This window comes from Staurois parvus, unplaced genomic scaffold, assembly GCF_062004578.1.
Source record: "Staurois parvus isolate SC_StPar_1 unplaced genomic scaffold, SC_StPar_1.0 ptg000308l, whole genome shotgun sequence".
NCBI classification, from domain to species: domain Eukaryota; kingdom Metazoa; phylum Chordata; class Amphibia; order Anura; family Ranidae; genus Staurois; species Staurois parvus.
In genome coordinates, this window is record NW_028318104.1 from 480,481 (window position 1) to 624,659 (window position 144,179).

Sequence of the window (144,179 nt, forward strand, 5' to 3'; positions counted from 1 at the left end):
GCAAATTTAGCAGGGAGAATCACCTGCAGTGAATATTTGTTGAATGTCATATTCATTGCTTTATACGTATACCCCTAAGTTTTCACCAGGCTGACTTACTGCTGTGTTGTGAAGAGGCTTGACTGTGACCATGTCAAACAACAAAAAAGACAAATTCCCGGCTCTAACTTGCCAGCCAGCCTGCAAACAAACCGAATTAACCTGTCTAGCAGTATGTGTTAAAAACAGGGGTTTAGTTATCACACATTTGCAAATACATGAGTAAGCTACAGAGCCACGTCACGGCACCCCAGTATTCTGTAGTTCCTAGCTCTAAAATTTTAAGAGCCCCCATAGTAGAGGCACATGTATTCAATTTATAGACCAAGGCCACTAAGGGAGGCCACTCCACCTTAAAGGTACAGGAGCTCACTGGACACCCAACATGTAGCACAATGGCAGCCAAGGTGTCCAGTGCGCCCCCTCACCAACAATTCAACAGTACAAACAGTAAACTACAGAGCCTCGTCATGGCACTCCAGTATTCTGTAGTTCCTAAATCTCCAATTTTAAGAGCCCCCATAGTAAAGGCACATGTATTTAATGGATAGACCAAGGGCAGATGGACCTGAGGGAGCCCACCCCACCTTAAAGGTACAGGAGCGCACTGGACACCCAGCATGTAGCACAATGGCAGCCAAGGTGTCCAGTGCACCCCCTCGACAGTTCAACAGTACAAACAGTAAGATACAGAGCCTCGTCATGGCACTCCAGTCCACCTGCCCTTGGTCTATCCATTAAATACATGTGCCTCTACTAAGGGGGCTCTTAAAATTGGAGAGTTAGGAACTACAGAATACTGGGGCTCCATGACGTGGCTCTGTAGTTTACGCATGTATTTGCAAACATATGCTAACTAAACCCGTTTCTAATGCATACTGCTAGACAGGTAAATTTGGTTTGTTTGCAGGCTGGCTGGCAAGTTAGAGCCGGGAATTGTTCTGTTTTGTTGTTTGACATGCGTCACCCTTCCATGTGCTCCTTGCTGTGAAGGCCAGTTATAGACTGAGGCAGCGGCCATTTTTTGTACTGTTGACTGTGACCATCCCTGAATAGTAGGAGACTATACAAATGAGCTATTAAATGACAGCACACCTCATTCCCTCCTGGCAGAAAGAGAGACATCAAGATTTTCATTCTGCAGGTGCCATCAATAGGCACATGACATGACTATCTATCAGAAATCCCAGCACGGCCTGAAGACAAAGTATTATGCAAGCCATAGTTATCACATTTATTTTTTGGTGAAACACAGACTGGACTCAAGTAATCAGAAAATGTATAAAACATCATTAGAAACATTTGTACATTTTCATTAAATAGTACAGTGAAAATGAAGACAAACCATTATAATTTCTCTTTGTTGAGTCATACAGACAGAGCAAAGATGATGAAAAGAGACTTACTAGAAACAATAAGAGAAGCATATCAATAAATTAGACAAACTGCAGTTATATAAAGTTGTCGAAAATAGATTACTAAAGTGAGCAGAAATCAGTCCTCCAATAATCACATCTCCCTTCTGGTAATATTCATACTCAAACAATGGTTTTTGCATGTCAAGTCTACGAGGTGCTGAGCTCCGGGTCAATATTTCTCCATAGGATGTGATGTGAAGGATGAGGATCAGCAGGTAACAGACACAGAAGAGCAGAGAACATCTCATGGCACACGGCATATCCTCTCAGTCACCGGCAGATCTGCCCAGGAGGAGACACAATCACCAGAACTTTATACACATCGACTGAGACCGATTTACGCTACAGAACAAAGAACGGAAGAATAGAAACATCGACTGAGACCGATTTACACTACAGAACAAAGAACGAAAGAATAGAAACATCGACTGAGACCGATTTACACTGCAGAACAAAGAACGGAATAGTAACATCAATCTGAAAATATGAAATCTATATCCAGCAGTGTAGCTGATCTAACAAAGTTGGTTTATTCTTATATTTCTTACTCAGTACACCTTCAGTAGTTCAGAATTACAATTTTTCAATTATAAGATATATTTCCCTAAATATACATATTTTTTCTAGTAAAATATCTTACATCCCAGGGTGGGGATGTCCAATAGGGGCGAATGAGTCATATATGATTTGATTTGTTGGGTGTTTGGACACAAGACCCACTCTTCTAGGGAAAATCCACAACAAAAATTGGTCAATAGAATGAGCTATGGTGTTTAATGAGTTGGAAGGACATGCTGATTAGGATCTGTATTGGTACAGAATTTCAAAATGTTCTCACCAATTTACCTTTACTCTCTCTTTCATTAGCAATGCTTATCGGAACACGATATTCAGAAAACTCCCCAACAGGGGCAAAGCACTAAAACATTTCACGATTGTCTACACCAGCCTTTCTCAACCTCTTCAACATAGAAGAACTTTTGAAGTAACTTTCACGATACATTGGTGTGATGGTCAGTGGGAAGAATGCTCCTTACACCTGAGGTCATTGGGAAGAATTTCCCCCTTACAGATAGCTAAAGATCAGTGGTGTCAGTGGGAACTTATCTGATAGGCAAAAATTGCTCATTGGTCAACCTTTGAAGGAACCCTGTGGTTCCATGGAACCCTGGTTGAGAAACCCTGGTCTATACTGTATGGAAAAATGGGTTTTCATTGCTGTCCATGTCCCTGTAGGAGTGATTACCTTTCTCTTTATTTCCCAATCATCATTCTCACAAAGGCAGAAAATAAAGGGAAATTCCCCCAACTAGGACTTGGACAGAATTAAAACCTGACAGAAGGGGACACCTACGGCACATGTGATGGAGCATGGCAGACATGTGACTCCGTATCTCTGCTACATTCCAGCCATAAAACCTGGCAGAGACACTTCATAGGGACCTGTGGTGTTACAGACAGAGCTTCCAGCAGATCATTGTATGGTGAAAGTGGTTCTAAAGGGTGAAGGTTTCTTATTTTAAGGCATTCTATGCATTAAGGTAAAACACTGTCTGCATGCAGCCCCCCAGCCCCCTCCTTATACTTACCATTGGCTCCCGCTGCTGTCAATCACAGGCCATTGATGTCTATTGACACAGAGCTAGCTTGGGAGCAGGCCCACACAAGTACCCCCATAGCAAGCGACAGCAGACAGGGCTGTTACAAGGGGTAGGAAGAAGGGGTGGCTGCCCTGGGCACAGACGCTGCCCTGCTGGAACAAGGGTCTTGACAAAACAACGTACCTCTGTGTGGTGGTTAAACAAGTGCCTGCATGCGGTACATCATTTTATTAAGGAGAGAGGAGAGAGAAATTAGACATGGCTCAGGCAGAATTATTTCACTGGTAACAAATTTCCCACTATCTACAGTAAATGGTTTATTGAAAGGCCAAAGGTCTATGTGATATGGCAGCTTTTGAAAACTAGTGTGTTACCTGGGCTCTGGGGGAACCATTTTTGCATCTTATACCCAGAAAGTTAATTCTCCCAATTGGCTATCACAAGCTTTTAGCATCAGAGCAGGAGTTTAATACCGTTGTGGAACCAGAGGACGGGTCCAAGTGGATAGCTAGAATGTCTTAAAACAGTCCCCGGTGGAAGCAAAACATTTTCTCTAAATGGTAACTGGTACCAACTATACTGAGGAAATATTTCCTGACTCCTCCCTCAATTGCAAATGACAGTGCAACTAAAAGGGGATGTGTTAAATGTATGGGGATGTAACAGAAAGTAATGTTACTGGCACTGCAGGACTCCCTTTCATCCATGAGATGGCAGCAGCAGGTGTGCTTTTTAGCTTGTGATTGTCTTTAGGCTGCGGCATTCTGGGAGATGTAGTTTGGAGGGGGATTAGAATCATTGCCATTGACTACAGTATCCAGTGATGCCTGAGATCAGGAGACGTTTTAATAACAGAAAAGTCCATGAAAGAGTAGGGCAGTTGTGGAGAACACCAACCAGTGACTGAAAAAAGACTGTGGTGTGTCTCGCTGGGAGTGGTAAGAGCCGCTGATCTGCAGTATGCTGATCACTGATGTACCCTGACCCAGCAAGCTCGAGTAAGCTAGGCTTTGTTGCACCATCAGCTGTTCCAGTACCCTTTCTGGATCTCCAGTCTGTGAACCAGGCTGCTGCTATTCAGACCCACTTAATGAATCACAAAGGTGAACTGCCAGAGTGTTGTCATCTTTCCTGCCACAAGTAAGAGTCAGAAAATAAAGGAGGGCCCCTCCAACACTTCAGCCAATCGATACAGGAGGATTCTAGACAGAGAGAGTGGTGAGTGGGTCACAGACCTACAGTTAGTCTGAGCCTTTGATGGTGTCCACTTGCAAGAAGTTGACATGTCCTTCTCCCAATGTCTTCAAGGGCCCCAACCTAGCCGGTAGAAGGTTCACTTTAAGGACTATAGTTAGACAACTTTATCCTGAAGGCAGACTTGTGTTTAACTATAAATTCTTATCCTCAGGACTAACCCTAGTCCCCTTGTCTGAGAGCTCTCAAGTGGCATAGCCTGATCTCTGTTATTACTTTTGTGGTCACTTGGGGCAAATCATCTCATATAGAGAGCTACTGTAAGGGATTTCCAGCAAGAAGAATCACGATCGGGAACGCGCATGAGCGAAAGAGATCCTGCAGAAGAATTGCCGGTTGTGCGCTGGCACGCAGGAATGCGCGATCGTGTACATGCACGCACATGTGCACACACATGGCGAAGATTGGCGCCAGACGGGCTATTTAAGGTGCTCCTCTGCCCAGATTCAGTGCTGACTGGTCTTCAGCTCCCCCTGTGTCCTGCTTGTTCCTGTGCATTTCCTTTGGTGCTGACCCAGCTTGTTTCTGACCCGACTCTGAGTACTCTCCTGCCCCCCGGTTCCTGACTTCAGCTCTGATCCTGACTTTGGCTTTTCCTGCTGATTCTGTACCGCGCTGCCCGACTGTTATGACCCTGGCTATCCTACGACTCCGCTCCAGTCCTGTGTCCTGGCTGCATACCTGGCTCTGCTGTGCATCTGGCAACCCACTGTACCTGCCTGGTCTATCACCACAGTATCCAAATCAGAGGATATCCTGCCTATCAAGGTCATCATCTGCAAGAGCCACAAGCAAACCTCTGGCGCTCTTGTTTCCCTGGTCCCTAGACGCCCTCTGTTCTAACTTCAGTGGGGTCAGGGCTAGTGATACAAGTGAGGCCGACTTCATCAATTCAGCCTCCCATCAGGTACGTGATAGCTACAGTTTATGCCGTTGGGGATCACAGTATATGCTGGAATTTAAAATCTCTGCAAGGGACCCTGTGAATCTAATTGTGTGCTCATTATTATGTTTATGCTGGTTGACTTTAACTTTTCAATACATTCTATTATTCTTTCATAGAGTTGTAAGTCTAATTCTTGTGTGCTTGTTAAGGTTCACAGAACAATAAACTGGTGGTGTCAGTGGGACTGAGGCCTCACATAGGGCTAAAGAAGAGCAGAGCACCAAAATCAACCATTGGCTCCTGAGGGTGAGGCACTACATGTGGGGGCTGGTCCAGGATTCCTCTGCTGTATGTGCCAGTAAGTCATTTAATGAGCCAGAAGAAGATAACCATGGATCCCACAGCAGCTGATAAGTGGTCCCAAGAAAAAATGGGTAACTGGAACTGTGTGGTGATTGGTATAGTGTACCTGGGGGCACATGGTCTGAAGAACAGGTGTGACAGACACCAGTAGCGTTGGTCCCTGGCCAACAAGTATTCATCCTTAACTGTGAAGACAAATCCATACACTCTTCGCACCTGTGTCCTGACAGAATGGAAGAAAGGGATTCCTGCTGTGCTGCAAGAGGGAAGTCTCCAACTGGCTGATTCAATTGAAGTCCAGTTAATCCAATTAGGCAGACCAAGACCAAATCCAGAAAGCTCTGGGCGAGCCACATCTGACCCAAAAGTAGCCACCTCCGCTCCTGCCATGACCATTAAAGGTCTCTCAGCTTCTCTTGTGGCTGAGTTTGGGAAGCTATTAGAAGGTCTTCAATTCAAGCCATCGAGGAGTGGTAAGGGGCTGACAATGTCAAGAGTCAGAGAGTGATCAAGAGCCTACGGGCTCCAGATTCAGACACAATCTGGAATCTAAAGAACGATAAGATGCACTGCAGCTGAATGCCTGGAGGCTCTTCGAGAAATCTATGTGAGTCAAAAAGTTGATCTATCTCTCCAAGCATACTTGACAACAAGAGAATGAGAAGCTGTCAGACTATGTCAGGTGACTAGGCAAAATTCTTCACCAAGTTATAGTGAAAGGTGGTATGGAAGTGGAAGCTGCCATTAAGGCCTTTTATAGCACGTTCAGAAAGGGGCCCAATCTTTAGTAATAAATAAATATAAAGTCCACACAAAATTTTTTTTTTTTTCAAAAATATATGAATTGTGCTCAATCGCAAAAGAATCCGTGCTCCAAAATTCTTCAAACAAATGTGCTCACATCATCCGTGATTAATGCTCTATCTGCACTCACCGGGTGGGGTGAACTCTTTGCTGATATGGTAAAAGAGTCAAACAAGCTGAAAGTGACTGGGCGTGTCCTCCCAGAGAACTCTGTACTCAATACCCTCCAGAAACGACTCCCATGATTGGATGACAATGGAAAACAAAACAAATAGTGCAATACTGTAAAACATCATTAACCCCTCGCCCTCCCGAGGATTTACCCCCCTTAATGACCACGCCTCTTTTGCTACTCGGTGCTGCACTAATTCAACTGATAATTGCGCAGTCATGCAATGCTGCACCCAAACGAAATTTACGTCCTTTTTTTCACACAGATAGAGCTTTATTTCTGTGGTATTTGATCACCTGTGCACTTTTTATTTTTGGCGCTATAAACAGAAAAAAAATTTTTTTTACATTTTTTTTTGAAAAAAACATTTTCGCATTTCGGTCGTAAAAAATATCCAAAAAAAACTAAAATTCCATCATAAATTTAGGCCAAAATGTATTCTGCTCCATGTTTTGGTTAAAAAAATCCCAGTAAGTGTATATTTATTGCTTTGTGTGACAGTTATAGTGTCTACAAACTATGGGATAGATAATGGAATTTACACAGCTTTTACTTTCTGACTGCCCATCACATTTCATGGGGTGGTAAAATACCAGGACAGTACAAACACCCACAAATACCAGGACAGTACAAACACCCCCAAATACCAGGACAGTACAAACACCCCCAAATTCCAGGACAGTACAAACACCCCCAAATACCAGGACAGTACAAACACCCCCAAATACCAGGACAGTACAAACACCTCCAAATACCAGGACAGTACAAACACCTCCAAATACCAGGACAGTACAAACACCCCCAAATACCAGGACAGTACAAACACCCCCAAATACCAGGACAGTACAAACACCTCCAAATACCAGGACAGTACAAACACCCCCAAATACCAGGACAGTACAAACACCTCCAAATACCAGGACAGTACAAACACCCCCAAATACCAGGACAGTACAAACACCTCCAAATACCAGGACAGTACAAACACCTCCAAATACCAGGACAGTACAAACACCTCCAAATACCAGGACAGTACAAACACCCCCAAATACCAGGACAGTACAAACACCCCCAAATACCAGGACAGTACAAACACCCCCAAATACCAGGACAGTACAAACACCTCCAAATACCAGGACAGTACAAACACCCCCAAATACCAGGGCAGTACAAACACCTCCAAATACCAGGACAGTACAAACACCCCCAAATACCAGGACAGTACAAACACCTCCAAATACCAGGACAGTACAAACACCCCCAAATACCAGGACAGTACAAACACCCCCAAATACCAGGACAGTACAAACACCCTCAAATACCAGGACAGCAGGACAGTACAAACACCCCCAAATACCAGGAAAGTACAAACACCCCCAAATACCAGGACAGTACAAACACCTCCAAATACCAGGATAGTACAAACACCCCCAAATACCAGGACAGTACAAACACCCCCAAATACCAGGATAGTACAAACACCCCCCAAATGACCCCTTTTCAGAAAGTAGGCACTCTAAGCTATTTGCTGAGAGGCATATTGAGTGCATGGAAGATTTATTTTTTCCACAAGTTTCTGGAAAATCACAAAAACATTTTTTTTTTACATAAAGTTGTCATTTAAATGATTTATTTCTCGCACAAGCCATGGGTATACACTGGGGAACAGAAGTATTTGAACACCCTGCAATTTTGAAAGTTCTCCCACTTAGGAATCATGGAGGGTCTGAAATTCACATTGTAGGTGCATTCCCACTCTGAGAGACAGAATTTCAAAAAAATTTCAGGAAATCCCATTGTATGATTTTTTAAAGAATTTATTTGTCTTGCACTGCTGAACAGAAGTATTTGAACACCTGAGAAACAGCAAGAATTCTGGCTCTCAAAGACCTGTTACTGCGCCTTTAAAAATTCCACCTCTACTCCACTCATGAATCTAACTTAGTAGCACCTGTCTGAGCTGTTAAAAGACACCTGTCCACCCCACAGTCAGTCAGACGTCAACTACTACCATGGGCAAGACCAAAGAGCTTTCAAAAGAAACCAGAGACAAAATTGTGGACCTCCACAAGGCTGGAAAGGGCTACGGGGCAATTGCCAAGCAGCTTGGTGAAAATAGATCAACTGTTGGAGCAATTGTTAGAAAATGGAAGAGGCTAAAGACGACTGTCAGTCTCCCTCGGACTGGGGCTCCATGCAAGATTTCACCTCGTGGGAGATCACTGATGATAAGAAAGGTGAGGAATCAGCCCAGAACTACAAGGGAGGAGCTGGTCAATGACATGAAGAGAGCAGGGACCACAGTTTCAAAGGTCACTGTAGGTAGAACACTATGCCGTCATGGTTTCAAATCATGCATTGCACGGAAGGTTCCCCTGCTCAAGTAATCACATGTCCAGGCCCGTCTGAAGTTTGCCAATGACCATCTGGATGATCCAGAGGAGGCATGGGAGAAAGTCATGTGGTCAGATGAGACCAAAGTAGAACTTTTTGTTTTAAACTTCACTCATCGTGTTTGGAGGAAAAAGAAGGATGAGTTGCATCCCAAGAACACTATCCCTACTGTGAAGCATGGGGGTGGTAACATCATGCTTTGGGGGTGCTTTTCTGCAAAGGGGACAGGACGACTGCACTGTATTAAGGAGAGGATGAATGGGGCCATTTTTTGTGAGATTTTGAGCAACAACCTCCTTCCCTCAGTCAGAGCATTGAAGATGGGTCGTGGCTGGGTCTTCCAACATGACAACGACCCAAATCACACAGCCAGGATAACCAAGGAGTGGCTCCGTAAGAAGCATATCAAGGTTCTGGAGTGGCCTAGCCAGTCTCCAGACCTAAATCCAATAGAACATCTTTGGAGGGAGCTGAAACTCCATGTTGCTCAGCAACCGCCCTGAAACCTGACAGATCTAGAGGAGATCTGTGTGGAGGAGGGGGCCAAAATCCCTGTTGCAGTGCAAACCTGGTCAGGAACTACAGGAAACGTCTGACCTCTGTAATTGCAAACAAAGGCTTCTGTACTAAATAATAACACGGATCTTCTCAGGGGTTCAAATACTTCTGTTCAGCAGTGCAAGACAAATACATTCTTTACAAATCATACAATGTGATTTCCTGAATTTATTTTTTTTAATTCTGTCCTCAGAGTGGGAATGCACCTACAATGTGAATGTCAGACCCCTCCATGATTTCTAAGTAGGAGAACTTGCAAAATTGCAGGGTGTTCAAATACTTCTGTTCCTCACTGTATATGGAATTACACCCCAAAATACATTCTGGTACTTCTCCTGAGTATGGGGATACCACATGTGTGAGACTTTTTGGGAGCCTAGCCACATACAGGGGCCTGAAATCCAATGACCACTTTGAAAGCCTGAAGGTGTGTAACTTCCTCATTTCACTTCCTCACTACCTATCACAGTTTCGGAGGCCCTGAAATGCCAGTATAGCACCAAACCCCCCCAAATGACCCCTTTCTGGAAAGTAGACACCCCAAGGAATTTAAAAAGAGGCATGATGAGTATTTTGCAGATGTAATTTTTTCTCAAAAGGTTCTGCAATATAAAAAAAGAATAGAAAAAATATGTTTTTGTTTTTTTTCTTCATTTTCTAAAAACTTGTGGCAACAAATGAGATCTATAAAATACTCACCATGCTTCTTATCACATTCCTTGGGGTGTCTACTTTCCAAAAAAGGGGTCATTTGGGGGGGTTTGGTGCTATCCTGGCATTTCAGGGCCTCCGAAACTGTGATAGGTAGTCTGGAAGTGTAATGAGGAAATAAAGCCATTTAAAAGCCTGAAGGTTCTTATTGGATTTTGGGGTCCTGTAGTTGGCTAGACTGCCAAAACGTCTCTCACATGTGGTACCCCCATACTCGGGAGAAGTAGCAGAATGTATTTTGGGGAGTAATTCCACATATACCCATGGCTTGTGTGAGCAATAAATCATTTAAGTGACAATTGTGTGTAAAAAAAAAAAAAAAATTGTCATTTTTCAAAAACTTGTGGTAAAAAAATAAATTCTTCTATTGATTAAACGTGCCTCTCAGAAAATAGTTTGGGATGTCCACTTTCCAAAAAGGGGTTGTTTTGGGGGGTGGGGGCGTTTTATGCCCAGCATTAGAAGTTTATGCCACACATCATTCACTCTTCTAACCACCTGAAGACCAAGCCTTTAATGACACTTTTTGTTCACATGAAAAAATCTGTATTTTTTGCTAGGAAATTAATTTAAACCCCAAACATTATATATTTTTTTAAAGCAGACACCCTAGTGAATACAGTGGTGGGTGCTACAAATTTTTATGGCACATAGTACTCGCGCAATGATTTTTCTAAGCAAATTTAAAAAAAAAAATACACTTGTTTTACTTTTAATGAACAAAACACCATATATTGGCCAATTGTTTGGTAAAATATAAAAGATAATGGTATGCCGAGTAAATAGATACCAAACATGACATGCTTTAAAACTGCGCATGCCCCATTCAATGGCGACAAACTGCAAACATTTTTAATATCCATAAGCAGCACTTTAAAAGCCTTTAAAAGCCACCATTTTAGATTTACAGAGGAGGTCTAGTGTTAGAATTACTGCCCTTCATCTGATGTTCATGGCGATACCTCACATGCATGGTGCGTAACGGCACAGGGTCAAGGCTTGTGCACACAGGTGTGCGTGCATGGGAGGGGCAATTTTTTTTTTTTCAGTTATTTCGATTTTTTTTAAAATTATTTTTACATTGTACCTTTCATTTTTTTTTTTTTATCGCTTTTAATGCTATAACAGGGAATACAAATATCCCCCATAACTTCAATGGGCATTGTCATATATTCTTTTTTGAGAAATCTGGGGTCTATCAGACTCTGGATATCTCCTCTGCTCTTACATTATCTCATGTCACCAAGATCGGTGATCAGATGCTTTCCCAATTTACAAATGGCGCTGTTTATATCCTGCGAGACTGAAGTGATGAAATGCTCGTAGCTTCCGAATTCTTAGACTATAGAGATGATTGGCACCATTCTGGTCTCCATCAGCTCTATGGTCAGCTGGCAGAAACACCGGCTGCATTCTCAGGTTCCCCCGATGGCACAGGACTGCCCGAGAAGGCCGTGGAAGGCAGCGGGGGAGGGGGGACATCATCTCCCACTGCTTGTAAAAGCAATCTTGCAGCTAATTAGCCACTAGGATTGCTTTTACATGAAAGCCGATCACCGGCTGAAAAAAAAAGACACCAGGATGATGCCTGCAGCTGTAGCATCATCCTGGTATAATCATTCAAATCCAGTGATGTACCAGTACATTGTTGGTCCTTGTTGGGTATATATGCTATGTTCTTTTTTCTTTTTGTATGCAGCCTGTGGACTGAATGACAAAAAAGAGAAGAAATCTCTGCCAGAAAAAGTGTGTGGTATGCCCACCATTAGAATATACTGCCCTGCATCCACCCACTTCTAATGGTGGGCACACATTAGGTCACACGGTGCCACATGCGCCAGTTCCAAGATTGTACAAATGTCTAAATAGTGGCACGCTTGAATAAAACTTGTCCACGTATAAGTGGTACCCCATATGGAGAAATGATGACACCAAGTCCCAAACTATCTTGCCACTGCTCCCCATGTAGTCTGGGCATCTGGGGGGCTCCACGTGACTATCTTTTCCCTCATAAATCCGAAACTTATAAGTATAGCCTGTTGCCCTCTCACAGGTCTTCTACATCTTGACCCCATATCTGGCACGCTTGCTGGGGAGAAATTGTTTGAATGTAAGGTGGCCAGAAAAATTAATGAGGGACTCATCAACGCAGATGTTTTGCTGGGGAGTATAGACATCTGCAAATTTTTGGTTAAGGTGATTTACGAGGGGCTGAATTTTGTGGAGCCGGTCAAATTCAGGGTCACCCCGAGGATGACAGAGTGTATTGTCATTGAAATGCATAAAACACATTATACTCTCATATCTATGCCTGGCCATGGCAGCAGAGAACACGGCATATGATGAATCGGGTCTGCGGACCAATACAACCGCAATTCATTTCTTTTAGTAATGCCCATGTTGAGGGTTAGGCCCAAATAAAATGTAAATACAGAAACCGTAATGAGTTTCCATGCGAATGGTCTGGCAAGGTTTGAATTTGGGTTGGCGGCGATAAATTGTTGTGCATATAAACTGCTTTGATCCACAATAAATGCATACAGATCTTCCGTGAAAAACAGCTCCAAAAATCAAGGGGAGTATTTAAATTTGCTATTTCCACCTGAATTCCGGGTTTGGCAGTGAATGGGGGAAGTACGGGTGCTGCAGAATTTGTGGGCTGTCAATCGGGATTTGCAAGCACATCTGGAAGGATACTCGGAACTCTACAGGCCTGTGTGCAAATTCTTGGTGGTTGCAGGACAATACTTGTGCTCACCACCACTCCGGCTTGTACTGCACTTATGGGACTCACCACGTCACCAAGTCATACTGCAGTGCTGGTATTATTATTATTATACAGGATTTATGGCGCCAACAGTGTGCTCAGCGCTGTACAGTATAACGGGAGACAATACAGCAACAATACAGTTCAATACAAGAGGGTTAGGAGGGCCTGATCCTGGGAGCTTACAATCTAAGAGGTATGCGAAAGACCAGGATGTACTAGACTGCTGGGGCTTGCCAGTTCACCAAAAGGTAGCGCGGCACTAGTACTGGCACTCTGCTGCATATGAGAGTCCTCAAAATTTACCGGCAAGTGCTAACAGAGATCAGGCCTGATTCTGCCAACACTGCGGTTTTGTGTGCAATGTATCAGTGACAGTGACCTACTGACACTGCACTTGCTGGGAGAGAAGGGGGGGTAATCGTAGGGGCTAAACGCAGGTTCTGGCAGGTGCCGGGGCTGATCCCGCTAACGCTGCATTTTTGGGGACACTATACTAATGTGAACGCTTGTATAGTGCTGACCTGATCAAAGATATTGATCCGTTCAGACACTATACTAGCAATGGAGGTTTATTGTGTATGAGCGTGCTACTGGCAATCAAGGGGTTAGATGTGATGACTGGAGTACTGATGGGCAATCTGACGCCATCCGGGAGGGGCGTGAAAACCACGGGAGCACAAATCATGTATATGTATATATGTGATTTTGCTCACCCATGCCACCCTGTAGCAGTATTTCAGCTGTAGGGCGGTCAGGAAGCGGTTAAAGAAGCAGTTTGTGTTACATCGCTGCATTACTTTAACTGGCAATTACGCGGTCATGCAACACTGCATCCAAATTAAATCTACATCCTTTTTTCCCACAAATTGAGCTTTCTTTCGGTGGTATTTCATCGCCTGTGCATTTTTATTTTTTGCGCTATAAAAAAAAGGCTGACAATTTTGAAAAAAAAACAATATTTTGGACTTTTAGCTATAAAACATGTCCAGTAAAAAAATTTAAAAATCAAATTTTGTCATAAATTTCAGCCAAAATGTATTCTGCGACATGTCTTTGCTAAAAAAAAATCCCAAACGTATAAATGAATTGGTTTACATGAAAGTTATAGCGTCTACAAATGGCGGGAAAGATACTGGGATTTTTTTTTTATAATAATAATGGCGGCAATCAGGGACTTATGGTGGTGATCAGACATTTATGACAGTGATCAGTGACTTATAATGGGACTGCAGGACTGCGGCAGACATTTTGACACGGGGGGGGGAACTGACTTTGGCTCACTGACATCCCCAGTGACACTAATACAGTGATCAGTGGAAAAAAAAACACTGACACTACTAATGGCACTGGGGAGGAAGGGGTTAACATTTTATTAAATGAAAGGGTTAACTGTGTGAGGGGAGTGTTTTACTAGTGGGCGGGGGGTGTGTTCTTCACAGGAACACGCTGATCCCGAGAGCTAAACTCCGCTCTCAGGAACAGTGTGTTGCGAACTGACAGGGAGCAGAGCTGCAGTGTAAACACTGCAGCTGAGCTCCCTGTCAGTGATTACCGGTAATCACCAGGATCTGACGGGTAATGACCGGCCGGGACCCGGTGATTGACAGCCGCTGCCACAATTGGCGGTGCGGGTAGGGAGGGCACGCGCCTCATGCATGCCCCCTATCTGTTTTGCAAAATGACGTTTTCAAAAATGATTTTGCGCATGGTGCCGCCCTGTGGCCGTTTTAATACAGTGGCTGGACGGCAAGCAGTTAATAAGCCAACTATTCTCTAATTAAGCATTTCAAATGTTCAAAACATTATACACCAAATTTAATTTTCTAACACCAGAACTTCTACTTACACATCTCTCATTTTTCTCCACTAGATTACCGCAGAAGTGTCTGCACTACCTTTGGACTATAAACCAGCCCAATACCTTTTATATTACACTTCCTTATGTGAGGAATCCCACCATAAATCCTTAGCTATATTTATGGTTACCGCTGACAGACTCTGCATACCAGTGCACTGGCGTTCCACACGCGTTCCGACGGTCAGGGAATGCTTGACCAGATTGACCAACATTGAAGAAATCTTGTCTCCAAATGTCACCCAAACCGTACTCTCTGCTCCCCGCACGACCTCCTGCTCTGGAGCTCCCTTGTCCCCTACTTCCATGCTTGTCTCCAGGACTTCTCCAGAGCTTCCCCCATCCTCTGGAACTCTCTACCCCAATTTATCAGACTATCGCTTACTCTGCTCACTTTTAGGCGATCTCTGGAAACCGATCTCTTCAGGGAAGCCTATCCCGCCTTCAGTTAATAATGGAATCTTCTATTCCTCCTACCAGTCCACCCCCCACAGTTATTAACTTTTGTACCACTAGCCCCTCCCTCTTAGATTGTAAGCTCCCAGGATCAGGGCCCTCCTAACCCTCTTGTATTGAACTGTATTGTTGCTGTAATGTCTCCCGTTATATTGTACAACGCTGAGCAAACTGTTGGTGGCAGGGGCGGACTGACCATTTGGGAACTCGGGCACTGCCCGAGGGCCTGGGGTCAGTAGGGGGCCCCTAGAGATGCCCCTGGCACCTTCTTTCATAGGCTTTTTTTGTTGTCGTTTGAGTGTGGGTGAGGGCACAGGGGCCCCATGATCCCCTATTGCCCGAGGGCCCCATGAGTTGTCAGTCTGCCCCTAGTTGGCGCCATATAAATACTGTATAATAATAATAATAATAAGTCATTCATATGAGTTCCAAATTTGTCACCACATGGGCCAGCTGGATCCACTTTAAAACCACACCACAATGCAAAACGTACCTATAAAATACCACACTAGACATGGCCCATTTCTTGCACGCTGGGATGACTCTTAGCTCCCCCGTCTGCAGGAGGGAAACAACCGGACTTCTCTCTTCCTTACCGTTTTGGAGGGTAGGAAGGGGAGACCATAGCTGATACGTCCCCCCCTCTCATTTGACACATCCTCCCCTTTTTTTCTCCCTTTCTTCTTTTCTTCTCTTACCTTTTGGTCCTATACGTGTTCTTCTTTGTTCTCCTCCCGTTCAGGTTTCTGTTTGGCTATTTGATACCTTAAGCGCCCTCTCTTCTCTGTTCAGTCCCATATAGATGGCCTTCTTACCCAGATCAGTCCATTCAGAGCTGGTAGTATACCACAAGAGGCCAGTGTATTGGGATACTGAATGCTGCTGAGATTCTGAGAGGCCTTGCTGTGTTATCCCTGTACAAGCTTTCTACAGTTTCTATATGTAATCCCTACTATGTAAACACGCTCACATTACTGTACTTTGTATAATATTGGATTCCTTTTGCTGGGATCTCGATAAACGGTTTTATAAAAACAAAAAACCCTCACCATTAATATGTAGAACCTCCTTCCTTTGTATAGTCATTGTTCAATGATCAGAAGCACCACAAAAAAAAGAAAATAGCGATCTAATCTAAAATAATGCAATACTAGGCACAAATGGGAAACCAAAATGGGCGGCTCTTCACCAAGGGCAACGTACATAGTCACCAGCACACCATGGATCTCCAATATGGTCCAAAAAAGGTTTTTATTGCAAAAAGATTACATCCCAAAAGAAAGTGAATGGTGTGCTGGTGAATGTGAACGTTTGTCTAGGATGATTCCAGTCCCAGCTGGTAGTTGCTACATCACCCACCTTTGATGAGCCAAACTTCCGGGTATTCCCGGGGTTTTATCCTGCAACATTTGACTTTCAATGTATGATTTATGCCGTATTTCACATTTTTTACATGCTGGCACTTCTATACCCCGTGCCATTTGAAGCATATACCGACTAAGGTCTGCATATCAGTGGAAATCCACGGGGTTAATTCCCGCAACATTTGACTTTCAGCGCCATTATTTCAGTTGATCTCTATTACTGATCTTCACATTTGCTGGACGGTTTGAATTGCGTTTTTGTGGACTTAGTACTTGTCCATCTAACAATTCTCCCGTTCTGGGATGATTGGTACTATCTCATACAAATGTTACGCTTTATTCCGTATCAGGTCACCATATGACACAGATGACTTCTTGTCAGTTTAATTCAGTCACTTAATGTGATGAGGCTACCTTGGTAGATACCCCAGTAATGTGCTCAGTATTAGGGCTCATGTACACTGCGGGTGATAAACTCACATTTAGCAGCTGGTCAGCGTTTTTTTTCAGCAGCTCCTGAACTCCCCCTAATGTTCTCCTATGTGTCCATGTACACATCTTCGTTTACAGTCGTTTACAGGCAGTTGAGTTTACAGTCTTTTTTTGAACGCAGAAAAATTGCGTTTAGCGGTTTATTTTATCAGCGTTTCAAACACAAAACACTTGCAAATGCTTGTAAATGCTGCAAATAGACTCTTCCAGTTCCCAATGCTGCCCAGAACCTTTTTTATCATGAAAAATGCATGCAAAGCGATTTCAAGGTACTCAGATGGACAAAACACTGAACACAGGATGTTCCTACCAAGCTTGTCACACATTGTAATGAAAGAGAAACTGATACAAATGAGCGCAGAGAGGCCACTCCAGGTGGAAACATGTGAACAGTTAATCATGAGCTCACCACTGCTGCCTTGTTAATCATTTGCATGATGAAGAGAACTGAATTAATAGGCGCTGTGGAAAATGCTCTCAGTCAAGCACCTTAGTGAAGGTGCATCTTTATTGGGTGAGACAAAGTAGCAAATATAATAAAATTTGACCAGCCTGAAGTGAACAGTGTGAATCCAACGGACGGCCCGTCCTCTCTGAAGGGAGCTGAGATTGGAGAACGCTCCTATTGGCTTCAAATCACATCCCTTGACTGAGAGCATTTTCCACAGCACCCATTTTTTTCAGTTCTCTACACATTGTAATGACCATTTACACCTCAGACCTCTCCCATCCTTGGAAACAAAAGATATGTTAATGACCATTCACACCTCAAATTCCTCATGAAGACCCCCTGCCAAGTGGCCTTAATGACTCCCTCTACCAGACACCTTTCCCACCCTTGGAAACAAAAGAAATGTTAATGAGCAACTCACACCTCAGCTAATCTCAACACATACTGCGGTCTCTGCTTCTACTCTCTGTATTTCTCTGAAACAGTCTGAAATAATTCATAATTTACCACTTTTCAGTGCATTCTGGGCATTTGGGAGGTTCTCCTGTGCTTATCTTTAAAAATCAGTTCAAAACACAAATGCACTATGTGATGGGAGTCACCTTGGGTGGGGGACCCATGGAATTCAACTCACTTTGGAGAGGTGGGGAGACCCCTGTCTCATCTCCCCATATCCCACTGTTAGTGGTACAGGGTGATCTGTCCTAATATTGGGGTGGGGTTTTGTGGATTGTTTGGTGCCATGTGGTTGCATCCCAATGTTCTATTGTGTGTCTTGCTTGGGAGCAAACTATCATGGGATGTACAGTTGTGTTCAATATAATAGCAGTGTGTTGAAAAAAGTGAATAAAGCTGAAAATCCTTCTAATAGCTTTTATTTCCATCCACACAAATGCATTGGGAACACGACACATTCTATTCCAAATCACAACATGAAGAAAAATACATCAAATTTGTGTTGTTCCTCTAAAAAATGGAAGAAAAGTGAATATTAGACGGTTCAAAAAAATGGCTGTGTTTGTATTCTTCTTTACAAACTCAAACATTCACTATATAAACTGAGAAATGTTTGAAGATTTTGCTTTCCTTTGAATGACTTCATGAATATTTGGTTGTAGTCGCACTGTTTCTGAGAACTGCTGTACATCTGTGTTGCATGGAGTCACCCAACTTCTGGCCCCTGTGATCAGGTATTCCAGCCCAGGATGATTGGACCATTCCACAGTTCTTGTCTATTTCTTGGTTTTGCCTCAGAAATGGCATTTTTGATGTCACTCCACAAGTTTTCTATTGGATGAAGATCCGGGGATTGGGCTGGCCACTCCATAACGTCCATCTTGTTGGCCTGGAACCAAGATGTTGCCCGTTTACTGGTGTGTTTGGGGTTGTTGTCTTGTTGTAACACCCATTTCAAGGGCATTTCCTCTTCAGCATAAAGCAGCATGACCTCTTCAAGTATTCTGATGGATTCAAACTGATCCATGATCCCTGGTATGCGATAAATAGGCCCAACACCGTAGTATGAGAAACATCCCCATATCATGATGCTTGCACCACCATGCTTCACGGTCTTCACAGTGTACTGTGGCTTGAATTCAGTGTTTGGGGGTCGTCTGACAAACTGTCTCCACCCACTAGACCCAGCAAGAACAATCTTACTTTCATCATTCCACAAAATGTTGTGCCATTTCTCTTTAGGCCAGTCAATGTGCTCTTTGGCAGATTGTAACCTCTTCAGCACATGTCTTTTTCCCAACAGTGGGACTTTGCGGGGACTTCTTGCAGATAGCTTGGCTTCACATAGGCGTCTTCTAATTGTAACAGTCCTCACAGGGAACGTCACACCTTCTTTCATCTTCCTGGAGCTGATTGTTGGCTGAGTCCGCCCCATTTTGGCCATTCTTCTATCCATTCCAATGGTAGTTTTTCGCTTTCTTCCACGTCTTTCAGGTTTTGGTTGCCATTTTAAAGCATTTGTGATCATTTTAGCTGAGCAGCCGATCATTTTCTGCACTTATTTATATGTTTTCCCCTTTCCAATCTACTTTTTAATCAAGGTACGCTGTTCTTCTGAACAATGTCTGGAACGACCCATTTTCCTCAGAATTTCAGAGAGAAATGCACTGTAACCAGCATGTCCAACATTGCTGCCTTCCTTCCTTAAATAAGGGCAATAATTGCCACCTGTTTATCAAAGAATGAATGACCTCACTAATAGAACTCCACACTGCTATTATTTTGAACACGCCCCTTTCAATGAGTGATTCAATGACACAAAATCAGCAGCATGCATGTCATGACTGTTGGGTCTGTTGGATTTCTATTACTCTACTACACCTGCTAGGAAATTATTTGCCATGTAGGAATATAATTTCTACCAAAAACAGTGATTGATCCGGTTAGTGATGTCTGACTGCTATTATTTTGAACACAGCTGTATGTGTTTATGGGTATTGGCTTGGTGGGGGGTGTCTCCAGCAGCCCTCCCTTCTGATGGGACTGTCTGCTGGTGTGTCTCTTGTTACTAAATGTAGATTGCCCCGCCCTGTGTCATTATGCAGGGAAGGGGATTATCCCCTGAGTGTATATATCTTGTATCTGTGTTAAAATAAACTAGGCTACTTCCTGGTTTACTTCAAGACTGGTGTCGTCTAGTCTTGTATGGTCAGCGGTGGTTTCTGTGGTCGATATTCGGATGGGAATGTGGGAGTCTAATGGAAGTACCCAAGTGCAGTCAGGGGTCGGTTCCATTACACACATAAACGCGCATAAATGCAGCTAAACAGATGGTTTTTAACCTGCATTTTCCAGCAGTCTGTTTCCATCGTTCAGAAGTGTCCCGTATACATGGAGCCTTACATGGCCTAATATCTGTTGTCCCTTATTGATTGCTAACGGTGCCGTATTCCATCATCTTTATTGGCATGTTGTGATATGCATATATTGCTCCTGGGCCTGTGTGATTATTTTTGTTCTTCTGGTGTTTACATGATCCCATTTCAATCCTCATGGGGTGATTGGAACACTTATCATCCTGATGCTCAGCTAATATGCCATCTAACATATATTTTTGTAATTGACGATGACATATTGCAATTCATTTACCAAGTAAGGTGGTATTTCTTCCCATCTCTTCAGGGAAGCCTACCTAACAGCCGATCTCCTCCACTCCTCTTACCACTCCATCCCCCACAGCCATTTCCTCCTGTGCCACTATCCCCTCCCTCCTAGATTGTAAGCTCCAAGGAGCAGGGCCCTCGAACCCCTCGTGTATTGTATTGTTACTGTATTGTCTCATGTACTGTCCCCCACTATAATGTACAGCGCTGAGCAAACCTTTTGGCGCTATATAAATACTGTATAATAATAATTTACCGTGTCTGTGAATATTGGATTGTGTTTATTTCATGGAGCTTATCTATGATGTATGGTATATTTATTAGCCTTAGGTGTCAGCTCCTGTGGTAGTGAGCCCTTGTAGATGGTCAATTTGGGGTTCCCCAGGGTGCGGAGTCTAAACCCCAGCCAGCTTCTTCACCAGAGCCTCTGATGGTGGGGATGGACTTGCAGCAAGCTGGGACCAGGTCGCGGTCGCTGAGTACGCCCAGCTGAGGATGAGGAGACCACTCAGGGGAGCAGAGTACAATGGGAGGAGACAAACGGAGGTCAGGACGGGCGGAAAACAAGCACAGTCAGAGAATGAAGCTGGGGTCAGTATACGAGTAGTCAATGCAGGATATAGGCAGTACAGGGGCGGACTGACCATTCAGGCACTGCCTGAGGGCCCGGGGTCAGTAGGGGGCCCCATGAAATGCCCCTGGTAACTTTTATAGGCTTTTTTGGGTGTGCTTTGAGTGTGGGCAAGGACACAGGAGCCTCATGATCCCCTATTGCCCGGGGGCCCCATGAGTTGTCAGTCTGCCCCTGAGGCAGTAGCAACACACAGGAGCTCCAACAACTAGGAAGTTGCTCAGGCAAAGTGGCCTAGACTGAGCATGTCTTATATAGGCAGGCAAACAAGCAGGCGGGCCAGGAAGTGATGGAAGGGAAGGAAATAAAACCCAGAGAACAGCAGACGACGCCCATAGGTGAGCACAGATAGTCCACACATGTGAAAGGGATCAGGAACAGCACTGCAGCAAGGAGGTCAGAACACACAAACAAGAAACTGCAGGCTAACTTGTGACGTTAGGCCTTTGCAATCCGGATTGCTCAAGTTTTTATATTGTGATGTGTATTTTTCACCTTGCAAGGTTTCATATTTTTTTATGCAAGATTTATAATAAAGTCATTTTTGTACCATTAACTACTCTGCTTGGGTTCATTTTAAACCGTTACTACAGACGGCCCTTTTTCAGGGATGTCTATTTTTTGTATGCTCTAATTTTTCGGCATTAACCCGCATCTATATTGACTGAGGAGTCAGAGAGTAATTCTATAGGGTGATCCACCTATATCGTGGCATTTTTCTATCATTTTGTATGAATATGTACGTTTGCCTAGGATGTTTCCAGTCCCAGCTGGTAGTTATTACATCACCCACCATTGATGAGCCGTACTTCCAAGAATGTGTGCGAGGGGAACATAGATAAAGTCCTCACCAAGGCAAGCTGGAAAGTCGCACTCTCCACTATATATAAGCTCTACTGTTTCAGTCACCGGGAACTTGACCAAAAAACACTCCATCATTGGTATTCTACCCCCTTCATGTTACCTAAATTATACCTGACATGGTCCCCTAGGTGCTGGTGACTATGTGGAGAAACAAGATTGTTCCCCATATTTTATGCACCCTTACTGGAATGCTATATACTTCCTAACCTCTAATATTATAGGGCACTGGGGTTTTTTTGTCTTCCTCTGGGTCAACCGTGGGTGTAGGATTATAACTTTTTTTTTCTATGGTTGAACTGGATGGACTTTTGTCTTTTTTCAGCCAGACTAACTATGTCACTTAGATCTTACCTGACACTGTCCTTGCATTACTGAATTTAGGTACTGAACAAATACTAATAATGTTACATTTGTGGTTCTCTACCTACTTTTTGCAGCTGAACGCACCATTGTTAGAATATGGGATTCCTTTCACAGCCCAGTATGGTCAACAATCTTAGAGTACCAATGTGAAATGGAAAAAATACCAGAATTAAAAAAAATTATTAGCACAAAAAATTCATTCTAATTTGGTCCATATGGCTAAATAACGCAGATTGTACTTTATAAGATTGATGACATGTACTTACATTGCCTTGTATTGCTGACTGGAACTATTTCCTTGTATTGTTAGTCCACTCCCGTGTTTGATTACCCTCCTCCAATATTTCTCCTCCTTCTACCCTGCCTTAACCGTAAAGCGGAGTTCCACATGGAAAAAAAATAAAAGTCAGCAGCTACAAAAACTGTAGCTGCTGACTTTTAAAATACGGCCACTTACCTGTCCCTGGGTCCCGCGGTGTCCTCATCACCACCGCTGATTTCACCAGCTGTCTTCTCTCCGCGGCATCTATAGTGTGGGCACCCGGCTGTGGCAGCTTGCAGCTTCACAGCCGGGGTGCCCACTGCGCATGCGGGAGAAGCGCTGCGCTTCGTGAATGGCCCCTTAGTCTTCTGGGTCCTGTCACGTGACACAAAAGACTACAGGGAGGGAGGACAACTTCCACTTCAGGGTACCTGTTAAATTCGGGTAACCGCTCCCCAAAGGTGCCAATCCTTAATGAGGAGCGAGGGACAAAGGCTTCAAGTGGAACTTCCCCTTTTAAGTGGAGCTCCACTTTAACTTCCCTTTCTATACTCCCTTTTCCTTCCCTCTTACATCCCCAAGATGAAGACATTTGTTCTCCACCATTACTATGGCTGTAAACTTCCGTTCAGTCTACTAATTCTATGTGACCTGCTGTTTGCATTACTGTTTTTCTTCGTGTCATTTATGCTCCTGTAATTTGTATGACTTCATTCTTCTGTACACCTTTACTGCTTTATGAATTTATTGATATAGTCGGATACATCTACATACAATGATAAATATAATGAATGTGACACTGACAAATGACATCACAATCATTTTCTAAGAGAACGTGTTTAATATTCACCTTTATGGAAGGTGATGACAGAAATCTTCCCTCTCTTGAGTGATGGGTGGTTTTGGTATCTGACGCTTTAGGATGTTTTTGATACTTTGTCCCCCTCTGGTCACTGTGGTTCCTCCTCTCTAAGTGACTACATTGTTCTGTAGTGATGTAACGGCTGATGGGAGGAATCACTACACCCAGCAGGGGACAAGGTTTCCAACAAACCCAAAGTATCTGATACTAGTGGCATCCATAGCTCTTCAAGAGAGACTCAATTAGACTCTACCGAAGAGGTAAGTATTAAATATTTAAATTCCCAAACAAGAGTACAATACTAAAATATATATATAATAATAGAGATAATTCTATAACTACAGGTAACCCAGTGTTGCTCCTCACATATCAGCGGATAACTGTCTTTGTATTCAGGTCAGGTCTGAACAGAATTATGTAACATTTTGGGAAGAATATACAGCCAAGAAGTACAGAACTTGATGCCATTATAGCAAAGACCTCCACAGCCACCATGTATTTCCCTCTGGTGCTCAGATAGGCCGGGATCATGGCAATCCAGACACTGCAGAACACCAGCATGCTGAAGGTGATGTACTTGGCCTCATTAAAACTGTCCGGTAATGTCCTGGCTAAAAAAGCGATAATGAAGCTCACAGCTGCCAGAAGCCCCATATATCCCAGGACAGAGTAGAAGCCGATAACTGAACCCTCATTACACTGAATGATGATCTTCCCCTGATAAGAGTGAATGTCTCGATCCTGGAAGGGGGGAGAAATAGACAACCAAGTGACACAGATTATGACTTGGACCAGTGAGAAGACACAAATGATACAATTGGACAGTTTGGTTCCCATCCATTTCCTCCAGGGACTCCCAGGTTTGGTGGCCTTAAAGGCAATACACACCATGATACTTTTGGCAAGTAGAGAAGAGACGGCAACTGAGAAGATGACACCAAAAGAGGTGACACGCAGCATGCAGGTCACATCTACTGGATGGCCGAGGAACAAGAAGACACAGAGGAAGCTCAGCATGATGGAGACCAGGAGAAGATAGCTCAGGTTCCGGTTATTGGCTTTAACAATGGGGGTGTCCTGGTAATGTATAAATATCCCCAATATTAAACCAGTCAGAAGACAACAGAGGATGGAGACAGCTGAAAATACTGCAACAATGGCGTCATCAGTGTAGGAGAGAAATTCCACCGCTCTTGGGACACACCAATCCTTCTTCTCATTTGGCCATTCATCCTCAGGACATTTCATGCAGTTTTCACTGTCTGCAGGAAGAACAATACAAACACAATGAGCATCGGGGTCAGAGCTTCTGAGGAAATGAACTGTCTTGTGTTGTCTCACAGCTAGCAATGGGATTTCCATCAGTTAATTGTGGGAGATAGATAGATATTATTATTATTATTATTACATCGAGTTTATATAGCACCAAAGGGTTTACTCAGCGCTGTACAATAGAGTGGGGGGACAATACAAGAAACAGAACAGCAACAACAACAGTGAACGAGGGGTTAGAGGGCCCTACTCTTTCAAGCTTACAATCTAGGAGGGAGGGGGTAGTAGCACAGGAGGACGTGGCTGTGGGGAATGGAGTGGTAAGAAGAATGAAGGAGAACGGCTGTTAGGTGAGGGAGGGTAGGCTTCCCTGAAGAGGTGGGTTTTCAGGGAGCACCTGAAGGTAAGGAGGGAAGGTGACAGTCTGATGGACTGGGGCAGTGAGTTCCAGAGGATGGGGGAGGACCTGGAGAAGTCTTGCAATCGTGTGTGGGAGGAGGAGACCAGAAAGCAAGATAGAAGGAGGTCCTGTGAAGAGCAAAGGGTACGGGTAGAGTGTACTTGGGAATCAGGTCGGTGAGGTAGTTAGGGGCAGTGTTGTGCACGGCTTTGTAGGTCAGGGTTAGTAGTTTGAATTTGATGCGTTGGGCAATCGGGAGCCAGTGGAGGGATAGGCAGAGGGGGGTGGCAGAGGTGGAGCGGTTGGTGAGGTGAATGAGTCTGGCCGCTGAGTTTAGGATGGTCTGGAGCGGGGAGAGCCTGTGCTGGGGTAGGCCTGTGAGAAGGGAGTTGCAGTAGTCAAGGAGTGAGATGAAGAGGGAGTGTACGAGTAGTTTTGTGGTGTCTGGGGTAAGGAAGGAGCGTATTTTGGCGATGTTGCGGAGGTGGAGCCTGCATGTGTTTGAAAGTGATTTGACATGAGGTTGAAAGGAAAGGTTAGAGTCCAGAATGACGCCAAGGACTTTGGCTTGCGGGGCGGGATTGATCTTGGTGTTGTTGATAGTGATGGATAGGATGGGGGGGGGGTGAGTGGGCAGGGGAAGAGATGAGGAGCTCGGTTTTGGAGAGGTTAAGCTTGAGGAAATGGAGCGACATCCAGTCTGAGATGTCGTTTAGGTGAGTGATGCGGGCGGAGACTGTGGGGGTGAGGTGAGGGGTGGAGAGGTAAATTTGAGTGTCATCAGCGTAGAGGTGATAGTTGAAGCCGTGGGAGTGTATGAGGTGTAGATGGAGAAGAGAAGGGGTCCAAGGACAGAGCCTTGGGGGACCCCAACAGAGAGGGGGAGGGAAGGTGGCACCGTTGTAGGAAATGCTGAAGGATCGTCAGGATAGGTAAGAGGAGAACCAGGAGAGAGCGGTGTCTCTGATGCCAAGGGAGAGAAGTTTATTAAGGAGGAGGGGGTGGTCAACTGTGTCAAAGGCCGCGGAGAGGTCCAGGAGAAGGAGGACAGAGTAGTCGCCTTTGGCTTTGGCGGTTAGCAGGTCGTTAGTGATTTTGCGGAGGGCGATTTTGGTGGAGTGTAGGGGACGGAAGCCGGACTGTAGTGGATCAAGGAGGTTGTTGTCAGGTGGGCGCTTAGGCGATCGTAGACTAGGCGCTCAAGGAGCTTGGAAGTAAATGGCAGCAGGGAGATGGGTCTGAGATTGTTTGGGTCAGTGGGGTCCAGGGAGGACTTTTTGAGTATGAGGGTGATGTGCGCATGCTTTAGGGGGGAGGGGAATGCGCCAGTAGAGAGGGAGAGATTGAAGATGTGGGTGAGGGAGTGGTTAAGGGAAGAGGGGGGTGACTGGAGGAGTTGAGAGGGGATAGGGTCCAGGGGGCAGGTGGTGAGGTGGGCTTCTGAGAAGACCCTGGTGACTTCCTCAGTGGTAGCAGGGCTGAAGGAGTACATTTTTGGGGGGGTTACGGTAAGCAGGGCCTTGGGTGTGGTGGGGGGCAGTGCGGTTGCAAGGTCAGAGGAGGGAGAGATGGGGGGGGGAGGCTGGGTGGGGAGGTAGATTGCGAGTTGACTATGTCCTTACGGATTGTGTCAATCTTGTTGTGGAAATGAGTGGCAATCTCGTTGGCGGTGAGTGAAGTGCTGAGTGGAGGAGGGGGGGGGAGAGAGCAGGGAGTTGAAGGTGGAGAAGAGTCGGCGAGGGCAGGTGGAGAGGGTGTTGATCAGGTTTACGAAGTAGGCCTGCTTGACGGTGTGGAGGGAGGAGGTGTAGGTGAGGAAGGCAGATTTGTAGAGGGAGAATGCACGAGGGGACCTGGTTTTGCGCCATAGTCTCTCCAGCGAGCGACATTTGAGGCGTTTAGTATGGTCGTTCTGTCATGGTTGACGCGGCCTAGGTTTGATGTTGCGTGTGGTTAGGGGTGCCAGAGAGTCTAGGGCAGCTGACAGTGAGTCGTTGTACGTGGAGGTGGCTAGGTCAGGACATGACAGTGGAAGGATGCTGTCGTGTAAGCGGTCGGCAGCCGAGTGGAGGGGGGCCGGATGCAGGTTGCGGAGGTTGCGGCTGGTGATGGTTTGGCACTTTGGAGGGGGAGTTAGGGGAAGGGGAGACGGAGAATGTGAGGAGGTGGTGGTTGGAGAGAGGGAGGGGGGTGTTAGTGAACTGGTTGAGGGTACAGAGGTGGGAGAAGACAAGGTCCAGGGTGTTCCCATCAATCTGGGTGGAGGATTGCATGTGCTGTGTGAGCGCAAAGGAGGAGCTTAGGTGGAGGAGATGGGAAGTAGCTGAGTTGTTGTCGTTGATGGGGATATTGAAGTCCCCAAGGATGATGGTCGGTAACTCAGAGGAGAGGAAGAAGGGAAGCTAGGTGGCGAAGTCATCCAGGAAGCGGGGTATGGATCCGGGAGGCCTGTAGATCACTGCGATCCTTAGGGGGGTGGGGGAGAAGAGTCGGATGCAGTGAGCCTTGAAGGAGGAGAATGATAGAGAGGGGGGGTTAGGGAGGACCTGGAAGGTGCTCAGCGGTGATAGGAGCATGCCAACACCACCACCTCTGCGACCGCTCGGTCTGGGTGAATGGGACCAGACGAGACCTCCATAGGAGAGTGCCGCAGGGGAGGTAGAGTCAGTGGCCTGTACCCAGGTCTCAGTGACCGCTATGAGGTTGAGGGAGCGGGAGATAAAGAGGTCATGGATGGCGGTAAGCTTGTTGCATACTGAGCGGGCGTTCAGGAGTGCAACCAAGAGAGGGGGGTTGGATGCGGGGAGGAGGGGCACAGGTGTGAGGTTGAGGGGGTTGCGGCGGCAGGCGGGAGCAGGGGGGTCCCTGGGGGGGGTGGTGAGGGGCCAGGGTTTGGGGAGATGTCCCCAGTGGATAGGAGAAGGAGAAGGGTGAGGAAGGTGGCATGGGAATGGGAGGTGCAGGAGTGTGTGGGTCTGATAGTGGTGGCACGTGGGTCAACGGGGGAGTGGAGTAGCAGGAGGAGGTGGTGAGTGCCATAGTGGGAAGAGGGAAGAAGTGAAGGGGCAATGTAGAGCTGTTTGGGGGGGTAGGCGGGTAGAGGGAGGCAAATTTTGGGATGGAGGACAGGAATACGAGGAGGAGGAGTGCAGGTGGCATGTTGGGGTGAGCGGAGTGCTGGACAGGTCGGGGAGGTGGCGGGATACAGGTCAGGGCAAGGTGATGTGGAGAGTCTGTATCGCCGTGGAGGAGTCCATTTGAGTCCTTCTGAAGGGGGAGAGTGAGAGAGGAGGGCAGCTGGGTCAGCAGCTGGCTGGTTGCAGTCTGTGGATGCAATATGCTGGCGTCCGTGGGTGCTGTGATGCATCTTGAGTGGGTACGGTGGTTTGGCGAGTGGAGGGGTCATAGGACGCGATGTCCGGGGGTGTTGGTAGGCACGACGTCTGGTGATGCTGGCGGCTCGGTGACTGGAGATGTTGAGGCCAGGCGTCAGGTGCTGAGGGCTCGGCATCGGGAGGCGCTGAAGGTGCTGGAGGGCCCGGCGTCAGGAGGTGTTGAAGGGTCATCGTCAGGCGGTGGTGTTGACAGACGTCTGGAGGTGGAGTGGGCTAGGTCTAGCTAGGTGCAGTAGGACTCGGTGTCCGTGGGCGAAGTGAACCAGTGCATGCGGATGCTACGGGCCAGCGACTGAGGGTGCTACGGGTCCAGTGTCTGTGGGAGTGGTAGGGCCTGGTAGATAGATAGATAGATAGATAGATAGATAGATAGATAGATAATAGATAGATAGATAGATAGATAGATAGATAGATAGATAGATAGATAGATAGATAGAACTCCTATGTGTAGAGACTGCACATTATGCACATTAGCATGTGGTGAAAAAAAAAGATATGCACAATAAAAGTGACAATGGGGAGTTTCAATTTATATTGTCTGAAAACCCTGAAAATGAAGATCTCTTTTCCTACCGTTTGGCCTGTTAAATATACCATTGTAAACATTTTGTTTCAATAATGAATGAAAATTAAAAAAATACCTGTTTATTATGTCAGAAATTCAGAGCTGTCCTGCTATTATTATACAGGATTTTTATAGTGCCCACAGATTGCACAGATCTTTAAGGGGATATAAAGGGAGACAATACAGTTACAATGCAATAAAAACTAGAGTATTAAGAGGGCCCGGCACATAAGAGCTCACAATCTAATAGGGTCGGGCAAGTGGTACAAAGGGTTATAACTGTGGAGGTAGAGCTGATGGAAGTGATAAATGTGTAATTAGAGCCCTATAGTATGGCAGAAAAAAGACAAAGTCCATCCAGTTCAACCAAAAAACAAATAGTTATAATCTTACACCCACAATAGATCCAGAGGAAGACAAAAACCCAGCAAAGCACGATCCAATTTGCTCCTGCAGGGAAAAAATTCCTTCCTGATCCCCCGAGAGGCAATCGGATATTCCCGGGATCAACTTTCCCTATAAATGTTCTATCCAGTTATATTCTGTGTATCCAAGAAAGGATCCAGGACTTTCCTACAGCAATCCACTGAGCTGGCCACAACCAACTCTGGAGGGAGTCTATTCCACATTTTCACAGCTCTCACTGTGAAGAAACCTTTCCGTGTTTGGAGATTAAATCTCTTTTCCTCCAGAAGTAAAGAGCGCCCCCTTGTCCTCTGTGATGACCTCAGAGGGAATAACTCTAAACCGAGTTCACTATATGTCGAAGATGGCGACCGGAGTAGTCCTGTAGTCAGGAGCTCCGTTGCCCAAGTCCCCATCCGGATGGCAGCGGACTCCAAAGGGGCCCCCACCACCCTGTGGCCCCCGATAAGCACCCAGGGAGGAGTGCTGGGCCAGTTTCAGCCCAATCCCGGAGCTCCGGGATTTGCGGCTTACGAAGCCACGGCCTCACTTTTTGCCACAGCTGAGACCCAGAACGCCGATCGACGGCCAAGATCGCCGCCACTCCGCCCCTTGCTGACTTGCCTGCTCCCGGAGACCCTCTCCATCAGCTCAGGGGCCCACCCCAGTCCACCCAGCACCCTGCCACAGACAGCAACCTGCACCCAGCCTCGGCCCAGGGTCCACTTCAGGCCACCCAGCAACTAGCACCCAGCCAGCACCCAGCCTCGGCCCATCGGCTGATTCCAGGCCTCCCAGCACTGCGCAACAGCCAGCACCCAGCAAACCAGTTCCCAGCCTCAGCCCAGGGACCACTCCAGGTCACCCAGCACACTGCACTGACAGAGCACGTGGCTCACAGCGCCAAAATCCAGCCACCAGCACACAGCCTACAGCACCCAATCTGGCTGCCCTCCGGTCTCCTGCTGCCCCAACAACCAAGGGACCAGAAGCCAGCCTGCATCCATGCCGCCGTACCCAGCAGACGACCACAGACTGGTGAGGCCTACCATCGCCTTCCACGACGCAACCCTGACAGGACCTGCTAAGCCCAACGAACGACCTCGACCTGGTGAGGCCTACCTTCGCCTACCCTGGCACAACCCTGCCCTGACCCAAAGTCCATCCAATGAGCTCCACTGTGGACGTTCACCTCGCATCTCCTCAAGTCCGCAGTGAGCCTACTTCTACGCCGCCAAACCCACCAGATGAGCCCAGCCTGGCAATGCCTAACATTACCCTCCAGGCCGCTACCCTGCCCGGACCTGCTGAGCCCAACAGATGATCTTGACCTAACCAATGGATGACTTCAACCTGGTGAGGCCCACCATCGCCTACTCCGGCACAACCCAGCCCTGACCCGCAGCCCTCCCGGCTTCTACCCATCCCGATCCCAAGCACGAGAACTCTTGTCACGGAAAGATCCTAATCACTAGAACGCCTGCTACGAGAAGCTACTTCAACGTGATACGCCACTGCACGACGGACTATCCACAACAATGCTCCCTGAGAAACATTTCACCTCCCTCAACTGTCCACCACTCTGCTTACCCTCCTAAAATGCCACCTGTACTCCTCCTCCTCATACTCCTCTCCTCCATGCCCAAAATCTCCTTTCTCTACCCCCCTACTGCTCCAAAACAACTATACATCGCACCCTCACTGCTTCCATCTCCCCACTATGGCTCTTACCACCTTCTCCTAATACTCCACTCTTCCACCAACCCACACGCCACCCCCGCTCTCATGCCAACTTTCTCACCCTCCTTCTTCTCCTAACTGCCAGGGACATCTCCCCGAACCCTGGTCCCTCACAACCTCACTCACCCACTAGGCACCCTCCTACTTTCACAAACTGCCGCAACCCCCTTAACCTAATACCTGTCCCCTTGCTCCCCACAACTGCCCCTCTATCTCGTGTGAACTCCTGAATGCCCGATCGGTTTGCAACAAGCTCACCGCCATCCATGACCTCTTTATCTCCCGCTCCCTCAACCTCCTAGCGGTCACCGAAACCTGGATCAAGGCCACCGACTCTATCTCCCCTGCGGCACTCTTCTATGGAGGTCTCGTCTGGACCCATTCACCTAGACCAAGCGGTCTCAGAGGTGGTGGGTCGGCATGCTCTTGTCACCGCTGAGCACCTTCTAGGTCCTCCCAAACCCCCCCTCTATCATTCTCCTCCTTTGAGGCCCACTGCATCTGGCTATTCTCTCCCTCCCCTCTGAGGATTGCAGTAATCTATCAGCCTCCTGGACCCGTATCCCGCTTCCTTGATGATAACTCCACGTGGCTACCCTTCTTCCTCTCCTCTGAGCTACCCACTATCATCTTTGGAGACTTCAATATCCCTATCAACGTCAATAACCTGGCTACATCCCGACTCCTCTACCTAACTTCTTCCTTTGCACTCACACAGTGTACACAGTCCTCCACCCACTCCGATGGGAACACCCTGGATCTTGTCTTCTCTCATCTCTGCACCCCCCACAACCTCACAAAAGCCCCTTTCCCTCTCTCTGACCACAACATCGTTATGTTCTCCATCTCCCCATTCCTCAAACTCCTCCCCCCATTCCTCAAACCATCACCAGCCGTAACCTCCGCAACCTGAACCCTGACCCCCTCCACTCTGCAGCTGACCGACTCTATGACAGTATCCTTCCCCTGTCCTGCGCTGACCTGGCCGCTACTGCTTATAACAATTCACTGTCAGCCGCCCTAGACTCCTTAGCACCCGTAACCATCCGTAGCATCAGATCCCGACTGCTTCAACCCTGGCAGAACGACCACACCAAAAATCTTAAACAATGCTGTCGTGCGCTGGAGCGACTATGGTGCAAAACCAGATCCAAACAAGTGTACACCCTATACAAATCTGCTTTCCTCACCTACACCTCCTCCCTCTACGCTGCCAAACAAGCCTACTTCGTAACCCTCATCAATACCCTCTCCTCCAGTCCTCGCCAGCTCTTCACTTTTAACTCCCTACTCTCTCCCACCCCACCTCCACCCAGTATCTCACACACCACCCACGAGATTGCTAACTACTTCCAAAACAAGATCGTCGCAATTCGTAGGGACATCGCCAATGCTCATCCTCCACCCCACTTAGCCTCCCTCCAATGATAACCCCTCAACACTCCCCTCCTCTGACATCTCAACTGCCCAGACCCCAATCCATCAGACTGTCACCTACCCTCCTCACTTTTAGGCGCACCCTGAAAATCCATCTTTTCAGGGAAGCCTACCCCGCCCTCACCTAACAGCCGATCTCCTCCACTCCTCCCACCACTCCATCCCCCACAGCCTCTTCCTCTTGTACCACTATCCCCTCTCTCCTAGATTCTAAGCTCGAAGGAGTAGGGCCCTCAAACCCCTCGTGTATTGTATTGTTACTGAATCATCTCATGTTCTGTCCCCCACTATAATGTACAGCGCTGAGCAAACTTTTTGGCACTATATAAACACTGTATAATAATAATATATGAACCACTGATGTATTATACATAGAGATCATATCCCCCCTTATGTATTATACATGGAGAACATATCCCCCTTATGTATTATACATGGTGATCATATCCCCCTTATGTATTATACATGGAGATCATATCCCCCCTTATGTATTATACATGGAGATCATATCCCCCCCTTATGTATTATACATGGAGATCATATCCCCCTTATGTATTATACATGGAGATCATATCCCCCTTATGTATTATACATGGAGATCATATCCCCCCTTATGTATTATACATGGTGATCATATCCCCCCTTATGTATTATACATGGAGCTCATATCCCCCCTTATGTATTATACATGGAGATCATATCCCCCTTATGTATTATACATGGGGATCATATCCCCCCCTTATGTATTATACATGGAAATCATATCCCCCCTTATGTATTATACATGGAGATCATATCCCCCTTATGTATTATACATGGTGATCATATCCCCCCTTATGTATTATACATGGAGCTCATATCCCCCCCTTATGTATTATACATGGAGATCATATCCCCCCTTATGTATTATACATGGAGATCATATCCCCCTTATGTATTATACATGGGGATCATATCCCCCCCTTATGTATTATACATGGAAATCATATCCCCCCTTATGTATTATACATGGAGATCATATCCCCCTTATGTATTATACATGGTGATCATATCCCCCCCTTATGTATTATACATGGAGATCATATCCCCCCTTATGTATTATACAGGGAGATCATATCCCCCCTTATGTATTATACATGGAGGTCATATCCCCCTTATGTATTATACATGGAGATCATATCCCCCTTATGTATTATACATGGAGATCATATTCCCCCTTATGTATTATACATGGAGATAATATCCCCCTTTATGTATTATACATTGAGATCATATCCCCCCTTATGTATTATACATGGTGATCATATCCCCCTTATGTATTATACATGGAGATCATATCCCCCCTTATGTATTATACATGGAGATCATATCCCCCTTATGTATTATACTTGGAGATCATATCCCCCCTTATGTATTATACATGGTGATCATATCCCCCCTTATGTATTATACATGGAGATCATATCCCCTCTTATGTATTATACATGGAGATCATATCCCCCCCTTATGTATTATACATGGAAATCATATCCCCCCTTATGTATTATACATGGAGATCATATCCCCCTTATGTATTATACATGGTGATCATATCCCCCCCTTATGTATTATACATGGAGATCATATCCCCCCTTATGTATTATACATGGAGATCATATCCCCCCTTATGTATTATACATGGAGATCATATCCCCCTTATGTATTATACATGGAGATCATATCCCCCTTATGTATTATACATGGAGATCATATTCCCCCTTATGTATTATACATGGAGATAATATCCCCCTTTATGTATTATACATTGAGATCATATCCCCCCTTATGTATTATACATGGTGATCATATCCCCCTTATGTATTATACATGGAGATCATATCCCCCCTTATGTATTATACATGGAGATCATATCCCCCTTATGTATTATACATGGGGATCATATCCCCCCTTATGTATTATACATGGTGATCATATCCCCTTTATGTATTATACATGGAGATCATATCCCCCTTATGTATTATACATGGAGATCATATCCCCCCTTATGTATTATACATGGAGATCATATCCCCCCTTATGTATTATACATGGAGATCATATCTCCCCTTATGTATTATACATGGAGATCATATCCCCTCTTATGTATTATACATGGAGATCATATCCCCCTTATGTATTATACATGGAGATCATATCCCCCCTTATGTATTTTACATGGAGATCATATCCCCCTTATGTATTATACATGGAGATCATATCCCCCTTATGTATTATACATGGTGATCATATCCCCCTTATGTATTATACATGGAGATCATATCCCCCTTATGTATTATACATGGAGATCATATCCCCCCTTATGTATTATACATGGAGGTCATATCCCCCCTTATGTATTATACATGGAGATCATATCCCCTCTTATGTATTATACTTGGAGATCATATCCCCCTTATGTATTATACATGGAGATCATATCCCCCCTTATGTATTATACATGGAGATCATATCCCCCCATTATGTATTATACATGGAGATCATATCCCCCCTTATGTATTATACATGGAGATTATATCCCCCCTTATGTATTATACATGGAGATCATATCCCCCCCCCATTATGTATTATACATGGAGATCATATCCCCCTTATATATTACACATGGAGATCATATCCCCCTTTATATATTATACATGGAGATCATATCCCCCTTTATGTATTATACATGGTGATCATATCCCCCCTTATGTATTATACATGATGATCATATCCCCTTTATGTATTATACATGGAGATCATATCCCCCCTTATATATTATACATGGAGATCATATCCCCCTTTATGTATTATACATGGTGATCATATCCCCCCTTATGTATTATACATGATGATCATATCCCCCTTATGTATTATACATGGAGATCATATCCCCCCTTATATATTATACATGGAGATCATATCCCCCTTTATGTATTATACATGGAGATCATATCCCCCCTTATATATTATACATGGAGATCATATCCCCCCTTATGTATTATACATGGAGATCATATCCCCCCCTTATGTATTATACATGGAGATCATATCCCCCCTTATGTATTATACATGGAGATTATATCCCCCCTTATGTATTATACATGGAGATCATATCCCCCCATTATGTATTATACATGGAGATCATATCCCCCCTTATGTATTATACATGGATATTATATCCCACCCCTTATGTATTATACATGGAGATCATATCCCCCCTTATGTATTATACATGGAGATCATATCCCCCTTATGTATTAGACATGGGGATCATATCCCCCTTATGTATTATACATGGAGATCATATCCCCCCTTATGTATTATGCATGGAGATGATGTCCCCCTTATGTATTATACATGGAGATCATATCCCCCTTATGTATTATACATGTAGATCATATCCCCCCTTATGTATTATACATAGAGATCATATCCCCACCTTATGTATTATACATGGAGATCATATCCCCCCCTTATGTATTATACATGGACATCATATCCTCCCTTATGTATTATATATGGTGATTGTATACCCCCCTTATGTATTATACATGGAGATCATATCCCCCCTTATGTATTATACATGGAGATCATATCCCCTCTTATGTATTATACATGGAGATCATATCCCCCTTATGTATTATACATGGAGATCATATCCCCCCTTATGTATTATACATGGAGATCATATCTCCCTTTATGTATTATACATGGAGATCATATCCCCCCTTATGTATTATACATGGAGATCATACCCCCCCTTATGTATTATACATGGAGATCATATCCCCCCTTATGTATTATACATGGTTATCATATCCCCCCTTATGTATTATACATGGAGATCATATCCCCCTTATGTATTATACATGGAGAGCATATCCCCCCTTATATATTATACATGGAGATCATATCCCCCTTTATGTATTATACATGGTGATCATATCCCCCCTTATGTATTATACATGATGATCATATCCCCCTTATGTATTATACATGGAGATCATATCCCCCCTTATATATTATACATGGAGATCATATCCCCCTTTATGTATTATACATGGAGATCATATCCCCCCTTATATATTATACATGGAGATCATATCCCCCCTTATGTATTATACATGGAGATCATATCCCCCCTTATGTATTATACATGGAGATCATATCCCCCCTTATGTATTATACATGGAGATCATATCCCCCTTATGTATTATACATGGAGATCATATCCCCCCTTATGTATTACACATGGAGATCATATCCCCCCTTATGTATTACACATGGAGATCATATCCCCCCCTTATGTATTATACATGGTGATCATATCCCCCCTTATGTATTATACATGGAGATCATATCCCCCCATTATGTATTATACATGGAGATCATATCCCCCCATTATGTATTATACATGGAGATCATATCCCCCTTATGTATTATACATGGAGATCATATCCCCCCTTATGTATTATACATGGAGATCATATCCCCCCTTATGTATTATACATGGAGATCATATCCCCCCTTATGTATTATACATGGAGATCATATCCCCCCTTATGTATTATACATGGAGATCATATCCCCCTTATGTATTATACATGGAGATCATATTTCCCCTTATGTATTATACATGGAGCTCATATCCCCCCTTAATCTCCTCTTCTCAGTAGAGAATACATTCAGTTCCTCTAATCTTTCCTCATAGCTGATCTCCTCCATGCCTCGTATCAGTTTAGTTGCCCTTCTCTGTACTTTCTCCAGTTCCCTCATTTTTTTTTTTAAATTGTTGCCCAAAACTGAACTGCATATTCCAGATGAGGTGTTACTAATGATTTGTACCGGGTTTTGGGGATGATATCTCTCTCTCTGGAGTCTATACCTCTCTTAATAGGATTTTGCTTGCGTCAGAACCCGCAGCTTGGCATTGCTGCTATTATTAAGCTTGTTATCTACCAGAACCCCCAGATCCTTCTCCACCTTTGACCCCCCAGATCCTTCTCCATTGACTCCCCCAGATCCTTCTCCACCATTGACCCCCCTCAGATCCTTCTCCACCATTGAACCCCCCCAGATCCTTCTCCACCATTAACCCCCCCAGATCCTTCTCCACCATTGACCCCCCCAGATCCTTCTCCACCATTTAAACCCCCAGATCCTTCTCCACCATTGACCCCCCAGTTATACCCCCCCTAGTATGTATGATGCATGCATGTTCGTAGCCCCCAAGTGCGGAACCTTACATTTAGAAACATTAAACCTCATTGGCCCCTTAGTCCCCCAGTTACACAGAGCATTGAGGTCGGCTTGTAAATTGGAGACATCCTGTAAGGACGTTATTCCCCGGCACAGCTTGGTGTCATCTGCAAAGACTGAAATGGGATTTATAATCCCAAATCCTGTATAGTTTATAAATATATTAAAAAGTAAGGGCCCCAACACTGAACCTTGGGGTACACCACTGATGACCCCAGACCATTCAGAGGATGAATCATTAACCACTACTCTCTGAATACCATCTTTTAGCCAGTTTTCTATCCATTTACATTCAGATTTTTCCAGCCCGTAGACTTTACCTTACATATTAGCCGTGTGTGAGGAACTGTGTCAAACGCTTTTGCAAAATTCAAGTATACCACATCCACTGCCACCGCTCTGTCCAAATATACCACGTCCACCGCCACCCCTCTGTCCGAGTATACCACGTCCAACGCCACCCCTCTGTCCAAGTATACCACGTCCACCACCCCTCTGTCCAAATATACCATGCCCACAGCCCCCCCCTCTGTCCATGTATACCACGTCCACCTCCACCCCTCTGTCCATGTATACCACATCCACCGCCACCCCTCTGTCCAAGTATACCACGTCCACCATCACCCCTCTGTCCAAGTATACCACGTCCACCACCACCCCTCTGTCCATGTATACCACGTCCACCACCACCCCTCTGTCCATGTATACCATATCCACAGCCCCCACCTCTGTCCATGCATATCATATCCACTGCCCCCCCCCCCCCCGTCCATGTATACTACGCCCACCGCCACCCCTCTGTCCAAGGTTTTGCTCACCTCCTCATAAAAAGAAATCAGATTTGTTTGACAACTTCTGTCTTTCATGAATCCATGCGGTCTGTTGCTTACAATATTTTTTCCCAGCAAGAACTCCTCTATGTGGTCTTTTATTAAACTCTCCAGTATCTTCCAAATATAGAAGTTACACTTACAGGTCTATAACTTTGACTCCTTTTTAAATGTTGGTCCCACATTGGCCTTACACCAATCCAGTGGTACTATGCCAGTCATTAAAGAGTCCCTAAAAATGAGAAACAATGGCTGTGAAATGACAGAGCTTAATTCTGTAAGGCCCCGTGGGTGTCTGCCATCCAGTCCAGGGGCTTTATTCACCTTTATTCTGTCTAAATATTTCTGGATCATATCAATTGTGAGCCAATGTGGATCATCTGGAGCTGTGTCAGTACCACCCCCCATTATGGACAAGAGCTCCCCATGTTCCTTTGTATACACAGAGCTGAAGAAGGGATTTCATATATTGGCCTTCTCTTTGTCCCCAGTCACCCCCTCTAGATGGTTCTGTAGAGGGCCTACATGCTCGGACCGGACCTTTCTACTATTAATATATTGGAAGAATTTTTGGGGGGTTGGTCCTGCTATCTTTTGCAATCTGTCACTCATTTTAAATTTTTGTGCCTTTATTTCCTTTCTGCATATTCTGTTCTATTCTTTGTAATGTGTAAACGATGATCGCGTTCCTTCATTTTCATATTTAATAAAAGCTCTTTTCTTATTATCTATAGCTTTTGTAACTTTGGCCGTAAGCCACATAGGTTTGATTTTTAGCCATTTATACTTGTTGCCCATGGGAATATATTGTGCAGTGTGGTCACATACAGTCTTTGTGAAGAACTCCCATTTCTATGTTGGGTTTCATCGATGCCAATATTCCCTCCCAGTCTAAGTCTTGGAGAGCAGCTCTCAAGCTTGGAAAGTTAGCTCTCTTGAAATGGAGCATTTTTATTTTTCTTATATGTGCTCACTGTTTACAGCTAACAGTAAATGATATCATGTTATGGTCACTGCTACCAAGATGTTCTTTTATATGGACATTCGTAAAAAGCTCTGCATGGTTGGAGATGACCAGGTCCAGCAGAGTATCATTCCTAATTGGGGCTTCTATGAACTCTACCATAAAATTGTGCTGTAGTAGGTTTAAAAATGTTTGCCATTTAACTGTTCCTGCAATACCATTACTCCAGTGACTTTCCGGGTAGTTACCATCCCCCATTAGTATCACTGTCCCAGCCCTTGCAGCCCCTTCCATCTGTACAAGGAGCTGAGTCTCCACCTCCTCATTTACACTGGGTGGCCTATAACAAACTCCAATGATTACCTTTCTGGTACGCCCCTCATGTGCAGTTCCACCCATAATACTTCAGCCTCATCACACTCTCCATCATCTAGGTCCTCTTTTAAACTCGCTCTGAGATCACTTCTCACATAAAGACAGACACCACCACCTTTCTTATTTCCCCCATCTCTCCGAAAGAGAACATAGCCAGGAATATTAATGGCCCAGTCATGTGAAGAATGAAGCCAAGATTCAGCAATACCAATTCAATCATAGTTCTCTTCATGCAACAAAGCTTCCTCACCTACTTTGCTTGGCAGACTTCTGGCAGTGGTGAACGAACACTTTAATGGATTGACACCTTGTTCACACGTATTTTTCATATTTTTTATTTTCATACAAATAGTACCAATTCCACTGGTTGTTTGTAACATGGGAACCTTCTTGTCTGCCATAGATTTTGAAATTATATGTTGGGCTAGTTGAAGCCAGTGAAGAGATAGGCAGAGGGGCAGTAGTCATGGGTTGGTTAGTAAGGTGCATTAGTCTGGCAGCAGCATTCATAGCAGACTGAAGGGGGGGTAGCTAGTGTAAGGGTAGGCCAGTGAGAACGTGAGACACTAACGTGTGTGGAGGGACCATTGGTTGTGCTGTTGAACTCAATGGTAAAGTCATGGGGAGGGGATACAAAAGGAGGAACTATTAGAAGCTCAGTTTTAGAAAGATTGCGTTTGAGGTAGTGGTGTGACATCCATACTAATATGTCACTTAGTAAATTTATGATCTGTAAGGGGATTGAGGGGGTGAATTGAGAAGTTGAGAGATAGATCTGGGTGTCATCAGCATAGAGGTGACATTGGAAGCCATGGGAGATTATCAACTGGCCTATGGAAGAGATTTAGAGAGAGAAGAGGAGGAGTCCGAGGATGGAGCCTTGGGGGAACCCAACAGAAAGAGGAAGAGGAGCAGAGTAGATGGTATTGTATGTGACACTAAAAGTGCACTGGTACCAGAATAACCAGGAAAGAGCAGAGTCATGAAGGCCAAGGGAGTGGAGTTTTTGAGGACAAGTGGGTGGTCAACTGTGTCAAAGGCAGCAGAAAGGTCTAAGAGTATGAGTATGGAGTATGGCCGTAGGATTTAGCAGTTAGCAGATCATTGGTGAGTTTTAATAGAACATTTTCAGTGGAATGTTGGGGGAGGAAGCAGAACTGTAGGGGATTGAAAAAGTTGTTGTCAATGAGGTAGCAACTCATACTACTGTGGATAAGGCATTCAAGAAGCTTGGAGGCAAATGGGAGCAGGGAGATGGGTCTTAGGTTATTTAAACAGGTGGGGTCCAGTGAGGATTTTTTAAATATGGGGGTGGCCAGTACATGTTTGAGCGTGGAAGGAGATGTGCTTGAAGAGAGGGAAAGGTTGAAGATTTGGGTTTAAGAGTTTAGGATGGAGCAGGAAGATGGTCATAGTAATTGAGAGGGGACAGATCCAGGGGAAAGGTGGTGAGGTGGACAGAGGAAAGGAGTTTGGAAACTTCCTCAGTGGTAACAGGGTTGAAGGAGGAGTGTGGTGTTGGACTTGGTGTGTTGATTGGGAGAGAAAGCTGGATGCTGGCTATCTCATGACGAATTGTGTTGATTTTGTTATTGAAATGATTGGCAATATCCTGGGCAGTAAGCAAGTTGGTGGCTGGAGGCAGTGTGGGGTGAAGTAAGGAATTAAAGGTAGAAAAGAGTTGACAGGATTTGGATGAGAGGGTTTTGATGAGACTCATGTAGTAGGTTTGTTTAGCAGTATGGAGGTAGGAGCTGTATTTGAGAAGGAGGGATTTGTAGAGGGTGAAGTCTTTCAGGGATTTAGTTTTACTCCATACTCGCTCAAGAGCACGGCTGCATCTCTTGAGACTTCTGGTGTCATCTGTTTGCCAGGGTTGTGACAGGTGAGGCCTGGTTCTGCGTGTTGTGAGAGGAGCATGGTGTCCAGGAAGGATGACAGAATGTTGTTGTAGGCAGAAGTGCCCAGGTCTGGGAAGGACAGGGGAGCCATTTTATCATAAAGGCAGTCAGTAGCAGGATGAAGAAGGGAAGGGTTGAGGTGGCCAGGTTTCCTGCGGGTAACCGTTTGATGGTTGGAGGCATGGGAGGTAGGACATGGGGAAAGTGTGAAACTGAAAAGGTTGTGGTCAGAGAGAGGAAAAGGGATGTTAGAGAGGTTACAGGGAGTGCTTAAGTGGGAGAATGCGGGGTTGAGGGTGTTGCCATTGGAGTAAGTGGTGGCTTGTGTCCATTGTATTAAATGTAGAGGTTAAGTTGAGTAGTTGAGAAGTGGCTGAGGTAATAACATCGATTGGAAAGTGATGCCTGTAGCAAAAAGCAAGAAAAAGAAAATAGCGCAGGGTAGACATGACTTAAGAGGGGGGTAGGAAAGACAAGAAAGGGTTAAGAGAAAAGTAGGTGGGAGTTAGAAAATGGGCAGGTTATTTGATTGGTGACGGGAGTGCAGGGTGGGGTCTTCGGCACCTTTGAGTGTGGTTGTGGGGGGGTCATCCTATTCAGTCCAGGATACGGCATCATTGGAGCGAGCTTTCCTCCCACCCTCCCTGGGGGTGTGTGTGGGTTTTTTTTTTTTATTCTTGGTATGTTCTGGCTCCGGAGGCGGTTGTTGGTCTTTGGAGGCGGCACATACTTTTAAGCTAAAGCGAATGGTTGGGACCCGTCGGTGGGATGGTGTGTTAGGACCCATCGGTGGGATGGTGTGTTGGGACCCATCGATGATGCATATGATATGCATCGAAAAAATATTTTCTTGAAAAAAAACTATATTTTGGACTTTTTGATATAAAACATGTCCAGTTAAAAAATTTAAAAAAATCTAATTTCATCATAAATTTAGGCCAAAATGTATTCTGCTCCGTGTCTTTGCTAAAAAAAATCCAACGCGTGTAAATTAATTGGTTTAAAGTTATATATAGTGTTTACAAATGGCGGCATATATACTGGAATTTTTTTTTTCTTCTAGTAATGGAGGCAATCAGCGACTATAAGTGGAACTGTGACAGGCATTCTGACACTGGGGGGGGCTGACTTGGTGTTACTGAAATCCCCAGTGACACCAATACAGTGATCAATGCTAATAAAATGCACCAACACTGTACTAATGGCACCGGGCAGGAAGGGGTTAACGTGGGGCAATCAAAGGGTTACTTGTGTGCTGTGTTTGTGTTTCACTGTAAGCATTCTGCTATGCAGAGCCATACAAAGCAGTGTGCAGGAGCTGACAGGCGAGAGATCCGTGTTGTCTATACACAGGTCTCTCCCCTGTCGGAGATACTCGGCGATCACCGGGTGCCAGCAAGTAATCACTAACCGGGACCCGGTGATTGACAGCCGAGGCTGTGAATGCCGGTGCTACCCGGAACTGTGAAATCACATATATATACGTGATTGTGCGCACCCGTTCCGAGCTGTAGCAGTATTTCTGCTATAGGGCGGCACGGAACCGGTTAACTACATTGGTAAAGTCTGCCGAGTCCAACAATCACTTACTAACAAATACAAACTGTACCGGAAATGTTGGATATCTCTCCTTCTGGACACGGGGAACACTCATAGCAGCATTTATATATGGAAGAGCCAAACTTTTTTCTGCTGCCGGGTAAACAGGGATCTGAGCATCGAGATACCGGAATCTGAAATCAGAAATTATTATTATTATTATTAACCATTTCCATACCGGGCACTGCCACCCCCTTCCTGCCCAGGCCAATTTTCAGGATTCAGCGCTCTCACATTTTGAATGACAATTGCGCGGTCATACAACATTGTACTCAAACTTAAATTTTATCATTTTCTTCACACAACTAGAGCTTTCTTTTGGTGGTATTTATTCACTGCTGGGGTTTTTATTTTTTGCTAAATAACCAATAAAAGACCAAAAATTTTGAAAAAAAAAACCTCACGTTTTTCTTTGTTTCTGTTAACAAATAAATAATTGTTCTTCATAAATTTAGGCCGAGATGTATTCTGCTCCATGTCTTTGGTGAAAATAACCCAAATTAGGATGTATTATTTATCTGTAGGAAAGTTATAGAGTTCACAAACTATGGGATAGATCTGAAAACCGATCAATCCTGAAGTACTGACAGACAATCTAATTTCTTCAGGTTCAAGAATGTCAGGACAGTACAGATATCCCCCAAATGTCTGGACAGTACAGATATCCCCCAAATGTCAGGACAGTACAGATATCCCCCAAATGTCAGGACAGGACAGATATCCCCCAAATGTCAGCACAGGACAGATATCCCCCAAATGTCAGGCAATACAGATATTCCCCAAATGTCAGGACAGTACAGATATCCCCCAAATGTCAGGACAGTACAGATATCCCCCCAAATGTTAGGACAGTACAGATATCCCCCAAATGTCAGGACAGTACAGATACCCCCCAAATGTCAGGACAGTACAGATATCCCCCAAATGTCAGGACAGTACAGATATCCCCCAAATGTCAGGACGGTACAGATACCCCCCAAATGTCAGGACGGTACAGATATCCCCCAAATGTCAGGACGGTACAGATACCCCCCAAATGTCAGGACAGTACAGATATTCCCCAAATGTCAGGACAGTACAGATATTCCCCAAATGTCAGAACAGTACAGATATCCCCCAAATGCCAGAACAGTACAGATATCCCCCAAATGCCAGAACAGTACAGATATCCCCCAAATGTCAGGATGGTACAGATATCCCCCAAATGTCAGGACAGTACGGATATCCCCCAAATGTCAGGACAGTATGGATATCCCCCAAATGTCAGAACAGTACAGATATCCCTCAAATGTCAGGATGGTACAGATATCCCCCAAATGTCAGAACAGCACAGATATCCCCCAAATGTCAGGACAGTACAGATATCCCCCAAATTGTCAGAACAGTACAGATATCCCCCAAATGTCAGGACAGTACAGATATCCCCCAAATGTCAGAACAGTACAGATAATTAAAAAAATAAATGACCCTCCAAAATTAAAAAAATAAATGACTTGAGGTCTCCCCCAAATCCGTACCAGACCCTTATCTGAGCCTGCAGCCTGGCAGGTCAGGAAAGAGGGGGCGGGGATGATTGACACCCCCCCCCCAAACTACACCAGGGCACATGCCCTCAACATGGAGGGGTGACTTGGTGCAGGGCCTTCCCTCCACAAAGAGAACAGTATGATCTGGCGCTTAACTAGGACCAATGGTAATGCAAACAATATGTAAGGGAGTCCTTATAAGTCCTAATTACTCTTACAAAGTCCTTTTAAGGCCCAGAATTCCACAATATACAAAAAATCCAAAAAGGGTTAGGGACTGATGTGAATGTACGATATATGTAAAGTGCTGCTTAAATTGACAGTGCTATACAAGTACCTGCAATAAATAAAGAAATATAAATATGTGATTTCTCATTTCCTGGTAGGGGGCGCGGTCGAGCCATTCGCGTCTGTGACTATCAATCACCGATCCTGGCCGGTAATTACCCGCCCAGTGATTGCCGAGCATCTTCGATGGGGAGGAAGATTATTTTGTTTACAAACAATCCTCCTCCCTGTCAGCTCGGGCACACTGAACAGCACAGCCATCCAGAGCAGTGTAATTACAATGAAGCACACACCACCGCCCCCTAGTAATACACTCCCAGCACACAGTTAACCCTTTGATCTCCCCTCATGTTAACTCCTTCCTGCCCAGTGCCATTCATACAGTATCAGTGCTTTTTATTAGCTAGCTCCTCTCAATTGCCGTGAGCCATGATTGGCCAAGGTCACTGAGACTTTTGGCCAATCATGGCTCTTATTGTGAATTCAGCTGTGATTGGCCAATTACAATGCGTCACCAGAGCGCATTGCACTGTGGGGCATACAGGCAAATGGCCCGCTGAACGCCCCAGATGTTTGTATGTTCAGTGAACACTCGAACATATAGACCATCCCTACAAGCCACCAAGGCTGTATGCCTGTAGGCAGGTGCAGTCTGCTTTCTTCACTGTAGGTGGCACCCGGCACATCCTGGAAAATAAGTCAAAATCAAAAAAAGCAAAATCATTTTTTCTATGGTTTCTATTTGTTTCTGGAGGCAGCGTTCCGGTTCGCTACTATGTGTCCAGGTGACCTTTGGTGGCCATCTTTGGTGACCCCCATGTTTTGTCACATCCCGTCTATTAGGGAAAGTGATAGTGGAAGGGAAAGGTTCCTGATGAGTAGGAACAGGCTAGCACCCTCCTAGATAGCTAGAGGGAGATGGAGTTAATTGGAAGTTGGGAGGGCTGAGCAGCAGTCCAGGTGTAATAGTAATCAGGGTGAAATTAAGTCAGGGATGAGATGCTCTGTAGAGCAGTTCCCTGACACCTCTCCTGATCTAGAGACTTGGAGGAGTCTCTAGAACTCAGCTAGTGGTGGAGCTAGTCTGCACTCTTGAGGGATCCTGGCCAATCCTGAACAGAAGGCTTGGCATGGGGCAAGGACAGTCCTTAAGAGTGACCAATCCTGCTCAGCAGCAGGAAGAGTTTGGGTGGAAGATGTGTGAGAGGCTGAAGAGCAGGAGCCTGGGAGGGGGTCCAGGCGGGAAGGGGCTTACCTATAGGCAGTAGTCCTGGAAAGGAGGAAAGCTCAGAACTTCACCAGCCCCCAGAGCGAGGATCACCTATGCAGTAGGGAAGGAACAGCCCAGCAGAAGGCCTAAGAGCATCAACCAAACCACCAGCTCATAGGAGGACTGAGTGAGTGGACATGCACCCCCTGGGCCAGAGAGGGGAAGGAGCACTCTAGTGAGAAACTGGATTAGCTTTCTACCAGGGACTGCCTTACATTTAAAGTGACAGGCACTGGATCCCCTGCTCAGGGATTCCTTCAGACAGCTGGATAAAGAAGTATCTATGGTCTGGGGTGGTACACCAGGAGAGGTTGGCTAGCTCTCCAATAAGATGATTCTTTGTTTTAAAGAGACTTGTACATAGTTCCAGGAATATTGTCCTCAATTGCAGTTCCTTTGGGCATCCCATACACCTCTTACCCCATCCAAGTTCAAAATCCCCTAATAAAACAAAAAAACCCAAGATCAAGGACTGGTTACTGTCTCTGGAGTGCAAGTCTGGAAGGAAATGCATGTTGCCTGGGTGTGCAGGACTATAGGGGGACCCAAATCTCTAGTGACTAGTGAAGGGGGTAATGCTACACTAGGGACTCGCAAACCTGATCTGCAGCTTCCTTTTGGGACCGGACTGCATTCTGCCTTCTAAAGACAGATACTGTTGGTGCATCTTTACACATCGCCCCTCTGCCAAGAACTGAACTCTGAGTGTCACCCTTAGCGGCGCTCTCCCGCTGGGGTTGTTTGTAGTTTACATTTTTCTACAACACAAGTTCTAATTTATCTGCAACTGGACTCTGTGTTTTTACTGCTGCACCCACACACGTGCCAAGATAAGGGTGTGGTATAAATGTTATGGGGGCCCATGCCATTGTTTCTAAAATGGGACAGAACACAGTTTTGTGTAAGCAAAATGGCATGGGATCCCACCAAAAATCATAGTAAACCCTTATCCCTGCATTCAACCTGGGTCACCAGGAAATGGGCAGTCCTCCCTTTCTGGCCTTGCCCAACCTGAGCTTCTATGACGCTGTCCTGTCACTGATCTTCCTATAGCTCCATATTCTGCACATGACTATATTGAGGTCCCCGACTGCTCGTAGCACTAGGGTCATGACAGGTTGGCTCTCACCATTTTACTGTATCTAAATCTATCCCATAATAAAATAAGTCATTGTTCAGAATCTCCCATCATCCGTGAAACTGACTGATGTCACTGCCCACTGAATAATATGCACTCCCCGGCCACTTTATTAAGTACACCGTACTAGTAGAGGGTTGGACCCCCTTTTACCTTCAGAACTGCCTTCATACTTCATGGCAAAGATTCAAGAAGGTGTTGGAAACATTCCTCAGAGATGTTGGTCCATATTGACATGATAGCATCACGTAGTTGCTGCAGGTTTGTCGGCTTCACGTCCATGATGCAAATCTCCCGTTCCACCACATCCCAAAGGTGCTCTATTGGATGGAGAGCTGATGACTGGGGAGGCCATTGGAGTACAGAGACCTTGTTGTCATGTTCAAGAAAAAAGTTGGAGATGGCTTGAGCTTTGTGACATGGTGCATTATCCTGCTGGAAGGAACCATCAGAAGATGGGGACACTGGAGTCATAAAGGGATGGATTTGGTCAGCAACAATACTCAGGTAGGCCATGCTCATTTGGTACTAAGGGGCCCAAAGTGTGCCAAGAAAATCTTCCCCACGCCATGACACCACCACCACCAGCCTGAACTGTTGATATAAGGCAGGATGGAGATTTTTTATTTATGTATTAATGTCATATATATCCATCCTCAACTTATATATAAAAGTACAAAATATAATAAATAGAATAAATAAATACAAAACTAAACAAAGAAACTGAAAAAGTCCCAACAACCCCTGTGGGAGAAATAATAAACAAAGAACATAAAAGTCCAGAACCTGAAAGGAAAAAACGGAACTTATATACAATATGTGCAGTACAAGGCCTTTATGGCCGAGACCATATAATTAGGAGCCTTTATGGCTCAGACATAAACACAAACCATAAACAATTTCCATATTAAACCTGCCGCTTACGGCCTGTATGGCCTAAACTATACACAAAAAACACCTAACCACACTATTATATACACTACGGGGGAGGGCTAAGGAACCCGCAGATCTTCCACGTCTGACACCTACAACCTACCATGCAAAAGGCTACCAAAAAGACCGAAACGCAAAAGCTAGGGAGTGCAAGAGGCAGAAAACAGGGACAGTTCCCATCACCCGAGATCAACAGACCGCAGCAACAGGCTTGATGTTCCTCCACGCCTCCATCCAAGCCCTACGCCGCAGCCTGTCTTTCTCAAGACCCCGAATTTTCCCAACCTCACCAAGGATGTCACTCACCACCACCTGAACAGGGAGGACCTTCTGCCGAATGGAGACCTGACACCGTGCCATCCAAGTGTAATAACGGACAACTAAGCTGACTAAAAACAAGGTGTCCAAATCAAAACCCATGCAACACTCGAATGCTCCGTACACCCACTCCGCATACGACATGCGATGGAGGAAAGGAACACCCAGAGACCCTCCCACCTGTTTATACACCTCTACGTTAAAGGGGCACTGAAGCAAGAAGTGGTCCATAGTCTCCACTTCACCCCCACACTCCGACCTCGGACAACCACGGTCATCCGGAGGACGGTACTTCAGGTTACCCCTCACGTAGAGCCTGCCGTGGAAGGCGAGCCAGGCCTGGTCCCGCAACTTCAGGGGGATCCGCTCCAGATTTATCAACCGCAAACCCTCCCTCAAAACATGGCCCGGGCAATCTCTCAAGGCCAGCGGCGCATGGAAAGCAGATGCCACAATCCTCTCACCCAGGAGCCTCCTAGGGAGGGACCGGACCTCCTCTGCAGTCACATGCCACCGCCGGAGTAACTTCAGGCACGGGGCCGCATAAGCCGGGAGCTTACCATGCTTGACCCGCAGGCTTCTCACTGGCCCACCACTCTCCCAACTGTGCAGAAAGGGTCCAAACCAGATCCGGAACAGTCCTACCCATGCAGGCGGACTCTCTGCCAGCATGTTACCAAAGTTATGTTTCAAGAACATCAGAGAGAAAAAGACCACCGGGTTGACCATACCTAGGCCACCCTCCCGCCTGGATGAGTAAGTCACGTCCCTCTTGACGAGGTTCAGCCGATTCCCCCATAACATCTGGAAGAAACAGCTATAGATCCTCGCATAGAGCGATTCTGGCAAGAGGCAGACGAAGCTGACATATAAAAAGACTGGGAGCAGGAAAGTCTTGATCAAGTCAACCCTTTCCCTCAAGGAGAGCCGCCACCCCTTCCAGCATCTCACTTTGACCTCGGCATCCGACAGCTTGGATTCCCAATTTTGCTTGCTGTAATCAGCAGGGCCAAAATTGATGCCCAACACTTTGATGTTCGGCTGAGGCACTGGGAAGGCGTCCGGGAGTGAGAAGCTCTCACCCTCCCTGCCCATCCAAAGAACTTCACATTCGTCCTGATTGACCTTGGAACCTGATGCCTCGGCATACTGATCCATTACTGAAACCACCTCCTGCGCCTCCTCTGGTCCAGAAATGAAAACAGAAACGTCATCAGCATAAGCCACAACTCTCAAAGGCGGATCTCCAGTGGCACCCACCGGCACCCCGCTCACTGCCCCACCATCTAGCCTCCTGACGAAGGGGTCGATGGCAAAGGCATAGAGCAAGGGACTCAGCGGGCACCCCTGGCGCACCCCAGATCCAACCTCAAAGGGCTGCCCAACCCAACCATTCACCAACATGAAGCTCTCAGCCCCTTGGTACAAAGTCTTCAACCAGCCGATGAACCTCCCCTCCAAACCATACCGGTCTAGGAGATGCCAGAGGTACTTGTGATCAACTCGATCAAAGGCCTTTGCCTGATCCACCGCCAGCAAGTACTTTCCCCATCCTTCAGCCTTACATCGCTCCAGAGCCTCCCGGACAGCTAACACCACTGTAAAGGTACTCCTGCCCTGAACCGAGCAATGCTGCTGATGGGAAAGCAAACTGTCTGCCACTGACGACAAGCGCCAGAACAAGATCTTCGCCAGAACCTTTCTATCGACATTGAGGAGGCTGATGGGACGCCAGTTCTCAATAGCCGAAGGATCCTTACCCTTTGACAGGAGGATAACTGCAGACTGTCTCATGGAAGGAGGGAGAGATCCCTCATCCAGACAGCTGTTATACACTTCCACGAGACGAGGTGCCAGGCGGGATTTAAAAGCCTTAAAAAATTCGGCTGTCAGACCGTCTGGCCCAGGAGTCTTCTTAATGGCCAGACTATCAAGCGCTCTGGACACCTCTTCTGCAGTAATCTCCCCAGCCAAACTCGCCAGAGGGACATCACTGTCCAGACCAGGCGTGGATTCCAAAAAGCTCGACATCCCTGTCCGGTCAAGGTGCTTCTCACTCAGTAAATCCGCATAAAAGGACCTGGAGACCTCCAGAATCCCCGACCTGGATTTAGTCAGGGACCCCGTACTATCCCTCAGAGCAGAGATCGTCTTAACTGCTGCACTCCGTTTGCAATTCTGGAAAGGGTCGGGCGAGTGGTATTTCCCATAATCCCTCTCCAGAACCAAAGAGGCACACCGATCATACTGGCATTGCCTGAGGAGAAGCTTTACCTCCGAGATTGCCCCCGAATCTCCACCGCTAGAAACAAGGCGGTCGAGCTTCCTCCGCAACCGCTGGTAGGCGTTATACTGTTTAAACTGCCGTCTCTTACCAATGGCCTTGAAAAACCTGCTGATCCGCACCTTGGTGAGCTCCCACCACTCAGACTTACTGCTGCAGAAATCCAGCACCGTCTCCTGCGCCTGAAAGAACTCCTCGAAAGATTGTCTCACCTCCTCGTCCTCCAGCAGAGACGAATTCATCCTCCAGATGCCCTTTCCTCTCAGCGGCGTGTCTGAAATATTCAAGGTGACAGATAGCATAAGGTGATCGGAAAACTCCACCGCCCGACACTCAGGTGCCGAGAAGGCAGAGTTCTCCTTCAAAAAAAACCTGTCTATCCTACTCTGGCTATTACCTCTCCTATAGGTGAAACCCGTGCCGTCTGGGACACTTTGAATCCAAGCGTCAACCAGACCTGCCTCCCTGACTATAGCATTTAGAAAAACGCTGTCGTATCCCAGCCTGTCAGTGAAGCCTCTCCTGTCCTTGGGCCTAGTAATGGTGTTAAAATCACCTCCAAAGACTACCAGCCGGGATGTAAAGAGGTAAGGTTTAATCCTCGCAAAGAGGTTCTTCCTGTCCCACTTGGACTGTGGGCCATAGATATTGATGAGCCGGAGCTGTTGCCCCCTTACGAGAACATCCAGAATCAGACATCTTCCGATCTCTACCTCAATTATCCGCCGACACGTTACCATGCCGGTAAAAAGCACCGCGACTCCGCTGTAAGGCTCAGCCGCAAGAGACCAGTAGGAGGGCCCACGCCTCCATTCACGCTTGGCCAGATGGACATCAGCCAAGGTGGGCAACCTGGTCTCCTGCAAAAAGAAAACATCAGCTTCCATCCCACTGATCAAAAATAAGGCTGTTTCTCTAGCACTTACAGACTTTATGCTGGCAACATTAATGGTTGCCACCTTTATCGGAGCGGGAACTGCCATTAAGATAATTGAGAGGGACGTTTCTTAACCCTCCTCCTGACTTTTTTTGCAGGGTCCCTTACACGCTTCAGGAGCCCTCTCGCTTCCTCATCCTCCATCGGAGAAGTGGGATCCAACTCACCCTCATCCCCCGATAGAGCCCCAAACCGGTTTTCCAGGGCCACCTCCCCCACCTCCAGAGAGGAGATTGACCCCGCAGGGGATAGAACAGGCCTATTATGCCTACCCCCAGACACCTGGGACCACCCCTCCTCCTCCTGAGCCCCTACCGGGACAGAACCCTGGGACTCCTGAGGCCCCTTACCAGGCTTCTCCCTCCGCAAAGGCAAGAGCACAGGGGGAGCAGCCACAACTACGCTAGACCTTGCCTCCACCAACCCAGCCCCCCTAGCAGCCTCCCTCAGCAGTTTCTTGTTCCTAGGAGGGGGGACAGGCATGCCAGAAGGGGCGACAGAGGACACAACTGGGACAGATGGGGCAGAAACCAAAGAAGCCTCAGCAGCCTCCACCTCCCCCGCCAGGGTAGCTGCCAAAGCCGAAGCAGCCCTCACTAACTCCTCCCCCGCCTCCTCCGCATCCATGCGGGAAAACTCAGCTGCCAACTCTCCCACAGGGAGGTTATGGAGGGCTTCTGGGCACCTGTTGTACGAGTGCCCCTCCGTACCACAGAGGTTGCACTTGATGATATTGCAATCTCTTGCCAAGTGCCCTATCTCCTGGCAGAGAGAGCAACGTACAACTGGGCAGGTGGCAGCAAAATGCCCCTTAGCCTCACACCGGTGACAGACCCTCGGCTGGCCAGGATAAAAGATAATTAACCGATCCTTCCCCAAGAACGCAGAGGAGGGGACATGCTGGATAACATTCCCGACCACACGGAGGCGAACGGAAGCCGCCCACCCACCGGTCCATATCCCCCGGTCATCCAGGACCTTTCCCAAGGGCCCCAACACATCTCCATACCTGCCCAACCAGACCTGGATATCCGCAGCAGGGATGGATTCATTCCGCACCAGGATTGTAACCTTCTTAACTAGGGACTGACGGGACAAAAGCCGGGGGGTCAAACCCACCCACCTGGGACTGGACACAAAAGTGGCCTCATACCGCTGCCAAAATAAATCAAGATGGTCAGGCCGCATGAAAGAGACATCATATTCCCCGGTCCCAACCGGAGCGATAAAGGCAAAGATTTCACTTGCCTGGAACCCCATCTCCAGAATTCGGTCGATTACCTCCCTCCTACCAAGGGGGGGACCCACCCCTGTCCACTTAATTTGGACAACATTGCGCCTGGCTGCTGAAGTGGGTAGGTTGCCTGCCCTTGCCCTGGCTGACCCCATGGGCACTGGACCACCCCTAACCGCCGCGGAGTAGCTCAACGCGGGCTTAGGGACACTTATACCAGGGGAGCCTGCAGGAGGAACCACTGCACTGGCAGCCAAGACAGGGGGCACAGGCTGTGAAACACTGGGACCCCAGGAAGCTGGGAGGTGGGCATCACTCACCGGGGCAGGGGAGCCCACCTGGACTTGACCCACAGGAGCCTGTACTAGGGGCTCAGAAGACAACTCCCCCCGAGGAGTAGTATGAGGCTGTACACCCGCAGCCATCACAACCCCCGAGGGGGCGGGGCCCGGCAGGACTACTGGGGAGAGGAGACCCCTAGTCAGAACCGTGGGGCGGACCTGCGCTCCTGACACATCAACAGATATACCATTTGTCACCCCCATGCCCGAGAATACCTCACCAGTCCCAGTAGCAGAGTCCTGTCCATTGTGTCCTGAGGGAAGTTCCCCAGCCTTAGCCAGCACCTCCTTCAGACTGTGATCCAGCCACACGAAAGCGGCACGCTCCCTGGCCACCGGCTTGGCGGGTTTGCGCGGGATGACGTCACTTCCGGCGTCCACTTCCTCCTCCTCGGATGAAAACTGGAAGTCCGCATGACGCAGTTCCGGTCCTTCCTCCACCGTAAACTGGAGCCCACCTGCCAGCTCTGCCTCCTCCATCTGTGTCCCCCAATCTGTGGGATGCTGCCCAGGGGGGAGAGACTCTGATAATTCTGCAGCCGCACGCTCCTCCATATCAGGCCGAACCTCTTCCTCCACCGACACAGCGGGCTCAGCCAGCCCCTGTCTCCTCTCACCATCCTCCGACAACTCCACTGCAAGATCCTCCACAGATGAGGCCTCCTCCACAGGGCCCCGCACAGCCGCTACCCTGCGGTTCCTCGCAGCCTTGAACTTGGCCTCATTTAGATACCGCTCACTAAGGGCCCCACTCTTCCGCTGCAGCGCCAAAACGTACCGCTCCTGTTGGGACACCTGGAGCTCCAAGGCCTCCAGACCTGGCTTCATCGCCTGCCTCTTGGATGACCACACGCGTAAGTAAGAGGTGCGCAGCTTCTTCAAATCAAGGGACAGCTTCTTAAGCTTTGCCCCCTCCTGCTCCACCAGCCTGATCCGAGCCGCCACACGCTCCCTGTATTGGGAGTAGGTCTCCCCCATCTTTGGGCCTGTTCCCAGGTCCTCCACTGCTGGGATTCGGAGGCCGGTACTAAGTCCCTCCAGGGTACTAACCTCGCTGGACTCAGGTCCCTCCATCCTTCCTGGACCGGGCAGGGCACTTGGGGTCCCAGGCTTTGGGGCCTTCTTCCCCGGATCACAAGGCAGGATGGATCCCCCACACCATGACACCACCACCACCAGCCTGAACCATTGATACAAGGCAGGATGGATCCACCACACCATGACACCACCACCACCATCCTGAACTGTTGATACATGGGAGGATGGATCCATGTTGTTTACGTCAAATTCTGACCCTACCATCTGAATGTTGCAGCTGAAATTGAGACTCATCAGACCAAGCAACATTTTTCCAATCTTCTATTGTCCAATTTTGGTGCGCCTGTGTGAATTGTAGCCTCCGTTTCCTGTTCTCAGCTGACAGGAGTGGCACTCGGTGTGGTCTTCTGCTGCTGTAGCCTATCTACTTCAAGGTTGGACATGTTGTGCATCCAGAAATGGTATTCTGCATTCCTTGGTTGTAACGAGGGGTTATTTGAGTTACTATTACCTTTCATCATCTTAATCCAGTCTGCCCGTTATCCTCTGATCTCTGACATCAACAAGACATTTTCCTCCACACAACTGCCACTCACTGGATATTTTCTCTTTTTCGGACCATTCTCTGTAAACCCTAGAGATGGTTGTGCAGGAAAGTCCCAGTAGATCAGCAGTTTTTGAAATACTCAGACCAACTCATCTGGCACCAACATGCATGTCACGTTCAAAGTCACTTAAATCCTCTTTCTTCCCCATTCTGATGCTCGGTTTGAACTTTAGCAAGATGTCTTCACCACGTCTAGATGCCTAAATGAATTGAGTTGCTTCCATGTAATTGGCTGATTAGCAATCTGTGTTACCAAGCAATTGAACAGGTGGACCTAATAAAGTGGCCGGTGAGTGTATATCACAACTGTTACACCCACTCATGTCACTGTATATAATCTGTCACCAACTTGAAGATACATTCTTGTTTGGTCACATGAGATCAGTCACCATTTATCCAGGAGACACCTCTAGGGGGTTCTAAATGTTCTTATGGAATTTATGTTCACCAGCAACATGGAAAACACAAAGAGCTGCCCAGTTAGATTTATTTTCTATCCATTTATATTTCTTTTATACATTTCATGGACATCCTGAACTGCTTTGAGGGCCCAATTGGATGTATTACTAATAATGTCCTGATTTTAATGCTGCTGTTTTCTGTAATAATTCTATCCCGTGTCATACTGTATGTCAGAGATTTGCAGACCTCATTACTAGGAATTATTAGGATTTCTAGGAATTTGTATCCTTGTTTTAAGATATACCAGCAGATACGTCTGTTCATGAAAGGGGTCATTCTTGGAGTCGGTGAAGGTTGTTAACTGCCATCATTTTGTGCAAAGTTTCCTATAAGTGATCTATTTCCTATTTTGTGTATGTATGTGTTATGCCAACTTTATTTCATAACACATACATACACAAAGTAGGAAATAGATCACTTATAGGAAACTTTGCACAAAATGATGGCAGTTAACAACCTTCACCGACTCCAAGAATGACCCCTTTCATGAACATACGTATTTGCTGGAATATCTTAAAACAAGGATACAAATTCCTAGAAATCCTAATTATGAACCTCCTCAGCAAATGATATGAACAGAAAACATTGAAGTCATTTCTTACGTTGCCATTTTTCCAGAAGATGTTACTCATATCAAACGTTTTGGGTACAAAATCCGGGTCTTGAAAAACGGAAATTTTGCTTTGAGGAAAAGATATATTACTTAAATAAAGGCAGCTCTGTACAATAAGATCGGTTGGGATTTCTCTTCTCTCATTGAAGTAGATCTCGCCTCCGTCTGGGTCGGTGTAATGAACATTTCTCACATATTTGTGCAGCTTTTCATGGAAGACAGAAATACTCACATTACTATATACAGGTATAAAGGTTCTGAAATTAAAGTCTGATTAAAAAATACAAAGTGGTTAGATCCAAGTTATTATTATTATACAGGATTTATGGCGCCAACAGTTTGCTCAGCGCTTTACAATATAACAGGAGACAATACAGCAACAATACAGTACAATACAAGAGGGATAGGAGGGCCCTGATCCTGGGAGCTTAAAATCTAAGAGGGAGGGGCTAGTGGTACAAAAGGTAGTAACTGTGGGGGATGGACTGGTAGGAGGAATAGAAGATTCCGGTATTAGCTGAGGGCAGGATAGGCTTCCCTGAAGAGATCGGTTTTCAGAGATCGCCTAAAAGTGTGCAGAGTAGGTGATAGTCTGATAAATTGGGGTAGAGAGTTCCAGAGGATGGGGGAAGCTCTGTAGAAGTCATGGAGATGAGCATGGGAGGAGGAGACAAGGGAGCTAGAGAGCAGGAAGCTGTGCAAGGAGTGGAGAGGAAGGCTTGGGTGATATTTGGAGACAAGATTGGTGATGTAATTTGGGGAGGAGTTATAAATGGCTTTATATGTTATTGTTAATGTTTTCAATTTTATCCGTTGGGCAATGAGAAGCCAGTGGAGGGATTGGCAGAGAGGGGTGGAGGACACTGAGTAGAGATTAGTGGAGGGATTGGCAGAGAGGGGTGGAGGACACTGAGTAGAGATTAGTGGAGGGATTGGCAGAGAGGGATGTTGGACACTGAGTAGAGATTAGTGGAGGGATTGGCAGAGAGGGGTGGAGGACACTGAGTGGAGGGATTGGCAGAGAGGGATGGAGGACACTGAATGGAGGCCAGTGGAGGGATTGGCAGAGAGGGGTGTAGGACACTGAGTGGAGGGATTGGCAGAGAGGGATGGAGGACACTGAATGGAGGCCAGTGGAGGGATTGGCAGAGAGGGGTGGAGGACACTGAGTGTAGGTCAATGGAGGGATTGGCAGAGAGGGGTGGAGGACACTGAATGGATGCCAGTGGAGGGCTTGGCAGAGAGGGGTGGAGGACACTGAGTGGAGGCCAGTGGAGGGATTGGCAGAGAGGAATGGAGGACACTGAGTGGAGGCCAGTGGAGGGATTGGCAGAGAGGGGTGGAGGACACTGAGTGGAGGCCAGTAGAGGGATTGGCAGAGAGGGATGGAGGACACTGAGTGGAGGCCAGTGGAGGGATTGGCAGAAAGGAATGGAAGACACTGAGTGGAGGCCAGTGGAGGGATTGGCAGAGAGGGGTGGAGGACACTGAGTGAAGTCCAGTGGAGGGATTGTATAGAGGAATGGAGGACATTGAGTGGAGGCCAGTAGAGGGATTGGCAGAGAGGGGTGGAGGACACTGAGTGGAGGCCAGTGGAGGGATTGGCAGAGGGGTGGCAGATATGGAATGGTTAGTAAGGTGGGTGAGTCTGGCTGCATCATTCATGATAGACTGAAGAGGGGATAGCCTGCGATGAGGTCGGCCAATGAGGAGGGAGTTACAATAGTCAAGGCGTGAGATAACCAGGGAGGGAATACATTGCTTAACCACCTCCCGCCCGCCATATTGTAATATGACGGGCGCAAGGTGGTTCTCTCATTCTGGAAGGACGTCATATGATGTCCTCCCATTCTAACCGCGCATGTGCGGTTCCGGGAGCACGCAGCGCGGCAATCAGCGGTGTGCTGTGTTCCTTGGACACAGCGAATCATGGAAAGAGCCGAAGATGGTGGCTCGGTCATGTGATCAGCTGTGTCCAATCACAGCTGATCACATGTAAACAGGGAAATGCCGGTTATCGGCATTTCTCTCCTCATGAGCTGTCACGCTGACAGAGGAGAGGAGAGCCGGTAATCGGCATTCCTCGGAGAGGACATGTACACTGATCATCAGGGCACTGATGATAAGTGTGCCCTGATGATCTGTGTAGCCCCAGCAGTGCCAGCTGTCAGTGTCCATCAGTGCCAGCTCTCAGTGCTCATCCATCCCACCTGCCAGTGCCCATCAGTGCCACATCCGTGCCCCATTTCAGTGCCACATCAATGCCACATATCAGTGCCGATCTGAGCTGCCTTTCAATGTCACCCATCAGTGCCAGTCAGTGCCACCTATCAATGCCAGTCAGTGCCACCTATCAGTGCTGCCAATCAGTGCCACCTATCAGTGCTAGGCAGTGCCTCCTATCAGTGTGCATCAGTGCCGCCTATCAGTGCCCATCAGTGCCGCCTATCAGTGCCTGTCAGTGCTGCCTGTCAGTACCACGTAACAGTGCCAGTCAATGCCTCCTATCAGTGTGCATCAGTGCTGCCTATCAGTGCCCATCAGTGCCGCCTATCAGTGCCTGTCAGTGCTGCCTATCAGTGCTGCCTAACAGTGCCAGTCAGTGCCACCTAACAGTGCCGGCCAGTGCCACCTAACAGTGCCAGTCAGTGCCGCCTATCAGTCCAACATATGAGTGCTCCCTTCAGTGCCCATCAGTGATGCCTGTCAATGCCCATCAGTGCCACCTACGATGAGTGCCTCCTCATCAGTGCCCATCAGTGCCACCTATCAGTGTCCATCAGTGCAGCCTATCAGTGCCCATCACTGCAGCCTCATTATTGCACATCAGTGAAGGAGAAAAATCACTTATTTATAACATTTTATAACAAAAAACTAAGAAAAAACTTTTTTTTTTCAAAATTTTCAGTGGTTTTTGGTTTGTTTAAGAAAAAATAAAAAACCCAGAGGTGATGAAATACCACCAAAAGAAAGCTCTATCTGTCACAAAAAAATGATAAAAAGTATGAAAATTCATTTTCTTTTCAGACTTGACCGATCTTTATGTATATGTAGCGCCCACTGGTGTACATAGTTGTTGAGAATAGTTGCTAGAAGCCTGGGTTTAGACAGAGGGTTATTTCAGTCCAGGCTGGAGGGCTCTACAGGTCAGTCCTATGGTACCCCCTGCTCTAGAAGCTTGGAGAAGCTTCTAGAAGTCAGTAAGAGGAGGTGAGGAGGGGTTGATCTGCATATTTATGGCAGTCTGACCAATACCAGACAGGAGGCCTGGCAGTGTGGCAGACCAGCCCTTAAATTTTGACAGAACCTGGCCAGCAGAGGAGTCGGGTGGAAAATTGGATGGACTGCTAATGTGCTGCTGTGTAGCCTTGGAGGGGGCCTAGAAGAATGGGGGGAGGGACTGTCTCTAGGTTGGAAGAAGGAGGAAGGCTGAAGGAGGGAGCTTCAATGCCCTGCAGTCCACCCGGAGAAGGACACCCTGCAATGCTTGGAGAGAAACCAGCCCAGAAGAAGGCCTGAAAGCAGTTCTATCCACAGCTGCAGGACAAGGACAGTGTGAGGACCTCTACACCCCCAGGGCCTAGAAGGGATAAGTCTGCTGGATGCAAGTTCTTGGTAAGTCTTCAGGGGACAGATCTAAGTTAAATTCCATAATAAATCCAAAAAAACAAGCCCATGGACTGTTTTTGTGTCTGGATACAAGTAGAAAATGCGTGTTGCCTGGCTGTGCAGGAAGTAAAGGAGGACCCAAAACCAGCCGCTCTCAAGAGTATGGCACTACATTCAGGAGAACCAATCATTGCAGTTTTCCTGTCTGTTACACTCAGGCTATGACTCTAGGAGAGGTCAGCAGAGGGCAGAGAAAGCTTCATATGGAGAGTTCATAGGAGAAGAGGGAGAGGGAGGTCTGTGAGTGAAGGTCTCAGCCCTTGTTGATGGATTTTACTGGAGCCACACCCCTTATTAACAAGACACTGAAAACATACGGGCCCTAACTAAGAAAAACTAATGGGGCTTTAAGAGGCACCACACCAAAAAGAAGATCAATACTCAAAATATAAACAGTTAAAGCTTTAATGAACAATATTAAAACCACGGTTGTGGTAGAGGCTTTGAGCATTCACCTTACCAACCGTTCAGTGTCTGCTACCCCTCTCTGCCAATCCCTCTACTGGCCTCCATTCACTGTCCTCCACCCCTCTCTGCCAATCCCTCCACTAACCTCCACTCAGTATCCTCCACCCATCTCTGCCAATCACTCCACTGGCCTCCAGTCAGTGTCCTCCACCCCTCTCTGCCAATCCCTCCACTGACCTTCACTCAGTGCCCTCCACCCCTCTCTGCAAATCCCTCCACTGGCATTCGCTCAGTGTCGTCCATCCCTTTCTGCAAATCCCTCCGCTGGCCTCTATTCCATGTCCTCCATCCCTCTCTGCCAATCCCTCCACTGGCCTCCATTCTGTGTCCTCCACCCCTCTCTGCCAATCCCTCCACTGGCCTCCACCCCTCTCTGCCAATCCCTCCACTTGCCTCCACTCAGTGTCCTCCACCCCTCTCTGCCAATCCCTCCACTGGCCTCCACTCAGTGTCCTCCAAACCTCTCTGCCAATCCCTCCACTTGCCTCCACTCAGTGTCCTCCACCCCTCTCTGCCAATCCCTCCACTGGCTTCCACTCGTCCAACAAATAAAATTCAAAATACTGACAACAACTTACAAAGCCATCCACAACTCTGCCCCCAACTACATCACCATCCTGGTCTCAAAATATCAACCAAACTGCTCTCTTCAATCCTCCCAAGACCTTCTTCTCTCTAGTTCCTGTGTCACCTCCTCCCATACTCGCTTCCTGAACTTCTCCCGAGTTTCTCCCATCCTATGTAACTTCTTACCCCAATCTGTCCGGCTGGCTCCTAATCTATCCGCCTTTAGATGATCCCTTAAAACCTCTTTAACCACTTCCTGTCCAGGCCAATTTTCAGCTTTCAGTGCTATCACACTTTGAATTACAATTGCGCGGTCATGCAACACTGTACCCATATGAATGTTTTAGCATTTTTTTTGAGACAGATAAAACTTTATTTTGGTTGTATTTATTCACCGCTGGGATTTTTATTTTTTTGCTATATAAATGAAAAATTCCAAACAGTTGAAAACAAGTGTTTTTCTTATAAAATTTTTCAAATAAATAATCTTTCTTCATAAATCTTGGCCAAAATGTATTCAGTTATCTTTTTAGTAAAAAAAAAATAACAAAATTAGTTTGTAACCAAAAAATATAATTTTTCAAAAAAATTTTTATACATTTTTATTATTTTTTTTATATTATTTATGTGTTTGTTTTTTTTCTAACATACTGTAACCTAGCAGTAGAGGGTCACCATGGTGACAGTACTACTTGTGGGAGGTGATGAAGATTTTTTTTTACACTGATTGCATTTAAACCCATAAAGGCTGTAAAAGCAATCATTTCTCCTTCTCTCTGGCTGCATTCCTGCAGCCATTGAGAAATACTGTGAGAGGACCATGAGTGCGCATGCGCGGCCGACGGGATGGACATGTCCCACTAGAGCTCCATCTCTCCGTCGGGCGACAGTGAAGAGGAGCTGCGGATCCCGGCCACAATGTAATATAGGAGGACCCGACCTGCACTGCGGACCCCCCCTGACCTTAACCGCTGCGTTAGCAGCAGATTTAAAGAGGCGGGACGCCTCAGATAAGCAGGGGCTCCGTCCCCATAGAGCTCCGTGTATAGGCCCGCCCACGGCCAGGAGCTAATATGAGGACACAGGGAGATAAGGGGGCTGTAATCCTCACGACAGCCCCCCCCTTTGGAAAATGGCGTAATGGTCAAGGGGACGCCAAGGCACCAGGCCCCCCCGCCCAAACAAGTCAATTAAGAAGGCCCTGGCTAAAGCCTCCACCAAGATGGCCACCGCCCCAGCTTGTGGGAACAAAAAGGTTGCAGGCGCATTCACAGCACTGCGGGACTCGCAGCCCAGCCACCCCCGCGCTTCAGAGGGTGAGTCTGACGCCGAACGAGACACCCCTACACACGCTCTGAAACCTGACCTTACACCCCCTGACTTACTAGAGCGCTTTGAAAAAATGTTGCATAAAGCTCTGAAACAGACTTCTGACCGCATCACCGCCACGCTATCTAGGGAAATCCGCGAACTTGGACAGCGCACTGCCAACCTAGAACAGAGAGTGGACAGCCTCGACGCCTCCCATCGAGCACACACAGAAGACCTTGACCTCCTACGTGATGAAAATGCAACATTATTGACGCAACTGGAGGACTTCGAAAGTCGTGCAAGGCGCTCTAATCTGCGTATCCGTGGCCTACCGGAAACAATCGTTGACGTCCAGTCAACTGTAACAGCTCTATTCCAAGAGCTCGCCCCAGCTATCCCGATTGAACGACTAGAGATGGATAGAGTCCATAGGGCGTTAGCTCCTTGATGCGCGGAAGGTCCACCACGTGACATAATAGCCAAGCTCCACTTTTTCCGCACTAAAGAGCAACTCCTCCAAGCAGCTCGCAATAAGGAGTCTCTGCAGTTTCAAGGTCACACCTACCAACTATTCCAAGACCTGTGCCCCACAACCATTGCCAAACGCAGGGCTATGAAACCTCATCTGCAGGCACTTCAGCAGCATGGCATACCGTATAGGTGGAGCTTCCCGTTCGCAGTGCGTTTCCGATACCAGACCCGAGATTTCACCTGCAAGACTCCTGAGGATCTACTGGTCACTCTGCGGAACCTACAACTACATTCACCAGCAATGCCGTCGGAGAATGCTAAACGGAGGTCCACGTCCTGCTCGCCGCAGAAATCTTACCCCCTACGCGCACCGGATGGCCAACTCAGCTTCCACAAATGGGGATGCTTCCTGTCACCAGGCTAGTCCCCAAAAGACACCATGGACTGAACTATATACCGCAACTTTCTTTTTACCACTTCCACCAGACCAGCGCCGAAGTCTACCACCAAGTTATCCTCTTTCTCTCTTTTGTTTGAACTTGGGTTGCCCCATAAGTTAGGGGGCTTTTTTGGCCTTTGTTTCTACGTCATGGAGGACTCACAGAAACTCGCATGCCATATCCTGCATCACTCCTCCTGGACTGCTCCTAGGCTTATATATGGAGACCTGGTCTCTGGCGGCATGGGAAGCCACACACTTCTACTCATGCCGCTCTATATGTACAGTCGGTGCTGCCTGGGCCTAGGAACCCCTCAAATCGCTGGGTTCTTGTCTATCGGCTCCCTCCTGGGATCCTACTACCGTATACCTTTTTTTTTCTTTTTAACACTGTTATCCCTACGGTCCACGTACCTGCGCGCTCCAAACTAGCTCCTGTGTTATTGCCTATTTAATAGCACTGGGGCTACTGTTGCTCCCCGGCCCACCCTGTAGTTGGGTGTCCTCAGGGACCACCTCTCAGGCCTTGAATGGCCCCCCGTACCCCTCTTTTGTTGCCTTCCCAATATCACACCCCTCCCCCTTCCTCCCCCCTATATGACTCCATGACTTCATGCAATCTCTCACGTAAACTAACCGTATTATACGGTACTCCTCAGGCTCCTTCCCAGTTGGCAATGCCATATTTTCTCAAATGCTACACACTCTCCCCATGGGCTCACTAAACATCCTCACCCTGAATGTGCAGGGCCTTAATATACCGCAGAAAGGCAACAAGGCTTTCCGCTTTTTTGCTTCACTAAAGGCTCACGTTGTCTGCCTACAGGAAACACACTACACCCCTTACTCCACCCCTAAGTTTTTTGGCCCCCGTTACCCTCAGGTCTATACGGTCTCCGCCGCCACCAAACGCAGAGGGGTGCTGATAGCCTTCCATCGCACAACACCTTTCACTTTATATACTGAAGTCAAAGATTCCGAGGGTCGCTATCTCCTGTTGATAGGGCAACTCCTAGATGTAGATGTCACCATTGCTGCATACTATGCTCTGAATCAAAGTCCCCTACAATTTCTTTCTCACATATTCTCGGTTATAGATCACCACAAGCGAGGTACCTTACTGGTCTGCGGAGACTCTAACTGTCAGGGTCCACCGCTGCGCTGGTCCCAGCGCAGGCGCAGTGCACCGCTTCACACAGGGATGCGGGCACTAGATCCAGGCCGGCCACGGCGAGGCCACGCATGTGCAGTAGGTGATGCGCGCGCGCACCAGGCACCAATGACAGCGCAGGGCGCAGTATTTAAATCACCCTGAGCTCTCACTTTGTCCCGTTCGGTCTAAATCTGTTCCTGTGTTCCTGATTCTGATTGTGAGTACTTACCTGGATTGTCTGACCTTGCTGCCTTCTCCTGCCCTGACCTCTGGCTTGCCTAACCTCTCTTCTGTATGCCCCATATATGTTCTGATATACCGTTGCTGACCTGGCATGTGACCAGACTATTCTCTGCCCTCTGTTTTGTACCTCGCATACCCCACGGTTCCCGACCCGGCTTGTTTGACCCTGCACCTGCTCAGCCATCCATCCATCCCGTCGGGATCTCCCGGCCTTCTCACATTAGGCTCTTCCTCTGCGGGAGCCCCTGGCGGATACCCCTACCAGTGGTGAGTGTGCCCAGTAACTGCGACCTGGTCTCAGAGCGCTCCAAGTCCATCCCCACCATCAGGGGCCCTGGTGAACAAGTGCTCTGGGACTTAGATTCCGCATACTGGAAGCACCTCACCAGTGGGTTGCTAGAGGTACCGCCGGGTGGGCCCTTACAGTACCGAACGGCCATGACTGAGCCTAGAGGAGGACCATCCGCACTGGAGGACATTTGCAGACACTTGTCGGCCCTGACGCAGGCAGTCGCGGCCCTACAAGACAAGTGTATGCATCTGGAAAATCGTTTCCAGACCCTCTTGGTATCTGACACCACCTCGCAGGCCCCAGTTTCTGCCTCCCCAGCTGGGAAGGCCCCGGTACCAACCACGGGGGCCGCTGCTGCGCCACCCGTGGTTGAACCCCATGTTCCCCTGCCAGAACGCTTTCGCGGCGACCGTGCACGTTTCAGGGTATTTTTTGACCTCCTATTTTTTGACCTGCAGCCCCGTACACCGCTTCACACAGGGATGCGGGCACTAGGTCCGGGCCGGCCGCGGCGAGGCCGCGCATGCGCAGTAGGTGATGCAGGCGTGCGCCGGGCACCAATGACAGTGCAGGGTGCGGTATTTAAATCGCCCTGAGCTGTCACTTGGTGCCGTTCGGTCTAAATCTGTTCCTGTGTTCCTGATTCTGATTGTGAGTACTTACCTGGATTGTCTGACCTTGCTGCCTTCTCCTGCCGCATGCTGGAAGCACCTCACCAGTGGGTTGCTAGAGGTACCTCCGGGTGGTCCCTTACACTAACAGTACGCTATATCCTTTTCTTGACAAGTCCCCCCAACCTTCCCCTCTCCCTTCCTCTAAGCTAACCCTACAAGACTTATTACAACATTATTCCATGATTGATACCTGGAGGGAACTTAACCCGGCCAAGCGCCAATATACTTTCTACTCCCACCCCCACAAGACCTTCTCTAGGATAGATCACATCCTTATTACAGCCGGCTCCTCTTCCCGGCTCTTGACCTCTGAGATAATCCCGATTCCCTGGTCGGACCACTGCGCTGTGTTTACATCTATGGCCTCTCTAGCCCCATCCCCTACTGAGTCCTCATGGATTATCAACGACAGTTTACTTGCAAATCCAGAATTTTGCTCAGAAATTGAAACCGCCCTCAAAGATTACTTATCTCTTAACCATACACCAGACATTTCCCCACTCTTACTTTGGGAAGCACATAAACCGGTGATACGCGGATTTTGTATTAGTAAAGCATCCTTTTTAAACAAAGCAAAAAGACAACAGCGTCTTTCTTTGGAGCAATCCTACGACCATTCCCATCAAATCTTCCAAGCGACCCCCACACCTGATAACCGTGAAGCCTTACAACGATCCCACTTAGCTCTAGACCTTTTTCTCACAGACCAGAACTCGCACTTCGTAGATCCAGGCACAGATATTATACCAAGGTGAATAAGCCCAGTACTTTCTTAGCCCTCTCGCTTCGTAGGCTGGACCAGATTGCTAAACCTATACGAATACGCAACTCAACTGGCAACCTCACTAGTAATCCGGAACGCATCCTACGAACTTTCCATAAACATCTGTCACAGCTTTATTCTTCCTCCGCACCCTTTGATCCCTCGCAAGCTGATGCCCTCTTGGCCCCCATCTCCTTCCAGGCACTGTAGGAACACCAATTAGCCATGCTAGAGCAATCTATCACCCCAGCTGAAACCCAACATGCTATTAAGTGTTTAAAATCTCGCAAGCGCCCAGGACCAGACGGTTTCTCAGCTACTTATTACAAAAAATTTGCCCATCTCCTTGCACCTATCTTTACTAACGCTTTTAACGCGCTACTATCTGGCCATACCTTCCACTGTGAAATGATGCAAGCGAACATCTCGATGATCCCGAAACCAAACTCGGATGACACACAGTGGTCCAACTATAGGCCAATCTCTCTTCTCAACATTGATATTAAACTGCTAGCAAAAATCCTCTCCACGCGCCTTAATCCGTGTATAGGGTCCTTGATTCATAATGACCAAGTGGGCTTTATTCCAACTCGACAGGCCAGAGATAATGTCAGACGTGCATCTCTCTTGGCAAATATAGCCAAATCTCGCAAGATTCCCACTTGTTTCCTGTCCTTGGACATCCGTAAGGCTTTTAACACAGTCTCATGGCCATATCTCAGCTACATTTTACGTCGTTGGGGCTTTGGCCCACACTTTTTAACTGGGTCCTCTTGCTATATCAAGAGCCTTCGGCCAGAATTCGGTATCTAGGGCACAGGTCAGCTCAGTTTCCAATTTCTCGAGGCATGAGACATGGCTGCCCTCTGTCCCCCTTGCTCTTTGCCTTGGCCATAGAACCTCTGGCCTTACTAATAAGAGCTAACCCGGATGTGCGGGGATTGGATCTAGGTGGCACCCATCACAAGTTATGTCTTTTTGCAGATGACGTTTTACTCTTTCTTACATCTCCCCTGATTTCCTCTCCCTCCCTACTCCGACTCCTCGAGACGTTTGGCTCGCTCTCTGGTCTTATAGTTAACCCAAACAAATCAATGGCACTCAACATCTCCCTTCCCCCTGATGAGCTGGCCTATCTGAAACAGATTCTACCATTCCCCTGGTCACACCACCATATTCCTTTCCTAGGAATCAAACTGACCCCTAATCTGTCAGATCTTTATACAGCTAACTACACTCCAATGCTAAATCACCTCTCTGCTCTTTTGACCAGGTGGTCCTCCTTGCCCGTCGCATGGATGGGTAGAATTGCAGTTATAAAGATGTCAATCCTCCCAAAAACCTTGTACCTGTTCAGAGTCCTCCCAGTCCCAGTCCCCTCTCATTACCTCCGTACGGTGCAGCGTCGCATTTCCTCCTACGTTTAGGGCAATACCCGTCCTTGTATACCCCTCCCCACCTTATGGCGCTCCAAACTCAGTGGGGGGCCTAGACCTCCCTGATATTGGTAAATACTACCAAGCAGCACACTTGCCAAAATACCATGCGACTTCCGAATTCCCTCAGTGGGTAGTCCTTGAGTCGATAGAGTGCGATCCCCTATCTACCGCTAACTTACTTTGGTTAAGGCCAGTAGACCGCCGCTCAATAACTAACCCCATTACCTCCCACTTCTTATCTTTATGGGACAAATTGAAAACCCGCTATCTCCTCCAATCGCCACATAACCCCTTGCTCTCGTTTCTTCGAAACCCAGCCTTTCCCCCGGCTTGGCAGACACCTCTCCTATTCCAAGCATGGACCTCTGCTAACCTGCTCCATACACACCATTTCCTACAGCGGAATAAATTTAAATCCTTTGCCTCACTACAGGAAACCTATAGTCTTCCAGCTTCCGAAATTTTTAGATACTTACAGCTACAGCACTTTTATGCCCCCTACACAACAATAACAAACCGACCTAACTCCATGTCTCTCTTTGAACGGGCATGCTGCAAGGACCCCCACAGACGTGGCCTCATTTCATGCCTATATTCCCTCCTCACAACCCCGACCACCATGTCCCCCCCCCTTACACCCGTAAATGGGAAACTGACCTAGGCAGGCAGTTAGACTACTCTGAGTGGGACCATGTCTGGACTAATACTAAATCATCTTCGCAAAACATTGTAGCTCTAGAAACCAATTATAAAGTCTTAGCAAGATGGTTTTTAGTCCCAGCGAGAATTGCTAAATACACCCCCAACTACTCGCCCAACTGCTTTAGAGGCTGTACTGACCTAGGAACACACTATCATATATGGTGGAACTGCCCAGTAGCTCAAACCTTCTGGGTGGAAATTTTCAACATGTTATCCACACTTTGCACTACTAAACTACAACCCAACCCGATAACCGCACTACTCAATCAACGCCCTCCTGGCGTTTCTAATTTGCAATTCAAACTCCTTCTGCACGTCATCACAGCAGCCAAACAGGTGATTGCGAAATCCTGAAAATCCCCCTCATTAAATATTACAGTGGTTAGGACCAGAGTCACGCAAGCTATGATACATGCAAAAGTGGAAGCCACAATTCTTGACACGATCCCTAAATTCTTAAATGTTTGGAGCCCCTGTGTAGAATGTTTTCTCCCACCTAACTTCGATGAATCTCTTCTTCTCCCCTGATTTGTTTGTAGTACGCCTTGGACACTGCCCATGTTTCACCCTATACGATGTATAGGTGTTGCCAGGTTCCTACCTACCTCTCATGGAGTCATTACTATTACCCTTCCCCTTTTCCCCCCCCTTTTTTTTTCTTTTTCCCCCCCATTCCCACCCCCTTTCGATCCCCCCTAAATTTCTACAACCTTCCATAATGTTTCAGTGAGCCATTACCGTAACTGACCAACTTCACGACATTTATTGCTACCAACTCCCACCCACTAGTAACTACCAGAAACTTAGTCTTGTTTTTGTGATCCTCTCTTTCCTTCCTAACCATAAGGACACTGAAGTTATAATTTTCTATTTCTTATGTTTTGTCGTCAGTACAATGTGTATATTATATTGGTGATGTCTCTGTCCCTGTTACATTGCTTCGCTGTTAATAAAATGTTTGAACAAGAGAAATACTGTGTGAGCTGTGATTGGTCACAGCTTGTCACATGGTACAAGGCTGTTGTGAATAGCCCTGTACCATGTGATCTCTGAGATCATTCACAGATTTCACACGTAGAAAGCAATGAGGTCAGGAAGTGACATCTTGTTTACTACTCTGCATGTGATCACTGGCCAATCAGTGACCACATGAATCGGGACCTCACACAGAGGTATTGTACAGCGATTGTTGTTTCTCTGTGTGGGCACCCCGATCATGGTGCCGCGCGCTCGCAGGAAACGTGCACAGGCAGTGAATGAGGAGGTCGTTTAAATCCCGATTTAATCCCCCTGACGAAGCCACGTGACCCGGCGGCGCAACGCGTAGGGGAAGGGCTCAGATGTCATCATGCACTCAGGATACCAGATGGCGAGTATAGAGCGTGTGCAGTGCACACACAGAGGAGGCTTTTTTTGAGACACATCTTAAGCGCAATTTACATGGTTTACCATATGAGTGTACAGATATTTGTTCACAATAAAAGGTATAAAGGATAAGGCATTATATTTTTCTTTCTTTCTTGGTATATAAATAATGGAGAAATAAAGAGAGGAGGAGAAGGAGACATAAAGACCCCCGGAGGACCGAGGGAGAGATTTACCCATCCAGTCCACACACAGAGATCACTGTATCTAGGAACCCCCTGGTGGAAGAATGACATCATTACATCCTACTACCCATTATCTTTGGCATACAAGTAACATCGGAAGAACCATATACATCCAATAAGGACATAAAGTTGTTTTTGCCTAAATTATACGTTAGGCTTACATTAAGGTGAGCGCATATATAGCAAAGATTTTCCGAGCACAATCGCAAAGTGAATAATATTTTGTACTGGACAAAATATATTTTTGGACACTTAATATCTATTTTTACACATTTTAATTTGTGTTATAATTATTATTTGCTATCAAAATTGAATTTATTTTATATAGTTTTTTCTTTTTGCTTTTTTGGATCACAAGTATTAACACGGATAATATTTTTACTACTAATTGTATATATATAGCACGATAAAATATGTTCTAATTCACTTTAGTATTTATTTGGAGCGAGACACATATTTTTAATTGAATTCGCTGGCCAATCAGTGATCACGTGAATCGGGACCTCACACAGAGGTCCTGTACAGCGATCAGTGTTTCGCTGCGTGGGCACCAGAAAGCGGTGCCGCACTCTCCCAGGGAGCAATCACAGGCAGTGAATGCAGAGGCCATTTATAAACAGCCACTCGCCCCTGCACTGCTCCCGTCGGCCATTTATGTACATGGGCTGGATGGGATGTGGTTAACTACAAGCCTACAGGGCACTTACACCCCCTTCCTGCCTACAGGACACTTCTACCCCCTTCCTGCCCACCGGGCACTTCTACCCCCTTCCTGCCCACCGGACACTTAAACCCCCTTCCTGCCTACAGGGTACTGACACCCCCTTCCTGCCTACAGGGCACTTCTACCCCCTTCCTGCCTACAGGGCACTTCTACCCCCTTCCTGCCTACAGGGCACTTCTACCCCCTTCCTGCCTACAGGGCACTTCTACCCCCTTCCTGCCTACAGGACACTTCTACCCCCTTCCTGCCTACCAGGCACTGACACCCCTTTCCTGCCTACAGGGCACTTCTACCCCCTTCCTGCCTACAGGGCACTGACACCCCCTTCCTGCCTACAGGGCACTGACACCCCCTTCCTGCCTACAGGGCACTTCTACCCCCTTCCTGCCTACAGGGCACTGACACCCCCTTCCTGTCTACAGGGCACTTCTACCCCCTTCCTGCCTACAGGGCACTGACACCCCCTTCCTGCCTACAGGGCAATGACACCCCCTTCCTGCCTACAGGACACTTCTACCCCCTTCCAGCCTACAGGGCACTTCTACCCCCTTCCTGCCTACAGGACACTTCTACCCCCTTCCTGCCTACAGGGCACTTCTACCTCCTTTCTGCCTACAGGACACTTCTACCCCCTTCCTGCCTACCGGGCACTGACACCCCTTTCCTGCCTACAGGGCACTTCTACCCCCTTCCTGCCTACCGGGCACTGACACCCCTTTCCTGCCTACCGGGCACTTCTACCCCCTTCCTGCCTACAGGGCACTTCTACCCCCTTCCTGCCTACAGGGCACTTCTACCTCCTTTCTGCCTACAGGACACTTCTACCCCCTTCCTGCCTATCGGGCACTGACACCCCTTTCCTGCCTACAGGGCACTTCTACCCCCTTCCTGCCTACAGGGCACTGACACCCCCTTCCTGCCTACAGGGCACTGACACCCCCTTCCTGCCTACAGGGCACTTCTACCCCCTTCCTGCCTACAGGGCACTTCTACCCCCTTCCTGCCTACCGGGCACTTCTACCCCCTTCCTGCCTACAAGGCACTTCTACCCCCTTCCTGTCTACAGGGCACTTCTACCCCCTTCCTGCCTACCAGGCACTTCTACCCCCTTCCTGCCTACAGGGCACTTCTACCCCCTTCCTGCCTACAGGGCACTTCTACCCCCTTCCTGTCTACAGGGCACTTCTACCCCCTTCCTGCCTACCAGGCACTTCTACCCCCTTCCTGCCTACAGGGCACTTCTACCCCCTTCCTGCCTACAGGGCACTTCTACCTCCTTTCTGCCTACAGGACACTTCTACCCCCTTCCTGCCTACCGGGCACTGACACCCCTTTCCTGCCTACAGGGCACTTCTACCCCCTTCCTGCCTACCGGGCACTGACACCCCTTTCCTGCCTACCGGGCACTTCTATCCCCTTCCTGCCTACAGGGCACTTCTACCCCCTTCCTGCCTACAGGGCACTTCTACCTCCTTTCTGCCTACAGGACACTTCTACCCCTTTCCTGCCTACCGGGCACTGACACCCCTTTCCTGCCTACAGGGCACTTCTACCCCCTTCCTGCCTACCGGGCACTGACACCCCTTTCCTGCCTACCGGGCACTTCTACCCCCTTCCTGCCTACAGGGCACTTCTACCCCCTTCCTGCCTACAGGGCACTTCTACCTCCTTTCTGCCTACAGGACACTTCTACCCCCTTCCTGCCTACCGGGCACTGACACCCCTTTCCTGCCTACAGGGCACTTCTACCCCCTTCCTGCCTACCGGGCACTGACACCCCTTTCCTGCCTACCGGACACTTCTACCCCCTTCCTGCCTACAGGGCACTTCTACCCCCTTCCTGTCCAAGCCAATTTCCAGCTCTCAGTGCTATCACGCTTTGAATGACAATTGCGCGGTCATGCAACACTGTACCCATATAAAATTTTTATCATTTTTTTGAGACAGATAGAGCTTTTTTTTGGTGGTATTTCATCACCTCGGGGTTTTTTATTTTTTCTTAAACAAACCAAAAACCACTGAAAATTTTGAAAAAAAAAAGTTTTTTCTTAGTTTTTTGTTATAAAATGTTATAAATAAGTGATTTTTCTCCTTCACTGATGTGCAATAATGAGGCTGCAGTGATGGGCACTGATAGGCTGCACTGATGGACACTGATAGGTGGCACTGATGGGCACTGATGAGGAGGCACTCATCGTAGGTGGCACTGATGGGCATTGACAGGCATCACTGATGGGCACTGAAGGGAGCACTCATATGTTGGACTGATAGGCGGCACTGACTGGCACTGTTAGGTGGCACTGGCCGGCACTGTTAGGTGGCACTGACTGGCACTGTTAGGCAGCACTGATAGGCAGCACTGACAGGCACTGATAGGCGGCACTGATGGGCACTGATAGGCAGCACTGATGCACACTGATAGGAGGCATTGACTGGCACTGTTACGTGGTACTGACAGTTTTTGTTATAAATCTTTGTAAATAAGTGATTTTTCTCCTTCACTGATGTGCGCTAATGAGGCTGCAGTGATGGGCACTGATAGGCTGCATTAATGGACACTGATAGGTGGCACTGATGGGCACTGATGAGGAGGCACTAGTAGAGGGCACTGATGGGCTTTGACAGGCATCACTGATGGGCACTGATAGGCGGCACTGAGTGGCACTGATAGTCAGCACTGACTGGCACTGTTAGGCAGCACTGACTGGCACTGATAGGTGGCACTGATGCACACTGATAGGCGGCACTGATTGGCAGCACTGATAGGTGGCACTGATTGGCATTGATAGGTGGCACTGATTGGCATTGATAGGTGGCACTGACTGGCACTGATGGGTGACACTGAAAGGCAGCTCAGATGGGCACTGATATGTGGAATTGATGTGGCACTGATGGGCACTGACAAGAGGAACTGATGAGCACTGACACAAGGCACTGATGGACACTGACAGGTGGCACTGCTGGGGATACACTGATCATCAGGGCACACTGATCATCAGTGCCTTGATGATCAGTGTAGATGTCCCCTCTGTGGAAAGCCTATTACTGGCTCTCCTCTGTCAGTGTGACAGCTCGAGAGGAGAGAAATGCCAGTAACTGGCATTTCCCTGTTTACATGTGATCAGCTGTGATTGGACACAGCTGATCACATGACCGAGCCGCCATCTTCGGCTATTTCCGTGATCGGCTGTGTCCAAGGGACACAGCACACCGCCGATCGCCGCGCTGCACGCTCCCTGAGCCGCGCATGCGCGGTGAGAATGGGAGGACGCCATATGACGTCCTCCCAGAACGGGAGAACCGCCTTGAGTCCATCATATTACTATATGGCGGGTGGGAGGTGGTTAAAGAAGAAATATTGATTTATGGACACAAATTTTTGCAGTTTTTTTATTTATTTATATAAGTTAATGGACTTTATGTTGGACACTTATTCACATATTTTTTTCACTGATCGAAAAATATTTTTAATTAAATTTTTATTGATTTATGCGACATATTTATTTTTTATTATTTGGCATCTATTTTCTGTGTTCACTTGTTTACAGATATATCACTTTGAAGAGCGCTGCGTTTTGGTGTCTTGATGAGCAGGATGGTGACTCTGGATTCTTGTATGAAGAGTGATATCAGATTCCATTATCACCATCAAAGACTTCACTGTATATGTGATAATTCCCAGGAAATTCAGGCCGTCTTGGATACCACACGCGGTCCAACACCGTATTAGGGGACGATTTTCTTCTTGTTCCATACTTGTTTCCAAAATTTTGTTCAACTCATATATATATATACCGTATTTTTTGCTCCATAAGATGCACTTTTTCCCCCTCAAAAAATGGGGGGAATGTCTCTGCATCTTATGGAGCGAATATGGAGCGTCCGCCCCGGTATTCCCCCCTCACAGCCGTGTTAGAATACCGGGCCGACCGCTCGGCTCTTCTGTGCAGCAGATCCTGCTCCTCGGTCCAGCTGTGTCCTCATCACCTCATCATCTTCAGTGTGGGCACCCGGCTGTTACAGCTTGCGGCTTCACTGCTGGGAGCCCACTGCGCATGCGTGAGAAATGCTGCACTTTGTGAATGGTCCCGTAGTCTTCTGGGACCTGTCATGTGTCCTAGAAAACTACGGGGAGAGAGGTGATCGCAGCAGAAGTGGGAGCGGGTACCTGTCAAATTTGGGTACCCGCTCCCCAAAGGTCCGCAGTCTCTGGTCATCTCCTGTACTATGTCTGCAGTCTCTGGTCAACTCCTGTACTGTGTCCGCAGTCTCTGGTCATCCCCTGTACTGTGTCCGCAGTCTCTGGTCATCTCCCGTACCTTGTCCGCAGTCTCTGGTCATCCCCTGTACTATGTCCGCAGTCTCTGGTCATCCCCTGTACTGTCCGCAGTCTCTGGTCATCCCCTGTACTGTGTCCGCAGTCTCTGGTCATCTCCTGTACTGTGTCCGCAGTCTCTGGTCATCCCCTGTACCGTGTCCGCAGTCTCTGTTCATCTCCTGTACCGTGTCTGCAATCTCTGGTCATCTCCAGTACTGTGTCCGCAGTCTCTGGTCATCCCCTGTACCGTGTCCACAGTCTCTGGTCATCTCCTGTACCGTGTCCACAGTCTCCGGTCATCTCCTGTACCGTGTCCGCAGTCTCCGGTCATCTCCTGTACCGTGTCCGCAGTCTCCGGTCATCCCCTGTACCGTGTCCGCAGTCTCTGGTCATCTCCTGTACCGTGTCCGCAGTCTCTGCTCATCTCCTGTACTGTGTCCGCAGACTCTGGTCATCTCCTGTACGGTGTCCGCAGTCTCCGGTCATCTCCTGTACCGTGTCTGCAGTCTCCGGTCATCTCCTGTACCGTGTCCGCAGTCTCTGGTCATCTCCTGTACCGTGTCCGCAGTCTCTGGTCATCTCCCGTAACGTGTCCGCAGTCTCTGGTCATCTCCCGTACCGTGTGCGCAGTCTCTGGTCATCTCCCGTACTGTGTCCGCAGTCTCTGGTCATCCCCTGTACTGTGTCCGCAGTCTCTGGTCATCTCCCGTACTGTGTCCGCAGTCTCTGATCATCTCCTGTACTGTGTCCGCAGTCTCTGGTCATCTCCTGTACTGTGTCCGCAGTCTCTGGTCATCTTCTGTACTGTGTCCGCAGTCTCTGGTCATCTTCTGTACTGTGTCCGCAGTCTCTGGTCATCCCCTGTACTGTGTCCGCAGTCTCTGGTCATCTCCTGTACTATGTCCGCAGTCTCTGGTCATCTCCTGTACTATGTCCGCAGTCTCTGGTCATCTCCTGTACTATGTCCGCAGTCTCTGGTCATCTCCTGTACTATGTCCGCAGTCTCTGGTCATCTCCTGTACTGTGTCCGCAATCTCTGGTCATCCCCTGTACTGTGTCCGCAGTCTCTGGTCATCTCCTGTACTATGTCCGCAGTCTCTGGTCATCCCCTGTACCGTGTCCGCAGTCTCTGGTCATCTCCTGTACTATGTCCGCAGTCTCTGGTCATCCCCTGTACTGTGTCCGCAGTCTCTGGTCATCTCCTGTACTATATCCGCAGTCTCTGGTCATCTCCTGTACTGTGTCCGCAGTCTCTGGTCATCCCCTGTACCGTGTCCGCAGTCTCTGGTCATCTCCTGTACTATGTCCGCAGTCTCTGACCATCTCCTGTACTGTGTCCGCAGTCTCTGGTCATCTCCTGTACTGTGTCCGCAGTCTCTGGTCATCTCCTGTACTATGTCCGCAGTCTCTGACCATCTCCTGTACTATGTCCACAGTCTCTGACCATCTCCTTTAGTATGTCTGCAGTCCATTGGTTCAGAATATTTTTTTCTTGTCTCCCTCCTCTAAAACCTAGGTGCATCTTTTGGAATGTAAAATACGATATATAAATATATGGATATATATAGAATGTATATCGATTATATATGAATCTGGGCTACTTGAATGTGTCTCTTAACATGGCATATACAATTAGTACAATAAACATCCCCCCTTTTAAAAGCCAACCATTTATTTAATGACACCATGTTCCAAATTATTCTGCAAATTCTATTTGTCACAAAGATGAAATATTTTGTGTTTTAGTGTAACTCATGGATGTCATTGTGTGTCAGGGCTCTTTTGATCACTGTAAACAATCTCGGACACCTGTGATCATTAGATTGGCCGGTGAGCCCAATTGAATGAAAAACTACTAAAGGACGGCGTTCCACATTATTAAGCAGAGCACCATTTTCCAGCAATATGGGGAAGAAAAAGGATCTCTCTGCTGCTGAAAAGAGTGAAATAGTTCGATGCCTTGGACGAGGGATGAAAACATTCGATATTTCAGGAAAACGTAAGCGTGATCATCGCACTATGAAGAGATTTGTGGCTGATTCAGAGCACAGACGGGTTGGTGCAGATAAAGGCACATTGAGGAAGATTTCTGCCAGATCCATGCATTGGATCAAGAGAGCAGCTGCTAAAATCCCATTACATAGCAGCAAACAGATATTTGAAGCTGCTGGTGCCTCTGGAGTCCCACGGACATCAAGGTGTAGAGTCCTCCAGAGTCCTGCAACTGTGCAGAAACCTTCTATTCGGCCACCACTAACCAATGCTCACAAGCAGAAAAGGCTGCATTGGGCAGAAAAATACATGAAGACTCATTTTCAAACAGTCCTATTCACTGATGAGTGCCATGCAACCCTGGATGGTCCAGGTGGATGGAGTAGTGGATGGTTGGTGGAAGGCCACCCTGTTCCAACAAGGCTGCGACGTCAGCAAGGCAGTGGTGGAGTCATGTTTTGGGCCGGAATTATGGGAACAGAGCTGGTCGGCCCCTTTAGGGTCCCCGAAGGTGTAAAGATGACCTCTGCAAAGTATGTGGAGTTATTATTATTATTATTATTATACAGTATTTATAAAGCGCCAATAGTTGGCTCAGCGCTGTACGTTACAAAGGGGGACAGAACATGTGACAGAACAATACCAATACAATGCAAAACATGAGGGGATCGAGGGCCCTGCTCTTTTGAGCTTACAATCTAGGAGGGAGGGGGTGGTGGCACAGGAGGAGATAGCTGTGGGGGATGGAGTGGTAGGAAGAGTGGAGGAGGTCGGCAAGTTAGCAGGGAGTGGGGTAGGCTTCCCTGAAGAGATGGGTTTTCAGGGTGCGCCTAAAGGAGAGGAGAGTAGGTGATAATCTGATGGGTTGGGGCAGGGAGTTCCAGAGGATGGGTGACACCCTGGAGAAGTCCTGGAGGCGGGCATGGGAGGAGGAGACCAGGGAACTAGAGAGAAGGAGGTCTCGTGAAGAGCGGAATGTGCGTGTTGGGCGGTACTTGGATATTAGGTCAGTGATGTAGTTCGGGGCAGTATGGTGGACAGCTTTGTACGTCAGTGTTAGGATTTTGAATTTGTTCCTTTGCTCAATCGGAAGCCAGTGGAGGGATTGGCAGAGGGGGGTGGCGGAGACAGAGCGGTTGGAAAGGTGAATGAGTCTGGCAGCCGTATTCAGGATGGACTGAAGCGGGGATAGCCAGCGGCGAGGCAGGCCAGTGAGGAGGGAGTTGCAGTAGTCGAGTCGTGATATGATGAGGGAGTGGATGAGCTGTTTAGTGGTTTCTGGGGTTAGGAACGTGCGGATTTTGGCGATGTTGCGGAGGTGGAGTCTGCACGAGTTTGTTAAAGATTGGACTTGGGGCTGGAAGGATAGGTTGGAGTCCAGAGTGACACCCAGTACTCTGGCCTGCAGGGCAGGTTTGATGGTAGCGTTGTTGGATGTGACTGAGAAATCAATGGGGGGTGGTGTCCGGGCTGGGGGGAAGACAAGAAATTCGGTTTTGGAGAGGTTCAATTTAAGGAAGTGGAGCGACATCCAGTCTGATATGTCGCTCAGTAGGTGTGTGATTCGGGCTGAGACCAAGGGGGTGAGGTGGGGGGTTGAGAGATAGATTTGTGTGTCGTAAGCATAAAGGTGGTAGTTGAAGCCGTGAGAGTGTATGAGTTGGCCAAGGGAGGAGATGTAGATGGAGAAGAGAAGGGGCCCGAGGACAGAGCCTTGAGGGACCCCAACAGAGAGGGGGAGTGAGGGGGAGGTGGTAGCATTATAGGTAACGCTGAAGGAGCGTTGTGACAGGTAGGATGAGAGCCAGGAGAGAGCAGAGTCTCTGAGGCCGAGGGAGTGTAGTTTTTTGAGGAGGAGGGGGTGGTCGACTGTGTCGAAGGCCGCAGAGAGGTCAAGGAGTAGGAGCACTGAATAGTGGCCATTAGCTTTGGCGGTTAGCAGGTCGTTGGAGAGTTTGAGTAAGGCAGTTTCGGTGGAGTGTAGGGGACGGAAACCGGACTGTAGGGGATCGAGGAGGTTGTTGTCGTTGAGGTGAGAGCATAGGCGGGTGTAGACTAGGCGCTCGAGGAGTTTAGATGTAAATGGGAGCAGGGAGATGGGTCTGAGGTTGTTCGGGTCATTGGGGTCCAGGGAGGGCTTTTTAAGTATGGGGGTGATGTGTGCATGTTTCAGAGGGGAGGGGAAAGTGCCTGAGGAGAGGGAGAGATTGAAGATGTGGGTGAGGGAGCGTAGGATGGAGGAGGAGGAAGGTCGTAGGAGTTGTGAGGGGATAGGGTCGAGGGGGCAGGTGGTGAGGCGGGCATCAGAGAGGATCTTGGAGACTTCCTCGATGGTAGTAAGGTCAAAGGTGCGGAGTGTGGGGGGAGCTTCAGTATGAGGAATGTAGGGTGGGGTGGAAGAGGAGGTCAGAGCAGTGGTGGGGCCGTGGGAGAGGGGTGATGAGGGGGTAACTGAGTGAGGGTGAAGGGGGTTGGAGAGAGTTTGAGCAGCGACGAAGTCCCTGCGGGTTATGTCGAGGGGGAGGGGGGACAAGGGGGTAGCTGTGTGAGAGGGGACGGGTTGAGAGGGCATGTGAGTTGCGGCAATGTCCTTGCGAATTGTGTCAATCTTGTTTTTGAAGTGATTGGCAATCTCAAGGGCAGTGAGTGAGGTGCTGGGTGGAGGTGGGGGTGGAGAGAGTAGAGAGTTGAAGGCAGAGAAGAGTCGGCGAGGATTGGAGGAGAGGGCCTTGATGAGGGTCAAGAAGTAGGCCTGTTTGGCAGCATGGAGGGAGGAGGTGTAGGTGCGGAAGGCAGATTTATAGCGGGTGAAGGCTTGTTGGGATTTGGTTTTGTGCCATAGTCGCTCCAGGGCACGACTTTGTCGTTTGAGGGTTTTGGTGTGATCAGTCTGCCAGGGCTGGAGCGGTCGGGGTCTGATGTTGCGTGTGGTTAAAGGCGCTAGTGAGTCAAGGGCTGTTGAGAGCGCATTGTTGTAGGCGGTCAAAGCCAAGTCGGGGCAGGACAGGGGGAGGATGTGGTCATGGAGTTGGTCAGCTGCAGAGTGGAGGGAGGCAGGGTTAAGGTTGCGGAGGTTACGGCTGGTAGTAGTGTGACATTTGGAGGGGTAGGCATTGGAGGACGAGGAGATAGAGAAGGTGATCAGGTTGTGGTCAGAGAGAGGGAAGGGGGTGTTAGTGAGGTTGTGGGGAGCGCAATGACTGACCACTCTCTTCCCTGGTACAGAAGGAAGAACTATGCTTTCCGTAATAAAATCATCTTCATGCATGACAATGCACCATCTCATGCTGCAAAGAATACCTGTGCATCAATGGCTGCTATGGGGATAAAAGGAGAGAAAGTCATGGTGTGGCCTCCATCCTCCCCTGACCTCAATCCTATTGAGAACCTTTGGAGCATCCTCAAGCAAAAGATCTATGAGGGTGGGAGGCAGTTTACATCCAAAGAGCAGCTCTGGGAGGCTATTCTGACATCTTGCAAACAAATTCCAGCAGAAACTGTCCAAAAACTCCCAAGTTCAATGGATGCCAGACTTGTGATCTGCTATCAGATAAGGGCTCCTATGTTACAATGTAACGTGACCGCTTCAAATGTTTACAAAGTTACAATGTTGGGAAAAGTTTGATTGAAATTGCTTTTGATTTCAGTAAATCTGCTGCAAACACAACAAATGACAATTTTCAGTTCTTTACAACCTAGAAAGTGTATGGAAACTTCCTGTGCGGAATAATCCGGAACAAAAATCCTGTTATCATTAGGAGGTTTGTGCAATAAAATGTGAATTGTCCTCTTCTAGTTGTCACCTGAGAATTCTGCCGACTGTTATTTACATCAATTATTGAGGGAAATGAGGAAATATCATCTGCAGAATAATTTGGAATACGGTGTATATTTAAATACTGTATAGGAGAAACAAACATTGTATTGCCGGCAATTTTGCGGACAGTGAGAGGGAGGTCGGAGATCGCGGTCCATCTCACTTTGGTCACACAATTACTATGTAATCTATGATAGGATCGTAGTAACATCAGAGGTGTACTTAGGTTTTGTGCTGCCCTAGGTAATACAAACATTGGACACCCCCCCTCCCGGCGAAGAGAGCTTGCCACCAACCAACACCAGACCCCCCCCTCGGAGAGAGCCTGACAGTGACTAATAACAACACCCCTGCCCCACCCCCACCCGAGAGAGCCTTCCACTAATGCCCCACCCCCGACAGAAAAAAAGACACTCACCTTCACAGCTCTGGACACCCCCCCCCCCAACGGAGAGAGACTAAAGGTGACCAACAACACTCCTGCTCCACCCCCACCCGAGAGAGCCTTCCAATAACACCCCACCCCAACCCCTGACAGAAAAAAAGACACTCACCTTCACAGCTCTGGACATCCTCCCCCCACGGAGAGAGCCTGATGGTGACCAACAACACCCCTGCTCCACACACACCCAGGAGAGCCTTCCACTAACACCCCACCAACAGAAAAAAAGACACTGACCTTCACAACTCTGGACATCCCCCCCATGGAGAGAGTCTGATGGTGACCAACAACACCCCTGCTCCACCCCCACCCACGAGAGCCTTCCACTAACACCCCCCGACAGAAAAAAAGACACTCACCTTCACAGGTCTGGCTATCCCCAGGAATGACAGTGGGACTCTGCATACACCATCAAGCAGCCCACAGCCTTTCTCAGATCCCACCTGGTCCCCATGTCCCTCCTCCAGGGGCCAGTGCTGCCCATCTAAAAAAATTCCGCCCTAGGCAAATGCCTTGTTTATCTTGTGGTAAATATGCCCCCGAGTAACATAAGCACTTATTATCCAACTCACTCTGTGCTGGAATCCAGTTTGTTCAGATTGAATTTTCTTGGTGTACATTCCGTGTAGAGCGTGGGCCAGAACATACACAGCCCTGTATGCATAGGAGGGTATAGATGTATAATTAAAAAATATTATAGAAATATTTACATCTGTACAATGTCTGAGAGGGCGAGAAGTGTAACGTTGTAAACATTTATTTTTGTCCGGATTTGGGGAAAGGCACAAAAGCGAAGAAATCCCAATATCTTGCAGTATTGGGTCAGTTAAGCAGCTGGAGAAGTTGACACCAACATCATGATGATTGAAGTTCACGCGTTTCATTTGTGGCCACTGAAATATGAAGGTGCAGCTGACTGATTTAAACTTAGCATAGAAGGCATTTAAGAATTTACTCCACGACGGCGGGAAAATATATGTGATAGTTTCTATAGTAGAGGGTATAATAGAAACAAAATGAGAAAAGTACGCTGTGAAAGTTCCACACATTACCACGACTTTAGCTGTTGATTCATTCATCATCTTTACGTTCCGATAATGATCTTCAAGATGTGAAGTGCTTTTAAAGATATAATGTGTGCAGATCCCGTGTTGGCTCATCATCCTGCTCAGTTCTTGGGCCTCATCATCACTGCTGCCATCCCATGATGATATTATTCCAACCCAGTTCCACCCAAAATGCTTCAAGAAATGTACAACAGCCGTATAATAGGCCCGATTGTCCGGTGTCATACGGAATAAAGTTGGATACATTCTTCCATCACTCCGGGGAGGGTGAGAGATTCGATAACTAAGCTGGATGATACGTTGGGAGATATTTTCATGGGATGGTATTATTATCATTCAAACAAAGAAAATATATAAATGACACACAAAGATCTCTATCATATTTTAATGGTTGAACTGGATGGACTTTTGTCTTTTTTCAGCCAGACTAACTATGTAACTATATTTATTTTCTCTGTTCTAATAAAAAGAAGTACTTGCCAGAATTTATATCCAAGAGATCTAAGTAGATGACGGCACACAATGCCTACTTACCTTCTACACCCTCACATTCAGCCCTTAATTCACCTACAACTCCTCATTCTAAGGCTACATAGTTACATAATTAGTCTGGCAGAAAAAAGACAAAAGTCCATCCAGTTCAACCATAGAAAAAAAAAGAGTTATAATCCTACACCCACAGTTGATCCGGAGGAAGTCGGAAAGAAAGAGTCTACCAGCTATACTATGTAGCATTGAAAATGATCAGTCCAGTTGACTGCCTGTCTCAATTCTTGAGGCCCTAAAATTCCAGGACAGTACTAATACCCCCCCCCCCAATGACCCCTTTTTTGGAAAGCTGGAGAGAGAGCTGGAGTACTCTTAAAGGAGAAACTATTTTTGTCCCCATATGTACATAGTTGCTAAGGAGTTTGTCCTCAAGTTCACAGTTCCCTTGGGCATCCCATACACCCCTCAACCCCTCCGAGTTCTAAACCCCTAAATAAAATTACAAAACCAAGATCAAAGACTGTTTTCTGACTCCAGTGTGCAGAATGTGGAAGAAAATGCGTGTTGCCTGGCTGTGCAGAGCATTAGAGGGACTCAATAATTGTTATTGCTCCTGCAAAGCAAAGTGTAAAAAAAAAAAAAAGATTACTAATCACCCCCCCAGAGTAGTACAATGTTACCAACTGCATTTAAAAAAATATTTAAAAATGTAAAAATAAAATAAAAAATACTGCCCTGAGAATTTTAATTTTTTTTTAGGTTTTTTTTTTTAACAGCTTGCCAACTGCCTGCCTACAATCTGCGGGCGAGTGGTGGGTCTGGGCAAAGCGATGTATCCTTACGGCACTTTCTATTTTGGGGTGTATCTGCACCCCCACTGTCCCCCCGTCAGTCCAGGGAGAGAAGAGAGAACACCGCACTGTGAGTAAAAGCGCTACAATTTACACACACACGGTGGATTAGCACATTAACTCCCCTGGCGGTATTCCCGAGTTTATTTCAGGGTAAAGTTTCAGTACCACAAGCGGTGACCCCCCCCGAGCTACACTCGGGCTTACCATGCGGTGCTGCTCTGGGATCTGTTCTTCACTTACCTTGTCCTGCGCTCCCGCGATGTCCCTCCTGCAGTGTCCCCGGCAATGTCCTCCGGAGGATGCCGGCATCTCTCATCTGGGTTCCGTCCCCTACGAGCGTCAGGACGTACGGGGGACGGAACTGGCGGGAAATTTGAAAATGTCAAAAAGTGACATTCACTAAATTCACTAAAATCACATAGTATAACATTCCTGTATCAAACCATTTCACATACATTTTGTCCCGAGTGCTTTGTCCGGCGCCCTGCCTGCATTTTTACTGTTCTTTCTGCCTGGAAACTGAGAAACGTCCATGGCGTCCAAAAAGCGTCCCTTTAGGTCAGATGCGGTTTTAGACCGGCTAGAGAACAGCGATAGTAAATCAGAACCACTTGCAGAATTGAGTGATAATGATTGGTGGGGGGAATTCCTCATCAGACACTGAAAACGATTCTGCGACTGAGCTCAGCGATGTGCGAACTTGGTGCTATATTTCACATTTCAGTGTTTTTGGTTTTATTATATTATTGAATTAAATTTATTATTATTATATTATTATTTTTTAGGATTATTTATTAAATTATAATTTATGATTTCGTGTTTCAAATTTTATCCTACCCGGGATGTTTACTAGACTCTTGTTCGGACAGATTTCAGTGAGTTATTCCTAAAAATTACAGGCCTACAATAAAAAAAATACATATTTCCGTGAAAAAAAAGTTCTACTTTGAGCACAGAAATATGGACATAATCAGACTGCTAGGGAGGTTAACCCTTTGATCACCCCGTCACCCAGCCACTGGCATTAGTACAGTGTCAGTATATAGAATTTTTCACTGTTCACTGTATTCCTGCCACCAGTGACATCAGATGATATCAGGGTCAGTTAGCGCCCCTCCCAGCCAGGGTCAGCCAGTGTTAGATTGCCCGCACACTATAGGTCACTGATCTCCCCCATTACTAGTACAGTGTCACTATATGAACCACTGATGTATTATACATGGAGATCATATCCCACTTATGTATTATACATGGAGATCATATCCCCCTTATGTATTATACATGGAGATCATATCCCCCTTATGTATTATACATGGAGATCATATCCCCCTTATGTATTATACATGGAGATCATATCCCCCTTATGTATTATACATGGAGATCATATCCCCCTTATGTATTATACATGGAGATCATATCCCCCTTATGTATTATACATGGAGATCATATCCCCCTTATGTATTATACATGGAGATCATATCCCACTTATGTATTATACATGGAGATCATATCCCCCCTTATGTATTATACATGGAGATCATATCCCTCCTTATGTATTATACATGGAGATCATATCCCCCCTTATGTATTATACATGGAGATCATATCCCCCCCTTATGTATAATACATGGAGATCATATCCCCCCTTACGTATTATACATGGAGATCATATCCCCCTTATGTATTATACATGGTGATCATATCCCCCCTTATGTATTATACATGGAGATCATATCCCCCCTTATGTATTATACATGGAGATCATATCCCCCCTTATGTATTATACATGGAGATCATATCCCCCCTTATGTATTATACATGGAGATCATATCCCCCCTTATGTATTATATGTGGAGATCATATCCCCCCTTATGTATTATACGTGGAGATCATATCCCCCCCTTATGTATTATACATGGAGATCATATCCCCCTTATGTATTATACATGGAGATCATATCCCCCTTATGTATTATACATGGAGATCATATCCCCCCTTATGTATTATACATGGAGATCATATCCCCCCTTATGTATTATACATGGTGATCATATCCCCCCTTATGTATTATACATGGAGATCATATCCCCCCTTATGTATTATACATGGAGATCATATCCCCCCTTATGTATTATACATGGAGATCATATCCCCCCTTATGTATTATACATGGAGATCATATCCCCCCTTATGTATAATACATGGAGATCATATCCCCCCTTACGTATTATACATGGAGATCATATCCCCCTTATGTATTATACATGGTGATCATATCCCCCCTTACGTATTATACATGGAGATCATATCCCCCCTTATGTATTATACATGGAGATCATATCCCCCCTTATGTATTATACATGGAGATCATATCCCCCCTTATGTATTATACATGGTGATCATATCCCCCCTTATGTATTATACATGGAGATCATATCCCCCCTTATGTATTATATGTGGAGATCATATCCCCCCTTATGTATTATACGTGGAGATCATATCCCCCCCTTATGTATTATACATGGAGATCATATCCCCCCTTATGTATTATACATGGAGATCATATCCCCCTTATGTATTATACATGGAGATCATATCCCCCTTTATGTATTATACATGGAGATCATATCCCCCCTTATGTATTATACATGGTGATCATATCCCCCCTTATGTATTATACATGGAGATCATATCCCCCCTTATGTATTATACATGGAGATCATATCCCCCCTTATGTATTATACATGGAGATCATATCCCCCCTTATGTATTATACATGGAGATCATATCCCCCCTTATGTATTATACATGGAGATCATATCCCCCTTAGGTATTATACATGGAGATCATATCCCCCCCTTATGTATTATACATGAAGATCATATCCCCGTTATGTATTATACATGGAGATCATATCCCCCCTTATGTATTATATGTGGAGATCATATCCCCCCTTATGTATTATATGTGGAGATCATATCCCCCCTTATGTATTATACATGGAGATCATATCCCCCCTTATGTAATATACGTGGAGATCATATCCCCCCCTTATGTATTATACATGGAGATCATATCCCCCCTTATGTATTATACATGGAGATCATATCCCCCCTTATGTATTATACATGGAGATCATATTCCCCCTTATGTATTATACATGGAGATCATATCCCCCTTATGTATTATACATGGAGATCATATCCCCCCTTATGTATTGCACATGGAGATCACATCCCCCTTATGTATTATACATGGAGATCATATCCCCCCCTTATGTATTATACATGGAGATCATATCCCCCCTTATGTATTATACATGGTGATCATATCCCCCCTGATGTATTATACATGGTGATCATATCCCCCCTTATGTATTATACATGGAGATCATATCCCCCCTTATGTATTATACATGGAGATCATATCCCCCCTTATGTATTACACATGGAGATCACATCCCCCTTATGTATTATACATGGAGATCATATCCCCCCCTTATGTATTATACATGGAGATCATATCCCCCCTTATGTATTATACATGGTGATCATATCCCCCCTGATGTATTATACATGGTGATCATATACCCCCTTATGTATTATACATGGAGATCATATCCCCCCTTATGTATTATACATGGAGATCATATCCCCCCTTATGTACTGTACATGGTGACAAATGCACAAAGCTTTATTGAGGCAAACTGATGACAGTCACCGAATAGGGGAGTTTGCAGGGAGGGTGAATACGCCAGTCCAGGGCCACACATAAGGACCAACCCAATTAAAGTCCAGCACCGAGAGCCAAGGGAGAGTCTCTGTAGCAAGTAATCCAACAGGGGGGGTTGGTGTGAGGTCAGCACAAGAACAGTTCAAGTGAAGCAGGCAGAGGGCTTGTACGCACGGATCCCTGGAGTCTAGCAGACAGTCTTTCCCAGCTCTGAGAGAAGGGGGGGTCCTAGCAAACCTTGGGTCTCTGACGAGCCTGGCCACGGAAAAGGTCCTGGCCGCAGCTCAGGCTCCTTCCAGGCTCCTTCCATCAGCTACACAGAAGTGAATACCTCGGGAGTCTAGCATCAGCTTCTTAAAACTGGTCGGACCCCCCCAGTCACCTAGGCAACCGGGGGGAGGTGTAGGGGGCCCGGAGGTAGGGTGGCTCTAGCTTGTCTTAGGAATGCGTTTCATCTCAGCAGAAGGGGGGAGGGGCACGGATGAGAGACAGCAGAGAGACCAGGGACAGAGCAAGGGGCTGAGAGGGGGGCAGCTGTGACAACGATATTGTTTTTGCACTGGTTTGTGGATGTCCCGGCACCCATAATGGGGCCTGGATGCTTCATAAATTGATACTGAAGGCTGCAGCCTTGTCTGTTGCGGATCTGCATGTTCTACTGTCTAGACAAATAATATTAAGGGATGTCTTTCCACTGTATACTTTACTGCTGATAGATATCATTTTTGTTTACCATGGTAATCCAGTGTATTTCACATAACGTCCAGGGTTTCAATTCACCAAATAAACGCAAAACAGCGATTTAAAATCAAAAACTGTAAATGTGATTGAAGACAAAATAATAATCAGAATAATAGTTCCATCAATCAATTAATAGTCCAATAATAGTGATATCGTGATCAGAAATCATCAAATAGTGACTTTCCGTGAATCCTTCAACCAATTAGGATGTGCGCTCACTTCCTTCTATGCCTATAAAATAGGCTATAAACACTTGTGGTTCACATTTCCTGGAACGTGCCAAAATGGAATGGATGTTGGGTACTTCCTATGAATGACAATGCTTTCCCCTTGTGTGCTGGATATCCCTGCAGGGATTGCTCCCTCCTTCAGCTGCAAAAGATCACTTGCTTTCTCCTCCTTAATCGTTCCTCAGTATCAAAGAGAAATTGAAGACGTGTTTGCATGGAAATTGAACCATTCTCTGCGACCCCCACATATCTAGAAGTTACGCACTAAATCTGGCGCTCTTTCCTCTCTTCCTCAAGAAGTTCTGGGTATTTTTAAAACATTTTATTCCAACCTATTAGCTTCTCCACAATCAAATTCTGTTCCACCATCCGACTCATGGCTGGATTCTATACCCCTCCCTTCTCTCACACCCTCTCAGATGACCTCTCTCAATGCCCCCCGCACCTTGGAGGAAATATCCCATGTGATTAGCGCACTAAAAAGTTCCACCGCAACCAGGCCCTGATGGATTTAGTGCCAATTATTATAAACACTTTGCCCCAACATTGGCTCCCTTTTTGATGACTTTATTTAATGATGTTTTGCAGGGAGGCAGGTTCCCTGAGGAGATGCTATTGGCTAACATGTCTTTATTACCCAAACCACTAAAAGACCACCATCTGCCCCAAAACTATAGGCCAATCTCAGTGATGAACAATGATTTGAAAATATTCAGCCGTATTCTGGCAGATAGGTTGGCCCCCATTATCTCCTCTTTGGTCTCTCCAGACCAATCGGGTTTTATCCCAGACAGACTAATCACAGACAACATTCGCCTCACATTAAACGTCATTCAGGATGCCAATTTGCACTCTAAAGAAGTTTTGTTACTGAGTCTGGACACTAACAAGGCCTTCGATAGTGGTCTTTGGCCTTGTTTTCATTGCTGCATGGAATGGGCTTTAGTGAGGAGTTTCTATCTGGTATTCATGCCTTATACGACTCTCCTAAAACAAGGATAAGGCTTCCCAGCTGTAACTCTGAATTTGTTACATTGGGCAGAAGTACCCGTCAGGGCTGTCCTCTTTCACCCTTACTATTGGCGCTAGTGTTGGAACCCTTGGCAACTGCAATAAAATCACTCGGATATCTCTGGTTACCCATTATTGGTTTCGCATTTCAAAATTTGCATGTATGCTGATGATGTTATGCTTTTCCTTACCAACCCGTGACCTTATTGCCTAATTTATGCACAATATTGAATGACTTTGCTATGGTGTCAGGTCTTACTGTAAATTTTACCAAATCAGTGATTATGCCTGTCAATGTTCCTGATTCCCTGAGAGCATCTCTCCGTAATTATTTTCCATCTCGTTGGGCCACGGATCGGATTTCCTATTTAGGTATCAATCTTACTCCCAGATACTCAAATATGTTTGCTGCTAATTACCCACCATGTGTGTCGTGCCTCTCTACTCTATTGAAAATATGGCTCATTCCTGGGCAGAGTCACGGCAGTCAAAATGAATATTCTGCCTAAACTACTTTATCTATTTAGAGCACTCCCAGTCCCTGTCCCGAAAACGTTCCTAGATCGCTTTCAGCGGCTGATTAATAATTTTATTTGGCCTAACAAACGTCCCCGTTTTACCTCATCGGTTCTGTACCGGTCGCAATGGACAGGAGGCCTTGGTCGTCCCAATTTTTGGCTCTACTACCTGTAAGCCCATTTTACACAATTATCACAATGGGCGACTGTTAATTCCCAGATCCCATGGATCAGATTTGAATCTCAATTTATACGTCCATTTTATTTGCCGGATATCTTGTGGTCCAAAATGCCCCCTCGATCGTTAATTATTTATAACTCTATTGTGGCCCATTCATTGACACTTTGGTCCCGATATAAACTTAAATTAAATCTGGTCTCTTCTGTTTCCCCAGGTGCATCGTTTTTGGTGACCCTAATGTCATTACAGCATTTTCTTTTCCACAGGCGTTTCGTTGGTGATACCATAGATCCTTTATCAGGTTGTCTGACTTTCAAAGAGGAGGATCTTATATTACCTTTGAGATGCTGCACGTACTTTTTGATGTTCCACTCCGGGAATATCATCGTTTTCGACAGATTAGACATTTTTTAATTCACATTTTGGCCTCATACCTTCATCTCCGATTTCGTTCTTTGAACGTATTAGTCATAACTCTCCTAGGGGCAAAGGTCTTATCTCTGATTTGTATCACCAATTCCTGGTCAGTTCCTCTCCCACACCTCCTTCATATAGACAAAAATGGGAAGCGGATAGTGGTGTCGCCTTTTCGGATGAGGATTGGGACTCCATGGTGGATACCATATGTAAGAGCTCCAGATCCCTTTCTGTCCGTGAGACTGCCCTCAAGGTATTAACCAGATTGTATTATACCCCATCAAGACTACACATCCTGTACCCACAGACGTCCCCCTTATGTTTCCGCGGCTGCGGCCTTACCGGTACTTTGGTACATACATTTTAGGTTTGCCCAACTTTTCGGGCTGGGGAGCCCTGTACGGAGGCCGCCAATTTTTTTTTTTCGGTTGTTCAGCAAAACAATTAAAAACAAAAATCTAAAAAACAGTTATGAAATACCACCAAAAGAAAGCTCTATTTGTGTGAAAAAAAGAATGATACAAATTTCATATGGGTACACCGTTGCATGACTGAGTAATTGTCATTCAAAGTGTGACAGTGCTGAAAGCTGAAAAACGGAAAATTGAATTCAAATACTTCCCGTAATTTTCCTTTCCTGACAAGCTCCATGGCAGCACAGCTGGGTGAAGCCCTGCCCACCCTCTGCCTGATCAGGATGTAACTCAATAAATTTTTGACCCACCTCAGCCTAGGCGTTCCGTAATGCGTACTACTAAACTGGGTGGGATTTATGCTGCCATGGAGCTCATCAGGAAAGGAAAATTACGGGAAGTATTTGAATTCAATTTTCCATTTTCCTGATGGCTCCATGTCAGCACAGCTGGGATTTAACTAGCCACACACAGGATGGTAATGCATATACAATTTAATTTCACCTGGAAGCAGATGCCAAGACACCCTGCCAAAATCAGCAGTAGTCAAAGCCGCAGGTTCTATACAATAATGAGTCATGAAGGTATGGACAGAAGACCATGTAGCCACTTTCCATATTGTTTTCGGGGAAACTCATCCCACTGCTGCCCATGAGGTTGAAACCTCTCTAGTGGAATGTGCTGTGACCCCCTAAGGCACAGGCAACCCTCTCGTTCTGTAAGCTAAAGAGATGGTCTGGACCATCCAAGCAACGATTACTCTACTAGAAGCCCTCACTTCCTTTTTGTTCACCATTAGGGATGGTGAAAAGATGCTCTGACTTCCTGAGCACAGAAGTAGCATCCACATAGTCTCTCAATGAGTGCCCGACAGCCAATGGACTTGGTTCCTGAGAATTTTCCGAAAGGAGCATCGAGAGTGTAATGTCTTGCGTTATGTGAAACCTGGAGGCAACTTTGGGTACGAATCCTAGCATAGGTCTAAGCACGACCCCATCCAGAAAGAATGACATAAAGGGTTCTAAACCCTAAGGCTGCCAATTCTGAGACTCTTCTGGCTGATTTTATCGCCACGACAAATGCTGTTTTCAGAGTAAGATGCCATAGTGAAACAGGATGACTGAAGGTGTCTGATGAGAGGAAGTCCAACACCATTGGCAAGTCCCATTTTGCGAAAATCAGAGGCTTGGGTTGTTTTTGGTGGATAGCTGCTGTCAGGGCTCTGTCCTCGGCAGTTGTTAGGAGACTTGACACCCCTGTCAGTACCTTGCATGGCTGGAGAAGTTCACATTGGCTCAAATTTGGTGACAAACGGCTTTTATAAGGAAGCCCTGTCCTACTCTCAGGTGCTGGTTAATCTCTGGCTTCCCAGTACCTTGTTCCTGTGCTATTGTGATCTGTGATTTCCTGATACTGACTTGGCTTGCTCTTGGCCCTGTCTTCTCTGCATAACCCCTGATCTGACCTCAGCTTGGCTAATGGATATTCTCTCTTGCTCTTCTGTGTATTACCTCGGCTATCCCATATGATTATGTCTGCTCTGATCTCCACCTGGTAAATGACCTTGGATTTGAACTGGCTATCCTGTGATCCTCTGTTTCCTGGAAGGCTTGTATATCTTGTACAGGCACCATCTGCCTGCAGACCCCATCTCAGTGCATCAGCTGTGCTCCAGGGTGGACCACCAATGAGCACTCCTACAGGCGATCTGTGCCACTTTGGGCCTGACTCCTGCTGTCCCACTTTCAGGGGAGTCTGGAACTTAGCCACTAGGGAAGCCCTCTCTCCATTGGCCTCTAACATCAGGTATGTGATAGTATCAACCAGCCATTATGTCTGAGGCCAAGAGAGGTGCTTCCGCATTAGAGGAAGGCACAGATGATGGCACCTACGCAAGCAGTTAAGGATCTGCAGGAAAGATATTTTCAGCTAGAAGGGCGTCTTCACTACCGCTGCGACTTCTGCAGACCAGAATCCGTTGGCTAGTCCTATCCCTACAGTTGCACCAGGCAGTTCGTCTTCCACTGCTACACCCGCTGTGGTGCTACCACTTCCAGAGCCAAGGGTTCCCACTCCTGAATGCTTTCTTGGGGACCAATGTAAATTTGGAGCCTTCAAGAACTCTTGTGAGCTGTATTTTGCACTGCAACCAAGGACTTTTCACTTGAGGCAGGTAAAGTGGGGTTCATCATTTCCCTTCTATCTGGCAAACCTCAACCAGGGGCACACAGCCTACTAGATCAAAAGAAACCAGCACTCAATTCAGTGATCACATTTTTTTAACTTATGGCGGCTCTCTATGATGACCCCCAGAGGACCTCCACTGTTGAATCCACCCTTCATGCTCTACAACAAGGCCAACAGCCTGTGGAGGACTACATTGTGGAATTCCACAAATGGTCAGCTGATACCGGGTGGAACGATGCAGCCCTAAAATACCAGTTCTGTCTAGGCCTGTCCAAGTCCCTTAAGGATGAATTAGCTAGGGTGGAAGCTCCCTTCTCCTTGGAGAACCTAATGCAGCTCTCTACCCAATTAGATCTATGGCTACGGGAGAGACGTTTGGAACGTACCCAAACCTTTCGTCCTACGTGGATTCTGCCGAGGGTTCCAAGACCAGTGGCTTCTGCCCCTATTCCTCTGCTCATCTGCACTTCTGAAGTAGAATCCATGCAAATTGGCCTTCTCTGACCTGCTTTAACTCCAGTGGAAAGATTACGCAGACGACAAGGCAACCTATGCCTTTACTGCGGGGCCATGGGCCATTTCTTGTGCAACTGCCCAGTGCGACCAAGTAAGTGCAGCCAGCCTCATCCTTCATATCTCCAGTTATCCGGAACCTTAAACACCCATGTTATTCTACCCATGTCATTGCAGGTAGCTGGAAAGTAAGTCAAGTTGCAGGCAATCGTTGATTCGGGAGCCTGTAGTTTTTTCATGGACATCAACCTTTCCAAAAACGTAGGTATTCCTCTTCTTCCTAAAACACAAAGGCTCGATGTACTACTAGCAGATGGCACTACTCTTGGTACCCAAGAAACCATTCCCATCCTAGCAACAACTGACTCTGGCCATCAGGAATTCATCCGCTTCGATGTCCTTAGATCTATGTTTTCCTAGCCATCCTAGGAATACCTTGGTTGCAAGCTCACAACCCACAAATCAACTGGCTCAAGAAAGAAGTCACCTTTCCATTAATTTACTGCCTTCAGTACTGCGGCACCTCCACACCCACCAATTCTCCTGTGTGCCGCTCAGTTCAGCCTACTTCAGATGCCAGTCAATCCGTTCCCCCTGCCTACCACCATTTCGATAAGAAGAAGGCCGGAACTTTACCATATCGATCATATGACTGCCCTATTGAGCTGCTTCCAGTGGAAGAAATACCGTTTGGGCAAATCTTCCCATTGTCCGAACTAGAACTGGAAGCCCTCCAGCAATATATCAACGAGAACCTCACCAAGGGGTTCATCTGTCCCTCTTCCTCACGTGCTGGGGCAGGTATTTTCTTTGTTGAGAAAAAAGATCAGTCTCTCTGTCATGGGTTCACCCACGCCATGCCCATAGTGACTAGCTAACCAAGACGCACACGTGCGGCCGTGACTGGGAGTAAGAAGGAATAAGGAAGACTGAACTTTGATTATATAAAACCGTATATAAGATATACTTTCACAGCCCTCACTACCTCTTGGCCACCACTAGAGGGAGACTCCAATCCAGATGGCTGACCACACACTGGCAGATACAAATCTTACATACAATCTGGTGCACTAATTGTTGAGGAGCAGCTTAGCAATCACACACCCTTCTAGGATCCCTACAGCTATCCCAGCAGCCTGTGGTGGAGGAAGTGGGCGGAGCTGCTGTTCAGGTAGTGTGTGCTCTGTGAGGTCCTGCTAGGCCTCAATCTGAGCCAGGGACTAAATTTCTGGCACCACCCAGGAGAGAATGGCGGAGCCTGGCCATGATCTGGGAGGAGGAGGAGGAGGAGGAGGGACCTCTGGGGCTGACCTGTCAGCCATTGAAGACCTGGGAAAAGGCCCTAAAGGAGGGGAATCGTATGCGGCTTATCGGGCCCTGTGGCCGCCCATGTGGCAAGGATCAGGAAGGAGGAAGACAAGCTGGTCAGAATGAGAAATGACCTCCGGAAGTTCAAGTCATCATATGATCGTGTGTGGAGCACAAAGCGACAGTCTATGAAGCCGGAGCTGGAGTGTATGGAGCAGGCAGTGCGCCAGCAATGTGATCTAGTGGAGGCCCTGAAAGCATCCAGCGGGTTCATGCGGGAGAAATACATGAACGAGGAGTGTTTCAGGCAGTCTCGTGACAGATCAGGGGAAGTGAGCAAAGTTACTTCTCAGCGTGCTGGAGAATGTTTGAAAGTGGAGGGTGAGTTGGAACCCATCCCCCCTCAGCAACAGCGGCTAGATTGGGGATCCCAGGTGGAGCAGGAGGAGGAGGTTGGTGCCATGGAATTCATGACTGCATTAGAATCCCCCCTGCATGGACGGCAGTTTGCATATTCATCTGATGACACTGGTGATGAGGCAGACAAGTGCCCTAGGCCATTGAAGCCAAAAAAGACTGAGAAATCGTTTTTTTTTAAAGCGGGAAAAACTTCCCAGCAAGCTGGAAAACAATTGCAAATCGCAGGAGGGGAAGGCGGTGAAGCCGCAGTTGACAGCCTCTCCAGCTGCGAGGACTGTAAGTGATGTGTCGGACATTTGCTTGGTTGTTTGTGACATATCTGCAGCAAATGCAAATGTGAATAATATGGGTTCTTCATGTGAGGCCAATTTGGTTGGTGCAGTGTCTGCTTCGGCCAACATAGCCCCATCCCAGCTCAAGGCCCCGTCTCAGCCCCAGCTCCAGGCCCCGTCTCAGCCCCAGCTCCAGGCCCCGTCTCAGCCCCAACTGCAGGCCCCGTCTCAGCCCCAGCTCCAGGCCCAGTCTCAGCCCCAGCTCCAGGCCCTGTCTCAGCCCCAGCTCCAGGCCCTGTCTCAGCCCCAGCTCCAGGCCCTGTCTCAGCCCCAGCTCCAGGCCCAGTCTCAGCCCCAGCTCCAGGCCCAGTCTCAGCCCCAGCTCCAGGCCCAGTCTCAGCCCCAGCTCCAGGCCCAGTCTCAGCCCCAGCTCCAGGCCCAGTCTCAGCCCCAGCTCCAGGCCCAGTCTCAGCCCCAGCTCCAGGCCCAGTCTCAGCCCCAACTGCAGGCCCAGTCTCAGCCCCAACTGCAGGCCCCGTCTCAGCCCCAACTGCAGGCCCCGTCTCAGCCCCAACTGCAGGCCCAGTCTCAGCCCCAGCTCCAGGCCCAGTCTCAGCCCCTTCTCAGCCCCAGCTGCAGGCCCCGTCTCAGCCCCGGCTGCAGGCCCGTCTCAGCCCCAGCTGCAGGCCCCGTCTCAGCCCCAGCTGCAGGCCCCGTCTCGGCCCCAGCTGCAGGCCCCATCTCAGCCCTGGTTGCCAAGGGAGCCCTGAGCTATTCAGCGGCTTTAAAAAATAAACAGGGGGTAGCAAGACCATGGGAAGGAGGAAGCCCCCCCCCAATAGAAGGGAGGTTGTTGACAGAATTCTGGATATGGGCTTCAAAGCAGTAGACAATTTTGCTTTTATAGCCCCGGTGGGGACCGGGGAATATGACGTATCATTTGTGAACCCGGAGTGCCTAGACTTGTTTTGGCAAAAATATGAAAACGAGTGGAAGGGGACCCCCAGGTGGGAGGGCCTTACTCCAAAAGTTGTTTCTAGGCAGCCCCTTGTTAAAAACCGTTACAATCCTGGTCAGGAATGAGTAGATCCCCTCTGCAGACATTATAGTATGGCTAAAGTGGTTTGGGGAAGTGTTAGCCCCCCTTTTGAAAATCTTGGACGATCGTGGGATCTGGACTGGGGGATGGACAGCGACTGTAAAGCTGCAGGTGGAGAATAACATGGTAAAGCATCTCCCATCTTCGACCTTCCTTGGGAAGGATAGACTAATAGTCTTTTACGCTGGGCAGCCGAAAGTCTGCCACCGGTGTGGCAACAAGGGGCACTTCACCTCAAGTTGTGAGGTCTTGAAATGCTCATTATGCCAGGGTATTGGTCACGTAGCCCATGATTGTAACCAAATTCGGTGCAACCTCCACCTCTGTCACCCCCCTCTGCCTATCCCTCCACTGGCTCCCTATCGCCCAATGCATCAAATTCAAACTACTCACTCTGACCTACAAAGCCATTCACAACACTGCCCCTGACTACCTCACCAACCTGATTCCCAAGTACCACCCTACCCGTACCCTTCGCTCCTCACAGGACCTCCTTCTATCTTGCCCCCTGGTCTCCTCCTCCCACACACGTCTGCAAGACTTCTCCAGGTCCTCCCCCATCCTCTGGAACTCACTACCCCAATCCATCAGACTGTCACCTTCCCTCCTCATCTTCAGGCGCTCCCTGAAAACCCACCTTTTTAGGGAAGCCTACCCCACCCTCACCTAACTGCCGCTCTCCTTCATTCCTCCTACTACTTCATCCCCCACAGCCACTTCCTCCTGTACCACTACCCCCTCCCTCCTAGATTGTAAGCTCGAAAGAGTAGGGCCCTCTAACCCCTCATGTGCTGTTTGTAGTTGCTGTACTGTTTCATGTATTGTCCCCCCCCCCCTCTATTGTACAGCGCTGAGCAAACCCTTTGGCGCTATATAAACTCGATGTAATGTAATGTAACCTCTGTCAGGTTTTTGGGCATTCCTACAACCAGTGCCCTGAGGCACTACATAATCTATCAGGTATTGCTGAGGAGTTAGCCAGGATGGATGCAGAGGAGGCGGGTGCGGGCCCAACTCCTGATGGGGCAACTGCTCCAGATGCCCTGGTGCCAGGTGCACCATGTGTAACCCCTAGTGTGCCTGTAACCCCCCCTGTTGTGGTGTCTTCCCCTGTCTCTGTGTCCCCCCAGGTGTTGTCTGCCCCTCCTCGTGTGTGTCCCCCTGTTAGTTCCAAGTTGGGTGAAGCAGCTAAGGGGGCAGGGGTGTGTAAACTATTTGTAGTCCCCCCACCAGTTTTGCTCCCGCAGTGTCGCAGAGGTCGGACAGGGGGCTCAGCGGCATCTAAGGGTCAGGTGAAGGCTGGGCAGGAGAGCTTAGTCCTTGGAGAGGAAGGAACAGCTAAAAAGAGTAAGGAGGGTGTGTGGTCTTTAATGGGGAAGGGAAGCAGAAATAGGGCAGTGCTGTCCCCTTCTTCAGTTTCCTGACTGGAGGTTGAGGTTATATCTCTTGAGAATAAGTTTGGGGTTCTTTCAGGGGAAGAGGGAGACACTGGAGAGTCTCTTCCCCCATGGAGGAGGAAGAGGCTGGAGGGTCCCTTAAAAGGACTAGACCCCCAGCTAAAGCTGAGAAAACCTAAGTTAAGAAACGCTCATCTCAACTACCTTAATGGCAGTTCCCGCTCCGATAAAGAGATTTCCAACCATTGATCAACATGAAGCTCTCAGCCCCTCTGTACAAAGCCTGAAGCCATCCAATGAACCTCCACTCCAGGCCATACCTGTCAAGGAGAAGCCAGAGGTACTTGTGGTTGCCCCCCGATCAAAAGCCTTAGCTTGATCCAATGCCAGCAAGTGCTTCCCACATCCATCAGCCCTGCACTGCTCCAGAGCCTTCCGGACAGCTAACACCGCTGAAAAAGTACTCCTGCCCTGGACCGAGTAGTGCTGCTGCTGTGATAGTAGACCATCTGCCACTGACGACAAGCACCAGAAAAGGATCTTGGCCAGGATCTTTCTACTGACATTGAACAGGCTAATTCTCCATCGTCGTAGGGTCCTTACCTTTTGACAGCAAGATCACAGCTGACTTCCTCATGGAGGGAGGGAGTGAACCCTCATGCAGACAGCAGTTAAACACCTCCGCTAGGTGAGGTGCCAAGCTAGATTTGAAAGTCTTAAAAAACTCCACTGTCAACCCATCTGGCCCTGGTGTCTTTTTAATGGCCAGACTGTCTATCGCTTTGGCAACCTCTTCAGCTGTGATCTCACTTGTCAAACTTGTGGATGGGGTGTTATTCTCCTAACCTGGTGTAGAGTTCAGGAAGCTTGACATCTCTGCCCGGTCAAGGTGCTTCTCTTTCAAAAGATCCTCAAAAAAAGCCCTTGAGACCTCCAAGATCCCTGACCTGGATTTTGTCAGGGATCCTGTACTATCCCTCAGACCGCTGATTGTCTTAATTGCTATGCTCCGTTTACAATTCTGGTAAGGGTCGGGTGAATGGTACTTCCCGTAGTCCCTCTCCAGAACCAAAGAGGCATGCCGATCATACTGATACTTCTTCAAGAGAAGCTTAACCTCTGAGATTGCCCCAGAATCTCCACCCTCTGAGACAAGGCGGTCAAGCTTTCTCCGTAACTACTGATAGGCAATGTATTTATCTTGTTGTTTCCTCTTACCTAGGGCCTTGAAAAACCTGCCAATCCGCACTTTGGTAAGCTCCCACCACTCCGACTTACTGCTGCAGAAATCCAGGATGGTCTCCTGAGCCTGAAGAAACTTCTCAAAGGATCGTCTCACCTCTTCGTCCTGCAGCAGAACAGAATTCATCCTCCAGACACCCCTTCCCTTCAGCGGCGTATATGAGGCATTCAAAATTACAGTTAACAAAAGGTGGTCCGAAAACTCCACCGCCTGACACTCAGGTGCTGAGAAAGTCCCCCTTCAAAAAAAACCTATATATTCTACTCTCACTTCTACCTCGCCTAAAAGTGAATCCTGTGCTTTCCGGGCTGTGCTTAATTAAGGCATCCGCCAGACCTGCCTCCCTAACTATCGCATTTAAAAAAATGCTGTCATACTCCAGCCTGTCATTGGAGCCCTTCCTGTCCTTAACCCCTTAATGCCGATGTCACACAAATATGCGGCCTCAATGATCTGGGCTTTTTTCCATGGGAGCGCATATTTGCATGCCTGTCTTTGTGCTGGGAGCGCATTGTTAGACTTCCAGGTCACATGATCACTGTGATAGCCTCTGATTGGCTATCACATTAATCAGTCACTGTGAAGCCAGCCTCTGTTGGGTTTTTTTCTCTCCGAATGGAGGAGAGAGAAACATGGTATCTTTCTCTCTCCTTGCAGAGAGAAAAATAAAACAAATCTTTGTAAACAAAAAAAAATATAAAGAAATAAATATTAATTAAAAGAAAAGAAAAAAATTAAGAAAATTACCTAAATCAAGGTTTGCTCTAGTTCAGTGCTAGGGTTAGTGTTTGGGTAAAGGTCAGGGTCAAATCCAAGGTCAAAGGTCCGGGCCAAAGGTCCAGATTTCAGAAAAAATGGTATCAGTGTCAATTTGTGTGTCAGTGTGTTTTTGGTAAAAAAAAATGTGCACTATTGTTTCTGGGCTGTAGTACAGGTACAAACAACAAATAACATGCACATATATGGTATCACTGTGATCGATAAGAGATGGAAAATTTATTTTGGGTTGTTCTTTGGTGGTAGGTTAGTAGTTAGTTAGGTAGTAACAAGAAACACACAGCTGAATTAAAATAATGATTTTTGTTTTTACTATTTTGGGCCAGTTTTCTGTTGATAATAAAAACAAATCAGGAGATATCTATTACCATTTACCACCAAATGAAAGGCCAATTTGTCCTGAAAAAACAAGGTATAATTCACCTGGATGTACAAAGTAATTGTGATATGTATGTTTTTACTAACACGTCAAAGTTGTAAAATATTACTTAGGCTTTAAGATTTGTTTTACCTTAGGCATGAAGGGGTTAAGCCTAGTGACAGTATTAAAGTCTCCTCCAAAGACAACTTGCCGGGACGTAAAAAGGAAAGGCTTAATCCTTGTAAAGAGGCATTTCCAACCATCGGAGAGCTGAGAGCTTCATGTTGATCAATGGTTGGATTGGGCGGCCCTTTGAAGTCGGCTTGGGGGTGCGCCAGGGGTGTCCGCTGAGCCCTCTGCTCTATGCCTTTGCAATTGACCCCTTCATTAGAAGGCTAGATGGCGGGGTGTTGGGCGGGGTGTCGGTGGGCACTACTGGTGAGCCACCTTTGAGGGTCGTGGCTTATGCCGATGACGTATCCGTATTCATCTCTGGGACCGTTGAGGCGCAGGAGATGGTCTCGGTGATGGAGCAGTATGCGGAGGCATCAGGCTCCTAGATTAATCATGACAAGTGTGAAATTTTCTGGATGGGCAGGGAAGGTGAAGGCTTCGAGCTTCCGGATGCCTTCCCTGAGCCCTGACAGAAGGTAAAAGTGCTAGGCATTGAATTTGGCCCTGACGACCACAGCAAAACAAATTGGGAGTTCAGGTTGTCAGATGCTGATTTTAAAGTGAGATGCTGGAAGGGGTGGCGGCTGTCCCTAAGGGAAAGGGTTGACCTAATCAAGACTTACTTGGTCCTTGTTTTCTTTTTTTGTTTACAAACGATTTTATTGTACAAGAGTAGACAGTAGAACAACAGCACACTTTAAAAGTGATATTGTCAGCAAAAACAAGGCACTTTTGAAAAGTACAATACATAAAGGTATATTAACATAACAAAGAAGATAAGAAAAAAAAGAGGAAGTTACAAGTGCATGAAGTACGTAAACGACAAAATAGGTTAGGTGATACACCTGTCAATAGTACATGCCAGCCAACTTTTACTGGGGATGTTATTAAGCATGTAATAAGTGTCTGCAATCTCTCCATGACTCCCATTTTTTATCGTATAAGTGCAGCTTATCCAGTAGGGTATAATGAATGCGTTCCATAAGCATTACAGTGTCAATTCTGTGTAAAACGGAGTCTAAGGGTACAACATTAGACCTCCAATGTAGGGCAATAGACCATAAAGTGGCAATACATAATGTGTGTATCAATCTCAGATTGGCATCAGAGACCCCTGGGATATGGGCCCCCAACAAACAGGTCTGCATGGACAATCGTATCGGGGCGCCCGACAATAAGGTAGCGACCTCAGAAATCCTACGCCAGATCAAAGATATGGTCGGGCAATCCCAAAATATATGAACCAAAGTACCCGTGCAGTCACAGCCCCGAAAACATAGAGGGGATGTTTGTGGAAACAGTACATGTAGTCTTGACGGGGTATAATACCATCTGGTTAGAACTTTAAGGGCCGTCTCACGAACCGAAAGAGATCTAGAGCTCTTGCATATATTATCCACCATGGAATCCCAATCCTCATCCGAAAAAGTGACGCCACAATCCTCCTCCCATTTTCGTCTGTACAAAGGGGGGGCATGAAAAAGACAGATCAAAAATTGGTGATAAAGATTTGAGATAAGACCCCTACCCCTGGGAGAGTCACGGCTGACACGTTCAAAAAAGGAAATCGGAGAGGATGGGGCAAGGCCAAAGTGCGCTTTAAAAAAGTGCCTAATCTGTCTATAACGAAGGTACTCGCGAAGAGGAACATCAAACAACACGCGCAGCATATCAAAGGTAATATAAGATCCTCCTCTTTGGAAATCAGACAATCTGATAAAAGATCGATCATACCACCAACGAAACATATGAGGGGAAGAAAAGGCTACAACAAAAGTAGGATCCCCAAAAAATGACACACCTGGGGGAATAGAAGAGACTAAACCCAATTTAGATTTGTGTTTGGACCAAAGCGTCAGTGAGTGAGTCACTATGGAGTTATGAAAAACAGTCGATCGGGGGGAGATGGTAGACCATAAAATTCCCGGTAAATAAAAAGGGCGTATCGACTGAGACTCAAACTTGATCCACGGGATTTGAGAGTTAATAGTAGCCCATTGTGACAATTGCGCAAAGCGAGCCGAGAGGTAATATAGCCAAAAGTTAGGAAGACCGAGACCTCCCGACCGTTGTGAGCGATACAAAATGGATGAGGCAAAACGTGGATGCTTATTTCCCCAAATAAAATTATTAATAGTCCGCTGAAAATGATCCAAAAAGGTTTTTGAGACCGGAACTGGAAGTGCTCTAAAGAGATAAAGCAATTTGGGCAAAATATTCATTTTAACCGCCGTGACTCTACCCAGAAAGGAGATATGATAACCGTGCCAGATCTTCAGTAGAGTAGAGAGACGCGATACACATGGTGGATAATTAGCCGCAAATATATCCGAGTATCTGGGAGTGAGGTTAATCCCCAGATAGGATATCCTGTCCTTGACCCAGCGAAATGGGAAAGAACTACGGAGAGATGCACTTAGGGAGTCAGGAACATTAACAGGCATGACCACAGATTTGGTAAAATTAACGGTGAGACCTGACACTTTGGCAAAATCGTTCAATACAGCACACAAGTTAGGTAAAGAAGTCAACGGGTTAGTAATAAAAAGCATAACATCATCAGCATACATGCTCAATTTAAACTGTGAAACTAATAATGAATAGCCAGAAATATCCGAATGTGATTTAATCGCCAATGCCAAAGGTTCCAGCACCAGCGCAAATAAAAGGGGTGAAAGAGGACAGCCCTGGCGGGTACCTCTACCCAATGTAAAGAAGTCAGAGTTACAGCCAGGAAGCCTAATTCTCGTTTTAGGAGAGTCATACAGGGCATGTATGCCTGCCAAAAACCCCTCACTAAAGCCCATTTTCTGTAGCAAGGAGAACAAGTAGGGCCAAAGAACACTATCAAAGGCCTTGTTTATATCCAAACTCATCAACAGAACCTCTTTGGAATGTAAATTGGCGTCTTGAAAAACATTTAGAGTGAGACGAATGTTATCAGTAATAAATCTGTCGGGAATAAAACCCGACTGGTCTGGAGAGACCAAAGAGGAGATGACAGGGGCCAACCGGTCCGCCAAAATACGGCTAAATATCTTTAGATCATTATTCATGACTGAGATTGGTCTATAGTTTTGTGGCAAACAGTGGTCCTTCTGTGGCTTGGGTATTAGAGACATGTTAGCCAATAACATCTCCTCAGGGAACTTACCCCCCTGCAAAACATCATTAAATAAAGTTATCAAGTATGGAGCCAATGTAGAGGCAAAATGTTTATAATAGCTAGCGGTAAATCCGTCAGGACCCGGCGCAGTAGAGCGCTTGAGCGCACCTATTGCACATGTTATTTCCTCTAAAGTACAGGGGGCATTAAGAGTGACAATCTGAGAGGGTGTAAGGGCAGGGAGGGGTATAGAGTCCAGCCAAGAGTCAGACAGAGGGACAGAATCCGACTGCGGAGAAGCTAGTAGTTTTGAATAAAAATGTTCGAAAATACCCAAGACTTCCTGAGGTAGAGATGAGATAGCACCCGAATTTGTGCGTAATTTATACACGTGTGGGGGGCGCAGAGTGTGGTTCAACTTCCTTGCGAACATGGTAGATGCCGAGTTACTATGTAATAGGAATGAGGCCTTTGACCAGCGAAGGGCCTTTTCAGTTTTTTGGGAAAGCAGGGCATTCAGTTCCAAGCGCTTTTGGGACAGTAGCTGTTTATTAAGCAGAGATGGATTAGCGACATGGCTTCTATAGTGTGCTTCTAATTCTCGGGTTAGAAGTAGTATTTGCTGCCAACGTTTTCTATTTCTGGATGAGGCCATGGAGATAAGTCGGCCTCGTAGGACCGCCTTGTGGGCTACCCAGAGTGTGGCTGGGGAAATATCAGGGGTTAAATTAGATTGAAAATATTCCTGAATAGATGTAACCACTTCCTGGCGAGAGTCGATATCGGTTAGCATAGAATCATTAAGTCTCCAAGAGAAAGGAGTAGGTGCCAATCCCACAAATGTGATAGATAAGGCCACAATACTGTGATCCGACCAGGGGCTCAAATGAATGCAAGCTACCTTAGAATTAGCTAGTAAAATTGGGGCACAATATATATAGTCTAATCTAGCATAAGAGTCATGTGGATGGGAATAAAATGTGTAATCCCTGGCTCCGGTGTTGTGCGCTCTCCAGGCATCTACCAACTGGAGGGTATCTAATTTCTTAGTAAGGGATTTTGGGAAAGCCTGGGAAGAATGCGAGGGGGAACTACGGTCCAAAAGAGGATTTGCCACCAGATTAAAATCCCCACCCACCAAGAGATGAGGGGACAAAAACCTATCCAGAGTACCAAAAAATTTTGAAAAAAAGGTAGCTTGAGCTGAATTCGGTGCATATACATTAGCAATAGTAAGTTCTCGACCTGAAAGGGTGCCTTTAAGAATGATAAACCTACTGTCCGCATCACAATACACATGTTGAACCTCAAAGGGGAATGAATTATGTAGAAAGATGGCTACGCCCCTACTCTTGGAGGAATGCAGGGTATAATACCCCTGCCTATAAGATCTATGAAAATATGTCGGGTGTTTTGCAGCTGCAAAATGTGTTTCCTGTAATAAGATAATCTTGGCTCCCAGTCGTTTATATTGAAGAAAGGCCGTTTTGCGCTTGTTTGGCGAATTGAAACCCTGGACATTATGCGAAATACATTGAATTACCATAGTAAACAGAGCTTATTACTATCATCATAAAAGTATACATTACAAAGATATCCCCTAAAATTAATTGGCTAGACATAGAGATCCGCAGGTCTATAGCAGACAGACGTACAGGTGGCAGAACCAGCCCAGGGGACCCCCCGGCCCCAAGATGGGGGCCATGATGTCCACAGACCGACACAACACAATCCTCATGCACTAAAGTGTTGAAAAAAGAGAAGACAAAAAACAATAGAGAGGAGATTTGAAGAGCTCCTACAAATAAGGTAACTAAAGAACATGGATCAGGCTGAAAATTTGTCATACCTGATAAAACAAAAAGTTCAAATATTAAGGGGCCAAATGGGCCCAAACCCTGTCTCCCTAAAACATGGAAAACGGAACTGCCACCCCTCAATCGGGCGGCGACACTTCCGGCCATGTCAGGAGGCAGGGTGGGGTAACGTGTCAAAGAGTTGTGGAACCATAAACCAATGGGCGCAATTAAGAGGGACCAAAGACCCTTGTTATACCTTAACTCGTCCAGCTATCAATGCAAGGCACACACATATTACTCAGGATTATAAAATTAACATAATAGTAACCATAGAAATACACATCCTGACAGCGTAAGATATAAGAAACAAAATCCCTGTGTCTCAATTCTCGGTAAAGTCATAAAAGACAATAGGCAAGGCCAAGGACTGTCAAACAATAGGTAATAGGCAAGTGAGAATGGACCTATCAACCCGGATCCTGTCTGACTCTCCTTCTATCTCTCCGTGGAGATGGGGTATGCCAAATGGGAGAGACACGAGGGGTGGAGGGTGGACGTTGAGGTGATGGGGCATCCGCTAGGCCCAGTTTGGCCAAGATTGCTCTACCTTCAGAAGGAGATGTAGCTATATATGTGCTCCCATTATGTGGAACAATCAACTTAAAGGGAAAGCCCCATTTGTAGCGAATACGAGCTGAGAACAGGACCGTTGTGACTTCTTTCATTTTTCTACGCTTCTCCAACGTGGCCGGGGAAACATCCGGAAAGATTTGTAAGACCGAGCCTTCAAAGGAGATCGTAGGGGTATTGCGAGCAGCTCTGAGTATTTCCTCTTTGGTCAAAAAGTCCCTCATGCACAGGACAATATCCCTAGGTGGCTTGTCAGTAGGAGGTTTAGGGCGCAGGGCTCTATGGATGCGGTCACAGGCAAAAGACCCAGGGTCACGATCCGGGAGGAGTGATTGAAATAATTTGGTCACGATTAAGGAGAGGTCAGACATAGACTCCGGGATTCCCCTGATTCGCAGATTATTCCTGCGATTGCGATTATCAAGGTCCTCCACCTGCGCCTGTAGTTGAAAAAAGGCCGTTTGTAAATGATCATGCTCTCTGGAAAGTTCACCATAGGCCAGGCTAAGTTCATCGTGTTTGGTTTCTAAGCGGTCTGTCCTGGAGCCCAATGTGGCTATTTCCTGAGAGAGAACATTAGTGCTTTTATGCAATTCTGATTGAAATTTGGCGGCTAGTTTGGCGTACATAGATTCCAAGCAGGACTCCAAGTCTCCTTTTGTAAGTTGCTGTGTATTTTCACTGACCAAGGCCGATAAGGGAGCGGTGGTATCCTGCGTGGGATCGGACAGGGATGCTCGCTCTGTATTGACTGGAGACATATTACAAAGCTCGTGTGCCTTAAGTAGGTATGTTGTGAGGGACTTCTGGGCTTGTCCCTTTTTTTTCTTTGTGGACGGCATACAGGAAGTCTCCTGGGGGTGATCAACTGAAAATAGGATAATGAATGGAGATTATAACCCCAGGGGACCTATAATGCCCAAAATAGGTTTAGGGTTGTAGTTACATGAATGCGGTTAGATTCATCTGCGAGAACATTATATTGTAAGGATAATTAGCAAGTCATGGAAGGGTAGAGAGGACATAGATCACAGTAACACGCAGATATAGCACACCGGAGCAGGATGATGGCACCAGATCCCAATCTAGGACACAAGAGGGACAAGTGGGAAGCAGAGGACCTCCAACACCAAGCACAGGGCCCTCCAGGGAGACACTCCACGGGGCAATATCAAGGCCCCAGTAGGCCTCTGAGCCCAACAGGGGCTGTGGTTACAGGAGATGGCAGGCTCCGGGGTCAGCACGTGAGGCCCACTCCCAGGTCACTGCGGGGGGAGCTAATAATAAGAGGGCACCCGCATCCCCCACTCACTGTGACCAGATGGAGGCTCCAGACCGGTGATGTAGGCCGCGGGAAGCAGCAAGGCTCAGTGGCGTCTCTCCCCCAGTCCCAGCAATGCAGAGGGCGCCGCGGATGTCCCCAGGCGATCTCCCACAGCCCGGATGGCAGCAGGTGCGGATAGGAGAGCCGATGGGCGGCGCCGGAGCCCCGGCCCGCGTGGCCGCACCAGGCCGCGGACGTCAGCCGCCACGAGGGGCGGAAATATCACCCGGGCTCCGACTCCCCGGGATCAGGGACACCACCCGGGTCCTCCGCCGGCACTTCGCGATCCGCCGCCGCACGGATGGCAGCGGACTCAAAAGCTCGGCACCGGATGGCAGCAGGTGCGGATGGGAGAGCTGATGGGCGGCACCGGAGCCCCGGCTCGCGCGGCCACACCAGGCCGCGGACGTCAGCCGCCACAAGGGGCGGAAATATCACCTGGGTTCCGACTCCCCGGGATCAGGGATACTACCCGGGCCCTCCGTCGGCACTCCGTGACCCGCCGCCGCACGGATGGCAGCGGATCTAAAAGCTCGGCACCGGAGCTCCGGATTATGCGGCCGCTCCGGTCGCCATCTTGGACACACCCCGGTCCTTGTTTTCTTATACGTCAGTTTTGTTTGCCTCTTGCCAGAGTCTCTCTACACAAGGGTTTACAGCTGCTTCTTCCAGCTGTTATGAGGGAACAGACTGAACCTTGTGAAGCAGGATGTGACTTATCGATCCAGGCAGGAGGGTGGCCTAGGTATGGTCAACCCAGTTGTTTTCTTCTCTCTGATGTTTATTAAACTTAATCTTGGTAGCATGTTCAAAGAGAGACCGCCTGCATGTGTAGGCCTTTTCCAAGTCTGGTTTAAGCCTTTTCTGAACTGCTGGGAGAGAGGTGGGCCAGTGAGAAGCTTGAGAGTCAGGCATGGTAAGCTCCCGGCTTATGTCGCTCCGTGCTTGAAGATACCGAGGCGGTGGTGTGTGACTGCGGAAGAGTTCAGATCACTCCCTGGGAGACTCCTGAAGGAGAGGGTCGTGGCCTCTGCGTTTCATGCCGCATTGGCCTTGAAGGATTGCCCAAGCCATATTTTGTGGGGCTACGTTTGATCGATATGGAAAGGATTCCTTTGAAGTTTAGGGACCAGGCCTGGCTTGCGTTCCATGGCAGGCTCTATGCGAGGGGAAGCTTGAAGTACCGTTCTCTGGATAACCGTGGTTGTCCGAGGACGGAGTGTGGGGGTGAGGTGGAATCTATGGACCACTTCTTGCTTCAGTGTCCCTTCAACATAGAGGTGTATAAAGAGGTGGGGAGGGCTCTAGACATCCCCTTCCTGCACTGCATGTCTTATGCAGAGTGGGTATATGGGGCATTGCAAAGTCAGACTGGTTTTGATTTGAACACTCTTTTTTTAGTTTGTCTAGTGACCCGTTGCTACACATGGAATGCACGGTGTCATGTTTCCCTGCGGCAGAAGGTCCTTCCTGTTCAGGTGGTGGTGTGTGACATCCTTGGTGAGGTAGGGAAGATTCGGGGTCTAGAGAAAGACAGGTTGCAGCGAAAGGCCTGGATAGAAGCGTGGAGGAACATCAGGCCTGTAGCTGCAATCTGTTGATCTCTTGGTGAGGTTGCTTTCCTGTTTTTCCTCTTCATTCAATCCCCTAGATTTTGGTTACAAGTCTTTTTGAAGAAAGGTTATGTGCACCTGAAAGTCTAGGTTCCTTAGCTTTGGTTGAGTAGATAAGTAGTGTTTTTAAAGCCATAAAGGTTGTTATTATTCAGTGGAAGTTGCTTCCCCTGCAAGAGGAGGATACATTTAATGCCTGATAAGTAGGCCATAAAGGTCTTGGTGATGTTTTTTACTTTTTTTTCTGCTTTATGTAATTTTTTTGATGGTTGAAGGAGGCCATAAAGGCCATAACCAAAATATGAAGATGCAAGGTCAGGAAGACCTTATATACAAATATTGTTGGGATGGAGGTCATAAAGGAATACTGTATGTATTTATTTATTCTTTTTGTATTTTTGTATAAAATGCAAGCTGGTTGCAAGATTTTATTTCAATAAAATATCTCCAGCTATCCTACTCAGCTCAGGTGTGGTCGCATGGTGGTGAGCTCTGCAGTTCTTCCCGAGGCCTGAGAAAGCCAGGGGCTAGATTTGCTTTGCCTGCCCAGGGAGGATGTGCGGTCCTGGGCAGGATCCCGGTGGAGGGAGACCCCCTGAGGGTCCTAGTACCGGCCTCATACCAACACCTGTTGAGGACCTGGGAATAGGCCCAAAGAAGGGAAAAAGTTACAGCATGTACAGAGACCGTGTGGCAGCTCATATTGGCCAGCTTGGGTGTGAGGAGGAGAAGCTGAATGCGTGGAGGTTGGAGCTGAAGCATTTTAGATGTTCCTATGACCGTGTATGGTGCACCAAAGGCAGGCTATGAAGCCTAAGCTGGAGGCACTTGAGCACAAAGCACACAACCAGAGCCAGTTGGTAGCCTCTCTGAAAGCCACCAGTGGCCTGCTTAAAGAAAAATATCAGCATGAGAAGCGGTTTAAGCTTGCCAGGAGCAAGTCCCTGGCTGCTGCGAGCGGCCATGTGGAGGTGGGGTCATCATCCTTGGAAAACCTGTCGGATGGCCTGGCTAAGAAGAAGAGTAGTAAGGGAGTGCAGGAGTCTACTGTATCTGTGGGATCTATTCAGCGGGTTAAGAGTCCCCCAGGGAGTGGAGGAATCTGTCCCTATCCCCCCATGGCAGCCGCAGAGGAGCCACGATTGGGGGTCTCAAGTGCAGGAGGCTGAGTGTGCTGGTTCCCTGGATTTTGTGGCTGAAATGGAGTCCCCTCTGCAGGGGCGGCAGTTCCGTTTCACATCAGAGGATTCTGAGAGTGAGTCCCGAAGCCGAAGGAGAGGGAGAGAGTATTGTATGTACAGCTGCACAGGCTCTCCAGTGAGCTGGAGGGTGGGGTGAAGTTACCTGTGAGTGAGCCTGTGATTACTGACATGGATCTGCAAGTGGGCAGGATGGAGCCTCGTGCACCGGCGTGTGCAGTGAGTATGGACTCTAAAGACATTGTGCTGTCTGATGATTGTGTCCCTATGTGTACAGGTACCCCCGGTGTTACTGATCCTGCTGCTATGGTGTCCCCCGTGGCTCCGGTCCCCCCTGTGGCTCCAGTCCCCCCCATGGCTCTGGCCCTTCCCACAGTTGCCATCCCTTTTGCGGCTCCTATGCATCCTGCGGCTCCCTTCCCTCCCGCTGCTCTCATCCCTCCTATGGATCCCATCCCTCCTGCAGCCTCTGTCCCTCCTGCTGCTTCTATCCCGCCTGCACCTGCTATCTCCTCCTTCCATCCCGGTGTTAAGACCAGCCTCGGCTCCCGCAGCTGGTACATTGAGCTATTCAGCAGCCCTGAGAGGAGGTCAGGGTGTTGGTAAGCCTGCTGAGATGCGTGTGGGGGGTCACCTACTGCAATCAGCAGAAGGAATGTGGTGCAACTAAGGTGGATGGGTGAGGGCCCCCCACCAAGCAGGAAGGAAGTTGTAGATAGGGTCATTGAGATGGGCTTTCAGGCGGCAGATTTCTTTGCGTTTATTGCCCCTGTGAGTACAGGGGAGTAGGACATCTCCTTTGTTAGGGCAGACAGCCTGGACATATTCTGGCAAAGATATGAGGCTTTTTGTAAAGCGTCCCCTAGGTGGGCAGGACTTCTCTCTAAGGTCATTTCTCACCAGCCCGATAAAGAATGTTACCATCTTAATCAGGAATGAGTCCACACCAGCGGCAGACATAATGATATGATTGGGGAGGTATGGAGAGGTCTTGGAACCCCTACGTAAGATTCTGGATGACGGGGATATGGACGGGAGGTTGGACGGCCACAGTGAAGCTGAAGTTGGTGGGAAACATAATACAGCATCTTCCCTCTTCAGCCTTTTTGGGAAGGGACCGCCTGGTGGCATTCTATGCAGAGCAGCCCAAGCTCTGCCATCGTTGTGGCAGTAAGGGACACTTTTCAGCGTCATGCTTGGTGTTGAAATGTTCATTATGCCAGGAGGTGGGGCATTTGGCAAGGGATTGCAATCAAATTAGGGGCAATCTTTGCCTAAATCTGGGTCATGCCTACAGCAAGTGCCCTGAGGCACTGCATAATCAGTCAGAACTAGTAACTGAGCTTGCTAGGATAGAGGCGGAGGAGGCAGCTGTGGATGCAGCCCCTCAGGTACTGTCCACTGCAGTGGCAGTGGCCACCGCAGTGGCTGCTGAAGCCACTTTATCCCCAAGTGTTCCCCCTGTTGTATCCGTACCCTTACCATGTGTTGAGTCTGTGGGTGTCAAGTCTGTGTGTGTGTCAGGGAATGGGAAGATCATCACGGCGATCGAATCTGCACATGCGTAGAATCCTGACAAAACATACAGGCAGGCGGGCACTAGGACCCAGGCGCGCCTGTCACCAATAACGGCGCCAGGCAAGCACTAGGACACAGGAGTGCCTGTCAGGAGTCGGTCGGGCTATTTAACCATTTGCCGCCCGGCCAATAGCCGTTTGGCAGCCGGCAAAATGCTTTACCTTTCCAGGTGGACGCCATTTGGCATACTCCCGGGCATGCGCAGTTCTCGCACTTGCAGAGCCACGCAGCGGCGCGATCTGTCAACGGCCATGTACCTCGGACACGGCCGAGGACAGATCTGAGTATCTGCCCCATTGCCGGTACCATGTGACCTGCTGTCACCAATCACAGCAGGTCACATGACAGTTGTATACAATGGATGGCTTCATTCATGCCATCCATTGTATACTAGTGTCTAGCTGTGAATGGTCACAGCAGGTCACATGCACATGTCATGTGATTAGCTGTGGCCAAATCACAGCTAAGCACAAAAAAAAAAAAACCTGAATGAATCGATGTCATTCAGGTAAATGCTTGCTTATAGCAAAGTAATTCTTTGCTATAAGCAAATTGTGTAAAAAAAAAAGTTGGTAACTATGGTAACATTGTACTACTTTGGACATAGTGAAATATGAAAAAAAAAATCTTAAAAAAAGAAAAAAATGTAATAAAAAATTAAAAATAAAAAAATAAAAAAATATATATATATTTTTTCACACTGTCACCAGTCAGTGTCCCTGATCACCGCCATGCCAGTTATATGATGACGCTGTACTGCACCGGTGACAGTAAGTTAAAAAAATTGTGAAAATAATTTTTTCATTTTTTCATTTTCCGAACAATTATGACAAAAAAATACAACTTCAAAAAACTCGCTATGCCTGTTATGAAGTACGTCGGACTGTCAAAAAGGGGTCATTTGGAGGATATCTGTTCTGTTCTGACATTTGGGGGATATCTGTACTGTTCTGACATTTGGGGGATATCTGTACCGTTCTGACATTTGGGGGATATCTGTACTGTCCTGACATTTGGGGGATATCTGTACTGTCCTGACATTTGGGGGATATCTGTACTGTCCTGACATTTGGGGGGATATCTGTACTGTCCTGACATTTGGGGGATATCTGTACCATCCTGACAATTGGGGGATATCTGTACTGTCCTGACATTTGGGGGATATCTGTACTGTCCTGACATTTGGGGGATATCTGTACTGTTCTGATATTCTTGGACCTCAAGAAATTAGATTGGCTGTCAGTACTTCAGGATTGATCAATTTTCAGATCTATCCCATAGTTTGTGAACTCTATAACTTTCCTACAGATGAATAATATATCCTAATTTGGGTTATTTTCACCAAAGACATGTAGCAGAATACATCTCGGCCTAAATTTATGAAGAACAATTGTTTATTTGCAAACTTTTATAACAGAAACAAAGAAAAACGTGTTTTTTTTTAAATTTTCAGTCTTTTTTTGTTAATTTAGCAAAAAATAAAAACCTCGGCGGTGATTAAATACCACCAAAAGAAAGCTCTAGTTGTGTGAAGAAAATGATAAAATTTTAGTTTGGGTATAATATTGTATGACCGCAAAAATTTTCATTCAAAGTGTGAGAGCGCTGAAACCTGAAAAATGGCCTGGGGGCAGGAAGGGGTAAAATTGCCCGGTATGGAAATGGTTAAACCCGGCTCTTGCAATGCTCAAGTGCCGTATGGTCTTTCCTGTGTTCTGTGAGTTTACTTTGCTGCTGACCCTGCCTGATCCTGATCTGCTGACTTCTTCTGCTCTGACCCCAAGCTTGCCTGACCATTCTCCTGCCTGCTCCTGCACTTTTGATCTCCAGTTGCTAAACCCGGACCGTGACCCGTTTATTCTTCTGCCTGCTGTTTGTACCGACCTGCTCCGCTGTTACTGACCGGGCCTGTCTGACCTCGCTTACTCTACCTCCTCACATCAGACTCTCACCTGTTGTGTACCACTGACAGGTGCCTCTACCACAGCTGGTTGCACCCAGGGGTTGCGACCTGGTCTCGGCTTGCTCCAAGTCCATCCCCACCATCAGGGGCTCTGGTGAACAAGCAGGTCGGAACTTAGATTCCACGCCCTGGAGAATTCTAGTCTGTGGAACGCCAGAGGCTACCACCGGCTGGTCCCTAACAGAACCATACGGCCATGACGGAGTCTGGAGGAGGACCCTCTCCCTGGGAAGAGATGTGCCACCATCTGTCTGCGCTTACCCAAGCTGTCAAGATGCTGGAAGAGGGTTATAAACATTTGGAGGGATGCGTCCAGGCCCTAGTCGCTCCTACTGTTACGGCATCAGACCCGGTCGGTTCACCTCCTACCAGTAGCCCTGCAGAACCCTCCTCTGGAGCAGTATTCTCCATTCCCCTGCCGGAGCCTTGAGTCCCAATGCCCTAGTGGTTCCATGGAGATTGTGGGAAGTTTCAGGCCTTCCTGAATTCCTGCCAACTCTACTTCGACCTCCAACCTCGAACATTTGCATCCGAATCTGTGAAGGTGGGATTCGTGATATCCTTGCTGCAGAGTGGACCCCAGGCCTGAGCACATCGTCTATTGGAGGCTCGCCATCCGCATGTGAACTCTGTGGCAGAATTTTTCAAGGCGATGGCACAATTATATGACGATCCTCAGCGAGCTGCTTTGGCCGAAGCAGCCTTATATTCTCTGTAGCAGGGACGCCAGGCAGCCTCGGAATTCAGGCATTGGTCTGGAGATACGCAATGGAATGATGCAACACTGCGCCATCAGTTCCGCCTAGGATTATCCAAACCCCTAAAGGATGAATTGGCCAGGGTAGGTGTGCCTGATTCTTTGGAGAAATTAATCACCCTGGCAATTCAGATTGACAGTAGGTTTACGGGAACGAAGGCAGGAAAGGTCTGTTCAAGGGTCAAGGCCTACATGGATGTTACCACGGGTCCCAATCCCATCACATCCTGCAGTCAGCAATCTGAGTCCTGAACCTGTGGACAGAACAGAGCCTATGCAACTTGGGTTAATGCGGCCATCTCTCACGGCTGAGGAACGCCACAGACGCAGAGTGAATAATCTATGCCTATACTGTTGAGCAGCAGGTCACATGGTGCGTTCCTGTCCTGAGAAGCTCTGTAAGTACTCTACCATTTTTTCTATGTCTCCATCTTGTGTAGATGACCCTACTCATGTAGTCATGCCTATCTCGTTCCAGCTCCCAGGAAGAATGATGCAGGTAATGGCTATTATTGATTCTGGGGCCTGCAGTTGCTTTGTGGACCTTAACTTTGCAGCTCAGCAACGAATTCCGTTATTATACAAAGAACGAGGTTTGAATATTTTTCTGGCTGATGGTTCACAAATGAAATCAGGGTTGGTAGATCGAGAGACCCCTCCTTTGTGCACCACAGTAGCAGGCCACCACCAGGAACTCCTCCGCTTGGACGCTATTGTGTCCCCTCTATTTCCAGTGATTTTGGGGCTCCCGTGGTTACGGGCTCATGATTCCCAAATTAACTGGAAGACTGGATCTGTTCAATTTCACTCACTATACAGCCAGGAGCACTGTCTCCTAAAGTCATCACCAGGGCCCCCAACCTTGTTGTGTGTGGATACAGATACAGATCTAGCACAGACTGTGCCCTCCGCATACCATCATTTCCTTGGCGTGTTCAGCCCGTGAGGTGCAGAGATTCTCCCTCCACTCCAGGCCTATGACTGCCCTATTGACCTGCTCCCGGGATCCGAGATTCCCTTCGGCCGAATCTTCCCGTTGTCTGAACGAGAGTTGGGCGCCCTAAAAGAATACATTGATGACAGTCTGCGGAAGGGATTTATTCGCCCCTCCACTTCACCAGCCGGGGCGGGAATCTTTTTCATAGAGAAGAAGGACCAGTCCCTGAGGCCCTGCGTAGACTATAGGGACCTGAATAAGATCACCGTGAAGAACCGGTACCCCCTTCCCTTAGTCCCCAAATTATTTCAGAGACTAAAGACGGCCTCCATCTTTACCAAACTAGACCTCAGAGGAGCCTATAATCTGGTGCGCATTCGGGAGGGAGATGAGTGGAAGACCGCCTTCCGCACTCGCTTTGGGCACTTTGAGTACCTTGTTATGCCATTCTGGCTCTGTAATGCACCAGCTACATTCCAACACTTTGTGAATGACATTTTTAGGGACATCCTGGACATCTATGTGATTGTGTATCTGGATGACATCCTGATTTTTTCCTGGAGACACATAGAGATCACGTCAGGAGTGTACTGGAGCGGCTGTGCAAGCATGAGCTGTATGCTAAAGCTGAAAAATGCAGCTTTGAGCAGAGCAGCATTCCCTTTTTGGGGTTGATCATTTCAACCAATGGGGTTGCGATGGATCCCCCAAAAGTATCTGCAGTTTTAGAATGGCCAGTTCCCACAGATAAAAAGGGGGTCCAGCGATTTATTGGCTTCGACAATTTTTACAGGTAATTTATTAAAAATTTCTCGGGCCTGGTAACTCCCATCATTCAGCTCACTAAGGTGGGGGTGCGTTTCCAATGGACACCTGAGGCACACACCGCCTTTGAAGCCTTGAAAAAACTATTCACGACAGACACTCTTTTTAGTCTTCCCGACGCTTCATTACCTTACATTCTGGAGGTAGATGCTTCGGAAAATGCGTTAGGAGCTATTCTGTCACAAAGAATAGGAGTGAAGGAGCTGATGCACCCAGTGGCTGTCTTTTCCAGAAAACTCTCCCCACCAGAAAAAAATTAGGATATCGGGGATCGGGAGTTGTTAGCGATTAACACAGCACTGGAGGAATGGAGATATCTATTGGAAGGGGCATTGCATCCCATCCTGGTCTATACTGACCATAAAAACCTAGAATATTTGAGGACAGCAAAACGCCTCAGGCCGCGTCAGGCCAGGTGGGCATTGTTCTTCTCAAGGTCTGCACATCATGTATCGGCCCGGATCTAAGAATGCTGCGCTCCTCCTTTCCCACTGCCCCTCACCTGTCCCACTGCACTCCTCCTGTCCCACTACGCTCCTCCTTTCCCATTGCCCCTCACCTGTCCCACTGCACTCCTCCTTTCCCACTGCCCCTCACCTGTCCCACTGCACTCCTCCTGTCCCACTGCACTCCTCCTGTCCCACTGCCCCTCACTTGTCATACTTGACTCCTCCTGTCCCACTGCCTCTCATCTGTCCCACTGTGCTCCTCCATTCCCACTGCGATCCTCCTGTCCCCCTGCCCCTCACCTGTCTTACTTGGCTCCTCCTGTCCCCCTGCCCCTCACCTGTCCCACTGCACTCCTCCTGTCCCACTGCCCCTCACCTGTCCCACTGTGCTACTCCTGTCCCGCTGCCCTGATCTTGTCCCATGGCCCCCCATCACGCTGCCCCGATCTGTCCCTCTGCACTCCTTCTGTCCCACTGCCCCTCACCTGTCCCACTGCACTCCTCCTGTCCCACTGCCCCTCACCTGTCCCACTGTGCTCCTCCTGTCCTACTACCCCTCACCTGTCCCACTGCCCCCCACCTATCCTTCTGCGCTCCTCCTGTCCCACTGCCCCTCACCTGTCCCACTGTGCTCCTCCTGTCCTACTACCCCTCACCTGTCCCACTGCCCCCCACCTATCCTTCTGCGCTCCTCCTGTCCCACTGCCCCTCACCTGTCCCACTGCACCTCACCTATCCTTCTGTGCCCCTCCAGTCCCTCTGTGCTCCTTCTCCTGTCCTACTGCCCTTCACCTGTCCCTTTGCGCTCCTCCTGTCCCATTGCCCCTCAACTGTCCCACTGCGCTCCTCCTGTCCCACTGCCCCTAACCTGTCCCACTGCGCTCCTCCTGTCCCACTGCCCCTCACCTGTCCCTTTGTGCTCCTCCTTTCCTGCTACCCCGATACTGTCCCATGCCCCCTGTCACGCTGCCCCGCACCTGTCCCTCTGCACTTCTCCTGTCCCACTGCCCCGATCCTGTCCCATGCCCCCCGTCATGCTGCCCCCTACCTGTCCCTCTGCGCTCCTCCTGTCCAGCTGCCCCGATACTGTCCCATGCCTCCTGTCACGCTACCCCCCACCTGTCCCTCTGCGCTCCTCCTGTCCCACTGACCCTCACCTATCCTTCTGTGCTTCTCCTGTTCCACTGCACTTCTCCTGTCTAAATGCCCCGATCCTGTCCCATGCCCCCCCGTCACGCTGCCCCCCACCTGTCCCTCTGCGCTCCTCCTGTCCCACTGCCCCCCACCTGTCCCACTGTGCTCCTCCTGTCCCACTAACCCTCACCTATCCTTCTGTGCTTCTCCTGTCCCACTGCGCTTCTCCTGGCTCGCTGCACCGATCCTGTCCCATGCCCCACCGTCACGCTGGCCCCCACCTGTCCCTCTGCGCTCCTCCTGTCCCACTGCTCCCCACCTGTCCCTCTGCGCTCCTCCTGTCCCACTGCTCCCCACCTGTCCCTCTGCGCTCCTCCTGTCCCACTGCCCCTCACCTATCCCACTGTGCTCCTCTTGTCCCACTGCCCCTCACTTGTCCCAGGGGCATATTTGCCACAAGGCAAACAAGTAATTTTCCTAGGGCGGTACTTTTCAGGGGGGCGGCACGGCGATGTAAGTATAATTGGTGTCAGTGGGAGTAACATTGCCCCATCATTATTGTCAGTGTAGGAGGAATAGTGCCCCCTCATTGGTGTCACTGACACCAATGAGGGGCCACTTTTCCTCCCACTGACACCAATTATGGGACACTATTCCTCCCACTGATACCAAAGATGGGGCACTATTCCTCCCACTGACACCAATGATGGGGCACTATTCCTCCCACTGATACCAATGATGGGACACTATTCCTCCCACTGATACCAATGATGGGACACTATTCCTCCCACTGATACCAATGATGGGGCACTATTCCTCCCACTGACACCAATGATGGGGCACTATTCCTCTTACTGACACTAATAATGGGGCACTTTCTCCCATTGATGCCAATGATGGGGCACTATTCCTCCCACTGACACCAATGATGGGGCACTATTCCTCCCACTGACACCAATGATGGGGCACTATTCCTCTTACTGACACCAATGATGGGGCACTATTCCTCTCACTGACACCAATGATGGGGCACTATTCCTCTCACTGACACCAATGATGGGGCACTATTCCTCCCACGGACTCCAATCATGGGGCACTATTCCTCTCACTGACACCAATTATGGGGCACGATTCCTCACACACTTACACTAATGATGGGACACCATCATTGGTGTCAGGGGGAGGAATAGTGCCCCATCATTGGTGCCAGTGGGATGAATAGTGCCCCATCATTAGTGCCAGTGGGAGGAATAGTGCCCCATCATTGGTGTCAGGGGGAGGAATAGTGCCCCATCATTGGTGTCAGTGGGATGAATAGTGCCCCATCATTAGTGCCAGTGGGAGGAATCGTACCCCATCATTGGAGTCAGTGGGAGGAATAGCGCCTCATTGGTGTCAGTGGACAGAGCTCTAATATGAAGAGGTGGAGCCTAAAGGGGAAGGGGTGGGGTTTGCAGATGAAAGGGTGGGACAAATTTTGATGTAGGGGGTGCCCAATTTTAGTCTTGCCTAGGGCAGCACAAAACCAAAATATACCACTGCTCAGCAGAGTGTCTGTTGGCACACCCGAGTTCCTCTGGGCTGGCATTGAATGTAACAGCCTCTGGAAACTCAGTGCCGCCAGCCACAGCTACTGAGGAGGTAGAGTCAGAATGAGTCAGATTTAAACCCTCACCCTGTGGCCCCTCCTCTGTGCTCCACAGCCCAGGATCCAAAATGGCATAACTGGTATCTGTGGTGACGGGAACAAACAAAAGGAAACTTCATCCCACAAGGGGATAGAGGCACTTCACTGGTCTATACCAGTATAGTATAGTAGCAAACATCAAAAAAGGATATAAGGAACATACCCTATCAAACCATTATAGAATACATCACAATAAGGATCCCACCTCCCTCAAATTCACGGCAATTGATGTAGTTACCTCCCACTGGAGGGGTGGGGATAAAGCACGTGCGGTATCTCAGGCAGAGACAAGATGGATATATGAGTTGGGCACCCTATACCCTTCTGGGCATAACATCGAAAACGATGTAAACTGCTTTATCGCTAACAGTTAATATCATTGCCATTTGTTTCAGTAATTACCGTATTTTCCGGCGTATAAGACGACTTTTCAACCCCTGAAAATCTTCTGAAAAGTCGGGGGTCGTCTTATACGCCGGTGCGAGCCGGTGTCAGGGCGGTACTTTTTCGAGGGGCGGCGCGGCGCCGCCCCCCCCCCTCCTCCTCCAATGGACACTAAGTACAGGGGTGGGCAGAGGGGCTGCTGTACCTTGCCTGGCTCTGGTCCCACGACGATCCGGTCCAGGAAGCGCAGCTGCTCCTTCTTTCAGTTTGGCCGCTCAATGGTCACGCGGCCGCTCGGCTCCGCCTCCTCACCGGTGATTGGGCGCCAGCACTGGAAAGGCACACAGGCGACCAATCACCGGTGAGGAGGTGGAGCCGAGCGGCCTCGCGAAAATCGAGCGGCCAAACTGGAAGAAGGAGCAGCCGCTCCTCTCCCCCACTGACACTAACGATGGGGCACTATTCCTCCTCCACCCTGACACCAACGATGAGGCACTGTTCCTCCCCCACTGACACCAACGATGAGGCACTGTTCTCCCCACTGATACCAATGATGGGGCACTATTTTCCCTACTGATACCAATGATGGGGCACTATTCCTCCTCCCCACTGACACCAATGATGGGGCACTATTCTCCCCACTGATACCAATGATGGGGCACTATTCCTCCCACTGATACCAATGATGGGGCACTATTCCTCCCACTGATACCAATGATGGGGCACTATTCTCCCCACTGATACCAATGATGGGGCACTATTCCTGCCACTGACACCAATGATGGGGCGCAAATCCTCCCACTGACACCAATGATGGGGCGCAATTCCTGCCACTGATACCAATGATGGGGCGCAATTCCTCCCACTGACACTAATGATGGAGCGCAATTCCTGCCACTGATACCAATGATGGGGCGCTATTCCTCCCACTGACACCAATGATGGGGTGCTATTCCTCCCACTGACACCAATGATGGGGTGCTATTCCTCCCACTGACACCAATGATGGGGTGCTATTCCTCCCACTGATACCAATGATGGGGTGCTATTCCTCCCACTGATACCAATGATGGGCCGCTATTCCTCCCACTGACACTAATGATGGAGCACTATTCCTCCCACTGACACCAATGATGGGACACTATTCCTCCCACCGACACCAATGATGGGGCACGATTCTTCCCACTGACACCAATGATGGGGCACTATTCCTCCCACTGACTAATGATGGGGCACTATTCCTCCCACTGACTAATGATGGGGCACTATTCCTCACACACTGACACTAATGATGGGGCACCATCATTGGTGTCAGTGGGAGGAATAGTGTCCCATCATTGGTATCAGTGGGAGGAATAGTGCCCCATCATTGGTGTCAGTGGATGAAATAGTGCCCCATCATTGGTGTCAGTGGGAGGAGTAGTGCCTCATCATTGGTGTCAGTGGGAGGAATAGCACCCCATCATTGGTGTCAGTGGGAGGAGTAATGCCTCATCATTGGTGTCAGTGGGAGGAATAGCACCCCATCATTGGAATACCATACTGAAATACCATACCATATTGAAATCAAATCTGATGTTTTTTCATTTTTATTTGGTGTGCGTTGGAAGAGGGGTAGTCTTATACGGCGAGTATAGCTCAAACCCTATATTTTAACAGGAAAAGTAGGGGGTCGTCTTATACGCTGGAAAATACGGTATATAAGATTACTTTCTTGCAATTTTTGGTCTAGGTTTAGTTTTAAAAATATTCAATAAATATTCAAAAGATATTCAAGAGATTTTTTGGGTTTAGGTCTATCCAGGTGTCTATGTGTATGAGTTATATACTTATCCATTATTACGATTTTATTAGGTTTATTTTCAGTTATGCCGAAGTTTTATCGTTTTTTTATCCTTTTTTATTCCTATAACATATGACTTTTCTTTTTTCTATGTAATATTATTACCACAATTACCGACTGTTTTGGCATAGATTGTTTTATGTGCTATGATGCATATTATTGGTTATTAATACCAGCGATATTATTATGAACTGTATGACCATTATACATTGTAACAAATATCATTTAGAACCATATTATTATCTATATGTACACCCCCGTTCCTCTGCGTTTGGTCATGAACGCAGACTAATAGCAGTGGGCATGACAGGCCTCTCCCTATGTTGTTCAGGAGAAGCTTTATGTCTTTGATCCAAGGCAAAATGGCGCCCGTAATGTCGCGCTTGCGCACTTTGCGGATTACGAGAAATTGGTGACGCCATTGCCGATTTAATCTGTGCCATTGCCGAGTTTGTACATGTTGTATATTTTACTATTCGGATTACCCTTCTGCCTACTCCTGCTATTGCCGGACATGACTGCAGAGTAATAGTATTAATAGAATTGATTAGAATGACAGTCCTGTGTCTATATGAAGTATATCCATTCGAATCCCAGGGAAAATGGCGCCCGTAGAGTCGCGCATGCGCACTTTTGCGGACTGTAATAATATGGAGACGCCATTGCCGGTTTTATATGTTTTATATTGTCAATTTTTTATATTTATATTTAGTATTTAATTTGCTGAGCCCATTTAATATGCACCCTTGCTCTGAAAGAAAAATTGGGGTATGTTATGACCGCATATTAACCACTTCCAGTCCGGACACTTTCACCCACTTCCTGACCAGGGCAATTTTCAGCTTTCAGCGCTCTCACACTTTGAATGACAATTGCGCGGTCATGCAACACTGTACCCAAATGCATTTTTTACCATTTTTTTGAGACAGATAAAGCTTTACTTTGGTGGTATTTATTCACCGCTGGGATTTTAATTTTTTTTGCTATGTAAATGAAGAAGTCCAAAAATGTTGAAAAAAGTGTTTTTTTTATAAAATTTTGCAAATAAATAATATTTCATCATAAATCTTTGCCAAAAATTATTCCGTTATCTTTTTAGTAAAAAAAAAATACAAATTAGTTTATAACCAAAAATTATAATTTTTAAACTTTTTTTTTTTTTACATTTTTATTTTTTTAAATTTATTATTTTTTATTTATTTATTTTTTTTACATACTGTCACCCTAGCAGTACAGTGTCACCATGGTGACACTGTACTACTTGTGGGGGGTGATGAAGATTTTTTTATTTTTTTTTTACACTGATTGCTTTTACACCCATATAGAGTCCCAACCACTAAAGAGTCTGGTGCCCATAGGGTCCCTTTAAAAGCCAAGAGGGCATAAATGTGAGCCTTCAGAGTACTCACAGACAGACCCATATTCAGCCCCACCTGGAGGAATTCCAATAAGTGGCAGATTCTAAGGGTATAAGGGTATTGCAAAGCCATGCCTGTTTGCAAATTCCACGAACTTGCCCCATATCCTGCTATAGGCTGTGTTGGTGCTGTGCTTTCTGGCTCTCATCAAGGTATCTGTGACCTTAGTCGAGCAGCCTAGATTCATCAGCCTTTGCCTATCAAGAACCAGGCTGCCAGTCTGAGTTTTTCTAAAGCGGGGTGCCGAATGGGTCCCTGCATAAGCAGATGCATTGTTACTGGCAAACGGTGTGGTTCTCTGATGTTCAATAAACGGAGTAGCGGGTACGAGGGTGTCTTTGGCCAATCTGGTATTACTGATAGAACCGTCACCCTCTCCAGGTGTATTCCGCGCAGCAAGCTGAGAATCACTGTGTGACGGAGGGTAAGCGGGACAGAACACACAAGGCAGACGGCAAACACTTACAGCTTTATTAAAACAGACAACAGTCACTCAATGGGGAGTAGTGCAGGGAAAGAGAGTCCAAAATACTTGTAATCCAGCCCCGGTGGACAAAGCTAAAGGCTCCACAGCAATTTGTAATCCAAGAGGCAGTTCATAAGCAGTCAGATAGCACAAGGGGAGCATACACTCACGCAAAGCTGATGCGATAGTCTCAAGCAGAGCTGACAGCGTTCCAGGCAGGGCTGATGTAGCTTCTGGGATCCCCCTTTCTCCAATGGAGCCCAGGCAGAGCCAGGGGGCCACTAGAGTGCAGCTGGACCCCTCAGTCATTGCCCAGCAGAATGGCACTACAAGATTGACTAGCACTGGCCTATTAAACCCCCTGAGCAGGAAGAGAGGCGGAGGGGGGTCATTAGCAGGTGACAAAGAAGAGAATGGCACTACAGTAATTTAATTTGTGGCTGTAATTAGAACGGACTGGTTGGGCAGAATAATTAGTGGGGGAAATACATTAATACAAAAGTAAGGCACTAATTAGGGATGTATTCACTAATCTAATTTGGGACCTTTTGTGGAGGGGCGAGTTAATTACAGCTAGGGGCCTTTGGCACACAGTAGTGAATACTTTTTGCCAAAAATTATTCCGTTATCTTTTTAGTAAAAAAAAAATACAAATTAGTTTATAACCAAAAATTATAATTTTTAAACTTTTTTTTTTTTTACATTTTTATTTTTTTAAATTTATTATTTTTTATTTATTTTTTTTTTTTACATACTGTCACCCTAGCAGTACAGTGTCACCATGGTGACACTGTACTACTTGTGGGGGGTGATGAAGATTTTTTTTTTTTTTTTTTACACTGATTGCTTTTACACCCATATAGAATGTAAAAGCAATCATTTCTCTTTCTCTCGGTCTGCATTCTTGCACTCATTGAGAAGTACTGAGTGAGCTGTGATTGGTCACAGCTTGTACCATGTGACTTCTGTGATCATTCACAGATTTCACACGTAGTAAGCAATGATGTCACAAGTGACATCTTGCTTACTACTTTGCATGTGATCACTGATTGGCCAATCAGTGATCATATGATCGGGACCTCGTACAGAGGTCCCGTCCGACAATCGGTGTTTCGCTGTGTCCTCCGGACACAGCGGGCACCGGATCGCGGTGCTGCGCGCTCCCAGGGAGCGGGCACAAGCAGGGTGCAGGGAGGCCAATTATAAATGGCCACCCACCCCTGCACTGCCACCGTCCGGCCGTTTATATGCAACGGCCGGTCGGGAAGTGGTTAATAGAAGTGAGAGTGACATGTTGTCTATATGTTTGGTATAAGCTTCAATCTTGACCCATGGCAAAATGGCGCCCGCGGAGTCGCGCATGCGCATTTTGCGGTCTATAACAAAATGGCGGCGCCGATGTGCGCACGCGCGATCACCGCATAAGCCTATATAGGGGATAGAGGTCCGTCATGTTGCTGTTGGCCTCCCCTCTGATGATGTGCATTGGCACGAAAGACCTTAGGAGGAGCCAACAGAGCATGACGTCATAGCCGCCCAGAGCCACGAGGAGGCCCGGCGGCCATCTTAATTTAGGGTCAGTATCACTCTGCCCTTATTTTATTGCTTTTAGTGCTTACTACCCTGTTTTTTTCGCACCATTTTATCATACCTTTTTGAAATAAAAGTTTTTGACTTTACTATACTACACTATGAGGCACTTTTTTGGCTCCCATTGGAGCTAATTAACTTCCAGGATATCCCATCACTCACCATTACCACCAGAGGGAGGGAGATCTACATCCAGTGGATACACTCATCCAGCCTTAAGGGGATCTCTGGACCTGGAAGTTCCTACCATACAATACTGAGAGGGAACATCAGGACCATCCACCCCCAGACGGATGCCCACCTTCCCCACCTTCTTTTATGTTATACCTTCTCCACCTGCTGAGGGGACTCCAGTGGATATTGATCAAATGCGCATTATTATAGCGCGTCCGGTGAGTGCGCATTTTTACCATTTTTACCGTTTGTTCCTGATACACCAGCTTTATCATTGGTCCCTGTGACAACTTATCTGGACATACAATAGCACCTAATGAATTAGCTATTGGTTATCTGTTGTTTTATAATTTATAGTCTGTCATTTTGAACTACCTGTTTCAGACATACCTGAGATATATATGTGACATTTCAGATTTTATTGATAACATTTTATTGATAACAATTTGTTAGCGCCGCACTTTCTATTTTATTCCATATACCAGGACTTACTGAAACACAATGTGCCTTTTCACCGGGAACTTCAGAAGAACATCTTGTTTCTTTACTTAGGGCTACAAAACCAAATTGTTTTTGCCCATGCAACCCCATCCTGCCATCCACCGCTGGCAGACCTTCAGCCAGACCCCTGAGATCCTCTGGGCTGCCATCAATTTCCACAGCCGCAGGGGACCTAGAGCTATCTGCCACAGGTGCCAGGTGGACAACAGTCTGAGGAGACCTTAGGCCCTCTGGGCCAGGTTCACAAGGGTCCAACTCAGCTAGATTGGGCCCTTCCACAGACAGTTCCTCTGTAGCAGTGGGCAATGACTGGTCCAGGGCCACCTGGTGGGCACCCCGAGTCACCACTGCAACAGAGGGAAGGTCTGCCTTGCACATGTCATTACATTTGGCATCACGTAACACATTGTCAGTTGCGGAGTCATCTGTGACTTTAAACTCTTCTCCAGGCCTTGACTCCAGACAACCACTAGAGCCAGGACCTGGTACACAGTCATTCACCCCCTGACCCTCCCCAGAATCCTCAGAATCCCCAGTGTTCATGGAGTCTTTAAACAGTATTTTACATGAGTCCAGGGCCTCAGGTGGCAATGTAGGTTCTAGGGGGGCTGGATATGGCTCATAACGGGCTACCAACCGCCCCAGGTCAGTACCCAATAATACATTAGAGGGGATGGCATCTGTTACACCCACTTCTCTCATTCCTCTCCCAGCTCCCCAGTCTAGATAAACACAGGCTGTGGGGACAGCTGGGTTAATGCCCCCAACCCCCTTTACAGTCATGGTCTTACCAGGAATAAGATCCTCAGGGCTCACCAGTTCTGAGTGCACTAAAGTCACCTCTGCTCCACTGTCCCTTAGGTCGGTAGTAACTTTGCCACCCACAATGACAGGCTGCAGGTTATCGGAGAGCCCTCCTGCATTCCTGAAAGCACACAAAACAGTAGACTCCAGGCGGGTGGTCTTGGTAGATGGTGGGACAGCCTTCTTTTTCTCAGGGCAGGATACACTAAGATGACCTATCTGGTGGCACAAAAAACATCTCTGGGTATCCACAGTTGCTGGGGTGGCTCCTAAAGGTCTGGATGCCTTGGTCTTCTGGATGTCCTGAGAAGAGGGTCCGCTTGTTTCTCCTCCTTTCCAGCTGGGTGCAGTAGTCCTCAGGTTGACAGATCGGAGCCCCCCTGGTGTCATGAAGCCGAATTGTCTGCATTTCTCTTTTAAGCTTCAGGAAGATGGCAAAGTCTGATTATGTATAGGTGACAAAATCTTATTAGCACCCAGGTGCCACTTCCAGCCTGAGGAAGCTCTGTCTCTTTTCAGATGCTAACTGATGACCATCTGTCTCTGAGTACCTATGACTGAATATTTCTTTAATAACAAGGACTGAACTAAATTTACGATTACATATTGCTACAGGTCACATTTCAGCTACTCAAATCTGTACATTTATGTCACACTCTCCGTCCCTGCATCGACTATAGGGAACTCAACAAGATCACCATTAAGAATCGGTACCCACTCCCTCTCATTCCCGAGTTATTTCAGATGTTTTGGACAGCCCGAGTGTTTATGAAACTAGATTTACGAGGGGCCTACAATTTAGTTCACACAAGGGAAGGTGAGGAGTGGAAGACCACTTTCAGAATGAGCTTTGGACACTTTGAGTACCTAGTGATGCTGTTTGGATTATGCAACATTCCTACGACATTTCAACACTTCGTGAATGATATCTTCAGGGAATATCTCAATCTCTTCTTGATCATCTACCTGGACGACATTTTGATTTTCTCCAACTCATTGGAACGTCACCGAGACGATGTTAAGAGAGTACTGACTACGCTGAGGACGTATGACCTGTACGCTAAGGCGGAAAAGTGCGAGTTAGAGAAGCAGTCCATCCAGTTTCTTGGGCTCATAATCTCCACTGAAGGAATCTCCATGGATCCTCAGAAAATCTCCGCCATATTGGATTGGCCTGCACCTACTGACAAGAAAGGGGTCTAAAGAGTTGTGGGCTTTGCCAACTTCTATTGGAAGTTTATCAAGGGCTTTTCAACCATTATTGCCCCTATTACCCAGCTCACTCGTCGGCATACACATTTTCTCTGGGGCCAGGAAGCACAAATAGCCTTTGAGCAATTAAAAAAGCAATTTACATCTGCTCCTGTATTACAACACCCAGAACCAACACTTCCCTTCATCTTGGAGGTGGAGGCTTCAGAGGTGGCTACAGGAGCCATGCTCTTGCAATGCCAAGGCCCAAAAGCTCTGCTCCATCTGGTAGGCTTTTTCTCCAGGAAACTAAGCCAAGCTGAAAGGCACTACGACGTAGGTGACAGGGAACTTCTGACGATCAAAACGGATTTCAAAGAATGGAGGTACCTTTTGGGAAGGAGCTAGTCACCCGATTATGATCTTCATGGATCATAAGAATCTGGAATATTTAAGATCCGTCAAGTGCCTAAGACCGCGGCAAGTTATATGGGCCTTATATTTCTCCAGGTTCAATTTTCATATCACCTACCGCCCAGGATCCAAAAATGGGAAGGCAGATGCTCTATCCCATATGTTCCTGGATTCAGTTGATCCTTCGCCCCCCGATACCATCCTGTCTGCCCAAAATATTTTGTTAATCCAGCCCAGTCTGAAGTTTTCGATTGAACAGGCGTCTGCACAGTGCGCCAAACCCGAACAGGGCTAATTAGGAGGCAGGATGGCTTTCTTTGGCACCAGGATAAAATCATTGTACCCCAGGAGGTAAGATCCCAAGTTTTCAAGACATTCCACGACCATCAACTTGCTGGTCACTTCGGAGCCCGAAAAACAATGGAACTGATCCAGCGATCTTTTTGGTGACCCAACTTAAGCCAAGACTGCAGAGCCTACGTAAAATCCTGCACAGTGTGTCTTCGCAGCAAGGGAGACAAAACCAAGGCATGGGGGTTGCTGAGGCCCCTGCCCATTTCCCCCTGGGAAATGATTGCAATGGACTTTATTGTGGACTTCTTGCACTCTGAGGTGCTTACTACCATCCTAGTGGTGATAGATGGGCTATCCAAAATGGCCCACTTTTTGCCAATGATAGGTACTCCGTCTGCGCCTGAGACAGCACATGCCTTTATCAAGGAAATTGGTAGGCTACACGGACTGCCCAGTAATATTGATTCAGACCGAGGGGTGCAATTTACCTCCAGGTTTTGGAGAGCCCTATGCAAAACCCTGAAAGTGGAACTCTGCCTATCATCTTCTTACCACCCTCAAAGTAATGGCCAAACTGAACGAACGAACCAAACGTTAGAGCAATATCTACAATGTTTCTCCGCCTTTTCCCAGGATGACTGGACATCCCTACTCCAATTAGCAGAATTTGCTTACAACAATTCCGTCCATTCAGCTACGAATCAGTCACCATTTTGGGCTAATTATGGATTCCACCCTTCCTGTCTGCCAGATACCATACTCGAAACCTTGGTACCCGCAGTACAGGACAGAGTCAGCAGGATACAGGACAACTATCAAGCTCTCCAAGAGTCCACACAAAGATCGCAAACAGACTATAAAAATACTATGACAGGAAACGGAGGGGAAATCCTTCTCTGAAGGTCAGAGACAAAGTTTGGTTGTCTATAGCCAACCTGAAACTTCTTTGCCCATCATGGCAGCTGGGTCCAAGATACATTGGCCCCTTTCAGATCAAGCAAGAAATCAATTCAGTAGCATATGAGCTATCTGTTCCCGAATCATATAGGATTCATCCAGTCTTCCATGTCTCTCTGCTCAAGCCAACGGTTCATGACCCATTTCCAGGAAGAGTGGAACCACCTCCGCCACCAATAACAGTTGGGGAGGAGGCAGAATACAAGATAGAATCTATCCTGGACTGCAGGAAACGGGGTAGGCAAATCCAATTCTTGATTCTCCTGAAGAAAGCTCATGGGAACCAAAGGACAACATACATGCCCCCAGACTTCTCCAAGGGTTCTACTCCAAATATCCAGACAAGATGGCCCAAGTAGGCATCCGGAGGCTGCCCTTTAGGGAGGGGACACTGTCAGGGCTCTGTCCTCGGCAGAGGTGTTAGAAGACCTGGCATCCCTGCCAGTACCTTGCATGGCCACAGAAGTTCACATCAGCTCAAATTTGGCGCCAAACAGCCTTTATAAAGGAAGCTCTGCCCTACTCTCAGGTGCTGGTTGATCTCTGGCTTCCCAGTACCTTGTTCCTGTTCCTGTGCTATTGTGATCTGTGATTTCCTAATACCGACTCAGCTTGCTCTTGAACCGGTCTTCTCTGCTTAACCCCTGATCTGACCTTGGCTTGGCTAACGGATATTCTCTCTTGCGCCTCTGTGTATGACCTCGGCTATCCCATCTGACTATGAAGAAAATTAATTATATCAAATTTGTAATTTGGCACTTATATTATATTGATGGCAATCTTGCAAAATATTTTGTTTTTTATGATTAATCATAATTAATATTAAAATGTGTTAATTGTCACCTTAAGCCAGTGATATTTATTTCTTCAGTAACATAAGCTGAGACATTTAAACTGAGACAGCTGAGCTAGTTAACCAGCTGATAGCTGAGTATTCTATATTAGGGCATAGCTGGTTAGAAGACTCTAGTAAATGTCAAGGGTGTTAGAAGTGACTCAGAATAGAATAAGTATTATAATGTATATTATAGTATCTGTCTGTATTTAGCTTATGATTTATAAGTTGGTAATATTGTTACATATGTAGATTAGTCGTTATACATTATTGGGATATTGTAAAGATACGTTCTTAATTTATATTAACATTTAAATATGAGTGACTGAGGTTACATCACCAGCTTATTATGGACATTACATATGTACTTTCAATCAAAAACACCATATATGTAGCGTCCCCTCCCTTCTATGAAATTGCTCTGCTAAGCAGTATTGATTTCCATACAAGGTCCCAAAATCCCAAGTTATGACGCTTACTTGCTTTGTAAAATCACCTAAGGGACAGTCTAAGATGGGCACACGACTCATATTCATTCACAATCACACACACACGGCTGTCCAAACAGACATGCATAAGAACATTCTGAGAAGCTGGAACAGGTGTGTGCTGCAAGACAAGAAATAGTCATTAACGTCACTTCCTTCTTCTTGCTCGGACTCAGCTGCGTTGAACAAGACAAGACTACATGAAAGACCACTGAACATGGCCAGACAGCCATGACAATAATGGTGACTTATCTTTAAACTTCTGCTTGATATTTCTGGTTTTATCTACATGGAACTGTTCATGATACGCTTTTCGTTGTTATTTTAAGCCATTGTGTGATAGAATAAAATCACACTTTATTTTTTATTTCAACGGCTCTTTCATTCATAATCACCTCAAGACACTAAAGAAGTATTATATGTGTCAGAAAATCCAACAGACTACGTCTGCTCTGATCTCCACCTGGTACCTGACCTCGGTTTTGAACCGGCTATCCTGTGATCCTCTGTTTCCTGGAAGGCTTGCATACCTTGCGTAGGCATCACCTGCCTGCAGATCTCAGTGCATCAGCTGTGCTCCTGGGTGGACCACCAACGAGCACTCCAACAGGCGACCTGTGCCACTTTGGGCCTGACTCCTGCTGTCCCACTCTCAGGGGAGTCTGGAACTTAGCCAGAAGGGAAGCCCTCTCTCCATTGGCCTCTAACACCAGGTATGCGATAGCTGATTTAAAGAACTGAACCACTAAAGAGTCTGGTGCCCATAGGGTCCCTTTAAAAGCCAAGAGGGCAGAAATGTGAGCCTTCAGAGTACTCACAGACAGACCCATATTCAGCCCCACCTGGAGGAATTCCAATAAGTGGCAGATTCTAAGGGTATAAGGGTATTGCAAAGCCATGCCTGTTTGCAAATTCCACGAACTTGCCCCATATCCTGCTATAGGCTGTGTTGGTGCTGTCCTTTCTGGCTCTCATCAAGGTATCTGTGACCTTAGTCGAGCAGCCTAGATTCATCAGCCTTTGCCTATCAAGAACCAGGCTGCCAGTCTGAGTTTTTCTAAAGCGGGGTGCCGAATGGGTCCCTGCATAAGCAGATGCATTGTTACTGGCAAACGGTGTGGTTCTCTGATGTTCAATAAACGGAGTAGCGGGTACGAGGGTGTCTTTGGCCAATCTGGTATTACTGATAGAACCGTCACCCTCTCCAGGTGTATTCCGCGCAGCAAGCTGAGAATCACTGTGTGACGGAGGGTAAGCGGGACAGAACACACAAGGCAGACGGCAAACACTTACAGCTTTATTAAAACAGACAACAGTCACTCAATGGGGAGTAGTGCAGGGAAAGAGAGTCCAAAATACTTGTAATCCAGCCCCGGTGGACAAAGCTAAAGGCTCCACAGCAATTTGTAATCCAAGAGGCAGTTCATAAGCAGTCAGATAGCACAAGGGGAGCATACACTCACGCAAAGCTGATGCGATAGTCTCAAGCAGAGCTGACAGCGTTCCAGGCAGGGCTGATGTAGCTTCTGGGATCCCCCTTTCTCCAATGGAGCCCAGGCAGAGCCAGGGGGCCACTAGAGTGCAGCTGGACCCCTCAGTCATTGCCCAGCAGAATGGCACTACAAGATTGACTAGCACTGGCCTATTAAACCCCCTGAGCAGGAAGAGAGGCGGAGGGGGGTCATTAGCAGGTGACAAAGAAGAGAATGGCACTACAGTAATTTAATTTGTGGCTGTAATTAGAACGGACTGGTTGGGCAGAATAATTAGTGGGGGAAATACATTAATACAAAAGTAAGGCACTAATTAGGGATGTATTCACTAATCTAATTTGGGACCTTTTGTGGAGGGGCGAGTTAATTACAGCTAGGGGCCTTTGGCACACAGTAGTGAATACTAATTGGAGGAAGCTCTTCCTATGGCCAGGAGGGATTAGGAACAAGGAATTAATACCTGGGGATTAATAACTGGTCTGGCAGAGAACTCATATCGTGACACTCCGGATCAGTAAGCAGGAATTGATAATTGGCCGGGCCCCTATACTGTGACACACTGGAATTGGAGGGAAGGCATACGCAGTCCTGAAGTTCCATGCCATAGTTAACGTATCCACCTATTAGCTTGTGGGTGGCTGATTCTGGGGGAAAAATGAGGTAGTTTGGTATTTTTCAGGGAGGAAAATAGCCGCATACATTCTATTGCAGGAAGGTAGAGCCTGTTCTGGGCTATTGACATTGTTTTCAGGATGCCTGACATCTTGTCCTCTGGTAACACCACTGATGCTGCCAAAGTGTTCATTTCTGTGCTTAGGTATACCAGGTTCTGGGTTGGCACAAGGTGACTCTTCTGTTTGATTAACCATCGGAAGTTCTCTAGTGTCCCCTTGGTTAACCTTCAGTGTGACAGAAGTGTCTCTCTGTCTTGATTCAAGAGCAGAATTTCGTCCAAGTAGTGATATATTTGCACTCCCTGGGACCTCAGGTAGGCCACAGGGGCCAGAAGAATCTTCAAAAATACTCTGGGTGATGTAGTCAGCCCAAAGGGTAGGCATACAAATTGGAAGTGGAGCTGCTCTACCGCAAACTGTAGAAATTTCTGGCAGTCAGGAGCTACTGGTACATGGAAATATGTATCCTTGAGGTCCACTGATAGAAGCCAATCCCCTGGCTGAATGAATTTCAGAATTGTCTGGAGAGATTCCATTTTCAATCTGATTTTCTTGATATACATGTTGAGCCTCTTGAGGTCTATTACTGGTCTCAACGCTCCCGACTTTTTCCATACTAGGAATAGAGGCGAGTAGATTCCAGAAAAACATTCTTGCCAGGGTACTGCAGCTATCACTTCCCGGTTGAGGAGGGTTTCTATGCATTTCCATAAAACCTCCAGCTTTTCTCTTGTCAAAGGTAATTTTGATTTTGCGGGGATTCCTCAGGAACTTCCCAGCATGGCAGAAATGGATGGTGGAAATTACCCAAGGATCCTTTACCTCTTGTGCTCACACCTAACGGAACTTGATAATCTTGCTCCTATGCGACAAGTGTGAACTGGCAGATAGTCAAAAAGACATCTGGGACCCCTGTCCCAAAGGAAAAGTTGGCCTCTTTGAGTTTTGAAGCTATATTGGACCATTTACGATGAAATTCTCTTCCTAGCCTGTAAAATTAGCGTCTCTACCCCTGGCCCTTGGCAAATTTTTCTAAGCTGCACCTCTCTGCACAGGAGCCTCTGATCCTGGGGAATAAATCCCGACTTCCCCCCTGTGGCTTTTGTGATGGCAGTGTCTAATTTATTTCCAACAGGGACTGCCCCTCAAATGGTATCTTATACCATCCTTGCTTGAAGGCTGGGTCCACCACCTTTAGGGCTCTCCTGGTTGTCACTGCATTAATCATGATCCTGGCCAATATCTTAGTTAGGTCAATGGATGCCTCCACCATAAGAGAAGCTGTTAGCTTCAAATTGGCAAAGGAGGCCAAGACCTCGACTTTGCTCAGGTCACTTCCCACTGCCACTTCAGACTTCTGAACCCAGGACTCCATGGCCTTCAAAATAGCTGCCAAAGCCATAGAAGGTCAACACGTCCCACTAGCAAGTGTGTAAATCTTTTTAAGATCCACATCCACTCTTCTATCCAACACGTCCCTGAATGTCACAACATCATCTAGCAGATGGGTTATGTGTCTAGCAAGGCGCATAAGTGCTGCATCCACCACCGAAGGCTTCTCCAAGCTCTTAATTCTCCCCGCCTTGACGGGGTATAGCTTTGCGAACCGATTATTAAAAGAGATTCTCTTATCCACTTGGTTCCACTCATCCGTAATTATCTTCTGAATTTCTTCCATGAATGGGAAATTCACCCCCTCCTTTTTCATGTTTGTGAAAAACTTCCTCTGCTTCTTCTGTGGTTCTTCCCCGGCGTCTTCCCAAAGCACAGCCTGCCTAATCTCTTTCATGGAAGGCTGGACCAAGGCACAATCAAAACCATCATAACGGCCCTCATCCTCTTCTGAGGAAACAGCATCTGAGGCCTAAAGTTCCTGGGCCTCTGGAATTGCTTGACTAGCTGGCGGCATCTGGGGAGAAAAGGAGAGCAAGGTGGACAGCACTGGGGCAGCTGATGGCTGCGACTGCAGTGCAAATGCATTTAGCATCTCCTCAAATGCCTGCTTCATTAGCATTTACCTTCTCTTGTGATGGGGACCACTGACCACTAGAGGCTGAATGGGAATGCAAGGTTTCTGTACTTCCCCAGGAATGTTGGTCCTCTCTTGCCGATGACTGTCTCTGAGCTTCTTGCTTCTGACCATCGGGAATGGCCACGACTCAAGGAGCTGGGGCAGCACAGTCAAAAAAACAAAATTAGTCATTGATTTGAAAGACACCAAACAGAATATGCGCATCTGGCAACGTCTCCCCTACCTTCTCTGAGAATACTGGTCTTTAGAGGCAGTAGGCATGTTATCACTGCTGCAAAAAGATAAAATCAAGAGCATGAGGTAGAGCAGCACAGCGGATAGAACCACAGGAGCACAGCTTTGCAGGTGCAATGCATACCTGGAGGAGAGAGAGGGAATCGCAAGCACAGGCAGGCTGCAGGCGCACACAGCAGATGCTTTCAGCCAAAAGCATCTTTTAAATTTTGGCTCCCTGAAGCATGGCTCCACCTCCCCTCTCCTGATTGCCCAAGCGGTCTGTGCATGCTCAGAGCGGGCCACAGCATGCGCTCCACAATGGCCCGCACACACTGACCAAGTGGCACCAGTAAGAAGTAGGGAGACCGGCGCCTCTCCCCTTTAGAACAGCACAGCCGATAGAGCAGCCATCACTCCCAGCAGGAAGGAGGTTACCCCTACCAGCTGCCGCAACTACCAGTATCCAACCGAGGAAGGAGGTTACCCCTGCCAGCAGCCGCAACTACCAGTATCCAACCAAGGAAGGAGATTACCCCTACCAGCTGCCGCAACTACCAGTATCCAACCGAGGAAGGAGGTTACCCCTGCCAGCAGCCGCAACTACCAGTATCCAACCAAGGAAGGAGATTACCCCTGCCAGCAGCCGCAGCTACCAGTATCCAATCGAGGAAGGAGGTTACCCCTGCCAGCTGCCGCAACTACCAGTATCCAACCGAGGAAGGAGGTTACCCCTACCAGCTGCCGCAACTACCAGTATCCAACCGAGGAAGGAGGTTACCCCTACCAGCTGCCGCAACTACCAGTATCCAACTGAGGAAGGAGGTTACCCCTGCCAGCAGCCGCAGCTACCAGTATCCAACCGAGGAAGGATGTTACCCCTGCCAGCAGCCGCAGCTACCAGTATCCAACCGAGGAAGGAGATTACCCCTGCCAGCTGCCGCAACTACCAGTATCCAACCGAGGAAGGAGGTTACCCCTACCAGCTGCCGCAACTACCAGTATCCAACCGAGGAAGGAGGTTACCCCTACCAGCAGCCGCAGCTACCAGTATCCAACCGAGGAAGGAGGTTACCCCTACCAGCAGCCGCAGCTACCAGTATCCAACCGAGGAAGGAGGTTACCCCTGCCAGCTGCTGCAGCTACCAGTATCCAACCGAGGAAGGAGGTTACCCCTGCCAGCAGCCGTAGCTACCAGTATCCAACCGAGGAAGGAGGTTACCCCTGCCAGCTGCCGCAGCTACCAGTATCCAACCGAGGAAGGAGGTTACCCCTACCAGCAGCCGCAGCTACCAGTATCCAACCGAGGAAGGAGGTTACCCCTACCAGCAGCCGCAGCTACCAGTATCCAACCGAGGAAGGAGGTTACCCCTGCCAGCTGCTGCAGCTACCAGTATCCAACCGAGGAAGGAGGTTACCCCTGCCAGCAGCCGTAGCTACCAGTATCCAACCGAGGAAGGAGGTTACCCCTGCCAGCTGCCGCAGCTACCAGTATCTAGCCGAGGAAAGAGATTACCCCTGCCAGCAGCCGCAGGGGAAGGAGATTACCCCTATCAGCAGAAGGTGATTACCCCTACCAGCAGCCACCGCAGGAATCCTATAACACCCCAAAAGCTGGCAATACTTTACCATGGCCTTATGCTGCCCTGTGGACCAGCAGCGGGGCTCCCTGGTTAAACTGCTGTGATCAGAGAACTACAGAGACCGCATCCAACCGTGAGAGTGATTCTGGATGGACAGAAGTCGCCAACTATCTGCAGAGTCAATAGCTAAAGACCTCCAAACTTGGTGTGGCCTTCAGATGAGCCCAACAACAGTGCGTAGAGAGCTTCATGGAATGGATTTCCATGGCCGAGCAGCTGCATCCAAGCCTTCCATCACCAAGTGCAATGCAAAGCGTTGGATGCCGTGGTGTAAAGCACGCCACCACTGGACTCTGGAGCAGTGGAGACGTGTTCTCTAAAGTGACCAATCACGCTTCTCTGATGCACATGTCTGGGTTTAGCTGTTGCCAGGAGAATGGTACTTGCCTGACTGCATTGTGCCAAGTGTAAAGTTTGGTGGATTTGGGGTTGTTTTTCAGGGGTTGGGCTTGGCCCCCTAGTTCCATTAAAGGGAACTCTTAAGGCGTCAGCATACCAAGACATTTTGGACAATTTCATGCTCCCAACCTTATGGGAATAGTTTGGGGATGGCCCCTTCCTGTTTCAAAACCAAAAACCCATTAAAAAGGGCTGATTTCACAAGCTGGAATGGAAGCATTTGGGCATGGTGGTGTATTGGGGACACTTTTTCTTGCACTCCAGGAGCTGAAGAAGAGAAATTTATCTTGGGAATGATGCTTCTGGAAATGGTGAGGTGGGTGTAGAAGAATCATCCAGCAGTTCAAGCCTTCACTTGCCAATTGACCGTTCTCGGCCTGGCCCCAAAGGCCCCCTTTCCAGCTTTTTGTGGCGTATTTTAAGCCACTGAAACCTCCTGTGAGACTTCCCTCCCAGTCAATAGAGACAGCCCATGTAGAGAATGTTATGATGTTGTAGGGGGTGGATGCGGAGAGTGAGGAACACTGAGAAGGAATGCTGTCCTTTTGCTGATGATCTCATTGAGGTTTTGCTTCACCTGAGCAGACGTGTTTCATTATGCATGTGGTACTCAAATGGCTGGGACTTTTGCAATGGTTGATACTGCAGGTCACAGCGGTGCTGTCAGAGCAAATACATTAAAAAGCTTGCAATGGAGAACTCTTTCTGAAGTGTTTTTGTGCTTTTTGGTAAAACAATGCAGGGTGGTACTGCATCTCACAAACTCAACTAATGAACTTGTGTAGCAGGGCCAATTTATATACATTTGAGGGATTTAGCTTTTCTACAGCTTTAGACACACAGTTTACTGTGCTTCAGCAATGAATGAACACAAGAAAGATTGGTACCGATTGCTCGCCATGTTCATTCAGGAAGGGGGCTGGTAAACATGTCAGGCTTTCTATCCTGAATGTTCCCAATGCCCCACCAGCATTTGAAAACCGATTGGAGGCAGAGGAGGGGAAGTAATGTGTTACTTTGAAAGGAAATCTCACAAACTATACTAATAAACTTGTACCAATTTATAAAAAAGTTGAGAGATTTAGCTTTGCTACAGATATAAATTTGTTTAGGCACATATTATACTATGCCACAGTAATGAATGAATAAAGGAGCGACTGGTACCAATTGCTCACTGTGTTCATTCAGGAAGCTCTCTATCCTGAATGATCCCAATGCCTCAGCAGCAGCGCCTGACAGCCGGCAGGAGGAAGAGGAAGGGAAGCTGGCTAGCAGCCCTGTGAGGAAGGGGAAGCGGGGAATCAGTGGTGGGGGGGATTGAGGACAAAGGGGGTCAGAGAAGTGTGGGGTTACTTATATTCAGAGACCAATCTTTTTGTGGCTCCCCTGCAGCAGCTAAAGCCATAGGGGGATGGGGAATCAGAGGAAAAGGAGAAACTGGAGGCAAAGGAGAGGATAAAAATAGAAGGGTCAGAGAATAAGAGCAGCAGGGGGAATTTTGAGAGCGGTCAGGGAGATGACAGAGCAGTGGGGGAAGCACAGCAGTGGTGACAGCAGTGAGGGGGAGGGTCACATTTTAGGTAAATGGATGAGATTATTGGTTTGTCAGCTTGCTTTGTGCATCAGAGTCTGATGAATAGTACATCTATAAGCTCAGGGTCACTGAAGTGACCTCAAAGAAGCACTGGTCATCTGCCGGGAACTGCTTGTGAGGATACAGTGCTACACGGCCTCCTGTTCTCACCTTCAGGGGTGCCTGGAACGTAGCCACAAATGTAGGAAATGCAGTAAATACAAAATCTCACTGCCCCAGGACACAAAGGTACAGTGGAACATACATAACAAACCCAAAACATGCTGCATAAAAGGATCAACATAAACTAAACCAGGAGATATAACACCCAAACATCCCACCTTCCCCAGACCTGGCCATCCCCCACGAAAACCTTGGGAGGCCTAAGACCCAACCCTTGACATTGCATAAAACCACCATGTGCAAAAAGCAGACGAGTGCAAAACAATTCAAGGTAATATAGGACACGGAGCATCCAGATGAAAGTGCAGTGCAGACACCCAGCATTGGCTGGTGGTACAGTCTTGGGGTCCACGTGGACAGGATTGGCAGAGTCCCTCACCAAACTCAGCATGGCACCTGGCGGTGGGTTAGCAGCACACTATTCCCTATGAGCATAGCACTGGGTATGGGGGGGTCTGGATTAGGAGGAGATAGCAGGCTGCAGCTCCAGATAGTGCTCTGCCCAAGTAGCTGTAATGGGTGGCTGCCAACAATTCTGGACAGGTCCCTAGGCTAAAAAGCAGTAGTCATGGGCCAGACACCCCCCTGTTTGGTTTGCGGTTAAACATCCAAAACAATTGAATGTAGAACCATGAACTTTGAACATGAACCGAACAACTGAGCCATATCTTAGCACATCTGAGAATGTGGTGCTCAGTTATGAAAATCTGGAAGGAGTTCTATGATGAAGTCGCGCGGTATTCTAGTAGAGAAACATTCATTCATGTCTCTGCTGTCAGTTGGGTTCCCAGCTGACAGCTGAATGGAAAAAGAATTGGGGGCATTGCCCAACAATTTATTTATTTATTTTTCTTAAATGATGTGGGGTCCCCCCTCCCAGTCATCCCAAGCCCTTCAGGTCTGGTATGAATTTTGAGGAGCCCCCCAATTCCATACCAGACCCTTATCCGATCATGCAGCCCGGTAGGTCAGGAAGGGGGGGTTTGAGTGCTCCACCCTCCTGAACCATAGCAGGCTACATGCCCTCAACATGGGGGGTGCTTTGGGTCTTCCCCCCGAAGCACTTTGTCCCCATATTGATTGGGACAACGGTCTCTTCCTCACAACACGGCCTTTGGCTGTGGAAGTCTGCAGACGGGGGGCTTATCGGAATCTGGAAGCCCCCTTTAATAAGGGGGCCCCCAGATCCCACCCCCAATGTGAATGAGTATGGGGTACATGGTACCGCTACCTAGTCACAAAAAAAGTGTAGTGTAAAAAAAGACAGGCAACAGCTTTTGAAAAGTCCTTTATTATGCCCGCCACCGCTGCTACCCAAAAAAAGGGGAAAAAAGTGCTTCACTCTCCACGCCGGCCCCTGCTGCCTGACAGCTGCACCCGCGAAGACAATCCTTATATACTGTCATGATGTCACAAGGGGGTGGGGTTCTGTGGTCAGGTACATTGCTTTGACCAATCATAATGCGCTGTCAGGGCCCAGTGCATTGTGGGGCATGGCGGGCAAACTTGTAATCAACTCGAACATGCAGCCCATCTCTAAACAGAAGCTCTACAAATCAAGGCAGCAGAGTCTCTTCCCTCCCAACTAGTCTCTTGAGGAGGTGGGGTAAGGAGAAGTTTGACACAGGTTGAGGGGAACCAGGGGCAGACTGACCATTTGGAAACTTGGGCACTGCCCGAGGGCCCGGGGTCAGTAGGGGGCCCCATGAGATGCCCATGGTTCCTTTTTCATAGGCTTTTTTTAGTTTGGGAAAGGACACAGGGCCCCGTGATCCCCTATTGCCCGGGGGCCCCATGAGTTGTCAGTCCGCCCCTGAGGGTAACTAACTGTTTCAGGAGGATAGAGAGCAGCAGAGACCACTCCACAGAGCCTCCAATGTCTCCCACTGGGGCTTTAGGCTGAGGAGCGATTCCCACTCTACAAGACTCTAGTTTCCTTCACCTCCCAGCCAGGATCTCTGGATAAAGCTTGTTATTGAGGCAGAACAGGCTGAATGGGACTCACAGCACCGAGTCACTAGTGTATCCCACCAGACAACAGACTCGGGATCGGTGCCCACTCTGCAAAACTGTGGAGCAGGGAACAGAGGAGCAGAAACAGGCTACAGGGGACACAATGCACTGCAGGGATTAATAAGAGCTGAGATCATATCACAGAGCTTTGTGAAGGTGCACCTTCTCTGAATGCCATCTTATACACCCCCCCTCACAATTTGTGCTATATTTACTTCTTGTACTGTTTGGACATTGCTTCTCAGTACAATAAATGGGTCCCTGTGCTGCCCAAATTTCCACTGGTGCTATGCCTAAGGAAAGCTAAGATTTTTACTGCAAGCATTTCTACTTTATCTTCTTGGATCTGTGAGCCCTCCTCTTGTGTCCCACCATCCCTATACGTCACCTGCAAGGGATTCAAGGTGAGGGATGGACTTTGTTTAAAGCTTCCATCCATGGATGGTGAGATTTCAAATTGGAAATATTGATGGCACCTCATGAGGATGCTTAATGTGATGGAAGGCATTGACTACTCTACTGAGTACGGTCTTGGGGGATGATTATTTCAGTGATAGTAGTAATTTTTGTGCTAATCAAAACTTCATTTTAGGGCTTGTTGGCCCACTTTTATTAAACCCCAAAGTAAAGGTTCAACAGTAAACTTGCCCTTGCAGGGGTTCTATCATCATAACTAGTAACACCTGGCTCCCTCTTTAGCAGTACCAACGTTCTCCTCACTGTGACCATTTCACCTAGTTCTCCTTGCTCAGTCAGTCTGTAGTTACAGCACCCTGCTGCACAGGCCCACTCCCTGGCCTCTTAATTTGGGATCTCCTGGCACTCCAGGCTCTCTCACTCCTCTCAGACCACCAGATTCCCTCAATCCTCTAGACTTGTCTAGTCATCCTGGCTTTCTCAGACTTGTTTAGCTGCCTTGACCCCCTCAGCCTGATGGGCATGGAATCTCTCTTCCAGAATGGACTGCTCTCTCTTGAGTGGATCACCTCTCCTAATGGGAACCCACACCTGTTCCCTGATAGGCCTAGGCCTGTCTCCTGATTCACAGTTCAGGAGAGACTTTGTTTAAAGCTAACATTCATGGATGGTGAGCTTCCATTTAGAAATAATGGTGGCACCTGGTGAGGATGCGAAATGCCTGACTACTCTATTAGGTTAAAATACTTCCTGTATAGATCTTCCACACACAATGCCACCCATCCATCCCGCTCGGGACCTGGGCTTGTCAGCCCCTTCACTTCAGGCTCACACCTGGCACATACCCTCAGCGGGGACCCCTCTACCACATTTGGGTGCACTCAGGGGTCGCAACCTGGTCTCAGTTTTGCACCAAGTCCATCCCCACCATCAGGGGCTCTGGTGAAAAGGCAGACTGGAACTTAGACTCCGCGTCCTGGGAAATCCCGTTCTGTGGAGTGCTAGACATCCCGCTGGGCGGTGTCTGACACTAGCTAAATAGGATTTTTGTTAGAGAAGCAGCCTGGGATGAGATAGCCTGGGAATGAGGTAGTGAGTTCACCTCAGGACAAGCTGGAAGGCTCTACAGGTCAGGGCTTCTGGAGCGCTCCCACCTTTGCAGAAACTTCTGGCACTTTCTGGAAGAGGGTTGGAGGAGGGGAGTAGGCCCAGATTTGCATATTTAGGGAACTTGGCCAATCCCCAGGCAAGAGGCCAGGTAGTGTGGTCAAGGAGAGCCCTTAAATGTGGCAGAGCCTGAGCAGCAGGGTTTATTGTTGGAGTCGAGTCAGGTGGAAGATGGACTGAGAGAAGGTGCTGGAGTGCGGAGCCTGGGAGAAGGCCCCAGGGAGGGGAGCCTACCTACTGGCTGGATGCTGAACAGAAGGATCTCCACTGTGCCGCTAGTCTCCTAGGGAGGACAACCTGTCAGCAGGGAAGGAGCTAGCCCAGCGTAAGGTTTGAAAGCAGCTACCAACCCACCAAGCTACAGGACAGGACAGTATGAGAACTCCTCCACCCCCTGGGCCACAGAAGGGAGAGAGCGGTCAGGTGCAACACCCAACTTCTCATCTGGGACAACTTAATTGCAGATCTTAGAATGCCTTGCCCAGAGATACCCTCAAGACAGCCGGATGCAAGAGGAAGGATTCATGTGAGGTCTCAGGAGATACAACAAAGAGGGCTCAGTGCTCCTTAAATTAGCTCTTGCTGATGTTTGTTCCACATTTTGTGCAGTGTGTGCTAAGAAGTTGTCCTCAAGTTCTACAGTTCCTTGGGCATC

General features: G+C 47.5%; 1 protein-coding gene across 1 annotated transcript; it reads right to left on the reverse strand.

Annotated features, from left to right (window-relative positions):
* Window positions 1-24,058: 24,058 nt before the first annotated feature.
* Window positions 24,059-55,213, reverse strand: LOC149457648 (vomeronasal type-2 receptor 116-like). The gene is made up of 2 exons (XM_089683385.1): window positions 54,361-55,213; window positions 24,059-24,951 (listed from the first exon to the last, which is right to left on the reverse strand). The coding sequence occupies exons 1-2, from the start codon at window positions 55,211-55,213 to the stop codon at window positions 24,059-24,061; spliced, it is 1,746 nt and encodes a 581-aa protein (XP_089539511.1).
* Window positions 55,214-144,179: the final 88,966 nt, after the last annotated feature.

Excerpts from the sequence above, each read along its gene's own strand:
- LOC149457648 (XM_089683385.1), bottom strand. The coding sequence starts at position 55,213 with ATGGAGGGACCTGAGTCCAGCGAGGTTAGTACCCTGGAGGGACTTAGT. Across the intron at positions 24,952-54,360 it reads GGACTCTGCTACTGGGACTG|ACAGTGAAAACTGCATGAAA; the intron begins GTGAGGTATTCT and ends TTCTTCCTGCAG.